The sequence below is a fragment of the Ovis canadensis genome, chromosome 6 (assembly GCF_042477335.2).
Source record: "Ovis canadensis isolate MfBH-ARS-UI-01 breed Bighorn chromosome 6, ARS-UI_OviCan_v2, whole genome shotgun sequence".
NCBI lineage: Eukaryota > Metazoa > Chordata > Mammalia > Artiodactyla > Bovidae > Ovis > Ovis canadensis.
Genome location: NC_091250.1, coordinates 40,586,889 through 40,708,784, shown reverse-complemented (window position 1 = coordinate 40,708,784; position 121,896 = coordinate 40,586,889). Strand labels below are relative to the sequence as shown.

General features: G+C 40.7%; 1 protein-coding gene and 2 long non-coding RNA genes across 5 annotated transcripts; 2 read left to right on the top strand and 1 right to left on the bottom strand.

Moving 5' to 3' along the window:
- Positions 1-7,751: 7,751 nt before the first annotated feature.
- Positions 7,752-29,656, top strand: LOC138442374 (uncharacterized). 2 transcript variants are annotated; one of them, XM_069593628.1, is made up of 6 exons: positions 7,752-8,061; positions 20,905-21,040; positions 24,503-24,644; positions 24,790-24,835; positions 28,179-28,265; positions 29,510-29,656. In XM_069593628.1, exons 1-6 carry the CDS (start codon positions 7,994-7,996, stop codon positions 29,631-29,633), a joined length of 603 nt encoding a protein of 200 aa, XP_069449729.1. In that variant the 5' UTR covers positions 7,752-7,993; the 3' UTR covers positions 29,634-29,656. The 2 variants fall into 2 exon arrangements, with proteins under 2 accessions (XP_069449729.1, XP_069449730.1); XM_069593629.1 differs by lacking the exons at positions 7,752-8,061; positions 20,905-21,040 and adding an exon at positions 23,214-23,332.
- LOC138442375 (uncharacterized) lies at positions 19,087-30,110 on the bottom strand. Of its 2 annotated transcripts, none has more exons than XR_011257673.1 (2): positions 29,750-30,110; positions 19,087-21,817 (listed from the first exon to the last, which is right to left on the bottom strand). It is a non-coding gene; the product is annotated as an uncharacterized lncRNA (long non-coding RNA). The 2 variants fall into 2 exon arrangements; XR_011257672.1 differs by lacking the exon at positions 19,087-21,817 and adding an exon at positions 27,308-28,337 and having other exon boundaries at positions 29,750-29,968.
- Positions 30,111-31,982: 1,872 nt separating this feature from the next.
- On the top strand, positions 31,983-98,822 carry LOC138442373 (uncharacterized). The gene is made up of 3 exons (XR_011257671.1): positions 31,983-32,071; positions 74,387-74,601; positions 97,464-98,822. It is a non-coding gene; the product is annotated as an uncharacterized lncRNA (long non-coding RNA).
- Positions 98,823-121,896: the final 23,074 nt, after the last annotated feature.

Below are 121,896 nucleotides of genomic sequence, written 5' to 3'. Positions count from 1 at the left end.
ACTTATTCCAACACAGTGAATTATCAAACTTTTGGGTTTTGCCAATTTGGTAGATGAAAGACAGTATCATTTTTGTTTTAAATTGCATTCTCTTACTGTGAGTGCAGTTGGTTATCTTTTCATGTGTTTAAGGACTATTTGTCTTTCCATTTTTATTAAGTATCTGTTAATATAATTTGCCAATACCTATATTTCTATATAGGTACCGTAAAGACAAGTTTGATCAGGTTATTTTGAATTCTGTAAAATAAAAGCCAAGTAAAGGTCAGAAGTCAAAATAGAAGGTTTTTAATCTTAAAATAATTAAAGAGAAAAGATTTGAAAGAATTTCTGCTGATCATCTTCCCTTCAGCATTTCATTCTCTGTCTTCTTTTTCCTATTCACCTCTGTTCCTTCTCTCTCTTAACTGTTTGTAAGATTTTAAGTATGTGTAGTATATCTATTTACTGAGCACAGTTTTGTGATCTGTTTCCTTATTGGGTAAAAAGAAAAAATAATTAGGTGATTCTACATTTCAGTTCAGTTCAGTTGCTCAGTCTTGTCCAACTCTTTGTGACCCCATGAACTGCAGCATGCCAGGCTTCCCTGTCTATCACCAACTCCCGGAGTTCACCCAAACCCATGTCCATTGTGTTGGTGATGCCATCCAGCCATCTCATCCTCTGTCGTCCCCTTCTCCTCCTGCCCTCAATCTTTCCCAGCATCAGGGTCTTTTCAAATGAGTCAACTCTCTGCATCAGGTTTCCAAAATATTGGAGTTTCAGCTTCAACATCAGTCCCTCCAATGAACACCCAGGACTGGTCTCCTTTAGGATGGACTGGTTGGATCTCCTTGCAGTCCAAGGGACTCTCAAGAGTCTTCTCCAACACCACACTTCAAAAGCATCAATTCTTCGGCACTCAGCTTTCTTTATAGTCCAACTCTCACATCCATACATGACTACTGGAAAAACCACAGCCTTGACTAGATGGACCTTTTTTGGCAAAGTAATGTCTCTTCTTTCTAATATGCTGTCTAGTTTGGTCATAACTTTTCTTCCAAGGAGCACGTGTCTTTTAATTTCATGGAGGCAGTCACCATGATTCTACATTTATTAAAGGATAAATTAAAGATACGATGCTTTTTTGTGTGTTGGAGGTTTTAGTTGGAAGCAACAGAAACAATGGATGATTTGAACACAAATGGAACAGCTCTAGAATCTGTGGCAGGCATTTAACTAGGTTACTGATCTGTGAACAGTGGTTTGAGTCAAGTCACAGAACTCTGAGTCTATCCCGTCATTGAGCATGGGTTGAGCACTACTGATAATAGACCCTGGGGGTCATTGCTGGTACCGCTTCTCCTTTACCCTAGAAGATGGATGTGGCTGATATCGGCTTCTCTGGCTTAAATATAGAGCACTCTTGCATCTTTGGCACCATAGCATCTGATTTGGTTTGTCTAAGCTTTGTTTGGCCTGTGATCTGGTTGTGGTGTCTATGTTCTAACTCGAGAGAAGCTATGGAAAGCCAGTATCAGGCATATTCACCTTCTGAAGTCAAAGCCAGGCTCAAATAATAAAATGGGGGAGGCTCCATCATTGGAAGGGTGTTTAGATTCTGTATGGCCAAAAAGATTGACAGTCATCAGCAATTCTCACTTGCTTTTCTCCTCTGGGCAGAGGTCTTCAAAAGATGACCACTTGAAAATCAATCTGATACACTATTTCTTCTCTTGGCCTGAAATGTTGAGGGCTAAGGAGGAAAATAATTGGTCCCCTCTTTGCATAGCTTGGTCAGAGTTTAGCTGAGAAAGGAAAGAGATTACAGGTAAAGAAATAGCTGCCAAAGCCAAAATTTATGCAAAGCCAGAGTTTATGCCTGAAAGTACCAATTTTTAATCCTTCCTTCACAATACTCTGATAATAAAATTACTTCTATCTGCTTACTTTTTCTCAAAAATGATTTAATACATTTACAATTTCTCCATGAAAATAACAAATTTATTGTTTTTCTATCTTCTGGAATTTCAACAACTGAGTTAGGGCTAGCCATAAAGATACACATGGCCTAAAAAGTGAATATAATTCATTTTCCTCAGGCTAATTGCACTAGTTTGTTAGGGCTGCTACAAGCAAGTACCACAAACTGGGTGGCTTAAAACAGATCTGAACCTCTTGCAATCCAGGAGACTGGAAGTCCAGGTTCACTAGAAGTCCAAGGTCAAGGCATCTGCGGGGCTGGCTCTTTCTGTGGGCTGAGAGGGAAGGCTCTGTTCCAGGCTTCTCTCCTGGGCTTGCAGATGGCTGTCTTCTCTTGGTGTCTACACTTCGTTTTCCCTCTGTCTGTGTCTCTGCATCCACGTTTATCATTTTTATAAGGACAACAGTTGTACTGGATTAGTGCCCATTCAAATGACCTCATTTAACTCACTTGTCTCTATAAAGATCATATCTCCAAATACGGTCGCATTTGGAGTGCTACAGATGCGGACAGCAACGTTTGAATTTTGAGAGGGACACAATCAACATTAATCCTGTTGCTAATCTTAATACAATTTTGTGTTTAAGAGAGGAGGAAAGGAGACTGTAAAAGATTCCTTTGGCTGTATTGGCTTCTAATTTGAGAAGATAGTAGTGCCAAGGGCCAGGAGTCTGAGATGGCATTTCCAAATGTGAGCAGGCCTGAGAAGACCTCTCAGTGTGCAATCTATGGGAGTGATGTTTTAAAAGCATAGTTTGCAGACATGATCTAGGCAATTACATATACGTAGAATTTGGTAGGTATGTGTCCTGTGTATGTAGCACTAGAAACATTTTGTTGTGTGTGAGAGACTCAGAAGCACAACTTCTCTAATTTGCTCTAGGTGCTAAAACTTAATCTGAAAACAATTTGACAATATTACAATAGAACTTAATCCTGCTATTTTTACTGAATTTTCCTTTGATTATAGGAAATCATAGATCAATACAAAATCCCAAAACTCACCAATATTTTCATATGGATCCATCCAATTGAATGAAACCAGCTTTTTGGAGCACTTAAATTTAAAGCAAAATGGAGTAAAGAAATGTACTAAAGCCAGAAAATTTTGATGGAATCTTCTCTAATTCTTCTGTCTTATCTATCTCACAGGACACAAAAACTATAGTATAAACTACATAAAGCTCTACAAATCCAAGGTATTTTAATCAAACTCTAAGTAAAGCCGCTCTTTTGCTTTTAGGTTACTGAGACATCTGGCAAATACTTTATGGGTCTAAAGCACCTCAGAAATAAAATGAGGATGATTGCAGAGATGTTGCAAAGAATTAATAGTATAAACACTTAACGCCAAATGTTACTAAATAGCTTCATTGAAATTATGGCCTGAAGGTTTTAAAATAGATTGTAGCTTGAGATAGCTGACTCTCACCTGAGTCTCCTTTGCACTTAGTCTAAGTTTTTTAGGTTCCTACCATATTCCATCTTGGGCTTTGGCAAATTGCATGTATATTTCACATCTTTGGCAAGTTATACCTATTTTATGCCATACTCTGCATGAAGCTCATAGGAAGAACGTGTTCTGTTCATTTTCCTTTTCTTTGAGGGCTTCCTGCTTTCCATGTTGCTGAATAAAGGAGTCACTGTAAATACTATCTTGGAAACACTTGAATGTGAACGAGGAAAGTAACCACATGATGGCAGTATGTTAAAGGAATAAAGAGTCCTTCACTTCAAGGCATTGTTTTAACTTAAAAACATCTATATGATCAAAGAGAAAAACCTCAAATCTACCTACTTAGTGAAACCTTTATCCTAGTTAATCTTTACAGATGCAGGAACTGAGGGTAAATGACGGTTTCCAGATTTCAAAAACAGCAAGGATTAAAAGAGCTCTGAGTTCCGAGATTTTAAAATAAAACCAATCAGGCTGTGACTCATCCTTCAAACTGAACGATTTTGGATAACAAGTAAGGGAATTATTTGGCTAATTGTACAAAGAAGAATAATTTATGTGTCGTGCCTAATTTTACTGTCTAGTAATTATACAAGACATTTGAGGTTGCTCTGCTGGTTAAATTGAAAAACCTCTCAGTTACATACACGCATGCATTACTTTTGAATGAATAGCCAAAACATTGCAACAATGAATTTGAGCAACAATTTTGCCTTGTAGTCTGTGACTAAGGATTTTTATTTCATTAGCAAACAGATTAGTCAACATTTGAAAACCTCCAACTGCTTGATAACTGCCCAAGGAATGAGAGAGAGCCAGAGGCAGGTTCTTGTACTGGAAAAGTCTAGGTGTGATTAACAATGTCATCAGACAAGTCTTTCAAACTCTCTTTTCTTTTTCATTGGATTTGTTTTCAGCCAGGATTTCTTTTGTGATGGTGAACATCACTCCAGGTTGCATTTAGTTGGAAGTTTAGCTAGTTCAAAAAGATGTCTTTCCCATAGTTTCAGCAAAATCTCTGAGGCTGACTCCCATTGGCTGGTCTTGGATACTTACAAATTCCTGAACCAATAACAGTGGCAGGGAGGAATGGGATGCTCTGACTTGCCTGTTCAGTCACAGGCACTCAGCTGAACCCAGAATGGAGTCACTTTCCTCTGCACTAATAACATGACTTGAGAACGCAAGAACAGAGGTTTCCCAAACGAAAATCAGGATTCTGTTACCAAAATAAATGGGAAGGGATATTAGGCAGATTGTTGTTTAGTAGCTCAGTCATGTCCAATAGCTCCAGTACTCTTGCCTGGAAAATCCCATGGACAGAGGAGCCTGGTAGGCTGCAGTCCATGGGGTAGCTACGAATCAGACACGACTGAACGACTTCACTTCCACTTTTCACTTTCATGCACTGGAGAAGGAAATGGCAACTCACTCCAGTGTTCTTGCCTGGAGAATCCCAGGGATGGGGGAGCCTGGTGGGCTGCCGTCTTTGGGGTTGCACAGAGTCGGACACGACTGAAGCGACTTAGCAACAGCAGCAGCAGCATGTCCAACAGACCCCATGGACTGTAGCCCACCAGTCTCCTCTGTCCATGGGATTTTCCAGGCAAGAACATTGGAGTGGCTCGCCATTTTCTTCTCTGGAGGACCTTCCCGATCCAGTCTCCTGCAAGTCTCCTGCTTTGCAGGCTGATTCTTTACTGCTGAGCCACCAGGGAAGATAAGTAGTAGCTGTTTACTAAAATAAATTTAAAAGACACAGTCCCTGCTCTCAAGAACCCTACACACTTGAAAAGAATCACAAACTGAAGAAGGATGATCATCAACATTATGTTTAAAGTCGCTTTAGAGTTTTGGAAATACTTATTTCTTGCAATCCTTAAAAGAAGTGTTTCAGGTCAGTCCTGTTTTGTGATTAAGGACAAAGAGAAACATAAACATTAAACTATTTAACTGCTGCTTAGCATGTCCAACACAGAACTTACTTCAAAATAGAAACATATTTATATTTTCCCAGTTGACGGTAGCTCTACCTGTGTATAACACTAGGGCATGCTTGTGTGTGTATCTGCTTAGTCGCTCAGTCATATCCCATTCTTTGCAATGCTACGGATTGTAGCCTGGCAGTCTCCTCTGTCCTTGCAGATTCTCCAGGCAAGAATACTGGAGGGGGTTGCCATGCCCTCCTCCAGGGGATCTTCTAAACCCATTGCTGCTGCTGCTGCTAAGTCGCTTCAGTCGTATCTGACCCTGTGTGACCCCATAGACGACAGCCCACCAGGCTCCCCCGTCCCTGGGATTCCCCAGGCAAGAACACTGGAGTGGGTTGCCATTTCCTTCTCCAACGCATGAAAGTGAAAAGTGAAAGTGAAGTTACTCCGTCGTGTCTGACTCTTAGTGATCCCATGGACTGCAGCCCACCAGGCTCCTCTGTCCATGGGATTTTCCAGGCGAGAGTACCGGAGTAGGGTGCCATTGCCTTCTCCGATAAACCCATTATTGGTAGTTATTTGTGAGTAGAAAATACGTTCATATTATAGGATCTGTTTGCATGTGCCCAGTTGTGACCCCATGGACTGTAGCCCACCAGCCTCTTCTGTCAATGGAATTTTTCAGACAAGAATACTGGAGCAGGTTGCCAGGAACCCAGGGATTGAACATTCGTTTCCTACATCGGCAGACAGATTCTTTATCACTGTGCCACCTGGGAAGCTCCCATACATTATATGATCTAATATGCAATAATCAAGCTGTGTTTGACATAAGAAATACCACCTAGCACAGTGTTTTCTCAAATTGTGGTCTGCCTACAGAGTAATTTCCTTGAGTGTTTGTTATAAATACAAATTCAAGGGCTTCATCCTTCAGACTTCCTGAATCAGAACCTCTAGAGATGAGGTCCTAGAAGTTAATGTTTTTAAGCCAGAGGCTCACATGAGTTTTATGCACCATGATGTTTAGGAATTTCTGACTTACCACATTTAATTGCACACAGCCTTAGTGATCTGATAGTTATAGGAATGAAATCAGAGATCTGCAGGATTCCACTCAGTCCCTCCTCTAGGTTTTGCCTCTTAGTCTGGTCATATTTCCCTTTTTATTCTCTTCCCTCTACATTAAAATATTCATAAATTAGAAAGACTAATAATTATGCCATCATGTCATCTAATTTGTGATATTCCAAATTAATCAGTGAATATCAGTTTTTGTAGCAAATACCATAAAATAAAAACTTAGAACTGAAAAGGAAATTAGCTGAGTGATTCTTAGGCTCAGATAAGGAAACCCATTTCCAGGAAACTAAAGTGACTTACTTAGCTAGGCAGTTGGTACGGATGGTCCTTTTGAAACTACTCATTTTTAAATGACTATCTCATTTGGGGAAATCGTCATAAAATTCAGTTAGCATTTAGAATTAAAACCCAGCTTTAGTTACATTTAATTGTGTGCACACTAGAGCATAGAATTCAATTTCTGAATCCTGAACCATACTTTATTACTTGCCTTTATGAATAGTTAATGGACATTTGCTATTCCTATGCATGTATTCCTCATTATATGCCCACAGTGGTAGCAGTAAGTACTTGTATTCCCATTTGATAGATGAAGAATCTGAGGCATGTGTAGATTAGAAGTAGGAACTAGGAAGCAGGAGGTCAAGGATTTCCTGGTAAGGCCAACAGGCCCTGTTTTCTAAGATGGGCTAGTTAAGCTGAGTTGGAGATGGAAGACAATGACTGGTGTATGCTAATTTTCTTGACAGGGATTTTCCACAAGTGCAGTATAGCTTAGGTTTAGATTTGTGATGTTGGCCTGGCCACTGTGGTGGCCTCCATTCTGTGAGTCCAGATGTACGGGTTAACTTTATCAATATAATATAACCATGTATTACTTTTGCTTCATGATTTTTAGCTTACCTTACTTTGCTTTTCATTTTCCTGGGTGTTCTTACAGTTTATTTTCTTCTGCTTCATCTTTTCATCCTATACTTTCTTTTAGAGCAAAATCACTTCCTTTTTATTATACTACTCTAATTTTAACAGTTACTAAAAATGAAGAAGATTCAAGTTAGTCACTTTTTATATTGTATTACTCTTGCAAAAAACAGCCTTTTCCCTGTTTTATTTTTCTTCAGGGTGAGGCAGTTTGACTAACTTGGTTTGTTCAAACTGAGGGACAAGAGGAAATAAATCTGGGTGTTCAGCATAAAAAGAGCGAATGACAAAGACGTTTTAGGGACAGGGACTTTTTGTCTTTCCTAGGTTATTCTTCATGTCTTTTTGACATCTCTGTTCTCTGGTTCTTATCTTTAAAAGACAGCTGCTTTACCCCAGGCGTAAATCAGAAGAGAAAAGCCAGTTACCCAGCAAAGCTGGGCCTGGAGGGAGGATGAAAGGGAATAAGCCTCCAGAGAAGGAGAAAGGAAGAATAAGGGACCCCTGGAGAGTCCACTGGGCCAAACACAACAAACAGGCGGTGAGCACAGACAGAACAGAGGCACTGACTAGGGAAGAAAAAGATGACGCCTTTGATGCCTCATAACCAGAAAATAAGATCCCAGGCGAGTGACACATATGCCTTGGGAACCATTCTGCCCCGGAAGTACAAGGCGCACGCCCGCGATTCATGGAATACATGGGAGGTAAGGGCTCAATTCCCGGGCACGAGACCAAACAGGAAAAGAGGGAGAAATGTGCTAATTGTAAATCATGGTTACATAACATAGGAACCACACTGTATTTTTCCACAATGCTGCAGTTAAGAATTAATAGAGGACATATTTGTTTTCTTGGAGAATATATTGAAGACACATTTATTCAAGATTATATGCATCAAAATTTTTTTCAAAATTTATGTGTACACACAAATTTGGACTTCCTGACTTAACCAGTTAGTTTATTTTAAAACCTGTAAACAAAGAACTCATAAAACACTCATTAAAATTTAGCTGATTATTTGACCCAGATAGCTAGCCTCGCATTTTTCCATTTTTTAGTCAGCTGATAGAAATCATATAAACATAGTTTAATTTATACAAACTTAGCTGAAAAGTTGGAGGGCTAATATCAATTTCAGTTAATGTTTTCATGTTTTGAAAGTTTGTTTGGTATCAACAGAGCTTTTAAAAAGTTGAAGTTCTGTGTGAGGAAAATACAAATCTGAGACTTGCTTGCCATTACTGTTGTCAGCTCATTCATATTTTAACATCCTCTCACTCTAAGGTATTAGAAACTGGATTATTTTCATGCAGGTAAATAAAGGCGATAAGGTGGTGGAGGGGGGATGCTAGTGGTTTTGTGATGGCAAAGAAAATGTATTTATGAACTAATTTAAAAGTACACATTTTTAGACATCTATTACAGCTAGAAGGCAATGGTACCCCGCTCCAGTACTCTTGCCTGGAAAATCCCATGGACAGAGGAGCCTGGTAGGCTGCAGTCCATGGGGTAGCTAGGAATCAGACACGACTGAGCGACTTCACTTTCGCTTTTCACTTTCATGCACTGGAGAAGGAAATGGCAACCCACTCCAGTGTTCTTGCCTGGAGAATCCCAGGGACGGGGGAGCCTGGTGGGCTGTCATCTCTGGGGTCACACAGAATCAGACACGCCTGAAGCGACTTAGCAGCAGCAGCAGCAGCACAGCTAGAAATGCAGCTTTAGGTACTTTAACGGTACTGGTCTTGATTTGTCCTGCTTCTCACAACTCCCCTTAAATCTACCACTTTATCTCTGTGCATTTCTTTTCTCTTAGTTGATGGTTAATGGACATTAGCCATCAACTGATAATCCCCAAAGAAATGAAACTAGAAGGACCTTTAAGGAGCATAAAAGTTCAACTTTGAGCTGTGAACACACACACACACACACACACACACACCAGAAACCAAAGGAATTTAGGGAGAAGCTGTGATGCACACATAAGAAAAAAAGCTATGGAATATATTAAGGTAGAACTTAGTTTTACAGAATGTTCTTGAATAGAAACTATTGTAACTGCTATGCTATCAGGCGATACTGAGTCTGAATAACAGCAATTATATGAATATTTTAAGACTACAGATACTTCCTTATGTATAGGATTTAAAAAAAAATAGTTAAAAAAACTTTTGCACCATATGAATACAGTGCAAAATTCAAGAATTATAGTAAGAGGAAGCCACTAATTCCCTATCACAAACTCCTACTTCATCACTCCTAACCTTCACCCACCAAATTCTTCCCCCTGGAGGCAACTATAGTTAATATATCTTGTGTATTGTCCAGAGATGTTATGTGGAAAATTTCAAATGCTCTATTTTGTCTCTTGGTTGAAACTTAAGAACTTCAGTTTTCCATTGACTTAAAACAGCAAAGTGGAATTCTAGTCTTTGGTTCTGACATGGAAATGACTTCCATATCAGTCTAGACAACTGAGAATTTGCTGATTATGCCAGGCATGGTTCCCATTCTGCCTTAGAGAGAGTTGTTTTCTCTCTCAACAAGATAAATAGACAACTCCTAGGAAGCTGTCCTCCCTTAATGAATCTTATTTCATTAGTTCATTGCCAAGAAATTACAGCTGATCCAAACGAAAATGTAAAATGAATGTGATTTACTTGTATAGTTTGAATGATATGAGTGACCTGGACTGTGAAAAGAGACAGATTACTCTTTGTTTTTTATTGTTATAACCAACCTTTCCTATCTGTATTGGGTGAATTATCACCAGCCACCTGAAAATACACTAATTAAAAAAAAAAACACAAAACAAAACAGGGAGAAGCTATGCATCTTCCTCCTTGCAGAGTGCTGATAAATTTATAAAACTATCTTGTCTGTATAAAATGCCTACTATTAATAATTCAGCAATAGATCTTTTTCTTTAAACAATGATGATGTCACCAAAATAGCTATAATTTGCAACCATTTGAAACTTACTAAGATGGTATGGCAGAAAGTCTTTATCTAAATATCTGTGGTTCCTATAATGGCAAAGTTTTGTTTTGATATTTATAGCAGATAAATGTCAGTACTGTGTTCTCATTGCAATAAATGTGAGATTAAATTGGAATGACAAACAAGCTATGATGACAGTTAATGATGGAAACACTCTCTGGTATTCCCTGTTGCCATCTAAATTGGTCCACATAACAGTCGGACAGGTCGGTTGGTGGGTGCAAATTGTTGTTACTGTATAGTCACTGAGTCCTGTCCAGTGTTTTTACAACCCCTAGGACTTTAGCCTGCCAGACTCCCATGTCCACGGAATTCTCGAGGCAAGAATACTGGAGGGAGTTTCCATTTCTTCCTCTAGGGATCTTCCCTACCCAGGGATCAAACCTATGCCTCTTGCATTGGCAGGCAGATTCCTGACTACTGAGCCACTTGGGAAGAAAGACTGCTGGGTGCAAATAGGATCATTCAAATTTGGCAGAACAGTTACACAGTGATGGTATTCAAGATGAGAATCTCATACCTCAGAAAGTATCCTAATTGTATTGCTGCTGCTGCTAAGTCGCTTCGGTCGTGTCCGACTCTGTGCGGCCCCATAGACGGCAGCCCCCCAGGCTCCCCCGTCCCTGGGATTCTCCTGGCAAGAACACTGGAGTGGGTTGCCATTTCCTTCTCCAATGCTTAAAAGTGAAGTCATTCAGTCATGTCTGACCCTCAGCAACCCCATGGACTGCAGCCTACAAGGCTTCTCCATCCGTGGGATTTTCAAGGCAAGAGTACTGGAGTGGGGTGCCATTGCCTTCTCCGAATTGTATTGCTAGTTATGAATAATTACGCCCTTAGTATGTGCCAGCAGGAAATCACAAGTGTCTAAACCTGTCCAATACTTATTTTCCTAGGTCAACAATCATTAAAATGTTCATTTGTCATTATTTATAAATTAAATTTAAGTCTCTGAGGATAAAAGTCTTTTTTTCTACCTTCTAAATTAAAACTTTATTTTAACGCTATAAAGAGACTTTTTTTTTTAAATCAAGTATTTCACAAGGTTTGTCATTTAAAAACAGCAGTCTTCTCCTCCTTCCTTCTCCTGATTATTGTTCCTCAAAAACTACTTTCAACTTTTAGATCTTTTTCCTGGTATTTATAAATAACATTCATGTAGTACTATTTTGTTCAATTTATTACTATTGATAAATTCTTATTTCTAACCTCTGCACTCCTGTCTTTCAAACACGAAGTTACCCTTTCTCTGTTCTATTATAGCTACAGCTTCCTCTTTGCTAAACCAATATTCAATGTTTATTATCATGTCCATTTAAATATCATTTACAGCTGACCCATGTTGTATATTATAGGGGAGGAAAAATGTTTTCCTTGACCCTTTTGATTGAGTCTGAAAGTTAAACTGACAAAGACAGATTAATAGGAGGAGGAAAGCATAATTTATTTAACACGTTTTTACATGACATAGGGACCTTCATAAAGAAATGAAGATCTGAAGAAGTGGTTAAACCTGAATGTTTTTCCTAGATCTGATGAAGAGTGGACAGCTGTGAAGAAATGTGATAGGACAAAGGGTGTGAAGTCAGTGAAATGACAGGGAAAACTTAGCAAGACCTGTTCATCTGGATTCTGGGTCCTAGAGAAAAGGATGTTCCTTTCCTATAGGTATAAGGAGGGTACCTCTACAGTAAGCATCATGTGACCTGCTTCAGGGGAGCGGGGCAGGAGAAGGTCAAAGAGACCTTCTTGCTTATTCAGTTTTCTCAGACTCTTTCAAGTTACAATATTAAATATGCCAAGGTGCCATGTTTTGGGGTCTCCTATTCTGAGCTCCATCAACACAACGATTACAATTGCTTTCTTCTATAATTTTGTTGTTTAGACAGTTATACTTTCATCTTTTTATTTTTTTAATTAATTTTCCATATGCTTATGTCTAGTTCATCCTGTGTTGCTTTACAAAGCGTTACCTTCCTCTTAATATATTCTAGAAGAGGTGGAAAGAATATACAGAAGAACTGTACAAAAAAGATCTTTATGGCCCAGATAATCATGACGGTGTGGTCACTCACCTAGAGCCAGACATCCTGGAATGTGAAGTCAAGTGGGCCTTAGGAAGCATCACTACGAACAAAGCTAGTGGAGGTGATGGAATTCCAGTTGAGCTATTTCAAATCCTAAAAGATGATGCTGTGAAAGTGCTGCACTCAATATGCCAGCAAATTTGGAAAATGCAGCAGTGGCCATAAGACTGGAAAAGGTCAGTTTTCATTCCAATCCCAAAGAAAGGCAATGCCAAAGAATGCTCAAACTACTGCACAATTGCACTCATCTCACACACTAGTAAAGTAATGCTTAAAATTCTCCAAGCCAGGCTTCAGCAATATGTGAACTGTGCACTTCCAGATGTTTAAACTGGTTTTAGGAAAGGCAGAGGAACCAGAGATCAAATTGCCAACATCCTCTGGATCATCGAAAAAGCAAGAGAGTTCCAGAGAAACATCTATTTCTACTTTATTGACTATGCCAAAGCCTTTGTGTGGATCACAATAAACTGGAAAATTCTGAAAGATGGGAATACCAGACCACTTGACCTGCCTTTTGAGAAACCTGTATGCAGGTCAGGAAGCAACAGTTAGAACTGGACATGGAACAACAGACTGGTTCCAAATAGGAAAAGGAGTACGTCAAGGCTGTATATTGTCACCCTGCTTATTTAACTTATATGCAGAGTACATCATGTGAAATGCTGGACTGGAAGAAGCACAAGCTGGAATTAAGATTTCTGGGAGAAATATCAATAACCTCAGATATGCAGATGACACCACCCTTATGACAGAAAGTGAAGAAGAACTAAAGAGTCTCTTGATGAAAGTGAAAGAGGAGAGTGAAAAAGTTGGCTTAAAGCTCAACATTCAGAAAACGAAGATCATGGCATCTGGTCCCATCACTTCATGGGAAATAGATGGGGAAACAGTGGAAACAGTGTCAGACTTTATTTTGGGGGGCTCCAAAATCACTGCAGATGGTGATTGCAGCCATGAAATTAAAAGACGCTTACTCCTTGGAAGGAAAGTTATGACCAACGTAGACAGCATATTGAAAAGCAGAGACATTACTTGGTCAACAAAGGTCTGTCTAGTCAAGGCTATGGTTTTTCCAGTGGTCATGTATGGATATGATAGTTGGACTATAAAGAAAGCTGAGTGCTGAAGAATTGATGCTTTTGAACTGTGGTGTTGGAGAAGACTCTTGATAGTCCCTTGGACTACAAGGAGATCCAACCAGTCCATCATAAAGGAGATCAGTCTTAGGTATTCATTGGAAGGACTGATGTTGAAGCTGAAACTCCAATATTTTGGCCACCTGATGCAAAGAGCTGACTCATTTGAAAAGACCCTGATGCTGGGAATGATTGAGGGCAGGAGGAGAAGGGGACGACAGAGGATGAGATGGTTGGATGGCATCACTGACTCGATGGACATGGGTTTGGGTGGCGTCCAGGAGTTGGTGATAGACAGGGAGGCCTGGCATACTGCTGTTCATGGGGTCACAAAGAGTCGGACACAACTGAGCGACTGAACTGAACTAAACTGAGCACTTTGGATAATCTCAGATTTCCATTTCTCTTGAAGACACACCTTCCCTCCTACTGCTCCAATCTGGAAACTGTTCTCACCACCTGCTTCTCAGGAGCCTTCCTGGAATGTCCATCACAGCATACCAGAAATCCCCTTTGCCCTCCTCCTGCACTGGATCCCTCATCCTTGAATCCTGAGATGTACCTCTTCCTGGTTTACTCTCCTTTCCTGATGGAGTGCATCCTCTAGTCATTTCCTACAAGACTGTGTGAGAGGTAGATGTGGAGACATTTCTGTATCTGAACAGGAAAATGTCCTAAGTCTACCATTAACTTATGTGATAATTGGACTGGGTGTCTGGAATTCTAGATTTCAAGGGCTTTATTCTTAAAATTTGAAGGGTTTGTTCTTCCATGCTGCAGGTAGCAGCTTTGAGGCTGAGATATCTGGAGTATTCTGATTCACCCATCTTGGTACGGGACTTCCCTTTCCTTTTCCCTCTTCTCTTCTCACCCCTGACCCTCAGGAGCTTTTAGAATCCCTTTTCTCTAGCCAGTGCTCTGAAGTGTCTCAGTGATATTCATTTATATAATTTGTTTCCTTCCTGTAGTTGTGGACATCACCTTCAGTTATGCTGTGACCTTTCAGTCAGGAAATTCCTGTCCTTCAGTTCTGGGAAATTTTCTCAAATTGATTGATAATTTTCTCCTCTTCATTTTTACTCATTTCTTTATGGAATTCTTATATTTGGAAATCAGATTTCCTGGAAAGATGCTCTAATTCTCTTATCTTTTTTTGCTGTTCTCTCTCTCCCTCTCTCTCCCACCACCCCCACCTCTCTCGTTGGTTTCCTGTCAATTTAATGAGGTTTCAGGAGGGAGTAAACTCTACTACTTTGGTCACCTGATGCAAAGAGCTGACTCATTTGAAAAGACCCCGAAGCTGGGAAAGATGAGGGCGGGAGGAGAAGGGGACAACGGACGATGAGATGGTTGGATGGCATCACCGACTCAATGGACATGAGTTTGAGTAAACTCTGGGAGTTGGTGATGGACAGGAAGGCCTGGCATGCTGCGATTCTTGGAGTCACAAAGAGTTGGACACAACTGAGCAACTGAACTGAACTGAACTGAATACATGAATATATATTTATTGCATGATATTTAATCACAAGTCTGACAGTTGTGAATAACTGAAGTTTTGCAATAAACTAACTGTTCCCTAAGAACCTGTGGCTAAGCCCTGATGCTGCCATTGCTGTCGCTTCAGTCGTGTCCGACTCTGTGCGATCCCATAGATGGCAGCCCACCAGGCTCCTCTATCCCTGGGATTCTCCAGGCAAGAATGTTGGAGTGGGCTGCCATTTCCTTCTCCAGGCTAAGCCCTAGTGGCCAGTATTAAACTGGTGGTTGATATGACATTATCCTTTTTATTTTTTAAATATGAAATCACCTTACATGAAAACTTTTCTGAGGATGCCTGACTAATTACCTATTAACTAGTCTAGAAATGCATCCACAAAGTTTAGCATAGGGAAATTATTCCCAAGTCGGAGAAGGCAATGACACCCCACTCCAGTACTCCTGCCTGGAAAATCCCATGGACAGAGGAGCCTGGTAGGCTGCAGTCCATGGAGTCGCTGAGAGTTGGACACGACTCAGTGACTTCACTTTCACTTTTCACTTTCATGCATTGGAGAAGGAAATGGCAACCCACTCCAGTGTTCTTGCCTGGGGAATCCCAGGGACAGTGGAGCCTGGTGGGCTGCCGTCTATGGGGTCACACAGAGTCGGACACAACTGAAGCGACTTAGCAGCAGCAGTTATTCCCAAGTAGGAGAAAAAAAAAATCCCTTGAATGAAATCTATATCTTGTCCATAATATTAAGCTGGTTCCAAATATCAGTGGCATTCTCTTGGCCATATAAACACCCAACACTCAAAATAAAAACATGTCATTTTTACTACTGATCTGAAATACTACTATGGAAAAATAGTAGTGTGTATACTGCTACTAAATACTACTACTACTAACAAATACTACAGTTGCTTAATTTATATATAGGAGAAGAAAATGCCAGATTCTATGCTAGTTTGAGCTTATAGTTTTAGCCTTCTACACAGATAGTTATGATTCAAGGGACATTCGAGAATGCATGCTCCTGTAACTGATTACTGTGGTTCTCTTTTAGCTAACAGTGGCTTTCGATATTCCTTATATGTTCCCCAATCATTCACTCTCCTAATGTTAACCAGGACTGGTTTTTTTCTTTAGCATGGACATACATGTGGATTGCAGGCACGGCTACCAGCTTCCCCTCCAGCATGAGGACCAGATCTGTCATTCAGGAAATAGGTGCAGAGATTATTCCTGGGCTAAACACTCACAGGAAGGGTGAATACGTAAGATGGCATAGGAGACTTGTAGCAATCATGAGAGATGAGTCACGCACTTAATCGGAGAAGCCATAAGTATTATTATCTTTTTTTCCTCTCAGGTTTTATTTTATTATAATTTATTAGAGAGTATCCTTTCCCTTGTTGTTGTTCAGTTGCTAAGTCATGTCAGGCTCTTTGCGACCTCATGGACTGTAGCTCGCCAGGTTCCTCTGTCCATGGGATTTTCCAGGCAAGAATACCGGAGTGGGTAGCCTTTCTTTGCTCCAGGGGATCTTCCCACCCAAGGGATCGAACCGGCATTTCCTGCATTGGATTTTTACTAAGCCATTGGGGAACCTCCCCTTCCCCTCCCCACAGTTTACCTGTTGATCAGTTATTTATTGAAACTGAGGGCATGAAAGGGTAGAAGGCCATGAAGAAAGTTTGGGCTGATCCAGGCCTGCCTTGGAATGTCTCCTTATGGTACTGTTTCCTTGGCCACAGCAGAGTGAAGATAAAATGTGGAAGGTTGTGTCTATCTTGCTTTATTTACCCTTGGTCTGTGCAGCTGGGGTGCAGTGAGTGGTGATGCAGGCCTTAGGCTGACCTGTCTGGAACGGTTTAAAAGACAGGTGGAAAGTCGAGGGCGGCCTCAGGGAGGCCCAGGGACCACACACACCTGCTCTGTGGCCACCCTGCAAGTTGTGGCGGAGGGGTGGCTTCCAGGCCCCCGGATGAATGCAGAGATTATACCACCTGTATTTCCTCTCCCATTTCCCTCCATAAAGCTGAGCAAACAGACTGTTAGATTGAAGCCTATTTGTGGCTTGTGAGCCTGGCTGTCAAGTTGGACTAGTAACAACCACTGAGGTACTGTAAAAGCAAATTCAAAACTGTTATCTCGGGTTCTTTTTTTTTTTTTTGGTAATTAAAGCTATTTTCATTTTGTAAATTACCAGCGTATTTTGTGTTTTCTTATTTCTCAATAAATGAATTCAATGGGTTTTCCCTAACTGAAGCTAAGGACAAGTTAGAGATAACCGGTAAATGTTGTAAATTAAGTTCAAGTTCTGCTCCACTTAGACTCATTCATTGAACTATTAAAGAAGCTACAGTGTATGAGGCAGGTAGCTGGGTATACAAATAAAAATGAAAATAAGCAGAACAATGTTTCTTTTGTGGAGCCTATGAAATGTGGGTTTATGTGTGAGTGGGGCTGGGAGTGGTATCACTGATGCTGTAACAGAGGTGAGTACCCATCGCTATGGAAGAAAAGGAGGGTCCTCTAACCATTCTGAAGAGTTCAGGTGAGATGGGGTGGTTACAGTGAGTCCACAACAGTGGGGAAGCAGAAGAGTGAACATATGAGAGACAGGAGTCTGATTACACAGAACTTGGAATTGATTGAATGTAAGGGAAGGGGTTTGCCCAGGTGGCTCAGTGGTAAAGAATCTGCTTGCCAAGCAGGAGACATGGGTTCAACCCCTGGGTCGAGAAGATCCCCTGGAGAAGAAAATGGCAACCCTCTCCTGTACTCTTGCCTGCAGAATCCCATGGACAGAGGAGCCTGGCGGGCTACAGTCCATGGGGTCACAAAGAGTCAGACAGGACTTAGGGACTGAGCACGTGTGCAAGGGAAGTGAGGAAGGGGTGAGTTGTGAGGGAGAAGATAGGGAATTCAACTTTGGACAAGCACCATCCTCTTCTCTCCCCTGGAACCATGTAGTCTGCATCTTTGCAAAAAAGCTTATCATTCTGTTTTGCAACTTACTTATATCTCTGCCCACAACTTTGAAATGCTTGAAATCAAGGCCCACATCCTATGTTTATCTTTGTAACCACAGAGTGTAGCACAAACTATGTCCTCAGATTTGTAGAACTGACTATAGCCAGGGACTGAAATACTGATTTCAGTCTTTTATCACAAAGGATGAACTTAAAACTCTTATTTCTCTTAATGAGTTTTGTGTTTTAATAAATTTCTACTAAGCAAATTGCAATATAAAAATAATCTCTGGCTTATGATCCTTGCTGATATAAACACACACCATAATCTTTTAAAAATTCCAATCAAAAGTAAAGCAACTTGATGTTTTGGTTAGTTTTAGCAATGCTACTGTAGTTAAATATTGTGTGTGTATGTGTGTTCTCAGTCACTCAGTCCTGTCCTATGAAATACTGAAATAGCTTGGAATTTCCTTTTTTTCCTTCATGCTGATTTTTAGAATTAATGCTTGGTGATGTACCTAACTTTAGCTCATTCTTGCTTAAAAATTCAGCACAATGTTGAACTTTTAATGCTGGCTTAGTTGTTACTTCTATGAGAAGAGAGGGTAAGAGATGAGAATGAGTGTGTTTTATCTTTACAGTGCTTTAATTCTTTAAAAAAAAATCTGAAGTGAATATGTCAAAATATAAACCTACCAAATATGGCTAGTGTGTACATGGGAATCAAATTTATTTTCTGAATGCTTTGAAATTTCATACTTTAAAAGTTAAATGGCTGATTTCAAGTGCCTTTTTGAAACAAATACCCATTAGAAAGTTGTTAACACATTTACTCACGATAAAAAACATACTGTGAAATTCTCTTCTAAATATCGATTAAAAACATCTGCCCTTAACTTTAGAAAAGATAACTTTAAAAACATCAGAGTAAATACAGAATTTCAATTATTGACAATAAGGGAAGACAGATCAAAAATATATGAGAATTTTAAAAATCAAAATTTTGATATATAAAATTAAGATTTCTTTGAAGCCTATAAACCCTAAATTATCACCTTTATTCAGATGACTCAGACGTCTAGACATCTGTAAAATTCCCAGCACCCATAGCCAGCAGCCTGCTGTACCACCCTTCTTGAGCCCAGTGTGATCCAAACAAAAGTCAGCCACCTCTGCCCCCTCTCCCACTCAGTGCATCCTAAACTGGTCCTCTTAATTCAGTGATTGGAGTCAATGCAAGTCAGAAGCCCAGGGCAATTTTTTTGGTCATTAAGCCTTGCAATATTAGCATTCACTTCATCCCAGGCTTCTTTACAGGAGTCTTTTTAAAATTGTGTCCACTTTATCCAGGTTGTGAGTAAACTAGCATTAGTCCATGAACTCAAACACACACAAACTGAGACACAGTCAGTGAGTGAAAGCCTGTGAATGAATGAGGGTTCCCAGGCCACGCTGTGGAACAGTCTTGTTATCCTGGGCTTATCTCTACTCCCCCAAGTGACGTATGATCATCTGACACACAGATTAAATGAATCCCTGGGCTAAATATCAGTAGAGCTTAAATTTTTAAATATATTATGTTCACAGAAGTTCAAATATTTTCCTTGCTCCCCAGTGGAACATCTTGTGTACTTCACACCTGTGGCTTTATATTGTGATCAGAGTGACAGTTTTGAAACTCAAAATGATTATGTTTCCCCCTAACTCATGTCCCTCTCCCCTTCTTCCATATACATGAACACTCCAGAGATTACCTATTGCTCTTAAAATAAGACCAAAATCCTAACATAGCCTTTGATCAAAACTTTTCTTAATTTTCACACTGTCTCCTCCAGCTTCATCTTCCCCAAACTAACCCTTGCTCTTTGATACAAAGATATGAAAAGTTGAGCTTCCTTATTATATAGTTTCATTCTAGTACTTACCACAGTTGTAATTTTACTTGCATATTTTATTATTAGTATTTATCTCCTATATAATAAGCTATATGTGTTTTCAATCTTGTTTTTGTTTTGATCACTACCTAGTACCTAGCATGCTGCTGCTGCTAAGTCACTTCAGTCGTGTCCGACTCTGTGCGACCCCATAAACGGCAGCCTACCAGGCTCCCCTGTCCATGGGATTCTCCAGGCAAGAACACTGGAGTGGGTTGCCATTTCCTTCTCCAATGCATGAAAGTGAAAAGTGAAAATGAAGTCGCTCAGTCGTGTCCGACTCTTCACGACCCCATGGACTGCAGCCTGCCAGGCTCCTCTGCCCATGGGATTTTCCAGGCAAGAGTACTGGAGTGGGGTGCCATTGCCTTCTCCGAGTACCTAGCATAGTCCCTGGCTTATTTCTTTTTAATGAACAAATGGTCTAAAGAGAAAGAAGATAAAGCATTCTCTCAAAAGATTGATATTTACATAATGCATTTGCCTATGAACCCAGATAAAGGAAGGATATGTGAAAAAAATTCAAACATCAATCAATCAATAAAGGGGAAATATAAGTAAGTAATATTTATGAGCTTATAGGAAGAAAATGGAAGCTCCTTAAAGTTGGAAAAGAATAAAAATGGTTTTAGATTTGAAGGAAGACATAGGCTCACTGCTTTGAGCTGATGGCATAAAATTATAGATGACAGTAACAAATCTGACTTTTACTTTTTTATCAGTATTGCCATTTGGGTATGTAGATTGTGGAAAATGGCCTAGATGTTCTTAATAAGTTAGCCTATATATATTTTTTGGTCCAAATGAGTTATATACTTAGAAGAAGCTTGCAGATGAAATTAATAAACTGTATTATGTGGATGTGTATACGTACATGCAAGCTAAGTTGCTTTAGTCATGTCTGACTCTTTGCAACCCTATAGGATTGTAGCCCTCCAGGCTCCTCTGTCCATGGATTCTCCTGGCAAGAAAACCAGAATGGGTTGCCATGCCCTCCTCCAGGGAATCTTCCTGACCCAGAGACTGAACCCATGTCTCCTAAGTCTCCCACACTGGCAGGTGGGTTCTTTACCACTAGTGCTGCCTGGGAAGCCCTGAAAGTAAGCCCTATTGGCTTTCAAAACCAAGTGCCCAAAGGGTGAAATCAGGTGAGCCAGGTGACAATTCACATACAGCGGGTTGAATTACATCACAGGAACCCTGATTTGAAGGAATCCTGATCTTTTATACCAGACAGTAAGCCTGACTAACCTTTGCTCTGGAGGGTGTGTTTAGTTCCTAGGTAACAAAAATACCACAAACTGCTGAAAACCACAGAAACTTATTTTCTCACAGTTCACGAGGTCTGAACAGCGAGCTCAAGTTATTGGCAGGTTTGGTTGTTTCTGGAGGCTCTGTTCCATACTTTTCTCCCAGCTTCTAGTGGCTCCCGAAATCCTTGGTGTGAGTGAGGCTCGCCGCATACAACTCAAGGACAACTCCTTGAATGCACTATCTGTTTACCTATGACCCACGAGACTAAAGAGACAAGTCATCTGGCTCCACACACCCAATATATGATGTTGGGACCAGCATAGGAAAACTGCCATAGACATTTCAGTTCAAAAATGGGGGAAAGTGGGAGTCGCAAACGAGTTCTCGGACTAGAGCCGTTCTAGGGTCCCCCCAGACAAAGACTGGAAGTTCCTTGATTGGATTCCAAGGTCTGGAATGACTGCAGGCCTTCACCATGACTTTTGACTCCTCCTCTGAGCCCTTGGCTTCACTCTCTGATTCACCCTTCCTTTCTTCATCACAGGAAGCATGTTTTGCCGGTGAGTTTTCTTAGCTTGCTTCCTGTAAGTAGAAAATCAGGGGTTCAATGACCTCTTTTTAGTTTGCACCATCTCTGTCCCTGTGAGTATCTTTGCTGATGTAATTCTCTCAAATCTTTCTGGACATTCTGTGAGGCTCATTGGAGTTCACTCCGTTACACAGAGCCACCATCACACAGCATTTTCTACTTTTCTTTGCCCATTGTTTTCAATCTATCCTTTTGAAATTTGTACCTCTTGCTTCACACTATTCCCTATTATCCTTCTCTTCTTTCTCTATAGCGTTAATTATCATCCAATATAAATTTTACTTTTTTAAAAAAATTATTGTCTGTTCACTCATTTTCTACCCCAACTATAATTTAAGCTACAATTGGTCAGTGAATTTTGTTTGTTTCGTTCACAGTGATCAGAACAGTGTCTGACACATACAAAATAAATACTGAATAAATGACATAATTTCTAAAAGGATTTGAAGAGTTTCAGAACAGGCATTCATCTTCTGTGAAACTTTGTGACATATAGAAATATGTGAAAGAGCATTCGTTCAGGAAGCAGAATCAATAGAGATGACTTTGGATGCGCTAATAGGATTAAAAAACTAAAATCTCCTCCAATGCACACACATATGCACACAGACAAAAAAAAAAAACCAAAAAACTTCAACAATAAGGAACACCACTACTATCACAAATGCACTCATGCAAAGACTGAAACATAGACTTCTTAATACATTATTGTGAATAACCAACAACTCCCTAAAGAGGAAAGAGATATGTTATCAAAGTTGAAGTTACATTATAGAAATTAGAGTAATATATAACTTATTGTGTAAGTATAAGTATTTATAATTATAACTCATCATTTTGTTCATATTGGACTATGCTAATTATTTTTTCTCTAGTGTATCTTCAATATGATCATTAAATATATTTAATGATCTTTGTTTTATGCTTATAAAGCTTCTAAATGAAAGTCTGTAAAACACCATCTCTTGTTCTCCAAGTTTTCAATTCCTGATTGATTTGTTTGGTTAAAAGACTTGAGTAAAAAAGTCTATTTTTAAGCTCTTGATCTTGGAATCAGTAATTGATATTTAGCTTTCATGGCAGCTATAGAAAATTGAGTTTTTAAATTTGAAGCTACATTTTTTTCTTCTCCTAGAAGAAAAATCATACCTGAGAGGGAAGATGTCAATCACACTGTATTTTTCTCAGAGTCTGAGGCCCTCCTCAGAATCCACTAGGTGAGGGTAAGAGAAGGGTATGGGGCCCTGAGCTGTCCATGCTGGTGAAGCTCTTCATGGTCTTGCTGCGTTTCAAGGCTGCCCCACAGGACTGAGTTCCCTCTCAGCCACTGATCTCTGCATGAATCAACATCTCAGAAGGTGTTTTCCATATTTCTGAAAACAGTAATGGGCACATTGATTCCATTGATGGACAATGTAAACTTGTTTGAGCATCAACGCATGGCTGAAGTACAAGCTTCTTATGGGAAAGAACCTCACTTCGTAGAGCTTCCTGAAGGGAACTTACAGGTATGTTCAAGTTGCTAGAGAAGACTGATGTTGGGAGTACCCTGGTGGCCTAGAGGATAGGATTTGGGCTTTTACTGCCATGGCCCAGGCTTGATCCCTGGTCAGCAAACTGAGATTCTGTAAGCAATGCAGCATGGCCAAAAAAGAAAACAAACAAACAAAACTGATGTCAAAGCTCCTGCTAATCCGCCAGCTCTTTTAGGAAGTATCCTCCACCGTCAGACGAGGTATGGGCTGAATTTTGTCCTCCACCAACTTCATACATTAAAGTCCTAACCTCCCCTCCCCACACTGTACCTCAGAATGTGACTGTAGTTGGAGACAGGCTCTTTACAGAGGTAATTATGTTAAAATAAGTTCATTAATATGGGCTTTTGGTGTCCTCATTAGAGGAGGAAATTTCGTCACAGAGATGTACAGAGGACAGATGAGCCAGTTATAGGGAGAAGACAGTCATTTATAAGTCAAGGAGAAAGGCCTAGAAAAAACCAATCCTGCTGACACCTTGATCTGGAACATCTGGTTATAGATTGTGAGAAAATGCATTTCTGTTGTGCAAGCCACCCAGTTTGTCACATTTGGTTATGTCAGCCCTAGCAAGCTGTGAGTTTTCTCATCTTCTGGAGACCCGCTGGCCCACCTGGACCTCTTTAGGGAGGAAGCTGAAAGTGCCATCTGAAGGTCTTTTATTTCTGCTGTTGCAGCCAATAGTGTCAGAGAAGGAGAGCAGGGCTGTTGGTTCTCCAGACTGGCAGAACAGGGCAGGAACCTCCCTCCCACCTTAGTCTCACCACCATATTTCTGCCCAAGCAGAAAACATATTAATTCTCTTTTCTGCTTCCTCTTTTGTTTCTGTCTTCATTTTTTTTTTCCTTTTATAAACAGCTAAGATCCTATTGGTCAGTATCCAATCCTAAGTAGTTACCCAAGCCAGTTATATTACATCACCCAGAAAATTAAAAGTATAACACCCAGAATGATTAAAAATAAAAGACTAGTGATAATAAAATTTTCCCCTATAAACAGAGACCTATGAGGAACATCCTTCATCTGTAAATCATATGAATCTCATCCTGAAATGCCTTTCTTCTAGAATATATTCATTTTTCCCACGTCTGAACCATAAGTATATCCCCACACTTCTCTTCTTGTTCCTCTTTATTTTTGTAGCTTCTAGTCATATCAGGAAGCATGATCTCTCTGCTTTACATCTGGCTGTTTTCCCAGAGCTTCCATTTCCACGTGGCCCATCTTTATGCTCACTTGGGGTACCCCAGTGCCCAGCATATTGTTGGCCAGAGATACCTGAAAGGTAAATCTTTTGCTCATTTACTAGGGGAAAGGGAAGGGGAGGCATTTGCTGGTTAGAATTTGTTCATGTATCTCTAGGTTTATTGAAGATTTTAGTTAATAATTGACTGAGTCCCTTTTTTCTCTGATACCGTGGTTTCACCCAGGAGCTGGTGTGGTGAAGGATCAAGAGATGGCAATGCACTGGTTTAGGTAAGAAAACAACCCCTACCAAAAGCAAAACTCTAAAGCTGTCATTTCAGGAAGTGCTGAGATATAAAACCTTATGATTTTGGCACTTCTTCCCTAGAACAAAAATAAGGTACGCTTTCTTAAAGTGTTGGTAGCTTCTTTTTCCACTCAGCGGTAAGGTAGGATTAGTGATGGAAGTGATGTGTCTGATGCATTTAAAAACAGTGTACACAATGTAAGCAAACAACAGATTAGCTTTAAAAGAGCTAAACTGGAGAATATGTACCGTTCTAGATCAAGATCCAGAACATCAATAATTTTATTAACCAGCACTGTATTAGCATTACCTTGCTTATTAAAGTTTTGAACTCTTGACAACTAGAGACAGATTCATTTGAATTTAAAAGTAGAAATACATTTATTTATTGTTTATTCTATTTTGGGCCTAAATTCCATTCAATATTCAAATTTTTCCACAGGCAGCTTTTATAATTCTGATTGTATAGCACTGGTGTGATGAGTCCTCACGGAAAAATATATATTATATTTGCAGTTTGAGAAAGTAATAATAACTTTGGAAACAAAGACTTGAACGCTTTACCTGACACTCTAAGGGTTAGACAATGGGAATGAATAGGCTCTGAGGTGTTAGAAACTCCATTCTACATGGAGACTGTGGTAGAAAACAAGGACAAGTTAGGCTGAGGTCAAAGTCACCTGATATAGAGAACTGGCTTAGGGTTCATGAAGTCTCAATTTAATCAAAAGTAGAAACCCCTGAAAATGGAATTTTGCCATAGTATTCTTTAAAGTGATATTGTCCGATATGGCAGTGACTAGCCACATAGGGCAGTGAAGTGTGGTTAGTGTGAACAGAATGTGCTATACATGAAGAGTATACACAGGGTTTCCAAGATTTCATATGAAGAAAGGAATATAAAATATCTCACTAACAATTCTTTGTATTGATTATACATTGAATGATAATATGTTGGATATATAGGATTAAATAAAATATATTATTTAATTTTACTTATCCCTTTTAAAACTTTTGATGTGGCTATCAGGACATCTAAAAATACCATGGTATGCATTTTATTTCTATAGGGTAATGCTGATGATCAGAGTCCCCTATGATCCAGAGAAGTGTTCGGTTACCTGAGTGAGCAGTGAGCACAGCCATGGCTTTGCCATTGCCCTCGTATTGACGAGATCATCCTTCTCAGATGCTTTTTGTCTTCTTGCTAGAATAGTGGGTGACAAGCCTGGCTGCATAGCAGAGTCCTCTGGAGAGCTTTTGAAACATACTAATGCCCAACTTCAGACTGACTGAGTTGTGCTGAAAAGCATCCTGGGTAGCTGTAATGTGTAGGGAGGGCAAACCACTGCCACTGCTCTAGAAGTCCACATTGATTTATAAAGTAAAAACGAACCAGCGGAGGAAGCCGTTTCAGTAACACATTTCAACACAAAGTTTAAAGTGGATATGTTGACCAAATTCACCTGCCAACAGAAGTACCTTTGAGAATCAAGAAGGGAATGACATGGCTCTGGAATGGCTAAGCATGGTTGGTATTTAACTCTGCTTGGCTGGAAGCCTTGCTACTGAGACCTAGGCCACACACCAGCAGTACTGGTATCACCAGGCGGGTACTTGTTAGCAATGCAGCATTTGAGGCCCTAACCCAGCCCTACTGAAACATTATAACAAGATTCATTTGTTATAATGAATGAAGATTCATAATTTTCATTATAACAAGATTCTGGGTTGGCTAGTATGTGGATTAAAATTTTAGAAGTGTTGCCCTAAATAACATTTTGTAAACCAGACCTTCCTTACATGGGACATACAGTTAAAAGCCAATTTCAAAAACTTTTCCATTTTTCAATAGAGTCCACTGTCAGGAATGCAATGGGAAAAGCATTACAAAGGCAAGATTTCTCCCAGCATATTTTAAAAATATCTTTTATGGTTCATGACTCATTCAATTTATTTATTAAATAAGTGCCTCATTAAATTTTTCTTTTTGTCAGTTGTGAAGCTTTCTTATCTAAATGTCTGGTGGCTCAGATGGTAAAGAATCCGCTCACAATGCAGGAGACCCAGGTTCAATCCCTGGATTGGAAAGATCCCCTGGAGAAGGGAATGGCAACTCACTCCAGTGTTCTTGCCTGCAGAATTCCATGGAGGGAGAAGCCTGGTGAGCTTCAGTCCATGGGGTCCCAAAGAGTTGGACACAACTGAGTGACTAAGCACACACAGCATGTTGTAATTTCAACATTTTTTTTCCTGTGAAAAGTGTATTCATGCAGTCTGCTCACTTTCCCACTGGATGTTGTTATTTTCCTGCTTATTTTCAAAATGTTTATGCATTAGAGATAGAAAACTTTTGTACATTTCCTTGTATTTTCGACTTTCCCCCCTAATCATAAATAAATGAAAAGAACTGTAATGTAGCAAGGCAATAATTATATAAATTATACTGTCCAATATGATGGCCATTAACCACACGTGGTCATTTAAATTTAAATAAACTAAAAAAATTCAGTTTCTCAGTTGCACTATTGACATTTCAAGCATTCAGTACTCACAAACGGCTAATGGCTACTATAGTGGAAAGCACAGATGCCAAACATTGTCATCTTTGTAGAAATTTCTGTTGGAAAGTATTGGCACATTACATATTTCAGCAACTGGAAATAGTGCTTAAGAATCAGGTTACATGCTACTGAATTCATAATATTCCCAGATGGTCCTTTCCTATATTTTGATTTCCTATATATTTTGGAGAGAAGATTGTAATTATTTTAATGTTTAGAGAAGCTGATGAATGAGTTTGGAGCAAATAAGTGATTAAAATATTCTTACAACATCAGTTTTTTTTTTTTTAAGTGCTTCACTTGTTTCAAATAAGAGGTTTTTTTTTTTTTTTTTTTTTTTAAATGAAAGAGGCTTATTAACATTTGTCCCAGTGTAAAAGACAGAAGTAATGGTTTTTCGGAGTGTCCTTCAGTCATGCCTGACTCTGCAGCCCTATGGACTGTAGCTCGCCAGGCTCCTCTGTCTATGGGATTCTCCAGGCAATACTATTGGAGTGGGTTTCCATGTCTTCCTCCAGGGGATCTTCCTGACCCAGGGATCAGACCAGCCTCTCTTATGTCACCTGCACTGGGAGGCAGGTTCTTTACCACTAGTGCCACCTGGGAAGCCCCATGATTTCCAGTAATGGTTACATATTTGTATTAGCAGTGCCTTCGGCTGTATTAAGGGAATCCATTTTCGCAGCATTGTTTCCTTGTTTTTTATTGCATATTCCTCTCTGACCCGATTTCCACTTCCATTTTCTTTTCCTCTGTTTTTCAGACGAGCCTCCCAGCAGGACCATCCTCACGCTTCCTTTAACCTTGCAGTAGGAAAACTGAAAAACAAAACTGGATCCATGGCAGTCGGGTAATGAAAATTAGCAGTCTTTTCCCTTCCAGCTGAGATGTCATTCCTTCTAAACCTGCCCCCATACATTACCTGCAATTGACAGATGAAAGCATTTTATATATAGTGCACTTCCCACTCTCGCCTTTTTTATCTACTTACAGTGCTATGAGTTATGATAAAAGTCACAAAGTAAAAGAACCTAAGATTCATATATGTGCATAGAGCCCATGGAATAAATTCATAAAGTAGCTGATGAGTCTAAAATGAAAGGCCAGGTTATTTCATGATCCTAAGAGTCTCCTGTGAATTTTTAAGGTTCCTAGGAGTCCCATCTTTCTAGCTGTATAGCATTTTCTCATGAACAGAACAGAACTTGGAAGAGTATAAGGTAGAAAGCTCTTTGGGGACACAAATTCTGTTTGTGTTTATGAGATGAATCCCCTTTTGATTACTCACAGTCCCAAGAGAAATTACTACATTTTCTCTGGAGAAGTTTTTCTTAAAGCTTTTGAGTAGTTCATAATCTGTAATATTTTCATCCAGAGATTCTGAGTCAGAAACATCTTTATAGGCCTCCCCCAAATAAACTGTTCAATTTTCAGCTTGTTTTAAGTAATGCAACTGACATGTATTCCATTGTGTGTGTAATCCCCACCCCACCCCCCCCAATTGTAGACCTTAATCAGCTCAGGCTGATGAGCAGACGAGGTTCAGAAAGGGAGTCTCAGTGAGAGCCTGAAGGATGGGGTGGGTCTAGTGACTTGGTGTAACACTTAGGGCTATTGGTTTCATGCATTACTTGGTAATGAAATTTGGAAACAACGAATGGGAGGCAGCCAAATCACAGGGTGCAGTCAGTGTTCTCTTTCACAACTGCTGGTGGGCAGTTTTGCAACTGACTGATGAGCAGGTTGAATGGAGCCCCTCTCCAGTTACCACTCTCAAACCAAAATATAGAATTTGCTTGCAAGAAAGGGGTGTCTCAGACATTACCTAAGAGTCTTGGCTGGAAAAATTTTTCTAAATAGGGCAAAAGAATCCAGCTGGACTCTGATGTTGTAAGACTGTTTCTTTGGGTAGTTTTTGATTTTATTCTGAAGACACTCATGATGAAACCCAGATGATATGGCAAGTGTTTCACTCAGTACCTTAGAATGAGTCTAAACAGGTGTTAAGCTGGCCCTTAGCCTAAACACTTGGACATGCAGGTTCTTTGAATTCACTCTTTCTTTGTGATTCTACTAAGTAACTCTCTCTCCTAGGGACATAGAGATGCTCCTTCATGTTGCTGCAAGACAGGGGATCCAAGAGGCCCAGGAACTTCTGGAGAATATTATTTGGACTAAAAGCAAGCCCTTGGCAACTAAAAGAGTGGGGAGTTTTTAATAAACATTAACGCATGTCACACACGCTTTTTCTGAAGCAGGGTCTGTGTGTCTCACTCGTCAGCTGTGGCCTTGCAGTGTTTTGTGGAACTGTCAGTGGAGGTGGCTTGTACTTACAGTTTTATATGCTGCTGTATCTTCAATTTGCTGTCCCAAGTCCTTTAAAGCAGCGTACCCAACCTTTTCGGCACCAGAAGTTGGTTTCATGGAAGACAATTTTTTCCATAGACCGGGGGATGGGCGGGGGATGGTTTCGGGAAGCTTCAAGCAGATTACATTGATTGTGTGCTTTCTTTCTTTCATTATTGCATCAGCTCCACTAGATCACCAGACGTTAGATCTCAAGGCTGGGCACTGCTGCTTTAAAGCAAGGTGGTGCCTGTATGTTTTCCTGGGCTTGGAGTTTGACCTCTTCTGGATGGAGAGGTATTTTCTTTTGCTTGCATGACTGCTCATCTCAGTTAAGTTTCCAGTCAGTGAGCATTGTACACAGTGGTGGGAGGGAAGGAAGCAACCTGTCCCACTAGAGACTTGGCTTCTTGGCTGTGTGCGTTGGCACCCGCACATCCACGGTGAAGGAGATAAACTCTTCATTAGCCTAATCTATGACATGTGGTGTTCTGCTTAAAATAAACTTGTTTTCATCTCTACATTCGAATTTTCTGCTCGATTAGCTTTCTATGGTATTTTATCGTATTTGCTTTTTGTATTACAAAAGGGTCTTTATGGGGAAAAATAAGAAGGCTGTGAATATTGTCACTAGGAGGGAAAAGGCTAAAGTAGAAGAATTCACAGTTATTGAGCTCCTGACGTGTGTATGGTTTTTCCTGACTGATTTCAAGTATGTTAGTATTAACTTGGATAAAAGCCTTATGAGGTGGGTAGTATTATCATTCTCATTTTATAGATGTAGAAATAGGTGTAGAGAAGTAATATGTGCAGAGTCATAGCATGACTGGTAAAATAGGTTTGAATTTCTTAACTAGTTTGACTAACATTTCTCCCTTAAATTATTAACATCTCATTCCTAAGAAATTCAAAGATGCTCCAAGAGCAGGTACATGACTATATTACTAGTACACAATGAGAACTTACCTTAGCCAATGACTCAGTTGCGTTTTCTAACTGTATTATTTGAGCACAAGCCACATATTCATATTCTTTTAAAGTAGTATTTTTAATCTTCAATATAGTTAGCTGCATTTATTGCATTTAGATTATAGTGTGATTCTCTCCTGGGAATTTAAATTCAGAAACATGATGTAAGAATGACGAAAGTGTTACAATAGAATTCACTAACATAATTAAGCTGTGTATAAGATACTTGTTTTGCCTCTAAGTTCAAGTGTCAAGTTTACATTATGTGCGCATTCGAGATGACTGAATCTCAGGCAGTCTCTTTGTCCAGACTTGAACATATAAACATTTGAAGGATGAGGATCAAAACGGTCAAATATTTCCTTTTTTCCTGCTTTTCATTATTTTACAAGCACTTTAAAACTCTTCAATGTAGAAAATCTGAAATTCATAAACTAAGTTCTTCACTTGAAACACTTCAAGTTTCCTTTACATTTTTCCAGAGGGTGCAGTCTTCATTTCAATCTATGTTGTTTCAGGTATATTAATAACTCTGAAAATTTTATCCTGAGCCACGAATTCCATTTGCATAATACTAGGACAATAATTTCAACCGTCTTGTAAATGTGCATTTTTTTTTTTACCTTCACAATGATACACTTTCTGCGTGCTCAGTTGATAAGTCGCATCCAACTGTTTGTTACTCCATGGGCTGTTGCCCTCCAAGCTCCTCTGTCCATGGAATTTTTCGGGCAAAAATACTGGGATGGGTTGCCATTTCCTTTTCCATGGGATCTTCCCAACCCAGGAATCCAAGTCTCATCTCCTGTGTCTCCTGCATTGGTAGGCAGATTCTTTACCACTGAGCCACCTGGGAAGCCCTGATACTCACTTTAGTGTATTTCCTTTTAAAGTCATATTTCAAAGATACATAAGTATTTCTTATAGTGACAACCAAAACCGGCCATTGTGAGGATATACCGTAGAAATAACCACTAACTGGTGTTAAATTTATTTTTAAGAAATTCTTTCAGGTGGCTTCTATAAGCATCTCCAGCTAATATTGATTTTGTTTGCATTAGGGTGAAGATAATGTCTTTTAATAGCTCATTGTTACTGAAATAAAGTAATAAACTAATTGAAAAGGCATAACTACAATTAGAAAGACTATGTATGTACTCACTTCAAAACGCCTTCACTTTTGACCTTTATACTAGAGTGTTAAATAGAGCATGACCTGCCAATCCTCTGGGGTTGAAGCTAAATCCCTCATGCAAAACCAGAGAGTGAGAAGGATCAGGAATCCCCTGAAGCCAAAGCAATACTTCTAGCTTTCCTTCCTGGAGCTGGAGAAAGAGTCAGGTGAGAAATGCAAGAAATAAAGAGGAAGAGGGGAAGAGGAACAGAGAGAGAACTTATTTGTGTCCATTGAATCTGGATTTAGAAATGGAAACAATGTATCTTGAAGTTTATTAAAAAGTAGTATTTGGCATATCTTAAAAACGGAATTAAACTGTTGGTGAATTGCTCACCCAGGTAACCCAAAGGCAGTATTAATATCTGAATAAACTTTTTCACCTAGGGTCCAGCTTACTGCAAAAACTATTGATGAGTTTTAAATTCTTAATGTAACTTTGAAATTTATGCATGTTCTTTTTGTGCCAAAGTAAACATGCTAAGTCCTCCTCTTGTTCTTTTTCCACTCTAAATTAATGCTGTTCTGTCAAGGAGGCAGGAGACCAAACGTGAGTGCACCAGCTTTGGAAACAATTGCATGAGTTTTGCAGTCTTGAACATGTGGATTTACCTTTCAAAGTTGCCTCAGCTGTGCAATGTCAACTACCCCATAGAGTCACTGTGAGGATTAAATGAGCTAATGTTTAAAAAGCACAATGCTTTGCACTGTAAGCAACTGTATTGAAGATGGGTATAAACGTTGTCTTGTATGAGAAAATGAGAGTAGTCGTTTTCTGTCAGAGTGAAGCAAATGAAACTAAGCCTCAGGTCCTCACATGCAGGAACCCCTTGCAAACGTACTCAGAATAAGATATTTTAACCCCAGTTGACTCAGATCACTTTCACTTCTCATTTTGACTTCTTCTCTATCACCTTTGCCCTGGCATAACCCAGCATTGGAAGACTGCAGGCATTTCTGGACTTCGGCTGTGGGAAGTTGAGTTGAGAATATGTTTAGTTTGGGTTAGTGCTTCCCTGTTGGCTCAGACCGTAAAGAATCTATCTGCAATGCAGGTGACTCTGGTTCAGTCTTGGGTCAGGAAGATCCCCTGGAGAAGCAGTGGCTACCCACTCCAGTATTCTTGCCTGGAGAATTCCATGGACAGAGAAGCCTGCTGGGCTACAATCAATGGGGTCACAAAGAGTCGGACACAACTGAGTGACTAACACTTACTTACTTAGTTTGGGTTTGGGGGATATATTTCATACTTCCACGTATAGTTGAGTTACTGCTAGTTGTCTTGGTGTTGCAATGGCTTCTGGAAAACTTCCAACTGCTCACTGTGATTTGTGCAGGTGCAAAACCAGAGGTGTGGTTAAGCTGTTGAATATTTGTACAGGAGCCAGTCTCAGAAATACGTGGGTGGTGGAGGAGGACATAGCTTGATGCAGCCATTTAAATTGGATGCAACAAGCAGAAAATTCTTTTAAACCTTAGAGCTCATGTTATATAAATTTGGTAAAAGCCTTTCCAATATTGATCATAATCCCCAAAATTCATATGAAGTTACCAATAATGAGCTGTGAAACTGAAAAGTTTTCCTAAATTATCAATAATATAAAATTTGCAAACCGTGCTTACCGAGATACAGAAGTCCTTCTATTCTCTCTATAGAAATTATAAAATAGTTGGCCTATGAAAAAGTATTCAAAAAGCATGAAGTCTAAAACAGGAAAAAAGGCTAACAAGAGTATGTCAGGAAGTTAACACCATTGTTATTTCTTTCTGGGTGCTCACAGTATGTGTCAGTTTTTAGTTTATTCGTTGTGATTTCTTTCTTTCTTTCTTTCTTTTTTTAATTCCCTGATACATCTGTATTCAATTTTGGATTCACAAATTTGCGATTCTTTTTCTAAAGGGAGCCCTCAAATTGTACAGGCTTCTGAGGCACACTGCTTGGATCTGACCCACTTTGTGATCGTCTGCCAAATGGCCCCAAAGGACCTTGAGTAACACTCCTCTGTTTGTTACTTTCCTTGTCTGTGAGTTCTAAAGTAGTTAAAACTGAGAAGCCTAAATACAAGTCAGCACTCTGTCATGGCTTCTGTATCCAGGGATTCTCCCTTGACAAGGAAACCTGATTGGCAGGGAAGCCTGGCGTGCTGCGGTCTACGGCATCGCAAAGAGTCGGACATGACTGAGCGACTGAACTGAACTGAGAGTATAACCAACTAACAAAGTTGTGATAGTTTCAGGTGAACAGCAAAGGGACTCAGCCACACATATACATGTATCCATTCTCCCCCAAACTCCCCTCCCCCCGGCTGCCACATAACACTGAGCAGAGTCCCCTGTGCTATACAGTAGACCCTTGTTAGTTATCCATTAAAAATATAACAGTGTGTACATGTCCATCCCAAACTCCCTGACTACCCTTCCCCTGGGATGAGACTTTTAAAAAATTTCATTCCACTCTTCCCATTGGTTCAGTTCCTTTTAGCAAAGCCAAGTATTGGCTTTGCATTTCTGAGGGAGAAAATGGGGGTTCTTAGTCCCCTTCTTTCGCTGCATAATCGAGCCGAAGACTTTGAAGCTACGGATTCCTGACCATACATAATGAGATAACAAACTCTACCATGCCCCAGAGTTAAACTGGAGAGAATTACTTTCTGGGAGAAAAAACTGAGGCTGAAGGAGGTCTATCTGACTTATCAAGGACACAGAGATTGGCATTAAACCCAACTAACGGTTGGATTAACTGATCTGTGTAATTCCTTGCTACCTTGCTAAATGACTCACTTCAAAAGCCAGAGGAAGAAAGATTTACCTTGAATGTACTTTGATATAGATGTTTCCTTGGCAACAGATTCTAAGTCAAAAGCAAAACAGTGATTGAAAATATGCACTTTTGTTAAAAAATTGTGGGCTCTGAAGCAGCAGTCTCAGAAGTTCTTTCCTATCCTTTGTTAACTGAAAAGAGAAGTTCTTTATTTCAGATGCCGTTATGTAGCCATTATTTTAGAAAACTCTGTCTTCTCGGCATTAAAGTAGGAGGCCACTTTCCTCCCCCCTCTTCATCTCCCTTTGCTTTGGTCTTTTTGACTTCCTTGCACTCACTCAGAGTCATATGTGTAATTAGCGATTGCCTCCGCCCCCGCCCCGCCCCCCTTGCACCATTGACATCTTGTCCTCAGTACCTGTCTCTAGTTGAAATGATCAGTTATAATTTTGTTGCAACTGCTCGATGGACATGAGTTTGAGTCAACTCCGGGAGTTGGTGATGGATGGGGAGGCCTGGCGCTGTGATTCATGGGGTCGCAAGGAGTCGGACATGACTGAGCGACTGAACTGAACTGAACTGAAAGGCAGATTACTATGAGCATAAGGTATGTGTATTATTAATGGAATACCTCTTTTTTCTCTATATACTTTAAATTCTTGGGTTAGGATAAATCACTCCAGTATTCCATACCTTGTATAGATTTGCCTTCACAAACAGATGCTTTGGGATTTCTCTGGTGGTCCAGTGGCAAGGACTCTGCACTGCCAGTGCAGGGGGCATAGGTGTGATGCCTACGATCCCACAGGCCACACAACCAGAAATCATCTCTAATAGATTTCAGAAGCAAAATTTTAAAAATTACTAAAATAAGAAACTTTTACTGAAATACTTTGTTTTAGGCCATCTCCTTCCTTAGAAGGATTCTGTAAGATAGAACCCCTCTGCTCTGTTGGGATATTGGTCCCTAGCTTTGCCAGCCACGCTGCAGTCTGAGCCAGCAGCATTAATATCTCCTGGGAGCAATGCAGAATTTCAGGCCCCACCCCAGATCTACTAAATCTGAATCTGTATTTTAAGATCCTTGGGTGCTTTATATGCACACTGAAGTTTGAAATGGACTGTTCTTCACTGCTTGGTTTATTTTCTTTAGGACTTATATGGACAGTTTGTTTCAGATATAGCTTAGTGGTTATATTCCGAGGCTTGAGGAAGGCAAGGAGTTTGCTTGATTGGAGGTTCCAGCCTTTACTGGTGAGCTGACTTTGGGAAATTCGCTTAGCTTCCCTAAGCCCAGTTTTCTCCTCTGTAAAATGGAGACTATAATAGCACTCATCTATGAGGTTATTGTGACCGCTAAACAAGAAAACACATATAAATTAATCAAGCCCCGTATTATAGATGTGCATGATAACTGATAAACACTAGCCACCATCATTGTTACTCCTAGTTTATTTTGTCTTATGGGACCATATAACAGGATTTTTGTTGTTGTTATTGCTGGGGGTAGGAAGCATAGAGCCAAATTTAAGCCCTTTCCAGCAGGTATTTGACCTTATGATTGACCTTACCCAAGTTTCATCTTACTTTTTATATTTATTTTTCTTCACTACAATTTCCTCAGATTTTTACATTTTATTATGTTCACTATGATATCTTTGTAAGCCACTTCAAAATAATTTTGTACTGAGATATGACATAAAAAGTGTCATCACAATTACAAATGTATTAGTCTACAATTTCTACTCCAAATTATTTTGACAGCCTTGTCTTACTTTTTTTCTCTACCATCTTCTTGCTATAGTTATATTGGTTTACCCGGTAACTTTGTAAGGCAGTGATACTTCAAACAATTTTCAAAGCATGTTTCCCTCTCTTTACCTTTTTATTCACCACGGTATCTTCAGCATGGTACCTTACACGTGATAGGTGTATAAGACGTATTGAGTGGTTAATCCTGTACAGATTTACATCCTGCATCACTTAGGATTCACATCTCTTCATGTTTGCTATTAAATTCAACCTTGGAATGGGCTTTCTTCATCTTTTAACCCATCAAGTAGATTGGACTCAGATCAAGTGCCACCCTTGCTGGGAAGACTTCCTTGACCCTTCAGGTGGACAGAGGGGGGCGCCTTCTTCCCAAAACTATGGAATTGGGTAACTGTGTTACCCAACTGCCACTTGCCATTCCTCCTTATGTTGGTTACTTGTTTGACAGCACAAGCTTTGGAATCAAGAAATCACAGGTTTAATCCTATCTGGGCCACATACCAGCTGTGTGACTTTAGAAACATTGCTCAGCTTCTTTATGACTGTCATCTGACCTGTAAAATGGGGAAATGGCAGTGTTATATCACTACTATAGTTAAAGTATTGATTATAGATAATGACCATTGATTATAGATACTGTGTGTGATTAGCATATTACTAGAGATACTGTCATAATCTGTCTATTTTGCCAAGATAGATTCAGTAATCTTCTCTTGTGGAATCAGCAAGAAAATATTACGGGGCTATGAGTGAAGTCATGTTCCTGTAACTCTTGAGGATTCTTTTTGACTCAGGCCTCCAGGGCTGACAGAAGCTGCTGGAGTTATGTCTATTGATGATTTGTGGTGAATGTAGTTGTGATTCAGTATTGTCTAGGTTTCATGACTCATCAGTGGTGGTGCAGGAGGAAGGTAGAAAATATTTACTGTTACCCAGGGATTGTTGCAAAACACAGTTTCAAACTCTCTTTGGATTTCTTTTTGTTGTTTCTCTTTATTTCTCCTCTTTTCGTTCTGTAGCATTATTTCTCTTTTTTGCATTTTTCTTCCTTGGAATACATTATAGATATCAGAGTTAATTTATTCCAAGTGAATGCTGTGTTTTTTGCTTTTTTCCTTTTGGAACTTCCCTTTAAAATAACCTTCAGCCTCTTTTAGTTTTATGCAGGGGCATATTTTCAAGGTTCTGAAATGCAACATGCATGATAATCAAACAAATCTTTCAGTCTCAGAATTTTGAGAAAGAGATTCATTAAAACAATTCTCTTATTAAAGACTATACAAAATTACATGAGATGCTTTTTTTATCCACAAAATTCTTGGAGATATGGATATATTTTACTATAAAGCTGATATGTATATTTTCAGAATTGTTTCTTATGAATACGTATTGAATAAAAGTTCTTTGAGCAACAAAGAGACTGGTGCGTCAGAATAGTATGCTCATTATATATTTCTAGTGGGCCTCTAACTATGCTAGTTCTTTCTCCGTATGACAGTTGAGGATACATTTCAGATCAAATCTGATCATCTTGCTTTCTGATTAAAGTCCCACTGGCTCCCTACTGCCTACAATATTAAATCCAGGATGAAAGCTTTTGCTTATTCTGGCTCCAAATAACCTCCCCTGCCTCAGCTTCAACCCCTGCAGCTTGCATCCACCCCCAGAGCTCCAGCCACAAAGACTTTCTTACCCTCACTGACTGCAGGTGGCGCTCTTTCCCAGCTGGGCCTCTGCACAAGCTGTGTCTTCCTGCTTGTTGTAAAGAATCAGTCCAAATGCCCTTTCCATTAGGAAGCTTCACTGGAGTTCCCCAAACAATTATTCTTTACTCTTGGGTCCCATAACAATTCATAGACAACATTTACATAGCACTTACTATGCTGGGTAATCGTGTTTCCATTTACAAATCTCTAATTAGCTTCTGGGCTATTTGAAGGAGAGTAGGTTGCCTGCTTTTTTTGTATCACCCACAACATCCATTCCAGTGTCTATTACATAGAAAATACCCAAAACAAGTTAGTTGTTCATGGACATATTCATGTACACATATATTTTAGGGAACACAATGCATGTTGCTTCTATCAGTTCAATTTAATTTTGTTGATCTTATACATATGAAATGAATACTAATGCAAATATTAATACAAGCCCTTATTTAAAAAAAATAAGCTCAGGTTCACACTGATTTGTACAATTATGAATATTGGAAAATGTTCCAATTTTTTTTCCTTGTGTGGATCTATTATTTGAAGGCATATATCAGCCCCCAGATGCCACAAGTTGCCTGAGTTCCTCTGCTGTGATCAGCATGTCAGCACAGTTGCAGTTCAGATTCCCTGTTGGTCACTTAGCTGATCTTTTTGGCTGGTAAGAGACCAAGACTACTCACAGAACTCTGTAACCATGGTGATAAGATGCCCTATTTTAACTTTTCAACAAAAAAGATGAGATGCTCTAGCACTTCTGGGCCTGTGGTTCCCAGTGGTATTTTGGGGAGCCATTCAAGCATTTAAGCTATAGAATCAGGCCTTGAACTGATCATTACTTTTCTGTTTATACTAGATACCTTTTAAATTAGGGATGGTGACTGATAGCACATAGAGTCCATGACCAGGCAAACGTGAGGTCTAGGGCAAACCTGGGAGGCTTGTCATTTATATAATACATCAGCTGGAAAAAAGCTCCTTTAAGCTAAGGGTTTTGTTTTTTAAATAAAATGAGAGTACTCACCAAAATAAAGACTGTATGCTTTTTCACGAGTGATGAAATAACCCTATTATGGAAGATGGATGTGATTCTTGTAGAAAATCAAAGCATTTAATTAGACTGTGTTTTCCAACATGATTAGCCTTAGACCTTGTTAGAAGGGCAGTTGTGTACACCTGAGATTTAGGGGGCTCAGGGAAGGTACAGTGTTCAATCTCCTCCTTTTCTTTTAGTCTAAAAGTCTAACTTGCCAGAATTTTTTCCTTTAAAGGTTTACAAGCATTACAATATAAGCGTTTCTGGGGAAGGCATCACACTAAGAGAGAGGCTGAAATTTAGTGGCCTGTGAAATAAAACTGGTTGTAGGCACATTTGTTTGGTCTAAAGAGTGTCTTTTAAAATATATATATATAGTGTTTAGAACCAACATTTAATCATTAATAAGAGACTTCACACACACACAAAAAATCCATTACCACTAAACAACAGAAGAGGTGGCAAAACTAAATTCTTACAAGGTTGGGCTCAGATCACCATTGTCCTGTTTAAGGTAGCCAGATTTGTCTCTAATTTGTCAGTCTCTACTCCTCCCAACTTATAGTCAGATACAATTCTTTAGGCCTTCCTCACTCATTTACTCGGAGAAGGCAATGGCACCCCACTCTAGCACTCTTGCCTGGAAAATCCCATGGATGGAGGAGCCTGGGAGGCTGCAGTCCATGGGGTCGCTAAGAGTCGGACACGACTGAGCGACTTCACTTTCGCTTTTCACTTTCATGCATTGGAGAAGGAAATGGCAACCCACTCCAGTGTTCTTGCCTGGAGAATCCCAGAGACAGAGGAGCCTAGTATGCTGCCGTCTGTGGGGTCGCATGGAGTCGGACATGACTGAAGCGACTTAGCAGCAGCAGCACTCATTTACTTACATTCCTGGCTCCCGTTGGTAAAGAAAATAGAGCAGCCTCAATAACTGTGACAATTTGGGGGTTGAGAGTAAAGCATTTGCTTCATGTTTGGCCTAGGATTGCCTTCATCTCCAAGAGATCTGGGGGCTTCCCAGGTGGGGCAGTAGTAAAGAATCTGCCCGCCAATGCAGGAGACACAAGAGTCTCAGGTTTAACCCCTGGGTCAAGAAGATGCCCTGGAAGAGGAAATGGTAGCCTCCTCCAGTATGCTTGCCTGAGAAATCCCATGGAGAGAGGAGCCTGGCAGGCTACAGCCCATGGGGTCGCAAGAGTCGGGCACGACTTGGTGACCGAGTACACACCAAGAGATCTAGAATATTAAGACTTTCCCATGCCTCTTGTGTTGTTCCTGCCTGCTGTGGACGGAATGCGTCCCTCCTAACATATATGTTGAAACTCTAACTGCCACTGTGATGCTTTTTGGAGACGGGGATCTTAGGGACGTAATTAGGTATAGATGAACGTGGGGCCCTCTTATGGAATTAGTGTGCTTAAGGAGAGACCAGAGAGCTTGTTCCCTCTCTTTTTCTACAGGAAGACACAGCAAGAATGTGGCTGTGTCTACAAGCCAGGAAGAAGGTCCTCACCAAGAACTCTATCCTGATCTCAGGCTTCCAGCCTCTAGAACTGTGAGAAATAGATGCCTATTGTTTAAGCCGTTCAGTCTAAGGTACTCTGTTATCACAGCCATAAATAGTTAACACACTGTCCCATTCTCCCTTTGGGGTATTCTCAGAAAACAAACAAACTAAAGAAAACAAACATGATGTGTGTTTTTAATATATTTCCCTTGAAGCATTCATTCAAAAATTCTTATTATTTAAATTACTAGTACAAATGCATACATACATACCACATACGTACATAAATATGCCAGAGAAATTCGGCTTTTACTTGAAGCTAAGTTGATTTGACTGAGTTTTCTGAAGTTGTTTATTATCACCTTAGTTGGGAACATATTTCACTTGTACCTGATAAATGCAGCAAATTGGAGTTAAAGCATGGACCTTACTCTGTAAATTTAATTTGTGTGAGAAAAAAAAAAAGCTGACTAATCTATTCCCAAACCCCATCCTCCACAGGAGAGGTACTGTTTAGGTAAGAGGTTTTCTTGATCCTATTGTGTAAAGAGGAGTTTGAGAAGAGCAGATGCCTTGGGCGTAGTCCAGAGATGCTTCAAGACTGGGAAGGGAAGCATATGCAGAATGCTTTTATTCTTCCTTGGAAGACTTTAGAGTGTTAGAAATTGATCAAAGCCTCTAATTTCCTCTGTCCAGATTTCTTACATGTTTATTTTATAATTTGCATTAAGCTCAAAATGCAGATATGTGTGCAGGAGTTTATATGCATTCTTGGAAGCAGAAACACTTTGAGTTATATTCATACTGTTATATTTACATTAAGTTCTATATGGTGGCTGTGGAGGTGCGCCACTCCAATGTCCCTTTAAGAGATCTGCAGCTGGGAACATCATGAACTGATAGCCCAGCTGTTACACCTTTGGATCCACTGTGGCAAGATGTCAGGCCACACTTCCCCTGGGCTGCTGTCCACAAATCACCGATCACAGAGCCAGCTCAGATTCAGTGTGGGGACACCCCATTGGCTAGCTGAGACTTCGCATTTATCTGAGGCTCTTCCTGCCCAATACATCTTCCTCTATGCGAATATCAGACATAGATCAGGGTCTGAAGGCTCTCTGCCTTCTTTTGCTTTTTTCTCGTTGCAGACATTTCCTCTAATAAATCCCTTGCACTCTTTCTTGTTTCATTCGGCATCTGCTTCTCAGAGGATCCAAGCTGACACGTTGTAAGTGACTAATTCTTATTGGCAGAGTCAAGAGGAATTAAAGTACAATATCACACAAGAACCCGAGGAGGACTGTGTGGGTGCCTTATAAAGAGCACAAAATGATCAAAAAGGACAAACTTTCCTATCAGTCAGCATGGGTTTTATGGCTGTAGATACTGTAAGGATGCAAATGAATTTGAGAACAAGATGTTGGTTACTGCTGTTTGGAAGGGGTGCGTGCGTACGTGCTCAGTCCTTTCCGACTCTGCGACCTATGGACTGTAGCCACCAGACTCTGTCCAGGGGATTCTCCAGGCAAGAATACTGAAGTGGGTTGTCATTTCCTACTCCAGGAAGGGGTAGCAGAGATCAAATCGAGTATAAGCCAGACATTAACTTATGAAATTATAAAAGTAGATAATATAAAAAGAAGTAGAAAAGACCCTGATGGTGGGAAAGATTGAAGGCAAGAGGTGAAGGGGAGGACAGAGGATGAGATGGTTGGATGGCATCACCGACTCAATGGACATGAGTGAGCAAAGCTCTGTGAGATGGTGAAGGACAGGGAAGCCTGGCATGCTGCAACTCGGCCTCAGCGGGCTTGGGTCCATGGGGTTGCAAAGAGTCCTACACAACTGAGCAACTGAGCAAAAACAAGGTAATATAATAAACAGAAAAAGTTTCAATGGTGAATTGCCAATTGTTATAGTCAATAAATACTGTGAGTTTGGAGAGAGGAAGGAGAGACCATCTGGGACTTTAGAACTTTGGGAGGAATATTATAAGATAAACCTCTCTAAAAGCTGGCTGTTGCAACTGGATAAGGCTTGGTTACTCTCACCACTGAGGAAGTGATAATGGAGGAGACTGAAAAAGGGTTATGAGAGTATTAGGGAAGGTAGTCAGCCAGCAATATTTTAGAGCTGTATTTCCCTGCAAAGTCATTGTTATCTATAAGAAACTGAAAAATGTTTTCATTTTGATGCTAGTATAAAAAATAGTATTTGAGTTCCCCTGAAATTAAAAGATGTTTACTCTACTCCTTGGAAGAAAAGTTATGACCAACCTAGATAGCATATTCAAAAGCAGAGACATTACTTTGCCAACAAAGGTCCGTCTAGTCAAGGCTATGGTTTTTCCAGTGGTCATGTATGGAAGCGAGAGTTGGACTATAAAGAAAGCTGAGCGCCGAAGAATTGATGCTTTTGAACTGTAGTGTTGGAGAAGACTCTTGAGAGTCCCCTGGACTGCAAGGAGATCCAACTAGTCCATTCTAAAGGAGATCAGCCCTGGGATTTCTTTGGAAGGAATGATGCTAAAGCTGAAACTCCAGTCCTTTGGCCACCTCATGTGAAGATTTGACTCAATGGAAAAGACTCTGATGCTGGGAGGCATTGGGGGCAGGAGGAGAAGGGGACAACAGAGGGTGAGATGGCTGGATGGCATCACTGACTCAATGGACGTGAGTTTGAGTGAACGTGGAGAGATGGTGATGGACAGGGAGGCCTGGCGTGCTGTGATTCATGGGGTCGCAAAGAGTCGGACACGACTGAATGACTGAAGTGAACTGAACTGAAATCATCTTCTAATTGAGGTCTAACTCAATTTCTTTGCCTCCTTTTGTATTTATGTTCATAATTATGTTGGCCCTAAAGAGTATCACTTTTATCATCGCAAGGTGGTGAGACAAAACAGAAGTAGACTTACTATGTAAATGAAGTCAAGAGAAGGCCAAGTTGACATTCTTGCAGAAATAGCTGTTTTGCAGGACTTCCCTGGTGGTCCAATGTGGGGGGCACGGGTTAGATCCTTGGTCAGGGATGCTAAGATCCTGCATACCACAACGTGGTGCTTCTACAAATAATAATAATAATACTAGGTCTGCAGAACTGTGGTTTGAACAGTGAATAGTGGTGACAAACCTGAATCCTCAGCTAGTACAGAATTATAAATATCACAAATTCAAAGCCATCGTGTACTGACAGGTGCAATATGGCAGATTCAGCAAAACACTTTTAATTGTCACGTTAAGTGAATGTGATAAATTTGGACATATTTCTTTTTAGTGTTTAAAATAGGATTTATAAGTTTGATTTGGTTTTAGTATCACATAAAATCTATAAGAGTAAGGAGTCCATACTCAGTTTGGTGTACAGTTCACTCGTGAGTGTTCTCTGCCTTCCTCCTGTCACATCCCCAAAAGGGAGAACTGTGTGCTCACTTACCTCTGCTCCCTCACCCACGCTCCAGAGGAGGGGCTGCTTCTGAGCAGATCACTGATAAAGAACCCACGGCAGGTGGAAGCCCCACTGACTTAGGTGGAGTCCAAGTTTGAAATCCGTGCCTGCTGTAGAACTTGAGCTGGTGTACAGATTCCAGTCCATTAAATAGACTTAATATGTAAATGAAATGTTTTCATCAAGCGAAGGCCAAGTTGGCATTGTTGAGGCACATTCAGCAGGACCCCTGAGTTAAAAAGAGAGGGGTCGGATTCTTAGTGAGAGAAGCAAAGGATATATAACAAAGAGCCGAGAAACTAAAAAAGGTCACATAAGTGGAGAGTTTGGAGGAATTTGGGTGAGAAAGAAAGTATAGGTTGAGGAGGCTAGGAAACGTGGGAGCAAAGCCAATCTGAGAAACATTTCTGGGGGTTACAAGTAAGATGCTCGTAGTGTCTTTTCTGGAGTCACAGGTAAAGACTGGAGCTCCTTTGTCAGAACTGTGGGAAGGAAGACCTACCTAAGCTTAAGGACAGGAGGGAATCCTCTTTCAATATTCCCTTAGTTGCAGACCACTGATATGCTGGTTCCTCTAATTATATGAACCAATAAGTGCAGCAGGAAACTTCTCAAGGACAGATGTTACATTTCAAGGGAGATATTGAGAAAGGAAATAGTCTCTCAAGAAGAAAGACATCCAGCCTCACCCAAGTCTGAGCTGCTCCTCTTTTCTGAAGTAGGGGAATTAGCACTTGATTTCATTCCTTCTTGCCTGGGGGCTTACCAGAGTAATAGAGGGGACACTGCAGTCTTGAGTAGCTCCAAGTTCATTCGTTCTTTAGGGTCACAGTTCTCCTGGCATTAGCTAAATGGAGTTTCACTTTCTGTAGGAAGAAACCTAAGTCAGAGAGGGTGCCCAGTGGCCAGGTAAAATGCGGTTAGCTCAGCACATAATATAATCAGCATCCCGTCAACTGTCCATGGGGCTTCCCAAGTGGCACAGTGATAAAAGAATCCAGCACACTTAAGAGATGCGGGTTTGATCCCCTGGAGTAGGAAATGACAACCCACCCAAGTATTCTCTCCTGGGACAACCCATGGACAGAGAAGCCTGGTGGGCTACAGTTCCTGGGGTCACAGAGTTGGACATGATGAGCATGAGCATGTATTGTACATTGTACAGCTGTACATCTCCAAGAGATCTTGCAGCTGCCCATTCCTCTCCATCGCGCCTCTCTTTGATCTCATGCATTGTTGTAACAGTTTTTGATAGTAAGCCATACTTCCAGGAGTTGTATTTTCTTCCACCTGTTTATGTCCGCTCAGAGCTTACTGTGTCTCATCCATGCCTCTGTGGGCTGCTCACTTGTTAGATGCTGCAGTGAGGCCCCTCAGACAGTCTCTGCCTCAGTAGGTTATTGCCTAGTGGTAACAGAGTCTTTAAGTGAGAAATAATTCAAATGTTCAGCATGATAAGGGCTTCCAGGATTTCATTCCAGGGGAAGGGAAAGTGGGAGCTCAGAGAAAGGCAGCCTAAAATGCCCAGAGGGCCTTTAACCTGAGGCCAAAAAGATGAGGAGGAATTCGCCAAGCAGAGGCCCAGCAGAGGGCAGAGGAACAAGAAGGTTCCTAGCACAGCCAGGGAGAGGCTAAATGGTACCCAGGAGGAAGGAGAGGACTGGCATTTTGGGGTTAAGTGAGTTAGTCGGGAGTCAGTCCCAGTGAGATCTGGACTCAGTCTCAAATCTAGAAGGACCCTGTAAACCAGGGGAAGATTTGGTGTTTCATTCTCAGGGCTACTGGAAGGCAATCAAGGTCTGCAGCATGCAGATTTCATTCCAAATGGCAGCTAATTTGTGAGCACAGTCGGATGACATCGCTCTCATTTTAAAAGTTTTAGTGACTTCTTAATGCCATCTGAATGACATCTAAATTTTTAATAAGGTGTGCAAGGCCCTGCTTGAACTTAATCTTGCTGCTTTTCCAGGCTCATATGAGATTCACTGTCCCTATCTCCCCCCTGCGCTCTCTTGCTCACCCCAGACTCGCTGTAGCCTAGGGCCTTTGATGCCTTTATGACCTTAACCCAGTAAATAATTTTCCGTATTTTACACTGTGATGCAGTATACAGACATGCACACATAGACAGGATATAACAGAGAAAATTGTATGGAAAGAAATGGAAGATATACACTAAGTATTTCCCCTTCTTTCTTCCTTTCTTCCTTAACAATGTGGGGTCATTTGGGTGATGTGCTAAGTTTGTCCGACTCTTTGCGACCCTGCCAGGCTCCTCTGTCCATGCGATTCTCCAGGCAAGAATAACGGAATGGATTGCCATGCCCTCCTCGAGGGGGTCTTCCCTTGGAGGAGGGTCCTTCCCAAGGATCAAACCCTTGTCTTTTATGTCTCTTGCATTGTAGGCAGGTTCTTTACCATTAGTGCCACCTGGGAAGCCCAGATTAATGCTTACTCAGTAAATTTTATGACCCCTAGGTCCTGCATGAGCCAGGTTCTCCCTCTTGCTGTGGGACTTCACACATGTACTTTCTCTTCGACACTGTTCCCTGGGGGTATTGACCTTCCCAACTCAACCTAACTAGAAGGGCTCTGGGAATCTTGGCTGATTTAGCAAGTCCAGTCCCCTCTTTTTTTACACAAATATTTAATGAAAGCTCACTGGATGCCAGGCACTGTTTAAGGCATGGATCAGAGTGGCTTCAAAAGCTCTGAGCTCAGCAGAGTCCCACATTTGGCTGAAGGCCCTGCTGTTGCTGTTTTGAAATTCTTAACATTTTTTTTCTTTTAATAAACAAGAAGCCCCATATTTTCATTTTGTACTGGGCCTCATAGACTATGCTGCCATTCCTGCACTGAGGTAATGAACAAAGCTGACCCAAACCCTCACTGTCACAGAGTTCAGCTTCTAGTGCTTACTTACTGTGTATTAACTTCCAACCTTAGCAGTGGTCACCTGCATGGCACCTGCCTATCTGTCTGTCTGTTGGCCCAACTAGGCTATAAGTTCCTTGAGGGCAATGTCTATCTCCTGCTATGATATCCAGCACATATTACACTGCCTGGTACCTTGCACGCATGAACAGATTTGTGTAGAACAATTTAATGAATATGCGTGATGCTCCAAAGTTTTGTCCCGCAATGCGTGATTCTCTTAATCAAGGTTATCCTTGATATTCCTTTAAATTTTTTTAAATTATGTTTTTATTTAATCTGGTATATATTATATTATAGCTTCTATTTCAATATACAACATATTGATTATTTTATATCCATTTATTTCATACTAAATCTTTGAAATCCAGGATGAGTTTGACACATACAACATATACTTGATATTCCTTTGATGAGACTTCACTTGTATTAAAGCTCTTTATTGGCTATTTGCCCATTCATTTTGAAGTGATAGCTGTAGAAGTTAAAATTGGAAGTATATTAGTGAGTTCTATTTACATTTGTAAGTATGAAGAATTCACTAAAAAGATCACTGAAAACAAGATTTTGAATTCAAGGATCATTTTCAAAGTGAACAGAAAAAGTGAAAGTGAAAGTCACTCAGTCATGTCCCACTCTGCGACCCCATGGACTATACAGTCCATGGAATTCTCCGGGCTAGAATCCTGGAGTGGGTAGCCTTTCCCTTCTCCAGGAGATCTTCCCAACTGAGGGACTGAACCCAGGTCTCCCGCATTGCAGGTGGATGCTTTACCAGCTGAGCCACAAGGGAAGTCCTTAAAAATATTTTTTGAGATGATCAATGACTTTGATTGGAAATGAGATAAGGGCAGAGGAAGAGTATCAAATGATGAGAACTCAAGGGAAACCAAGATGGAAATCTTGCCTTTTGCTTACGAGTGTCCTTTAAAATATAACTGAATTACTTTATAATTTATTTGTAATAATATTAGTTCACACTTGAAGACAGAGGTATAGGAAGCGCAGTATCTCTATGATGTCATGAGCATAAATTGGGCAAGTAAAATATTACTTGAAGAAACAAATTTTAGTCAAAGAACTCCAGTATTTAGGATATTTTTGTTTGTTTGAATATCCAATTTTAATAATAGTTTACAGCTTATATTCTGTAAACACTGAAAGTTTTATATATCTTTAAAACACCTAAGGGCTGCTGCTAAGGGTTAGTAAAATACATGGCCTAGCCTTATCTCTTACCTTTTACTGCCATCCTGTGGCCATTTCATTTTCTGGATTTGCAAAAGTACATTTCAAAACCTTATTTTCCATCTTTATCACAGATTATGGTTTCAGATTTTATCAGTCCTCAATTAACATAGATAAACGACAGTACACAGAATTAGTAGCATTTTTCTACATTAAGATGTTCCATCATACAGTAGTATATAAACATTGTGGAATTTGAATTCTGAGCAAGCGTCCATGAAATATTTTCCAAAAACACTGTTGTCAAACATCTCCTGGTTTTTTTTTTCATCCCTCCTCCCTAACCTGGCTTTTTGTTGGCTGCTTAGGCAACAGCAGTTCATTGTTGTCTCAAGGACACATTCCCTGCATTGTCTCTCTCTATTTGAGATGCAGATACATTCTTCTGGAATCCAGGTTTGGATTTCTTTTCTTGGAGGTCCCGTCTTCTGATCATCTAGATTTCTGCTAAGTCCCAGTGCCCTAAATCAATTTGCTCAAAGTCATATAGCTCAAGTCAGTATCCAGCAGAATCAATATCTATGTAATAAATATTCATTGCACCCTGAGTCTCTCATCACACCTTCCAGGCCTCTGGATCTGACTGCCTTTTTTGCCTCTCTCTGCACAGAGACCTTGTCCCGGGAGCTAACACCACTGCCTTTCTCTTTGAGTCATGAGATTCATTTTCTCCTTCCCCTTTAAAGCATCATAACTTTCCCTAAAGATTGGGACCCTCTGGTTTGAAACCTCTCATTATAGCTTTTTTATTTCTAACTTTTAATTATAAAATTTATTGTATACAGGAGTATATATTTTATGCAATTTAATAATGCTAATGAAATGAATACTCTTGTACCCACCACATATCTTAGGAAAAAGAACATACCAGTGCCTCAGAAGTCCCCTGTGTGCACCTCCTAAATGGTGTTCTGCCCCTACACACCCACCTACCAAGAGAAAACCAGAATCTTGAATTTTGTGTAAGGTGTCTCCGTGCTCGTCTGTATAGTTTTTCGCTCTATCAGTTAGGGTCTCAGGAAAGCAGAGACACTATGAGTGATGTGGGATGAGGGCTTTCTTATAGGAATTATACCTGAGATCTTTCAGTGAAGATCTGCAGGGGGCCATGGGAGAAATGCAGAAAAAAAAGGCTAGGCAGCCTCCTGAGACACCCCAGGCTTGGACGAGACAGACCTGCAGGGGAGTCTAAGTATCGAAACATGTGCCCCAGCCATAGAAAGCATGTTAGTCACTCAGTCATGTCTGACTCTTTGTGACCCCATGGACTGTAGCCCACCAAGCTCCTCTGTCTATGGGATTCTCTAGGCAACAATACTGGAGTGGGTTGTCGTGCCCTTCTCCAGGGGATCGTCCCGACCCAGCTATGGAACCCTGGTCTCCTGCACTGCAGGCAGACTCTTTACCATTTTTCTGAGCCACCAGGGAAGCCCTTTCAGCAGTGGGGTGGGGCCACAAAGAGGAAGCTGGAGGGGACTGTGGAAGTGACCGCCTCTGCACCGCTGCCTTCTGGGGCCACTGCCCACTGTCTTGGTCCAGAGCCAGCAGTGGGGAACAGGGGCTGAGGGATGAGGAGAGGAAGTTCAGCCGGCACTCCTTGGAATCTCTGCTCTGCCCACCACATCTGACTGCCCACACCTTTCTATACACAATATATACTACTCAGCCATTGAAAAAAGGCATGAAGTCTTGCCATTTGCAGAAACATAGATGGACTTCGAGGGCATTATGCTAAGTGAAATAAGTTAGAGAGAGAAAGACAAATACTCTTTGGTATCACTTATATGTGAAATCTAAAAAATACAACAAAGTAGTGAATAACAAAAAAGAAATAGACTCTCAAATATAGAGAACATACTCTATATACAAATATAGAAAACATACCAGAGGGGAGTAGTAGGGGTCCGGGGAGACACAATATAGGGGAGAGGGGGTGAAAGGCACAAACTATTGGTTATAAGAAGGCTTCAAGGGAATATAGCCAATATTTTGTAATAATAACTGTAAGTGGAGTGTAACCTTCAAAAATTGTAAAAGACACACACACACACAAAATGGCTGCAAATAAACTTTACAAGAAGCATTAGAAAAAAAAGAAAATGTCTGCAGCTTCTCCTCTGCCTCCAAAATATTGCTCAAGTTCCTCTTTTAACCAAGTCTAACCTCAAACCATAGAAGGAAGGAAGCTCTGGGACTTGTAGTTCCTAGCTTCAGTCAAGTTGGCGACAGAATAAACTCCTAAGACAATATGCTGTTTGGCTTGGGCTATATTTTTATCACAATAGAAATCGTGCCATATTTTATTTTTATGATTTGCTTTGTCTTTTTGTTATTATTAATGTGGTTAACATCATTTTTTGGGATTCTTTCTGTTGAGTCATTCACTTTTAAGTACTGTATATAGAATTCCAAAATATCAAAGTATAATTTATTTATCTGCTTACATATTGTTTAGGTATTTGTTTTTTCCCTAGCATTTGCTCTTATGAGCAATATTTCTATGAATATTGTATATATGGCTCCTCATGACTTCCTCTAATGCATGGACCTAGGAGGGATGAGGATGTGCCATGTACAACTTTATTATGTTTGGTCAAATTGTTTTCCACAAGGGTTGTGCTCCTACTGATAGTGGATAACTCTTTCTGATGCTAAATACTTTCGCTCTGAAGACATTTGGCGTGTCAGATACTTTAATATTTGCAAGATCAGGGAGGCGTAAAATGCCATCCGGGTTGAATTTTTTTCCCTTATTATGAGTGAGTCTGGACATCTTTTTATATATTTATTCATCACAATTGTTTCCTTCTCTCTGAAATGCTTATGCCTTTTTAAAATTTTTTCTTTGTAGTAGTTTTTCATGAATTCCAGTTAATATTCTTTCATTAGTTATTTGCATTACAGAAATCCCCTTCCAGTTTATGGTTCTTTGGCCAGTTTTAGCCACTTCTGCCTTGCTGTTCTGTTCTTGTCATGAAATTACTGATTTCTATCCCCTTTCCACACTGGCTCACCTTATTGTGCTCTTTATAGTGTCTTTTGATGAACAGAAGTTCCAAATTTTAGTACAGTCAAATGTGGCATTTTCTCCCTGCTTATGGTAACTTTGGGTCTTACAGAAGAGACCCTTCTTTTCTTCCAGATTGTAAGGATAGTCTCTACTGCCTTGTAGAATTGTTTCGGCTTTCACATTGAGGTCTTTAGTCCTTAGTTTTCCACAGATATAGAATACACACTGATTTATGACTGAGTTTCAACATGTGTGTAGGTTTGTTTCTGGCTTCTTGTCCGTTCTATTTGTCTTGACATCTGCAAGGGCAGGTGTTCCTAGCTTGCTTTTCTTTAGCTTAGGACTTCCCTAGTGGTTCAGATGGTAAAGAATCTGCCTGCAATGCAGGAGACCTGGGTTCAGTCTCTGGGTTGGGAACATTCTCTGCAGAAGGAAATGGCTGCCCACTCCAGTATTCTTGTCTGGAGAATTCCATGGACAGAGGAGCCTGGTGGGCTACAGTCCATGGGGTCGCAAAAAGTTGGACACAACTGAGCAACACACACACACACACACTCATAGGCTTACAGCTGCAGTTCAAGACTCTCACCTTTCTTGGTGGTTAGCTTTAGCCATGTGTGGTGGAGTTCTTGCAGACTGGTTGCAATGATTCTCTTTGCTGCTTCCACACTCTTTGCAATGTGACTTTGTTGCTTCTCTTTTCAATATGTAGAGTCTATTTCTCCACCTTTGAGTATGAGCTGGCCTGAAGACTTGCTTTGGTTAATAGAATGCAGTGGGTATGATATTTTGTCAGTTCATCACTCAGTCTTAGAATTTTGCTGCTATCTGTGAACAAGCCTGGGCTAGCATGCTGGATGGTGAATGACACATGACGAGTCACATCATCCCTTCACATGACAGTCAGCTGATCCTCTGTAGCAAAACTGCCTAGCTGACCTGAGACTGACCGACGATGCATGAGAGATTCCAACAGAGACCAGAAGAGCTGCCCAATGAGTCTGGCCTGAATTATCAACCAATGGGGATTGGATGGTTACTCAGAAATAACTAATGGGGACTTCCCTGGTGGCCCACTGGCTGACTCCACACTCCCAATGCAGGGGGCCTGGGTTTGATCCCTGGCCGGGGAACTAGATCCCACATGCTGCAACTAAGAGTTTGCATGCTGCAGCTAAAGTTCCTGCATACCACAACCAGAAGATCGAAGATCCTGTGTCCCACAGCTAAGACCCAGCACAGTCAAATAAATAAATAAAAATAAGCATTAAAAAAGAAATAGCTGAATACCAAGTGACCAAGTTCTTGCCAATATCTTGTGAGCAGAAGTGACACCTACATGTTTGGCATGACTAGCTTTCTCCTTAAAGAGGCTGACTATAGAGGTCACCTAACCTGGATGGCAACCCACTCCAGTATTCTTGCCTGGAAAACCCCATGGACAGAGGAGCCTGGCAGGCTGCAGTCCATGGGATGGCAAAGAGTCAGACACGATTGAGCAACTTCACTTTACTTTACGCTTTTTAACCTGGACCATACAGATGTAGTGAAAGTGAAAGTGAAGGGCTGCTGTCTATGGGGCTGCACAGAGTCGGACACGACTGAAGTGACTTAGCCTGACTTAGCCTATACAGATGTAGAGAGAATTCCAGGACAGCAGACTCTTGAAATTCTCTAAGATACTCTTGAGGGTCTGAGAGGTCAAAATTATTTTAATAATAATATTCAGTTGTTATTTGTCTTTTGCACTATGTTGACATTTACGCTGATGCTTCAAAGCTGATAGTGGATAAAGCTGCTGTTACTTTTGCTCACTGAATTGGCAGAGCAGGAGAAACACTTTAGAACTGGCTCATTTGAATGCCTTTGGGGGGTTTGAAGCTACAGGGATGGCCCCTCGTTGTCTGGCACCTGGTCCTGGGATTTCTTTTTATTTTTGCTGTGCAGCACAGCATGTAGGTTCTTGGTTCCCTCTCCAGGGATTAAACCCATGCCTGTTGCAATGCAAGTGTGGAATCTTAACCACTGGACCACTAAGAAAGTCACTGGCCCTGGGATTTTTAAGGTAGAGGAACATTGCCTCCTGGGGTGCACTGATACTTCACATCTTTGCCAGTATTTGGTGATGTCAGTGTTTAGGGTTTTCATGGGTTCTCAGTGATTTTTAAGAGTATAAAGGGAATAAAAGAACAGACTGTATTATTTACATATCTTTAGACCATGGAATTTTTGCACCTTGTTTTATGTCCCTGGATATATTCCAGTATCTCCTAGTTTATAGTCTATGGAAACTTGAATAGAATTTGTATCCCACTGTTGTGTGAAAATTGTATAAATATTAGTTACGTTGAATTGGTTCAGAGTGGTTTTCAGGTCTACTATACCCTTCTACTTTTCTGTATATTCATTCTAATAATTTTTGAGAGTTTGCTATTGAAACTCCAACTAAAAGTCTTAACTTAAAAAATAATTCTAATATATAGTGAAAATATAGGTAATTTGTTCTGCATTTCCAAGTCTCCTATAAATGTGTTATCATATTTTCATAATTAAAAAATAAAAAAGAAAGAGGAAAAAAAGAGTATGAAGGGGTTCTGAGACAACAGGTTTGAGAACCACTATCCTAGAGGATCCCAAGCATCAAGATGGCAAGAACTTGATTCCTAAATTATTTATAGTTAATCAAACCAGTCAATCCTAGAGGAAATCAACCCTGAATTTTCACTGGAAGGACTGCTGCTGAAGCTGAAGCTCCAATAACTTGCCCACCTGATGCAAAGAGCCGACCCATTGGAAAAGCCTCTCATGCGGGGAAAGGTTGAGGGCAAGAGGAGAAGGGGGCCACAGAGGATGAGATGATTGGATGACATCACCGACTCAGTGGACAGGAGTTTGAGCAGACTCCGGGAGATGGTGAAGGACAGGGAAGCCTGGCATATTGCAGTCCAAAGAGCTGGTCTCAACTAGTGACTGAACGACAACGAAGAAAGGAGAAAGCTAGTGAAACCAAGCATGTGGGTGTCAGTTCTGCTCACAGGATACTGGTGAGAACTTGTCACTCGGTATTCATTATCTATTTCTGAGTAACCATCCAACCCCCATTGGTCGACAATTTAGACTAGACTCGTTGGGTAGCTCTTCTGGTCTCTGTTGGAATCTCTCCTGTATTTTTGGTCAGTTTCAGGTCAGCTGGGCAGTTTAGCTACTGGGGATTGGCTGACTGCCAAATAACTAAGACGGTGCCTGTCTCCTGTCTGAGAGGCTAAGAAACCACACCCTGGGGTCTGATTCTTGCCCAGAGCGTCTGGAGAGAGGATGAAGGCTGATGGATCGCTTTGGTGGTAGTGGCTCCTGCTTTTCAGCTTGGCCTGTTTCCAAGCCGTTGTCAGGTTGGGGGTGCCTGAGGGTCTCCCCAGATGTGGGTTGCAGGTGGTTACAGGTCAACAATCCAGTGTGAGTTCCACATCTGTCCGATAGGCAGAAGGAGCCTGGAGATTCACTTGAGAAAGGAATTGTAAGTGACTACCAGGAAGACAAATGATTCCTCTAGGTCAAGGGAACGGGAGGAGATAGGGGCATGATTGTAAAGCATTGAGGAATCCACTAAAGCCCCACCACCCCAGAGAGGAGGCATTGCGTTTGCCTGCCTGGACCAGCGGCTAGCCTGCTGTGAGTTAGTTCCTTCTTTTCCTTTCCCTTCCTCCCTCCTCTGAACCAGGCCCAGAAAGCCAGGAGCCCGTCATCTGGCAGGCGGGGAAGCAACAGGAACAAATCAAAAAGAAGCGACCCAGGTGACTTGCTCATTGCAGACATCCAGCCTGAAGCCAGAACTGGGGGAAGAAGAATTAACAAAAAATTGTTTGGAAACTGATTAAAATTTGGAGTTCTAACTGTTCTATGAGACTGGATATTTAACATTTAGCCCAGCCGAATGTGTTAGAGAGAGGATGGGGACCCAAAAGTAAAGCTGCATTTTAACTATGTCATTTTCCATGCATATATTTTCAACATATCCAATATGAAAATAATCTGTTTTGGGTCTTCCTTCATGGTCCAGTGATTAAGACTCTGAGCTTCCACAGCAGGGGGCAAGGATTTGATCCCTGGTCAAGAAACTAAGATCCCGCATGCATGCTGAGGGGTGCGGCCAAATGAATAAATAGAAAATAAAAAATAAAATAATCTGTTTTGGGTCTCCATATTTTGATTTTTAAGGTGTCCTTAAAGAGAGTACATTGGTAACAATAAGTAATAGTTAAGTAAATAACTCCAATGATTTGCAGGTTTGTGGGAAAGGTAATGAGTTTCATTTGGAAATGTCTTTGTGTTGTCTGACCAGTGGACGGAAGGACAGTATACTTTTTATACAAAGTCTTGTAACAATGTTGAACAGATAGTAAATACTGTGTAATTTTCAGCTATAATAAGAATTATTACTTTGAATTTGAATATCTGATGTAAACCTATTCACTTCTTTGTCCTTAGATGTAATGGTCATATCTAATGATTTAAAACAGGAGCAAAGTAAGCAAACCAAAGATACCACTTTTCTTAACTGTAGCAGAGTGTTTTCTCATTTTTTTCCCACCTGGATCTGAAATTATAGATTATAAATTATAAATTATAGATTATAGATCCTTTGAGACTATAAATCCTGACTGTATTTCTGATTGCTACATGTCAATCACTGTTCAGAAAACTACTCTGGCAATTAGTGGAGCTTTCTGGAAAGCAAATTATAATCTAGTTCAGTTTATATTAGTATACTTTGGTGTCAGTGACATTATGTAAATTATAACTTTATTAACTTAATATATTTTAACTCTGGTGGTACTGCAAATTAGAGATGATTTAAATGTTTTTTAAAAAATGTTTAGACTGTACTTTCACTGAATACTAAATCATGCAACATGCATTTGAAACAAATAAGTGAATAAAAGTGTAGTTATCTCCATTTTGTTTATGTTAATTGAACTTTATTTTCAGGAAAACATCTTCATATTTTGATTGAATTTTCTTTAAAAACAAGTTTAGCAAAAATAAAGGCAGTTAATTTTGATGGGATATCATTTTTATTTGCAAATTTTATATGTAGTACTTTAAAGCACTCAGCAATTCTTGAGTAACTATGTAATAAAAACAATCCAGAGAGTTGAAGTTCTAAATCTTATTTTAAAAAGTAGCATTAACTTTGGTTTAATCAATCCATACTATTTTATAAAATCACCAAATACTTACCCATTATTAATCATCCCCTATAAACTATCCATAAGGGAAAAAAGTGTCTTTTCTCTTTTGATAAGCAGGTTCTTGGGAGAGTATGAGATTAGGTTAGTTTGTTAAGTCATTAATCTATTCAGTCACAGCTCATAAAGTACTGATTATGGGCTAGGTGCTTGTCGAGATACCAGACTTATTAAAAACAATGACATTGACGAACAAGCCACCTTCATGGACTTCATGTTCTTGCAAGGTAAACATAAAAACTGTGTAAATGAACAAATCAATAATATGATTACTAGAGAGTGGTAATGCTACGAAGAAAATAAGATATGGCAATAGGACAAACAACGACTCTGCCATTATTAAGATGACGATTTTTGTTTTATTTCAATTGGAAAGACTTATATTCTTATCATCTGTCTTGATATTTGTTAATAACTTGATAATACTTATTGAGCATTCAATTTGTACTAGGCACTCTGTTAAACAGATAACTCTGTTATCTGCATTATCTCATTTAACCGTCAACATTCCCCAAAGAGTGAGTGTCATTAATGTCTGCATTTTCTACCTGAAGAATCTGAAAGCTTAGAACGTTTGATTGTTTTCCCTCAGGTTACATGGATTATAAAAAGGCACAACTGGGATTTGAACATAAGTCAACGTGACTATAGAACTGAGATGTCTAATATAGTAGCCAATAAGCGTAAGTGGCTATTTAAATTAATTAAAATTTAAACTTCAGCTTCTTAATCACATTAACTATATTTGAAGTGGCCACTAGCCACATGTGGCCAGGGGCTACCACTTTGGATTACACAGCTATATTCCATAATCCATAATCTTCCACAATCACAGAAGGTTGTATTGGGCAACACTGCCTAAAGCCTGGTTTACAACCATGTGACTAAAAGCCTCCCTTTCAGCATATTTTTCTTAAATCTAAGAAAAGTGAGGGCTTCTTGGTGGCTCAGTGGGTAAAAGAATATGCCTGCAGTGCAGGAGACACAGGAGCTGCAGGTTCGATCCCTGGGTCAGGAAGATACCCTGGGGATGGGAATAGCAACCCACTCCAGTATTCTTGCCTGGGAAATCCCATGGGCAGAGGAGCCTGGTGGCTGCAGTCCGTGGGGTCACAAAAGAGTCAGACACGACTGATTGACTAAGCACACACACACATAAAGAAATGGTCTAAGTTTTTAGATCTTTGGCTTTCACAAGAATAGTAGATATAGTTCTTTAGGGTTTTGCATTAGTACCAAACATTTACTGAATAAGTGTCTCAAGGGTATTTTTGTATATCTAAACTTTGTGTCTCAGACTGTTGTGCTTGCTTTTCCTTTGGGGAAATCTGAAATTTTGGTATTAGCCTATTGTTTAGACACCTGCCTTAGAATATTCCTCCCAGATATTTAGTGCATTGATAACACCTTTACAGTTGTGAGAGCTAGACTGTAAAGAAAGCGGAGAGCTGAAGAATTGATGCCTTTGTACTATGGTGGTGGAGAACTCCTGAGAGTCCCTTGGACAGCAAGATCAAACCAGTCAGTCTTAAGGGAAGTCAACCCTGAATACACATTGGAAGGACTGATGCTGAAGCTTAAACTCCAGTATTTTGGTCATCTGATGCGAACAGCTGACTCTGGAAAAGTCCCTGATGTTGGGAAAGATTGAGTGCAGAAGGAGAAGAAAGTGTTAGAGGATGAGATGGCTGGATAGCATTACTGATGCAATGGACATGAACTTGGGCAAATTTTGGGAGATGGTGAGAGACCGAGAGGCCTGGCATGCTGAAATCCATAAGGTCACAAAGAGTCGGACATGACTGGGAGACTGAACAACACCTCTGCACTGGAGCCCAGCAGAGAGGGGGAACAAACTCATCTCTTCTAACAACTCTCTTAATTTAGCATTCCTAAAACATTACATGACATTGGGAATTTCTTTTTTTCTTTCTATTCTTGTTAAACTTCAGTTCAGTTCAGTTGAATTGCTCAGTCGTGTCCGACTCTTCGCGACCCCATGAATTGCAGCATGCCAGGCCTCCCTGTCCATCACCAACTCCCAGAGTTCACTCAGACTCGTGTTCATCGAGTCAGTGATGCCATCCAACCATCTCATCCTCGGTTGTCCCCTTCTTCTCCTGCCCCCAATCCCTCCCAGCATCAAAGTCTTTTCCAATGAGTCAACTCTTCTCATGAGGTGGCCAAAGTACTGGAGTTTCAGCTTTAGCATCCTTCCTTCCAAAGAAATCCCAGGGCTGATCTCCTTCAGAATGGACTGGTTGGATCTCCTTGCAGTCCAAGGGACGCTCAAGAGTCTTCTCCAACACCACAGTTCAAAAGCATCAATACTTCGGCGCTCAGCTTTCTTCACAGTCCAACTCTCACATCCATACATGACTACTGGAAAAACCATAGCCTTGACTACACGGACCTTAGTTGGCAAAGTAATGTCTCTGCTTTTGAATATACTATCTAGGTTGATCATAATTTTTCTTCCAAGGAGTAAGCGTCTTTTAATTTCATGGCTGCAGTCACAATCCGCAGTGATTTTGGAGCCCAAAAAATAACGTCTGACACTGTTTGCACTGTTTCCCCATCTATTTCCCATGAAGTGATGAGACCAGATGCCATGATCTTTGTTTTCTGAATGTTGAGCTTTACGCCAACTTTTTCACTCTCCTCTTTCACTTTCACCAAGAGGCTTTTTAGTTCCTCTTCACTTTCTGCCATAAGAGTGGTGTCATCTGCATATCTGAGGTTATTGATATTTCTCCCAGCAATCTTGATTCTAGCTTGTGCTTCTTCCAGCCCAGCGTTTCTCATGATGTACTCTGCATATAAGTTAAATAAGCAGGGTGACAATATACAGCCTTGACGGACTCCTTTTCCTATTTGGAACCAGTCTGTTGTTCCATGTCCAGTTCTAACTGTTGCTTCCTGACCTGCATACAGATTTCTCAAGAGGCAGGTCAGGTGGTCTGGGTTAATTATTTTATATTTAGATATCAAAGTTTGAAGCTAAAAGCTCTCTTAAAAATCATCACACAATCTCTCTCTCTCTTTTTTTTTTTAAAGTTTGCCTTGTCATGTTTAAAAACAACTGGACTATAGGATGATCTTTTACTTTTATCTAGTTTCGTTTTTTCTATTTCATATTCAGTGCTCCCATTTAACTTAGTTTAGGTTTTCCAATTTCTCCATCTCTTCTTTTTTTTTTTAATGTTCTTTCTAAAGTTTTTATCAAGCATAGTAGGAAAGCTGTTGTCTACATATATATAAATAATAAGTATAATATATATATGAGAAAACTTATCAATTTTTGCCTAACTAAAAAGTTTATGACATTTTGATTTCATTTGTTTGACTTAGTATGAACAGAATGCTAGATTTCTAATTAAAAAAATAGATATGCAGCAGCAACGAAGTTTTACTGTATAGCATGGTGAACCATAGTCAATATCTCATAATAACCTATAATGGAAAATAACTTCAAAAATAATATACATGTATATGTATAAATGAATCACCTTGTTGTATACCTGAAACATTGTAAGTCAACTATACTTCAATAAAATATATATATTTTTTAAAAAGTTTGCTGACCCAGCAATCCTACTGCTAGGCATACACACCGAGGATACCAGAGTTGAAAGAGACATGTGTGCCCCAGTGTTCATTGCAGCACTGTTTATAATAGCCAGGACATGGAAGCAACCTAGATGTCCCTCAGCAGATGAATGGATAAGAAAGCTGTGGTACATATACACAATGGAGTATTACTCAGCCATTAAAAAGAATACATTTGAATCAGTTCTAATGAGGTGGATGAAACTGGAGCCCATTATACAGAGTGAAGTAAGCCAGAAAGAAAAACACCAATACAGTATACTAACATGTATATATGGAATTTAGAAAGATGGTAACGATAACCCTGTATGCGAGACAGCAAAAGAGACACAGATGTATAGAACAGTCTTTTGGACTCTGTGGGAGAGGGAGAGGGTGGGATGATTTGGGAGAATGGAATTGAAACATGTAAAATATCATATAAGAAATGAATCACCAGTCTAGGTTCGATGCAGGATACAGGATGCTTGGGGCTGGTGCACTGGGATGACCCGGAGGGGTGGTATGGAGAGTGGGGAGGGAAGGGGGTTCACGATTGGGAACACATGTATACCCGTGGCAGATTCATGTTGATGTATGGCAAGACCAATACAATATTGTAATGTAATTAGCCTCCAATTAAAATAAATAAATTTAAATTTAAAATTTTTTTAAAAGTTTGCCTTATTATTTATAAATTTTATTTTTGTCCTCTTCATTGAGGTTTAATATAAAATTGTAAGATACCTGAAGTATACATCAAGGTGATTTAATATACATGTACACATTGTGAAAGGATTCCCCCCATCGAGTTAATTAATACACTGCAAAGAACATTTAAGTCTTATTCTCTTAGCAGTTTTCAGTTATACAATACAGTGTTATCTACATCAGTCTTCATGCTTTTCACTAGATCTTCGTGCCTTATTCATCTTACAGCTGAGTTTGTACCTTTTCCTAACCTCTCTCCTATTTTTCTCCCCTTCCTTCTCCCCAGTCCACTGCAACTACTTTTCTACTTTCTGTTGTATGAGTTTGACCTCATTATTTTAGATTCAGCATGCAAGTGACACCATGCAATATCTGTCTTACTCTGACTTATTTCACTTAGAATATTACCCTCAAGCCCCATCCATGTTGTCCCAAGTGGCAGGATTTCCTTCTTCCTCATGGTTGAATACTATTTCACTGTGTATATACACCAAATTGGCCAGCAAAGGTCCGTGTAGTCAAGGCTATAGTTTTTCCAGTGGTCATGTATGGATGTGAGGTTGGACTGTGAAGAAAGCTGAGCACCAAAGAATTGATGCTTTTGAACTGTGGTGTTGGAGAAGACTCTTGAGAGTCTCAAGGAGATCCAACCAGTCCTTTCTAAAGGAAATCAGTCCTGGGTGTTCACTGGAAGGACTGATGCTAAAGCTGAAACTCCAATACTTTGGCCACGTCATGTGAAGAGTTGACTCATTGGAAAAGACCCTGATGCTGGGAGGGATTGGGGGCAGGAGGAGAAGGGGATGACAGAGGATGAGATGGCTGGAAGGCGTCACCGACTCGACGGACATGAGTTTGAGTGAACTCTGGGGTTTGGTGATGGACAGGGAGGCCTGGTGTGCTGCGATTCATGGGGCCGCAAAGAGTCAGACACGATTGAGTGACTGAACCGAACTGAACCGATGCACCAAATCTTCTTTATCCATTCATCTGTCGATTTATGTTTAGGTTGTTTCCATATCTAGGACTATTGTGAGTAATGCTGCCATGGACATGGGAATGCAGGGAGGTTAGGAGGGTCTGACACAGGGTGAAGCAGAGGGAATTACAAAGTTGAAGAGATCCTTTCACTCAACGGTGCTTTGCCTTGACTCTCAGAAGGAAGATTCTCACAGTGTCAGCACCACCCGATCAACCTGAGCTGCCAGAGGATGGCTCAGCTACCCTCAGAGTGTTTTACTTTTTATTTTTAGATCATGTTTCCATAACAACTATCCTTTTAAAATCAGGCTTTTCGGTCTGAAAATTTTACTACCCACTCCTCAACCCCTGGCCTGTGCAACATCTCGGGGAAAGCTTACCTTTGGGGGAAGGTGGTGGATGTAATTGTGGGGTGAGGTGGGCTCTGGTTCCCTTGTGGGGAGCAGTCCAGCAGACATGAATTTCTGTCCTAACATTCCCCCAGGAAAATGGCAGGCCTGCTGATTCCTTTACTGGCTCAACTATAAAGTCAACAACACCTTCCAAAAACAAACATTAATTTTGTTCTCAGAGACAGTAAAGTCTGAACTGATCTGAGGGAGGAACAGTAGTGCGAAGCCTGCCCTGACTGGCCCTGGGAGTCAGTAACCGACAGCGGAATGCTGAACGGCGACTCTTGTCACTAAGGGATGGGAGCATCAGCAGTGGTTTCCTCTGACTGGGGACTACGCGTATGGGGAGAGGGTGACTTTATGTGCCTCCAGCCACATAAAGATGAAGGACATGGTTGGTACTCTCAGCTTAATGAGAAGTCAAGTAACAGCCATCCACACTATGAGTTGAGCTCTGTAACAGTCAGGCAAGAGCACCCTGAGGGGATAGAAGGAACATTCTTAATCATTGTGTGCTGTTACACGAGGAGCTTCAGGCAAAGTTTTGCCGGGATTTGACATTTCAACTCCATCCTGAAGAATAAGTACATCCTTGCGTCAAAGACTGAGGGGGGCAATGGTGCGGGGCGGGGAGCGGGGGGAATAGCACGGAGTCATCAAGAAACAAAGTCTGAGGAGGTTTTCTCAGTTTATTAGAATTTCTTTTACTTAGACATACGTTTTCCTTGGCTTTGAATCTGATATTTAAAAAGAGAAATATAAAATATCACAGAATAACCCATTTGCCACCTACTTTTTTTTTTTTAAATCAGTTGTCTCTTTCTCCTTCTAATTTTCAAAAATATATATTAAATGCCTACTATGAACAAAACTACCAAGCACATGGACTGGGGTTATGGCATTGCAGGTAGGCACTGCGGCCTATTAGCTGTCTGATCTTGATCAGGGTGTGCCAACTTCCTCATTCCAGCATGGGGGTCATAATAACATCTGCCCAGAAGTGTTGCTGTAAGAATTAAATGATTAACACATGGAAAGGACTTAGAAGATGGTCTGCTGCTAAGTTGCTTCAGTCGTGTCTGACTCTGTGCGACCCCATAGATGGCAGCCCACTAGGCTCCTCTGGGATTCTCCAGGCAAGAATACTGGAGTGGGGTGCCATTGCCTTCCCCAATGCATGAAAGTGAAAAGCGAAAGTGAAGTCGCTCAGTCGTGCCGACTCTTAGCGACCCCATGGACTGCAGCCTACCAGGCTCCTCCGTCCATGGGATTTTCCAGGCAAGAGTACTGGAGTGGGGTGCCATTGCCTTCTCCGAGAAGAAGGTCTAGCACGTAATAAAGACTCTCTGAGGATTAGATATCATCATTATGACCCAAAAGATTACACATATTGGGCTAATATGGAAAATAACAACCTAACTTGCCTAGAATATAGAACATGGATAAGCTGAGAAGAAGGGGCTTGGAAGTTAGGAAGGAGCAAGACTGTGGATAGCCTTGAATGCCAGCCTCAAACACACAGGTTCTTATAGATTTACAGATAATAGGGCACCACTGAAAATTTGGAGCAGTTAAAAAGCATGATCAGTCTATCCATTGCTTTGGATAAATTCTCCCATTAAAAAGTCTACCATATATATTTACACAATGGAATATTACTCAGCTATAAAAAAGAATGCATTTGAGTCAGTGCTAATGAGGTGGATGAAACTGGAACATTTACAGAGTGAAGTAAGTCAGAAATAGAAAGACAGATACTGTATATTAGCACATATATGTGGAATTTAGAAACGGTAATGCCAATTCTACATGCAGGGCGGCAAAGAAGACACAGATGTAAAGAACAGACTTTTGGACTCAGCAGAAGAAGGTGAGAGTGGGATGATTTGAAGGAATAGCACTGAAACATGCATATTATCATATATAAAATAGATGATATTTATTTTCATATTTATTTTATCAGTGCATGTTCGATGCATGAAGCAGGGCACCCAGAGCCAGTGCTCTGGGACAACCCAGAGGGATAGGGTGGGGAGGGAGGTAGGAGGGGTTTCAGGATGGGGGAGACACATGTATACCTGTGGCTTATTCATGTTGGTCAATGTATGGCAAAAACCATCACAATATTGTGAAGTAATTATCCTCCAATTAAAATAAATTAATTAAAAAGTCTACCATAATTTTTCCAATCTTTCCATACGTTAGTTATTAAAGATACATTTGATGGAAAGGAACCTTGAAGTGTTTATTTATTTTGGGATTTGTGAACATGTTTCTTTGGGATAGATGAACATGTTTCTTTATATTCATTTGGGTAGCAGTAGCTTTTGCAATAAAAGCAGAAGAATCTGTGATGCAAAATGTTTATGCTTGAGAACTGGGAAACTTAGAGCTGGTCCTTAAGCTATGTTAAAGACATATCTCCTTAGTCATTGCCTGGAACTGAGCTAAATAGTAGAAGTATTTATTTTAATATGTATATATATATGTACATATATATTTGACAGATATTTATTTTATCTGCATTTTGTGAAAGATAAAGCAAATAGAAGACTGTTTTAAAGCTTGTAGTCCATTGAGAAATACAGAAAATGAATTGAACTTTTATAATGTAGTTTGATTAATGTTATACAATAGGAGCACTTGTTGCATACCTGGACTTAGAGAGATGTGAAAATTGAGATCTGATGGGTGGTTCAGAATCTTCTAGGTAGAACGAAGTTGTGGGTTTCAAACAGAGGAAACAGAAAGTATAGGGGCCTGGAGGCAGGAGAAAACATGGGGAAGGTTTTACTAATAAGTATATATTGGTGGGAATATCATTTATCAATAGCAATATTTTTGCTTCTTGTCTTGAAATTATATTATGGACAGAGTCACAACGTCAGTGGGCTACAAAAAGCTAGCAGCTGTGGGTTGCTTACAGTGTATTAGTTTCTTACCTAATCAACCTTTGGGAGGGAAATACAGTTAAGAAACAAATCACTGGAAACCTAAGGAGGTAGCTTAGTTAATTATCTGAAACCTAAGTGAAGAGAGAGGGTAACGATGATGATATATGTCAAGATTTGAATGTGGAAGGAAAGCACTCAAGCAAAAGGCTTATGAGTTGAATCTTCAACCAACTTATGGGTAGAGTATTCTGCGTACTGTTTGTAAATACACATATACTTCTAGACACAGTGAATTTCAAACACAGCAGGTTCTGCTGTATTTAGTTTTATGTTATTAGATTAACCTACTGTTTTGCCTGGCATATAGTAAACACTCAATAAATATGAGCTACTACTATCGTTTCAATATTGTAAGAATAACGTGATACAAAGTCATTTAACAATGGAGTCATGTAGAGGATGATAATTAGAAAACGCTGCTGATACAGTTGATGTGATTCTTTTTTTTCTCATAGCCATTTCCTTTTCCATGGCTATTTCTAGCCAGGGAGATACAGAAAGACGTGACTGAATTCTATGACAGATTGGTTTTGGGAGTTGTGTAACCTTGATGCCCTGAATCAATTCCACCTCAACTCTTAAGCAGTGAGTGCTAATGACTGCACCCCAGGGCTTTTTTTTCAATAAAGCAGCAGATAGGGGACTCTTCAAGGTAGAGAACCAAAACTGTCATCTATGTTGTTAAAATTAGATCCGGTTGGCTCAAATACTAAAGCAAGGCTGCTACTACAAGCAGAGTATATTCAAGAAACAAAGTCAAGGATGAATCAATGCAAAAATGTAAAGCTGGCTACACATGAACTTGGGAGTGACTGAGAGATTACCTGGACCTCAAGCTGCCAGGAAAACTGAAAAAATAGAAATAAAACAACACCCTCCACTCTCCCACCCTTACATTTACCAATATAAATACCATCCTCCCCAAATGACTTGGACTTTCCAGGTTATAAAGAAAGAAAAATTTATGTTTTATTTTTATTTTGTATAAACCATCATTTAGGCAGGTGTAATGGAAAAACTTTATAATTAATAATATATACTTTCTGTAGCATAAATAGTTTTTCAGGAGTGCTCACACCATGTTTGGAAAGCAGAAAATTTAAAAGGATTTAACTCTTATTTATTGGGCATCTTCTAAGTACTGATAATAAGCAAGAGACACTGGGAATACTAGGGTAAAGAGTGAATGATAGACAAACTGACTTACTTTCTAAAGGGGGAGCTAACCATGAATCTAATAGTCTCACAAAAAAATGTCAAAATGTGACTGTGATAAGTGCAAATAAGGAGCACACGCTTTTCTGAGATTATGTAGTGGCGCACTGGACCCTGATTAGGGCTGGGAGTGTTGGTTCAAGTCAGACCTGAAGAATAAAGGAAAATTGAATAGGTTAGAAGAATTGATGCTTTTGAACTGTGGTGTTGGAGAAGACTCTTGAGAATCCCTTGGACTGCACGGAGATCCAACCGGTCCATCCTAAAGGAAATCAGTCCTGAATACTTATTGGAAGGACTGATGCTGAAACTGTAATTCTTTGGCCACCTAATGCAAAGAATGGACTCATTTGAAAAGTCCCTGATGCTGGGAAAGATGAAGGTGGGAGGAGAAGGGGACGACAGAGGATGAGATGGTTGGATGGCATCACTGACTCAATGGGCATGAGTTTGAGTAAACTCCAGGAGTTGGTGATGGATAGGGAGGCCTGGCGTGCTGCAGTCCATGGGATAGCAAAGAGTCAGACACGACCGAACAACTGAACTGAACTGAATAGGTTAGAAGAGTAGGATGTGCAGGTGGAGAGTGATCCAGAGAAAGGCATATGAAAAACCTTAGGTTGGAAGGGACTCAAATCTCTTCAAGGACTAGGAGCAGGTCCATGAAGCAGAGCTCAGAGGAAAGGGGGTGAGCAGAGAGCAAGAGGAGGCTACAGACGTAGGAAGAGGGCAGCAAGAAAATCCCAGCTTTTAAGTTGGTACATCTACCACTTGGGAAAAAGACTGTATTTCTCAGCTTTCTTGTGGCTAAGTTTTGGCCAAGGGGATGTAAGAAGTAATGACTGCAACTTCCAAGAAGTTTCTTTAAAATGAAAAAGACATGTTCTTTCCTCCCATTTTGTCTTTCCTATGGGTAGAAATGTGAATAAAGTAGCCATTCTGAAACATGAAATGAACTTGCAGTATAAATCCTATGTATAGCAGAACTACAAGATGGAAGGAACTTGAGTACCTAATACTTCTGAGCATCACACTAGGCTTAGCTTGATGACCTAGACTCTTGGTGAGAGAAAAGAAAATACCCTTTTCTCTTGTGTAAGCCACTGTTACTTAGTTTTACTTCCTGTTAATCACAGATGATATAATTGTAAAGATAGCTTCAGGGTCTCAGAATTCTAGAACTGGCGTAGCTAAATCCATCATTTTTCAGTTTTTGTGTCCTCTACTGCCACTTACGTCTTTATGACTGGCTAGAGAGGGAAGAGATTTTTAGCTAACAGGAAATTCATCTGGTTGCCCCGGCTTCATTTTAGCACTGCTGTGAAGTATCTCACCAGGGTAAGGTCCTTAGAAATACTTAGGCAAAGTGTGAAAACTGAACCATGGTATGATGAATATTTAAAAATATTTCACATAATTGATATATGTCTTTCAGTTAAGTAGGACCTCCTTTCCTGAGAAGGAAATAGGATATTTTGGAGGAACATATGTCAATCAAAAGGGCGATAGAAAAAATAAACGACCCAATCAAAAAATGGGCCAAAGAACTAAATAGACATTTCTCCAAAGAAGACATACGGATGGCTAACAAACACATGAAAAGATGCTCAACATCACTCATTATTAGAGAAATGCAAATCAAAACCACAATGAGGTACCACTTCACACCAGTCAGAATGGCTGCGATCCAAAAATCTGCAAGCAATAAATGCTGGAGAGGGTGTGGAGAAAAGGGAACCCTCCTACACTGTTGGTGGGAATGCAAACTAGTACAGCCACTATGGAGAACAGTGTGGAGATTCCTTAAAAAATTGCAAATAGAACTACCTTATGACCCAGCAATCCCACTTCTGGGCATACACACCAAGGAAACCAGAATCGAAAGAGACACATGTACCCCAATGTTCATCGCAGCACTGTTTATAATAGCCAGGACATGGAAACAGCCTAGATGTCCATCAGCAGATGAATGGATAAGAAAGCTGTGGTACATATACACAATGGAGTATTACTCAGCCGTAAAAAAGAATTCATTTGAATCAGTTCTGATGAGATGGATGAAACTGGAGCTGATTATACAGAGTGAAGTAAGCCAGAAAAAAAAACACCAATACAGTATACTAACACATATATATGGAATTTAGAAAGATGGCAATGACGACCCTGTATGCAAGACAGCAAAAAAGACACAGATGTGTATAACGGACTTTTGGACTCAGAGGGAGAGGAAGAGGGTGGGATGATTTGGGAGAATGGCATTCTAACATGTATACTATCATGTAAGAATCGAATCGCCAGTCTATGTCTGACGCAGGATACAGCATGCTTGGGGCTGGTGCATGGGGATGACCCAGAGAGATGTTATGGGGAGGGAGGTGGGAGGGGGGTTCATGTTTGGGAACGCATGTAAGAATTAAAGATTTTAAACTTAAAAAAAAAATAAATTTATTAAAAATAAATAAATAAATAAATATCTAAACTGAAAAAAAAAAAAGGCGATAGAACCTGAGAGAACAGAGAGGAAGTTTTATTTGCTTAGTGTAGATAGATCCCGCTGAACTACTGGCTGTACTTTAGAAGGCAGAAAGCCCTGGACAAAGCATATGCTACACAGTATAACTTTATGTTCATTAGCTACACCAGCTTGAGGCAGTGTTTTTCTATAAGCCATGGAACACTTTATTAGTAGTAGTATTATTTTTGAATTGAAATATAGCTGATTTACAAGGATTCAGGTATACAGCAAACTATATATATATGTGTGTATATATACACATATATATCTGAATATATATGTATTCTCTTTAAGCTTGTTCTCTGTTATAGGTTATTACAAGATATTGAGTATAGTTCCCTGTACTGTACAGTAGGATCTTCTTGCTTATCTATTTTATCTATAGTAGTCTATATCCGTTAATCTCAAATTTCCAATTTACCCCTCCCTGACTTTCCCCTTTGGTAATCATAACTGTGTTTTCTCTATCTGTGAGTCTATTTATGTTTTGTAAAGAAGTTCACTTTTATCATTTTTGTTTTTGTCTGACTTACTTCCCTGAAGTTTAATATTCTCTAGGCCCATCCTTGCATGCATTCTTAGTCGCTCAGTGGTGTCCGACTCTTTGCAACTCTGGGAATTCTAGCCTGCCAGACTCCTCTGTCCATGGGATTTTTCAGGCAAGAATACTGGTGTGAGTTGCCATTTCCTCCACCAGGGGATTTTCCCAACTCAAGGATCAAACCCATGTCCCCTTTGTCTCCTGCACTGGGAGGCAGATTCTTTTCCCCCCTTCTCTCTCTCTTTTAAATAATTTAGTTCTAATTTAGTATGTACTTTTTTTTGCTAAGTTCCAAAATAAATAATTTTCTTAGTTATTTAAATCATGTTGCTTTGACTTAAATTTTTAATATTTAGTAATCAAATGCATTTTTATCAGTTTAGGCAGGTAGATTCTTAACCACTGAGCCACCTGGGAAGCCCTCTAGGTCCATCTATCTTGCTGCAAATAGCATTATTTCATTCTTTATTGTGGCTGAGTAATAGTCCATTATATACACACACCACATCTTCTTTATCCATTTATCTGTGGAGAGGAAAGAAAAAGAAAAAAGAAAGAAAAAATGAAGTCACTCAGTCTTCTCTGACTTTTTGCAACCTCCTCTGTCCATGGGATTTTCCAGGCAAGGGTACTGGAGTGGGTTGCCATTTCCTTCTCCAGAGGATCTTCCTGACCCAGGGATCAAACCTGGGTCTCCCACATTGCAGGCAGACACTTTACTTTATCAAATAAAAGCTTACTTGGAGGTCATATGTATATCAAGTTGGCCCCACACAGCTGTTCTTATTGGCAGGGACATCAGAGGTAGAAAATTTTGCCTGAATCCCTTCCAAATCTCCCTCCAGTTGTGACTCCAAGAGAGGTTTTAACAGAACACCTTAGAGCTCCAAGCAATGATGTTGGAAGAGCAATTTTGGGGAAAGGGGGGCACAATAACAGTTATAAAATAGCATTTTTCTGGCTCCACTCTGACTTTTTCTGGAAGTTCAGCCCCATTCTGATTCTTTCTACTTCTTTTCTGGACATTTTTGAATGTCATCAGCTAAATTGTCACCTTCTAAAAAGACCTTCCCTGATTATGCAGTCTGGTAAAGAGTAGCACCCCTCAAGTACTCTACCATACCACCACATTTGACATTTATTTGTAGGACATTTTATTCTCAGAGATTTCCTTGTTTCATTCACCAGTGTCTTATCTCTTTCCTCCTTATAAGACAAACTCTATGAGAGTAATGTCAGTTTCGTTTACCGCTATGTCCCCCGTACCTGGCATGGTGTCTGGCATAGTGAATGTGCTCAGTAAATATTTTTTTTGGCAAATGTATTAGTTCCCAGAATTGCCATTAAAAATTACCACAAATTGGGTGGCTTAAAGCAGCAGAAATTTATCTTTCACAATTCTGGAAGCCACAAGTCTGAAATAAAAGTGTTGGAGGAGCTCTGCTCCCTCAGAAGGGTCTGGGAAAGGTGGCCCTCAGCGTTCCTTGCCTCATTGTTGCCTAACTCCTCGTTGTTGCTACTCTCTGTCTCTGTCTTCACATGGCCTTTTCCTTGCTTTCTATCTCTCTCTGCTGCTGCTAAGTCACTTCAGTCGTATCCGACTCTATGCGACCCGATAGACGGCAGCCCACCAGGCTCCCCCGTCCCTGGGATTCTCCAGGCAAGAACACTGGAGTGGGTTGCCGTGTCCTTCTCCAATGCATGAAAGTGAAAAGTGAAAGTGAAGTCGCTCAATTGTGTCTGACTCTTAGCGACCCCACGGACTGCAGCCCACCAGGCTCCTCCATCCATGGGATTTTCCAGGCAAGAAGGTCTCTTCTAAGGATGCTTCTCGTTGGATTTAGGGCCCACTCAGATAATCCACGGAGAAGGCAATGGCAACCCACTGCAGTACTCTTGCCTGGCAAATCCCATGGACAGAGGAGCCTGGTGGGCTGCAGTCCATGGGGTCTCTAGGAGTCGGACACGACTGAGCGACTTCACTTTCACTTTTCACTTTCTTGCATTGGAGAAGGAAATGGCAACCCACTCCAGTGTTCTTGCCTGGAGAATACCAGGGACGGGGAAGCCTGGAGAATCCCAGGGATGGGGAAGCCTGGTGGGCTGCCGTCTCTGGGGTCGCACAGAGTTAGGTGGACACGACTGAAGCGACTTAGCAGCAGCAGCAGCAGCAGCAGCAGCAGCAGCAGCAAATAATCCAGGATGATCTCATCTTGAGATCTTTAACTTAATTACATCTGCAAAAACCTTTTCCCAAATAAGATCACATTCAGAAGTTTGGGGGTGGGGTGGGTTGGATGCAGACATATATCTGGGGAATCACTATTCAAGCCACTACAGCATCGCACTTGAGGGAGGCATAAATGAACAAGCTAACCAGCCCTTTGGCTACCTGTGGTGTCTGCCATTTTCCTCTTCTGCTCTGGCTGTTTGGGGTTATGTTTCCTGTCACTGCTGATGCCCAAAATGATGACTATCATCCCAGTGACTAGGTCAGGGACATCAGTAGGACAGACAGAGACACAAAGGTTGCAGGTGTCTAAAGATGTGGACCTTGTTGGCTATGCCCAGGCGGCTGTCTCTGCACACTGCTGAAGCTGTGGTGACTTGTCTCTTAGCAAATGTCAACCCTGGTGACTTTTTATCTCCTCTTACTGAGGTGGGCTGCCATTTCCTTCTCCAGGGGATCTTCCTGACCCAGGGATCAAACCCAGGTCTTCTGCATTGCAGATGGATTCTTCACTGTCTGAGCCACCAGAGAAGCCTCTAACTGCTGCAGGAGTTAGTTTGGGGACTCATTGTTGCAGGAAAAGAACCGAGGCTGGAAGGCTGAGTTGGAAATGAATCTGAGTGACAAAAACTATGCTGTGTTCAAAATTACACTCCCACCCTTCTTTGAGACAAGCTTGTCTTTATTCCCCCAGTCTTTCCCCCAAAGTAGAATTTCCTACCTAGCAATGTCTTGGTACTTCATGTAAACAAATCCCTGTTGGTCCATCTCTGTTCTCCAGATACGCCTTGAGTGCAGGCTGAATCATTCATTATTTATTCCCCAGCATAATAAAACCTTTACTGCTTACTTGCAACAGAACTAGGGGAATAAAGATTCAGGGAGCAGAAATGCACAAGCTACAGCAGTTTGTTTAAGAGCAGGACAGCTCTACTGTTGCCTACTTCTTGCCCGGCGTCTGCCGAAATGGCTCTAAGAAGGACCCTCGCCTGCGGTCTCAGCGATGCGGTCCGCGGGAAAGAAGGGCTGAGCTGCTGTTTCCCTCACCCCCCACCTGCTTGCCCCATCTCCTGCTTTCTTTCCCTGCTGAGGATGACAAAGAATGGTCCAGCTCCCTCTCCCTATTCGAAGCCCTCTTTTGCTGTCCATGCCAAACAAAACTCCAATTTCTAAATCGGAGGCCCCAAAGCATTTGCTTTCTCACCACTAATTTCCCTGGAAGAAACCCTGATCACTGGGGAGAGATGAAGACATACACATAATTGAAGCTCAGATATTTTCCCCAAGGCCACAGGCTTTCTTTTTGCAGAGACACTTATGACTCCTAATGACCACTGGGGGTCCCCAGCGGGCTTTTCCAATCACCAGGGGCGCCGCATCCCTCACCCCTCCAGTCCCTTCCCGAGATGCCCGGAAGCCGCAGTCTGCTGCTAAGACACTTCAGTCCTGTCCTACTCTGTGCGACCCCATAGACGGCAGCCCATCAGGCTCCTCCGTCTCTGGGGATTCTCCAGGCAAGAACACTGGAGTGAGTTGCCATTTCCTTCTCCAATGCATGAAAGTTTAAAGTGAAAGGGAAGTCGCTCAGTCGTGCCCGACTCTTAGCGACCCCACGGACTGCAGCCCACCAGTCTCCTCCGTCCATGGGAGTTTCCAGGCAAGAGTACTGGAGTGGGTTGCCAGTGCCTTCTCCGGAAGCCCCAGTCAAAAAACTCGTTAAGCTGTGACGTCAGCCAGCCTGGAAGCTGCGCTGTGGTTGTGTCCATAGGTATGGCTAAGCCTCAAAGGAATGGGGCTTCGTGCTTTCCCTGTCAGCCGAATTTTCAGCCTAAATCATTGTTCTAATGTTATTTTACTGTGCTTTGGGACCCTGGTGGGTAGACTAGGTGGCAGAGGAACAGCATTTAATTTCCTTTGGGGTTTGTAATATGCTTGACACATCTTGAATGCTTGGTTGAGTAAGACACAGTTTATAGTCCTTTAAGTGATGAGCAACTTTGGGCACCTTTGTTCATGTCAAAGTTAAATGTTTGCGAGGGGAGAAGAAAAAAGGAAACACACACTTATGAAATATCTAATATATAGTTCATGGTTTTTAAATTCAGCAGGGCTTCCCTGGTGGCTCAGATAGTAAAGAATTTGCCTGCAATGCAGGAGACCTGGGTTTGATCTCTGGGACGGGAAGATCCCCTGCGGAAGGGAATGGCAACCCACTCCAGTATTCTTGCCTGGAGAATCCCATGGACAGACAAGCCAGGAGAGCTACAGTCCATGGGGTCACAAAGGGATGGACATGACTGAGAGACTAACACTTTCATTTACATTCATTATATTATTTAATCTTCAAAATGACCTCATGAGGTTGGGATTATTGTTCCAAACATGCAGATCAGGGAGGTGACATTAGAGAGATTAGCTTGTCTACTGTTCTACTGCTAATCAGGAGGGCGGTGCCAACAGCACCTATTTGGATGAAAATTGTGTGCTGGGCTCTTTGTCCCATATCCCCCAGCTTTTTGGTTTTACCATTTTACCAAGCAAAGGCCTTCAATCATAGGTCTACCTGAAGCTTTCAAAGTACATAACCAAATCCAAAAGGTGAAGTTGCCCGTTTTTGAATAATAAAATTCAACCTCAAATTTAATCAAGCAAATGCTTACTAAGTACCTTTTATCCACCAGGTTTTACGGCTACTAGAGGTTCAACTGAGCGCCTCATGTGCTACATTCAGGATAAGAAAGAAAGCAGTACTGCTGGGGGAAACGTGTTATTTTGACCAGAATGACATGGACTGGCTGTGTCTGCATAAAGTCAATCAAGGGAAGAGGAGGAGGGTGACCTCATGAATTACTGCAGAAGAGAAACTCACGATTCCTTACCAAACCCCAAACAACGGGTAATGTGACAAATGAAGAAAAATGACCAGGTTCACAGCATGGCACAAAGTGTGTCAATCCACAGAAAATTCAGCAACAGGAAAAACACATAAGGGTCTCTTTTCATCAGCTCCATCACAGGGCCCAGCCCAGGGCCTGCAGCAGAGTAGACTCCAGAATTACTGATCTCAAGTTCAGTGAGGTTCTTACAAATGTATCTGGGCCCACAGTGGGTGGCCCACACTCCCTGCAGCACAGGTCACACTCAAGGGACTCCATTCAGTCTGCCCTCCAAAGGAAAGCTTAAAATGAGAAACCAAACCTAGACACTTCAAACCCACAGGACTCTCTTAGATTGCTCCCAAGTTATTAACAGAGAAATGTATTTGTCTATTAATAGTCATCCAACAATTATATATTTATAGGAAATATGCCTCATTCCCAAGTATTACATCCTCTAGTTTTACCATGAAAAATCCTAAAGAAATGTGAAGGTAAAATGACTCTGATGTCCCTGCAGTTCACTTCAGTTCAGGTGCTTAGTCGTGTCCGACTCTTTGCGACCCCATGGACTACAGCACACCAGGCCTCCGAGTCCATCACCAACTCCTAGAGCTTATCCAAACTCATGTCCATTGAGTTGGTGATGCCAACCAACCATCTCATCCTCTGTCCTTCCCTTCTCTTCCTGCCCTCAATCTTTCCCAGCATCAAGGTCTTTTCAAATGAGTCAGCTCTTTGCATCAGGTGGCCAAAGTATTGGAGTTTCAGCTTCAACATCAGTCCCTCCAATGAATACCCAGGACTGATCTCCCTTAGGATGGACTGGTTGGATCTCCTTGCAGTCCAAGGGACACTCAAGAGTCTTCTCCAACACCACAGTTCAAAAGCATCAATTCTTCAACCCTCAGCTTTCTTTATAGTCCAACTCTCACATCCATACATGACTACTGGAAAAACCGTAGCCTTGACTAGACAGACCTTTGTTGGCAAAGTAGTGTCTCTTTTTAATATGCTGTCTAGGTGGGTCATAACTTTCCTTCCGAGGAGTAAGCATCTTTTAATTTCATGGCTGCAGTCACCATCTGCAGTGATTTTGGAGCCTCCCAAAATAAAGTCAGCCACTGTTTCCCCATCTATTTGCCATGAAGTGATGGGACTGAATGCCATGATCTTAGTTTTCTGAATGCTGAGCTTTAAGCCAACTGTTCCACTCTCCTCTTTCACTTTCATCAAGAGGGCCTTTAGTTCTTCTTCACTTTCTGCCATAAGGATGGTGTCATCTGCATATCTGAGGTTATTGATATTTCTCCCAGAAATCTTGATTCCAGCTTGTGCTTCATCTAGCCCAGTGTTCTCATGAGGTACTCTGCATATAAGTTAAGTAAGCAGGGTGACAATATACAGCCTTGATGTACTCTTTTTCCTATTTGGAACCAGTCTGTTCTTCCATGTCCAGTTCTAACTGTTGCTTTCTGACCTGCATACAGGTTTCTCAAAAGGCAGGTCAGGTGATCTTGTATTCCCGTCTCTTTCAGAATTTTCCACAGTTTATTGTGATCCACACTGTCAAAGGCTTTGGCATAGTCAACAAAGCAGAAATAGATGGTTTTCAGGAACTCTCTTGCTTTTTCAATGATCCAGCGGATGTTGGCAACTTGATCTCTGGTTCCTTTGCCTTTTCTAAAATCAGCTTGAACATCTGGAAGTTCATGGTTCACATATTGCTGAAGCCTGATTGGAGAATTTTGAGCATTAGTTTACTAGCATGTGAGATGAGTGCAATTGTGTGGTAGTTTGAGCATTCTATGGCATTGCCTTTCTTTGGGGTTGGAATGAAAACTGACCTTTTCCAGCCCTATGGCCACTGATGAGTTTTCCAAATTTGCTGGCATATTGAGTATAGCACTTTCACAGCATCATCTTTTAGGATTTGAAATAGCTCAACTGGAAATCTATCACCTCCACTAGCTTTATTTGTAGTGATGCTTCCTAAGATCCACTTGATTTCGCATTCCAGGATGTCTGGCTCTAGGTGAGTGATCACACCATTGTGATTATCTGGGTAGTGAAGATCTTTTTTGCATAGTTCTTCTGTGTATTCTTGCCACCTCTTCTTAATATCTTCTGCTTCTGTTAGGTCCAGACCATTTCTGTCCTTTATCGAGCCCATCTTTGCATGAAATGTTCCCTTAGTATCTCTAATTTTCTTGAAGCGATCTCTAGTCTTTCCCATTCTATTTTTTCCTCTATTTCTTTGCATTGATCACTGAGGAAGGCTTTCTTATCTCTCCTTGCTCTTCTTTGGAACTCTACATTCAAATCGGTATTACCTTTCCTTTTCTCCCTTGCTTTTTGCATCTCTTCTTTTCACAGCTATTTGTAATGCCTCCTCAGACAGCCATTTTGACTTTTTTCATTTCTTTTTCTTAGGGACAGTCTTGCTCCCTGTCTCCTGTACAATGTCACGAACCTCTGTCCATAGTTCATCAGGTGCTCTATCAGATCTAGTCCCTTAAATCTATTTCTCACTTCCACTGTATAATCATAAGGGGTTTGATTCCTGAATGCTCTAGTAATTTTCCCACTTTCTTCAATTTAAGTCTGAATTTGGCAATAAGGAGTTCATGATCTGAGCCACAGTCAGCTCCCGGTCTTATTTTTTTCTGATGATATAAAGCTTCTCCATCTTTGGCTGTAAAGAATATAATCAATCTGATTTTGGTGTTGGCCATCTGGTGATGTCCATGTGTAGAGTCTTCTCTTGGGTTGTTGGAAGAGCGTGTTTGCTATGACCAGTGATTTCTCTTGGCAAAACTCCATTAGCCTTTGCCCTGCTTCATTCTGTACTCCAAGGCCAAATTTGCCTGTTACTCCAGGTGTTTCTTGACTTCCTAGTTTTGCATTCCAGTCCCCTATAATGGAAAGGACATGTTTTTGGGGTGTTAGTTCTAAAAGGTCTTGTAGGTCTTCATAGAACCATTCAACTTCAACTTCTTCAGCGAGATGTGGCATCTTAAATGGCCCAACTCTTCTGCAATCTGAGAAGAGCCAGAATAGGAAAGACAGAAATACATGTTGTATAATTTTAAGTCACTTGCCCATGATTGAAAGCTTAATGAGCATGTTCATCTTAGGAGAAAATGGCAATGACGAAATTTCTTTGTGCTTATGTTACCATCTCTCCACCAAAGACCTTAAAATTAACTCTCAATAGTGCCTAAAAAATTGGTAAAACCAGTAGAACTCTTTGTAAAAATGTTAATGCCTCCTTTGTGATAGTAAAAGTGTGGAAAAGAAAAAAAAGATCTGGGAAGGAAAATTCTATGGCGAAATTAATTTCGTTAATTAATTTCATCTGGGCTTGTAGGTGATAGGAAGTGATAGCATTTGGTAAGTAAGATGCTTGGAAATTCAGAAATTTTAAAATAGCAGTATTCAATTTTTCAGTTTATAAAAAGACAATAGTAATTTTTTAAAAAAGCATTCACCATTTATTGGGTGCTATGTGCCAGGCCTTGATCTGACCTAAACTCTAAAATAACAATTTCTCTTAATGCCTAGACTTTGCTAACCCCACGTGTATGAGGGACACATTCAGAGCAGTCAAGTCCCTTTGCCTATCAACCGGCACCGGCAGCCAGAGAGTTTTGATGGTTCCTTAAGCTGTTGGGAAGATTTGTTCACGCAGGTGGTCTCACCGTGTTTTTACACTGGGGTACATGGCTATGTTAAATAGTTGACCTTGGCCTATTTTTGCAAAAATAATAGCTATAATTTATTAAGAGTCTACTGTGAACCAGTATCTTATCATGTTGTTGCTATAGTTCAGTCACTAGGTCGCGTCAAGCTCTTTGTGACCACATGAACTATAGCCCACCAGCCTCCTTTGTCCATGGGATTCTCCAGGCAAGAATACTAGAGTGGGTTGCAATTTCCTTCTCCAGGGGATCTTCCTGGACTGGAGATCGAACTCTTGTCTCCTGTACTGGCAGGTGTTTTCTTTACCATCTGAGCCACCAGGGAAGCTGCAAATTCTCTTATATCATCTGGTAATTTTCACCAAAATATCTGCCAGAAAGGCTTTATCTTTTCCTTTTCAAAGAGGAGGAAATTGAGGCTTATATTACTGGAAAGTGTTGGAACCAGGAGTCAAACATAACTTTGGCTTCAGAGCTTGTTCCTTTTATGTTCCAGGACCAAGTTCCTCATGCGGATCATGCCAACCGCCTGACCTGCTTGCACAGGCCAGACTCCCCTAGTGGAAGGTACAGAGTCTGTGCCCTTGGCATGAGACCCCAGCCTTCTTGGTTTCTAGAGAGCCCTTAGTCCTAGTTTCTTAGGTACTTTTTTTTTTTTTTTGCCATCTTCTGATCCTTAGCCAGAGAACCTGACATTGCATCTTCTATTTGTGACTCACTCTGTTTTTCTGTTTTGTGCATCATTAATAAAAATAACTGACAAAACAAACAGTAGGACAACCCACAAAATATCAACAGACAACACATACCCACAGCCTCTCCTTTTCTGTTTTATTCTGTTTTCTTTCCCATTTTAGACACACTGGGTGGTTAACAAAATCTACCAGAATATATCTTACTTGTTTTCAGAAAACTGTTATGATGTTTTGGATCTTGAGTTGGCTTCTTAGCCCACACCCTTGTTTGGGTGAGGTGTGCCCAAGAATAAGAGAATCAGCAGTTGCTTGGGATGATATTTCCATAGAGAGGAAATGGTTAGACATCACTCTAATGGAGAAACTCTCCTCCTTAATCCAGGATGACTGAGGATGCTGGAGCTCTGGTCAGCTCTGGAGCCAGCAGCCTGCCTCCTCTCCCCGCCTTTAGTTCCCTGCTTCTTCCCTTAACACAATGAGCTCATTTGTTTACTGCTTTTTCTCCCCTATTAGCGGTAAGCTTTATGACAATGGGGACCAAGGTTCCAGTTTTAATTTCTTTCTAGCAACAATTGGTTTTCCGCCAAAGGTAGTGGGAAAAATATTAAGAAAATAAATAGTTGTATGAGTTCAAGGACTTGACAAGGAATTTGGACCCCATCTTATAGTTCAGTGGTTCTCAACTTTTCCGTCTACTCTACACATAAAGAATGCGATCCATCCCTACTAGTAATTCTTATTCTCTTCTTGAGTACATTGGAGAGAATGGTGAGCGAGCAGGCAGAGAGCAGTCATGTACTTAGAATCTCCAAAGAGAGGCATTTTTGGAAAAAAATATCTTAGTGAATTGTGAAAACCATTCTCCCAGCCACCACCAAGGGCAGTGAAGAGAAGGAAGAGTCAATGAAATTTTTGACTGGGAGCAGGGAAACAGGAAGAAGCTTTTTTGGAATGACCTTGTTGAAGTGTCCTAGGTTAGGATGGGCATGAAATCAGAGACAGAAGGAGGTTGTAGTCAGCTTGTTTAAATGCAATAAAAATCTGGGCTATATTGTCAATAGAGTCCCAGAGAGGAAGGGTGAAAATGAGAAATACTTTGAAGGAAAAATTGATAGGAGGAAGAAAAGAACAGTGACCACTACATTTAGAGAATTTGAGCTTTGCTGATTGAGGAAGAATAATTCTACTAACAGAATTAGGGTAGGAGAAGGAAGATGCCCATTTAGGGCAAAGGAACATTGAATTTTCCCTTACTTTCTTAAGTTGGCACCATTAAGTTGAACTATTGTTGAATTTTCATTTTTGCAAAAAGTTTTGGAGTCAAGTGTTCCTCCTTACAAATATTTAGTTTTGAGAGTGTTTAGTTTGCTAGGTTTGTGAAAAGCCAACTCTTTGGAAAGACCCAGATGCTGGGAAAGATTGAAGGCAACAGGAGAAGGGGGAGTGACAGGATAGGATGGTTGAATAGCATCAGTGACTCAGTGGACTTGAAGCTTAGCAAACCCTGGGAGGCAGTAGAGGCCAGAGGAACCTGGCATGCCTCAGTCCATGGGGCAGCAAAGAGACGGACACGACTTAGCAACTAAACAACAACAAAAGTTTGCTAGTTATAGATAATTTGATGGCACCAAAACCCATCTTTACACAAATTTGTTCCCCTGTGAACTAAGACCATTTACCACGTAATCTTTCTTTGTTGATGTTAGCATATGAAAACTTATACCTAATCAAAATACTTGTAAGTAAGGACAAGCGGACTTGGTGAAATTCTCTTAAGGTCAGATTCCTGTCTATAGATCAGTTTGTATAACTCAGATCACCATCCTTTCTTTTATAGGAAAGATAGTCCATGGCTTACTGTGGCAGACACTCTTCAAAGACAGCTGTCAACAAATCTTCCCTTTATCTATGCACAGGCCATCCATCAAGAGGTGGGTTTTATTTGCCTTCCCCTGGATCTTGACTGGCTTTGTGCAGGCTTCAACCAATAGGTTTAGGGGCAGAAATGATGCATGGCCTGTTCTGGGCTTCACCCTTTACAGCAAGGTAGCTTCTGCTTTTTCTGTCTTAGAATCCAGCTGGCATGCTATAAGGAACCCTAGGCCATTCTGCTTAAGAGGAAGGTCTTGAAAGGCTGTCGATGATCAGAAACCATGCAGAAAGAAAAGGCATGTGAAGGAGAACCAAAATGCCCCATCAAGAGCCGGCACCACAGCCAACCCCTACGTAGACGAGGAAGGGCTTCTTGGAGCTTCCAGCCCAGTAGCTCCACCTGCTGGTGGTTACCTGAGTGACTCCACAAGCATCACAAGAGGCAGAGGCACTTGCGAGTAAATTGACAAAGTAGGCAGTGAGACTAGACCACTGTTTAGAGTGGTTTGTTACACAGCAATCAATATCATACACTTACATACCTGAAATTCCTTTTTATCATGTAACACTAAACAGATAAAAATAAATCTTAAAATATAGGTCATAATGTATAAGGGACGTAAAGTTTCTCCCCTACATTCTTTTGGTTTCCAGCTGGGACTGACATGAGACAGATTAACAGGAGGAAAGCATACACATTTCATCACATTTTACATGTGCAGGGTGTCCCCACAGGAAAATGAAGACTCAAAGATGTGGCTGGGCCTAAGTGCTTATATACTAGGTTGAATGAACAAAGAGTGGTGATTGTGGAAAAGTAACTGCAAAATCTGGGGAGACTAAAAGAAGATAAGAATTATTTTAACAAGGTCTGTTTGTACCCATTTCTCTTGGCCTTGATTCCTCATCTCTTTCCTCCTGGTGTAGGGACAGCATCCTTCATATGGGAATTTCATATCCTGCTACTGGGAAGGAAAAAGGAAGGTCAAAGCACCCTTCTTATATCTGCTCTTTTTCAATTTCCTCTAAATCAAAATAATCAATATGCCAAAGCAGCATATTTTGGGGTTGTGTGTTTTGAATCTCTTCAAATGCACAATAATAATACAAGCACTTAGTGAACCTGCCGCATTATAGCTAGAACATTTTCAAAGTCATTGGAGCTAAATCCGTGACCCAATCAGAGGTAGTCACTATCCTCAATTCTGTATTGATTATCTCTTTGCTTTAAAAAAAACAAATAACATTATCTGGACTTCCCTGGTGGAGCAGTGGATAAGAGTCTGCCTGCCAACGCAGAGGACACAGGTTCAATCCCTGGTCTGGGAAGATTCCGCATGCCCTGGAACAACTAACCCGTGTGCCACAACTACTAAGCTGGGTGCTCTAGAGCCCATTCTCTGCAATAAGAGAAGCCATCTCTTCCTGCAATGAGAAACCCATGCACCGCAACAAAGTAGCCCCTGCTTGCAACAACCAGAGAAAGCCCGTGCACAGCAATGAAGACCCTGGCTGTCTCTGTCCTCCACTTCTTGCTGCTCAGAGTGTGGTCCCTGGAGCAGCAGCAGCAGCACTCCTTGGGAGCTTGTTGCTGCTAAGTCGTTTCAGTCGTGTCCAACTCTGTGCGGCCCCATAGACGGCAGCCCACCAGGCTCCCCCGTCCCTGGGATTCTCCAGGCAACAACACTGGAGTGGGTCGCCGTGTCCTTCTCCAATGCATGAAAGTGAAAAGTGAAAGTGAAGTCGATCAGTCGTGTCCAACTCTAGCGACCCGATGGACTGCAGCCCACCAGGCTCCTCTGTCCATGGGATTTTCCAAGCAAAAGTACTGGAGTGGGGTGCCATCGGAGCTTGTTAGAAGTGCTAAAATTCAGGCCCCACCCTGACTTATCAAATCACCCACAAGATCTCCAGGTGATATGCAGATACACTGGAGTTTGAGGAGCAGGGTCAGCCAAGCTGGGGTTCACAAATCTGTGGGTGCGTGTGTAGAGGGGAAGCTTCCTGGGAAAGAGAAAAATGAACCATCAAGGGGTTCATTTTTAGCAAGGAAAGCCTTCCTCACTGAACACATCTTAGAGGGGAAGTTGGACATAAAAGTAGAGCAGACTTTTATTTATCCTTCATGTTATGAGAGCGTTCATGTGGTGCTTGTTCAGATTACCAAGGGCCAGCATTTATGTAAGGCTAGTTCATTTCCTTCCTTTCTATATTTAGAAAAAGCTGTTCCTCAAAGCGTGACCTGTTTCAGAATCACCAGCGCTGCTTGTGTTCCACAGCTGATGAACTGGGGGTGTACTTTTAATAAGCATCCTGGGGGACCCCTTTGGACACTAACCTTTAAGAAGACTCACTGAGCATTCCCTGGGTCCTCAGACTTTGCCCTGATGCTATTTCTTTCTCATGACACTATTTCCTTATCATTATCCAGAAGCTGGTCCACATCAGACCAGGGGAGAGGGCAAGACCGATGTGGGAGGAACAGTGAAAGACATTCAGTCGTGTCTGACTCTTTGTGACCCCATAGACTATATGGTCCATGGAATTCTCCAGGCTAGAATACTGGAGTGGGTAGCCTTTCCCTTCTCCAGGGGATCTTCCCAACCCAATGATTGAACCCAGGTCTCCCTCATTGCAGGTGGATGCTTGACCAGCTAAGCCACAAGGGAAGCCTCATGTGGGAGAAAGGGAGGGTAAATTCTATACTATTGCTGAATAAGACCATTCCCTTCTCATCCTACTCTTTCTATCTCTTTCTTTGCACACAGGTGTCTCAGTAGTAAAGAATCCACCTGCCAATGTAGGAGGTGCAGGAGACACAGATTTGATCCCTGGGTTGGGAAGATCCCCTGGAGAAGGAAATGGCAACCCACTCTAATATTCTTCCTTGGGGAAGTCCATGGACAGGGGAGGCTGGTGGGCTGCAGTCCATGGGGTGGCAAAGAGTCAGACATGCCTGAGTGACTAACACTTTCACTTTTTCAGTTATATTTTATATGAAGTCTGTGGGCCAGTTTGAGAAGAGTGACATTAATAATGGCTTTTAATAGAAAATTTGTTAGAGCTTGACTTGTTAATCTGGAATGTGGCCCATTTGTACACTGGGGGCTGCTTATGTCACTGTTTGTCTAAGCTGGCAGATGATAAGAATGCCTTCACTCGTAGACTCCTTGGCAGGTGATAACTGTCTTTCCAAACAAAAGATTCTAACAGGCATATCAATAGCACCAGAAGATGCCTTACTCGCCAGCATATGACTATCCCAAATATTATGTCTCTTATATTGTGTCCTTGGTTACTCAGTTGTGTCTGACTCCTTGCAACCCCATGGACTGTGGCCAGCCAGGCTTCTCTGTCCACGGAATTTTCCAGGAAAGACTACTGGAGTGGGTAGCCATTCCCTTCTCCAAGGGATCTTACTGAACCTGGGTCTCCTGCATTGCAGGTGAATTCTTTACCATCTAAGTCACCAGGAAAGCCCATCTCTTATATTAGGCCCATCAGGAAGACCGGCTTGTCTTTTAGGTTTCAAGTGCAATACTGACTTTTAAATAGGATTCCAAAGTCAAATGCCTTTCAAAATTTTGTTTCTAAGACAGGCTTTGTGATATTTCTTAGGCTGTAGAAGAGCTGGGAAGAGGGAAGAAGGTAATGATCAGGCAGAGAGCCCTGTCAGGGTGGTGCCTGAGCTCCTCCTGGGATGAGTTTAACTAGAGAATTAGACTCCACAGGCTGCATATTTCTGAGGGATTTCTGTAAACCTGGCTGCTGTCAGGGACAAAGCAAAAGGCAGAGTAGTGTTGAAGCCCTGTTGCCCAGAATGTCTTGTGGCAGACATGAAATAAAAATTACAAAGAAGGAAAATGTCATTTTCAAAACCTTACAACAGGTCTTGAGAGGCTTCCTTGGTGTCTTTTAAGTTTATTTCAATAAGCAACTTACATTCACAGGAGAGAAGGCTATTTTCTCTAAAGACACTAGAAAAATAATTGTTTGCCAGTGAAGGTTTATTCACATATCCTACTGACAATCTTGTACGGAATTTGGGAAGAAGCAGTTTGGAAATCTTGATTTTGGAAACTGCAGCAGTTCCCAAGTGTAATAGAATCACGGATACTGAATCTTAACAGGACCATGTATCGCGTAGATAAATGTCACATGCTGTGCTTGTATATTTATAAATTTTTTTTCACTAAAGCAGTGTGATTTAGTGGAAGAAATATGCATTTTAGAATCAGACAGAGTTAGGTACAAACTCTAATTTGCCCACTTAAGTGTTCTTGGGCAAAGCATTGGGGATCTATTATAACAGTGCTTTTCACCTAAAACATGGAAATAGAAATAGCTATCTCTCAAGGCTTTTGTGAGCATGCAATGATGTCACAGCATCTAACACATGTCTACACACAGTAGGGGCTCAATAATGTTTGTTTCATAAATTAGATATTTCACTTTCCGGGCTGATACATTTTCATGTATTTAGTAGGTTAAAAGTATATTTTTTAACTGAAACTAATTAATTGTGATAAAAATATTATGAATGTTGAAAATAAGTACAGAATTTATGATGTTGACCTACTTTGATGGGTTAAGTAAATATATTTAGTCTTTTCTGTAAACTGCCTTTCTTGTTTGACTACTCTCCATGCGATGAAAAGTCATGTTAAGACGTGAAAGAATAAGTAAAAAGTTTATATACCATAAATTGTATGTAAATCTAAAAATAAAATATGATGCAAAGGAATAAGACATACTAGATTGAGTGAAAGATTGGCTGGTTGGTTGATTGATTGCTCCCAGCCTTTTTTTCCTCCTTCAAGTAAAACCAATTGAATTGTTTCCATTCTGAGGAATTTATTATTAATCTGTACAGAAAAATAGGAAGAAATAAACAATAAGAACAGAGATGAGTTGATGAAGCTTGGGACATGGTAGAGTCAGTTCTTTACACCAGGATCTTTATACCCAAGTCTATATATCCTGACTCCCTGCTGAGATGGTCAGTGTAAAACCTTTTTGCTCTCTGTTTCTAGTTAGGGGAGTATTTTGAAACTTATGAAGTTTTCCAGTGTCTCCATTCTGTGTCCATCTGACCACCTCTGCCAAGTGTTACACAGACTAATTCCTTCTCAAGGGCTCTTCCCTTCAGTCCAGAAGACGCCAACAGGGCAGAACAGTAGGAAAAGGCTCCTGGTCTCAGGGGCTGAACTTTTAGTGTTGGTTATAATCATACCATTGCAGGCTTCCTGGGTAGCTCAAACAGTAAAGAATCTACCTACCATGCGGGAGACCTGGGTTTGATGGCTGGGTCGGAAAGATCCCCTGAAGAGGATTTTTTTCACTTTAATTATATGATGAAATATATTAAATTTATTTAAGAAAAAGTTATTAAGTGTCTATACTTAATATATAGGAACTTAATATATGGATACTTGGTACTACATCAGCTTTACTAAACTGAAACTAGTTCCAGAATTCTCTTGCATGTGTGTTTCAGGGTTAGACTTGTCCATGAGAGAAATTTGCATGGTATTTGGAAGACAAAAAAGAAGCACAACCATTTTTTTGTCTTACTGCTCTGAAATTTGGTGCAGGGTGCCAGGCACTGTGGCAGCCTGTGAATGTTGTCGCAGATCTGCTGGCTTACCTTGGTGGCCAGGTGGGCTGCACCTGGGTCTGCAGTTTCTCCAGCTCTAGCGGGGTCATCTTGGACTCTGTTCCCTGGGTGAGTGCACGTGTGGCGTCGTGTCAATAGCCTTGGCTTCTCCTGCAGATAACCTGCGTCACTGAGGCTGGAGGTGATGAAAGACAGACGCGGGCTCCTGTTTATCCTCTCTCTCCCCTGCTTTTCTTCTTGCTGTTCTTCTCAACTACCATTCCAGCTTACCTACTGCAGCTTCAGGCTCCACATCTGATGCAGACAATGAGTGCCTTTATTATGCATCACTCATCATGGGACTGCTTCTCTGGGGCACTCACCACCAATACAGTCTGTATGTACCAAACTGCGCTGGGCTTTAGAGACAAAAATGGGGAGCCAGGGAAGTATTGACCTTCTTTCCTGAGTTTAAATGCTAGTTGAGGATATTATTATTATAATACAAAAGGAGTTACACATAGTGTTTTTAATTTTCAATCAGGCTGAGGATTCTTAATGATATACTGTTATGCGTGCTAAGCTGTTTTAGTTGTGTCTGACTCTTTGCAACACTATGGTCTGCAGCCTGCCAGGTTCCTCTGTCCATGGGATTCTCCAGGCAAGAATACTGCAGTGGGTTGTCATACCCTCCTCCAGGAGAGCTTCCCGACCAATATACTGTTACAGAATTTAAAAATTTTTCAAAGGTTTTCTTGTTTTTTAATCAACATAGATGCAAAGAAGACTAAGAGAGGATTTAAAGCTTCCCTCAGGCTAAGCAGGGATTTCAGGCAACTCTTACCCAAAGATCATACAGTGTATAAGTGGCAGATATTTCATCTTCAGATTCATATTCCAGCACTTGTTTAAATGTAATGCTGCTGCTGCTGCTGCTGCTAAGTCGCTTCAGCCGTGTCCAACTCTGTGTGACCCCAGCCCACCAGGCTCCCTCGTCCCTGGGATTCTCCAGGCAAGAACACTGGAGTGGGTTGCCATTTCCTTCTCCAATGCATGAAAGTGAAAAGTGAAACTGAAGTCGCTCATTTGTGTCCGACCCTCAGCGACCCCATGGACTGCAGCCTTCCAGGCTCCTCCATCAATGGGATTTTTCCAGGCAAGGGTACTGGAGTGGGGTGCCATTGCCTTCTCCCTTAAATGTAATAGTTATGAAAAATTTTTAGTTGCATGGAGCAGATATTACTATCAATTGTGTCTCTGCATGACCAAAATACTTATCATCCAGAAAATTACAAATATAATAGCAGACTTGGCACCATGCAGAAAGCCACAGGGGACTTTTCAGCTTTTGAATAGTTACTTGATGTTCAGTAGATATGACCATAGAAATATGAACAAATAAAATGTCAGTCATCTGAGTGCCCTTTCTTTTGATGCTAAGCTTCACAGAATAGGTACCTACAGGTTTCCCTTTTAGATCATGCCTTCCCGTGGAGTTGTAGGAGAGATGGGGAGGTTTGCATGGAAGCTTGGAGGTGGTTAGCTCCAATATATCCACACAGGGGCAGAGCTAGAGCAGCAGACACCTCTACCAGTTATGCCACCAAGATCGAATTTGACAAAAAGTGATCATCACAATGGTGATTTTGTAACAGAAAGGAAAGGGGCAGGGCACAACTTTTGAAAGAATGACATAGCCCAGGGGCACAACATAAACCAAGTAGAATCAAATGGGACCAGGGCTGCAGACAAGACTAGACCTTGATCCTCAAGCAGCAAGTGAAATGACAAACCCAGAGGCACCATGGCAGTTCACGGTTAGAAGACCAAGAGTGGGCAGTGGCCCCAATCCTGGAAATCTTCCCAAAATAGTTGGAATGATCATCCCACTCATTAGCATATGAAATTACCCAGCTTGTAAAAACTAATCAAGCCACATATTGCAGGCTGCACTTGCCCTCTGTGATGGCCCACACTCTGCCCATGGAGTGTGCTTCCCTCTGAAGCTGAATAAAGCCACTGCTTACCTATCACTTTGTCTCTCACTGAATTCTTTCTGTGATGAGACATCAAGAACCTGAGCTTCCTTAAGACCCAAAACCAGGCACTGTGGGTTTTGGCTGGGTTTGAGTCCCAGCCACATGGGTTCAAGTCCAAAGCAGGGTTTTGGCCGGGTCTGAGTCCCAACCACGTGGGTTCAAGTCCCTATCTGAGGTAAATAGTTTCAATTCCTCCAGAGCTAAGTGGGTCAGGCCAGTAACCCAACCAGTAAGGTATTGTATCTCTCAAGGGCAGGGCCTTTGACCTCTGTGATGTGATTCTTTAAGAGTTGAGGCATATATTCATCATCTTTAACTTATTTTTTAATTTTTTATGATAAAACTAATATATGCTGGTTTGTAAAATTAAACTCTGTAGAAGTATGTGGAGAAAAAAAGAAGTCTCCTGTCCCTCACCTTCCCATCACCTCTATCCTACTCACCAGAGTTCTATTCTCAAAAAGTAACACATACATATTTAACAAATATCAGTATTTATTGAATGCCTTTTAATTATTAATGCCAGGCACTATGCTTGGTCTAGGAATTATGGCCATGAAAAACACTGACCAAAAAGATCATTCATTTAGTTTAGGTCTTAGTCTGTTCAGTCTGCTGTGACAAATTACCATAGACTGGACATTTTAAATAACAAACATTTGTTTTTCACAGTTCTGGGGGCTGTGAAGTCCAAGTCCAAGGCACAGCAGATTCAGTATCTGGTGAAGGCCGCTTTGTGTCCTCAAGTGAAGAGCACTAGGGAGCTAGTTTCCTCTCTCATAAGCACACTAATCTTATTCATGAGGGCTCCTCCCTCATGACCTAATCACTTCCCACATGTTCCATCCCTAATACCATCACATGGGTGTTAAGATTTCAATATATTAATCTGGGGGAATAGAAAGATTCACTCCATAGCAGTTTACATTTAGCTCTTGGTATTATGATATATACATGTGTTAGTTAAGGTACACCAATACTTGTGATACATAGATGCCAAATATTTAATAGCTCCAAATTAGAGAAATTTATTTCTTATATATGTAACATGACTAAACTGCAGTGACTCAGGCACTTAGGATGGTGGAGGCTCTACCACTTCTGAGACATACATATCAAATTTGCAGAACAGTGGTCTTTCAGTACAGTTCAGTCGCTCAGTCATGTCCGACTCTTTGAGACCCCATGGACTGCAGCACACCAGGCCTTCCTGTCCGTCATCAACTCCCACAGTTTACTCAAACTCATGTCCATTGAGTCGGTGATGCCATCCAACCATCTCATCCTCTGTCATCCCCTTCTCCTCCCGCCTTCAATCTTTCCCAGTATCAGGGTCTTTTCCAGTGAGTCAGTTCTTTGCATCAAGTGGCCAAAATATTGGAGTTTCAACTTCAGCATCAGTCCTTCCAATGAATATTCAGAACTGATTTCCTTTAGGATGACTGGTTGGATCTCTTTGCACTCCAAGAGACTCTCAAGAGTTTTCTCCAACACCACAGTTCAAAAGCATCAATTCTTCAACCCTCAGCTTTCTTTATAGTCCAACTCTCACATCCATATATGACTACTGGAAAAACCATAGCTTTGACTAGATGGACCTTTGTTGACAGAGTAATGTCATTGCTTTTTAATATGCTGTCTATGTTGGTCATAACTTTTCTTCCAAGGAGTAAGCATCTTTTAATTTCATGGCTGCAGTCACCATCTGCAGTGATTTTGGAGCCCCCCAAAATAAAGTCTGACACTGTTTTCATGTTTCCCCATCTATTTCCCGTGAAGTGATGGGACCGGATGCCATGATCTTAGTTTTCTGAATGTTGAGTTCTAAGCCAACTTTTTCACTCTCCTATTTCAGTTTCATCAAGAGGCTCTTTTGTTCTTTGCTTTCAGCCATAAGGGTGGTATCATCTGCATATCTGAGGTTAGTTATATTTCTCGTGGCAATCTTGATTCCAGCTTGTACTTCATCCAGCCCAGCGTTTCTCATGATGTACTCTGCATATAAAACCAGGGTGACAATATGCAGTCTTGACGTACTCCGTTCCCAGTTTGGAACCAGTATGTTGTTCCATGTCCAGTTCTAAATGTTGCTCCTTGACCTGCATTCAGATTTCTCAAGAGGCAGGTCAGGTGGTTTCGTATTCCCATTTCTTTCAGAATTTTCCACAGTTAATTGTGATCCACACAGTCAAAGGCTTTGGCATAGTCAATAAAGCAGAAATAGATGTTTTTCTGGAACTCTCTTGCTTTTTCAGTGACCCAGAGGATGTTGGCAATTTGATCTCTGGTTCCTCTGCCCTTTCTAAATAGAGCTTGCACATCTGGAAGTTCATGGTTCACTTATTCTTGAAGCCTAGCTTGGAGAATTTTGAGCATTACTTTGCTAGTGAGATAAGTGCAATTGTGCAGTAGTTTGAACATTTTTGGCATTGCCTTTCTTTGGGATTGGAATGAAAACTGACCTTTTCTAGTCCTGTGGCCACTGCTGAATTTTCCAAATTTGCTGGCATATTGGGTGCAGCACTTTCACAACATCATCTTTTAGGATTTGAAAGAGCTCAACTGGAATTCTATCATCTCAACTAGCTTTGTTTATAGTGATGCTTCCTAAGGCCTACTTGACTTTGCATTCCAGGATGTCTGGCTCTAGGTGAATAATCACACCATTGTGATTATCTGGGTTGTGAAGATCTTTTTTGTATAGTTCTTCTGTGTATTCTTGTCACCTCTTCTTAATATCTTCTGCTTCTGTTAGGTCCCTACAATTTCTGCCCTTTATCGAGCCCATCTTTGCATGAAATACTGCCTTGGTATCTCTAATTTTCTTGAAGAGTTCTCTAGTCTTCCTCGAATCTATTGTTTTCCTCTATTTCTTTGCACTGATCACTGAAGAAGGCTTTCTTATCTCTCCTTGCTCTTCTTTGGAACTCTGCATTCAGATGCTTATATCTTTCCTTTTATCCTTTGCCTTTCACCTCTCTTCTTTTCACAGCTATATGTAAGACCTCCTCAGACAACCATTTTTCCTTTTTGCACTTATTTTTCTTGATGATGGCCTTCTGTATAACGTCACAAACCTCCATCCATAGTTCTTTAGGCACTCTGTTTATCAGATCTAATCCCTTGAATCTCTTTCTCACTTCCACTGTATGATTGTAAGGGATTTGATTAAGGTCATACCTGAATGGTCTAGTGGTTTTCCCTACTTTCTTCCATTTAACTCTGAATTTGGCAATAAGGAGTTTATGATCTGTGCCACAGTCAGCTCCTGGTCTTGTTTTTGCGGACTGTATAGAACTTCTCCATCTTTGGCTACAAAGAATATAATCAACCTCATTTCGGTGTTGACCATCTGGTGATGTCCATGTGTAGTCTTCTCTTGTGTTGTTGGAAGAGGATGTTTGCTATGACCAGTGCGTTCTCTTGGCAAAACTCTATTAGCCTTTGCCTTGTTTCATTCTGTACTCCAAGATCAAATTTGCCTGTTACTCCAGGTGTTTCTTGACTTCCTACTTTTGCATTCCAGACCCTTATAATGAAAAGGATATCTTTTTTGGGTGTTAGTTCTTGTAGGTTTTCATAGAACTGTTCAACTTCAGCTTCTTCAGTGTTACTGGTTGGGGCATAGACTCGGATTACCGTGATATTGAATGGTATGCCTTGGAAATGAACAGAGATCATTCTGTCGTTTTTGAGATTGCATCCAGGTACTGCATTCTGGACTCTTTTGTTGACTATGATGGCTACTCCTTTTCTTCTAAGGGATTCTTCCCCACGTAGTAGATATAATGGTCATCTGAGTTAAATTTACCCATTCCAGTCCATTTTAGTTCGCTGATTCCTAAAATGTCAGTGTTCACTCTTGCCATCTCTTGTTTAACCACTTCCAATTTGCCTTGATTCGTGGGCCTAACAGTCCATGTTCCTATGCAGTATTGCTCTTTACAGATTGGACTTTACTTCCATCACCAGTCACATCCACAACTGTGTGTTGTTTTTGTGTTGGGTCTGTCTTTTCATACTTTCTGGAGTTATTTCTCCACTGATCTCCAGTAGCATATTGGGCACCAATCGACCTGGGGAGTTCTTTGTTCAGTATCCTTTTTGCCTTTTCATACTGTTCATGGGGTTCTGAAGGCAAGAATACTGAAATGGTTTGCCATTTCCTTCTCCAGTGGACCACGTTTTGTCAGAACTCTCCGCCATGACCCGTCCATCTTGGGTAGCCCTTCACGGCAGGGCTCATAGTTTCACAGAGTTAGACAAGGCTGTGGTCCATCTGATCAGATTGGTTAGTTTTCTGTGATTGAGGTTTTCAGTCTGTTTGCCCTCTGATGGAGAAGGATAAGAGGCTTATGGAAGCTTCCTGATGGGAGAGAATGATTGAGGGGGAAAGTGGGTCTTGTTCTGATGGGCAGGCCATGCTTAATAAATCTTTAATCCAATTTTCTGTTGATGGGAGGGGCTGTGTTCCCTCCCTGTTGTTCAAGTTGATGCCAAACTATAGTGGTGGTAATGGAGATAATGGCGACCTCCCTCAAAAGGTCTCATCCACACACTGCTACCCTCAGTGCCCTCAGCCCTGCAACAGGCCACTGCCAGCCCACATCTCTGCTAGAGACTCCTGGACACTCACAGGCAAGTCTGGGTCAGTCTCTTGTGGGGTCACTGTTCCTTTCTCCTGGGTCCCGGTGCACACAAGCTTTTGTTTGTGCCCTCTAAGAGACTATTTCTTCAGTCCTGTGTATGTTCTGGTGGCTCTATGGTGGGGTTAGTGGCGACCTCCTCCAAGAGGGCTTATGCCATACCCAGGTCTGCTGCACCCAGAGCCCCTGACCCTGCACAGTCCACTGCTGATCCGCATCTCCGCAGGAGACACTCAAACACAGTTCTGTCTCAGTCTCTGTGTGGTTTCTGGGTCCTGGTGTGCACAGGTACATTTGAGCCCTCTGAGCATCTCTGGCAAGTATGGTCTTTAGCCAAGTCAGCTGGATAGGGTCATGGAGGAGACAATGAGGAAAGATTTTTATGGGCTTTGTTTGGGAGTAGAGCACTTTTACACCTCTGTTCACATTTCACTGGCTACAGCTATATGACTTCACTATACCATTCACTACCTGGGTGACCTTGGGAAACTTATTTACATCTCTGTGCCTCAGGTTCCTCATGCATAAAATACAGATAATGAGTACCTATTCCTAAGGCTGTTTATTAACTAAATTGTAGAAAACACAGAAAGCCTTTTGAACAGCTCCAGGAAGAAGAAGGGAATAAACATTTTAGTGAGAAGTTTGTTATTCCTGCTCAGTAGGTTTCCCTGTACACAAACAGGATTCAATTTAACTACTCTTCTGAAATTTAAAATTTAATGTGTTCCAAATATTATTTCATGTTAGAATTATAAATCTACCTACCATTTTAACAACTATTCAGTATTTTCCCCCATTCTCTGTGGACATAGCACTGGAAAAGATCCAATCCCAAGGAAAGACAATGCCAAAGAATCTTCAAACTACTGTATAATTGCTCTTTTCACATGCTAGTAAGGTCATGCTCAAAATCTTTCAAGCTTGGATTCAGCAGTATATAAACAGAGAACTTCCAGATGTACAAGCTGGGTTTAGAAAAGGCTGAGGAACCAGAGATCAAATTGCTAACAAATGTTGGATCATGGAGAAAGAAGGGAATTCCAGAAAAACATCTACTTCTGCTTCATTGCTTATGCCAAAGACTTTGACTGTGTGGATCACAATAAACTGTGGAAAATTCTTCAAGAGAGAGGAGTTACAAACCACCTGACCTGCCTCCTGAGACATCTGTATGCAGGCCAAGAAGCAACAGTTAGAACTGGGCATGGAACAACAGACTGGTTCCAAATCAGGAAAGGACTACGTCAAGGCTGTATATTGTCACCCTGCTTATTTAACTTATATGCAGAGTACATCTAGCAAAACTCCAGGCTGGATGAAGCACAAGCTGGAATTAAGGTTTCAGGAAGAAATATCAATAATCTCAGATATGCAGATGACACCACCCTTATGGCAGAAAATGAAGAGAAACTAAAGGGCCTCTTATAAAGGCTAAAGAGGAGAGTGAAAAAACTGGTTTAAAACATTAAAAAAAAAAAAAAAAGCTAAAATCATGGTGCTGGTCCCATTGTTTCATGGCAAATAGATGGGGAAAAAGTGGAAAAGTGACAGACTTTATTTTCCTGGGCTCCAAAATCACTGCAAACAGTGACCGCAGCCATGAAATTAAAAGATGCTTGCTTCCTGGAAGGAAAGCTATGGCAAACCCAGGCAGCATATTAAAAAGCAGAGATATCACTTTACCAACAAATATCTGTGTAGTCAAAGCTATTTTTTTTTCAGTAGTCATGTATAGATGTGAAAATTTGACCATAAAGAGGGCAGAGTGCTGAAGAATTGATGCTTTCAAATTGTGGTGCTGGAGAAGACTCTTGAGAGTCTCTTGGACTGAAAGAAGATCAAACTAGTCAATCCTAAAGGAAATCAATGCTGAATAGTCACTGGAAGGACTGATGCTGAAGCTCCAGTACTTTGCTCACGTGATGCGAAGAGTAGACTCACTAGAAAAGACCCTGATACTGGAAAAACAAAACTGAAGCTAAAACGAGAAGGAAGTAGCAGAGGATGAAATGGTTTAGATACCCTCACTGACTCAATGGATATGAATTTGAGCAAACTCCAAGAGATAGTGGAGGACAGAGGAACCTGGCATGTTGTAGTCCATGAGGTCGACAAGAGCTGACATGACTTAGCAACTGACAAAAACAATAACAATTCTGCAGGCATATATAATATATTTAACTCTTTGATGAGTATTTTTGCTTATCAACTGTGTATATCCATGCTGTGTGCCATAAATGCTTGGCAGGAAAATTCCTACCTTGTGCTGTCACACTCCATGTATGTTAAAACATTCAGCTATCAAATGCAGGAAAATCACTCTAGGACCATTTAGAAGACTTCTTTTTGGTTCAGAAGATCCTACCAGAGGAAGAAACATAGGACCTGCCCGCCAGCTTTTCATTTTTCCTTGCTCTATCCTTTGTGGTAGTGGAGCCTGGATGCTGTTACACATGAAAAAGGAAAGGTTTAAAGTGGCATCCTTTGGGCTTTTACCAGAATATGTTGCTGAACACCAAGCCTTTCAAGACGGTCTTCCTGAGCATCCTTAGAATCCTAAGGATTGTGGAATCTTCTCATGGTTTTGGATTATAAATTTAGTCTTATCATTATTACATTGTGTATTATTAGCTAAAATACTTTAACGGTTTTAAATGTTAAAATTGTTTTAAAAAGAGGCAAAATATTTTTCTCTTTTTTTTAATAGAAAAATGTTTAAATTTATGAGGAAATAATATTAACAATAGCTCTCCTTTATTTCTGATTCTTATAATCGTTGAGTCAGTTTTTTCCTCGGTTTTTGCAGCAAAGATTTGAAGGGACAGACAAGCTCAAACAGGCAGAATTTTATTAAGCAGGCAGAAATAGTACAACCCCAAGACATGAGAGTGGGCAGACTCTGTAGGAGTGGCCTTGAATCGTCTTGACTTTTGTGTTTATACTTCTCCTCTCCTCTTCCTTGGAGAAGGCAATGGCAACCCACTCCAGTACTCTTGCCTGGAAAATTCCATGGATGGAGGAGCCTGGTAGGCTGCAGTCCATAGGGTCACGAAGAGTCAGACACGACTGAACGACATCACTTTGACTTTTCACTTTTATGCACTGGGGAAGGAAATGGCAACCCACTCCAGTGTTCTTGCCTGGAGAATCCCAGGGAAGGGGGAGCCTGGTGGGCTGCCGTCTATGGGGTTGCACAGAGTCGGACACGACTGAAGCGACTTAGCAGCAGCAGCAGCAGCAGCAGCAGAAGCAGCAGCAGCAGCAGCAGCAGCAGCAGCAGCAGCAGCAGCAGCAGCTGTCTCCTCTTCCTGGAGCCTGACTGTATGTGCTTGCTCCGTCACTCAGTCGTGTCCAGCTCTGCCACCCTATGGACTATAGCCCGTCAGGCTTCTCTGTCCATGGGATTCTCCAGGCAAGAATACTGGAGTATTGCCATTTCCTCCTCTAGGGATCTTCCTGACCCAGAGACTGAACCTGTGTCTCCTGCATCTCTTGCATTGGCAGGAAGATTCTTTACCATTAGTGCCACCTGGGAAGCATTGTTTTCCTGCCCTATGTAAAATAGGGCTAGTACCTACTACCAATCAGGAAGGGAACATATTTAGGTATGTTTTTTCCTCTGGAGGTTCCCATTCCTGTCCTGGGATTTTCTTCCTTTGTCTCTTTTCTCAATCTTTTCCCTTTCTTTGTCTGCCTTCTAGTCCCCACTTTCTCTACCATTTTGGACTCCTTTTTGCTATCCTAACTACAGAGGGTGGCAGAGGATGAGATGGCTATATAGCATTATCAACTCAACAGATGTGAGTGTAAGCAAACTCTGAGAGATAGTGAAGGACAGGGAAGCTTAGTCTGCTGCAGTACATGGGGTCACAAGGAGCCAGACACAACTTAGCAACTGAGCAACAATAGCAACTACCTAATATAATGATCTTCTAAGGAACATCATGTCCGTTTTAAGAGATGAAGAAACTAAGAATTAGAGAATAGAAGTAAATTGTGTCCAGTCAATTTTGTGGGAGAAGTTTATGCAACTTGGATTTAGTTAAGCCTAATTCCAAAATTCCTCTTCTATATGAGTCAGTCTCCAAAAGGAGACAGTCATTATTCCTTGAGACTCATTCTGCCAGTAAATGGGATTAGAGCTTGAACCGACAAGCTGAGTTTTCTGGGTTCCTCTATGAGTTTTAGCTGTGGTTGTAGCTGAGCAAGACCCTAAGGGGCCTTCTCGGAACAGGCGTTCCCCCATATCCTCTGCTTCAGCTCCTCCCTGAAGTACCTAGATAACAGTGAGTGAAAGTATTTGATACAAATTTCCTGGGTTGTTTTACAGATGTGAAAACCAACCCCCCCAACCCCTCCAAATGGAATAACTCCCTGATGACCATGAGCACATGCTCCCAGGCTTCCTGGACACTAAGGTTGATCATGTTAACCTCTGTGACACCACCCTGCTGCCTCACCATTAGCCAATCTGGGATATATTGTATGTAAGTTGATCTTGTACCCTGCAGCCTCCCCACCATCTGCCCTTTTTAAAAAAAAATGCTTTGCTGAAACCATTCTTGGAGCTCACGGATTTTCACAGCACGAACCACTTCATTTCTTTACACGGCCCTGCAATAAATCTTTCTGTTTCAAACTCCAACATTTCAGTTTGTTTGGTCTCACTGTGTGTTAGGCACACAAACTTGTGTTAACACAGCCTCAAGTCCTTTATTTCTCTTACCTTCTCCCCAGCTGGGCTGGGACCCCTATTCTATGCTAAGCCAGCAGTCAGCCCTGGGGACTTATTCCCACTGCAGTGAGAAATGTAGTATTTTCTTCCATATCAATAAACAAGTAAGTCACAGTCATTAGTGATTCCAGCCCTCCAGGGCAACCAGGAAGGAACAATATCTGCTATCTGGCAACCATCAGGCTGTAGCCACTCCTTAAGGTGAGCACTGAGGAAAATGCAGGATACTGGCCCCAGATAGCTGAGATGCCTATGAAAGAAATGATTTCAGCGAGCTCAGACTCTTGCATCTTCCCACACATAGAAAAGCACTAAATTTCTTAGCTTGAAATATCTGGTTTAATTCACAAAAATGCTTTTGATGGTCAGACTACCTGCCCTTCATTGCAAACTTCTCTAAAACCTTCCCACTGAATAAAATAACGCTCAGCTTTTAGGTTGTGACTATTTTTTAAGTCAACAGTAGCATCTTTCCCACTTTCCTCACATGGCTTCTGTCTTTGCCTCATTCACCATAACTGGGTTCCTCTATGAGTAGTCTGTAGAGAATCTGTATGGGAATTACTTGGGATACTGGTTTAAAAGATACTTTCTTGGCTTTGGGGATTGGACCCAGGAATCTGCATTTTAGACCAATTCCCTGGGTATTTTCATGCATAGTGAGATTTAAGAACCACTTTACTTTTTGCAGGAAAGAAGCAGCTTTATGCAGGGAAAGACTGTCTTATTCATTGTTGTTTCTAGGGGGGGCTGATATTCATTAAGCACTCTAATTATTTCTTAAGAAAACTAATGAACCAGGCTGTAGTTCCTAAACAAATGCAGGTCCATGGTGTTTATCTCTGTAGCCTTGACACCTAGCACATGTTTGGAACATTGTATTAATAGGCGTTCAATGGATGTTATAAATGAAGTTTTAAAGGAATAATTAAAGGTCAAAGAATTGAAGTCCAATTATAATTTGTTATGTGCTGATTCTGTGGCTTTGGGCAATTCACAAACCTCTTTTAACCTGAATTTCCACATAAATTGGGAAATGATATTCATCCATATATCTCACAACTCATTGTAGATACCAAATCTGTAAGTGAAATTTCATATGGAAAGCATTTAAAGCTATATCTGGCATGGAGCAACTGCTGAATATAATGGTGTCCTCTGTAATGATAGTAATAATAATAATGCCTATAAAAATGCTTTGTAAAGGACCATACAGTTACCAAGTACTATGATTATCTTCATTGTGAACTTAATCAAGCAGGCTGTGTAGACAATTAAACTTTGCTCTGCTCATAAAATAAGAACAGTAGCAGAAGGTGTTTGATGTGTAGAAAGGTCCAGAGAAACACAGGAGGTGAGTTGCAGCCTCCAGCTACTTGCTTCCTGTGTGGTCCAGTGGAGAAGGCTGTGCACCAGGACAATATCTGGTCTGTCTTATACTGTGTTAGCAACCTTTCTTGAAGGAGTATCTGTCTTTTCGGGTGCTGCTGCTCAGGTCCGGAAGGGAAGGATCTGATGAAAGCCCACAAGACCTGACAAGTAATCTCCATCAGCTTATTGCTCTAAAGTGAAAATAAAACACAAACGTTACATGTGAAGCAGTCAATTTCAGGCCTTGCTTTTTGATATTTTTCCAGGTTCGGGGTTTTATTATCCTTCCATTGACGAATTACATTTTGATCCACTTCAAAGGGCTTTTCCATTAAAGTGACAATAGCCAGGGTTTAAGGGAAGCCCTGTGTCTGTTACACACTTGCTAGGTTGCTGTACCCACCTGCATGGAAGATGTCAAGTCTAATGGATTTCATTTCTTTAAGTAAGGTACATGTTTTGAGGGTAGTATTTAGAGATTTGGGAAGATGACAAAATTGTCTAAGGGAAGGAAATGGCAATGGGTCTATTTCAGCTATAAGCAGAGTCCTATAGCTGAGCAGACGCTTTCCAATCAAAATTAGTGGGAAAAAATGACCATCTACAGGGGAAAAAAAGTCAGTCATCAAAAAAGTTAAGCAAATTCCTATAATCATGCAACACAATCATCAAAGGAGCAAATATTAATTTGTTGCAATACTAACTATATTTCAGGACACCACCAACTAACTATATTTCAGGGCCTGCATGTTTTCTTGGGATATTTAGCTGGCATAAACTCAGCAGTTTCTGGTCATGCTTTATGGCATAGGCCACTGTCCCAAAGGTCAAGTCTAATGGGAGGAGGAATGGGGACCCTGTCCCAGAAAGATCTTCATGTAGGCTGTCAGTGACCTACCACAGGCATGGCTTGTCTGAAGGACATGAGCTAGCCAATTGATTCTTAACCTTGACCTAAAACATCCTAACAAGAATTCACTGAAAGTGGGTAGAGCCACACAGAAAATTTGGTGTTTGCTTTCCCCACCTCTGTCTCTAGAACTCATTTAGGGTAGCAGTTCTCAAACATTACTATGGATCAGAATTACCTGGAAAGTTGGTTAAAACACAGCTTGCTGAGCCCTTCCCTCAGGGGGGATCCTGGGGCATTTGTACTTCTAACAAACTGTGTTTCTAATAAATGCTGTTGCTTCCGGCTCAGGGACTGGTATATTTTGAAAATCATTCATCCAGAGCACAGTCTGATTATTGGTTCCTATTCCATGGACTCTATTTGTCTCCAAACCTGGGTTCTGGGAATTCACTTAAGGTATCATTAATTCTGAAGACTTTCTGTCTGTGCTACTCTTGATCAACCCTAGCCTTTCCACTGATATTAGTCCTATGGCTTAATGTGTGTACATGTATTTTGAATGCTTACCTTCCCTGGGAAGAAAGATGGAACATTTTTTTCAGTTGAATTTTTCTTTTAAGCTAAGGAGAGCATTATGGTATTGGCAACCAATAATAATTGAAGACTTGCCCATTTATAAAACAAAGTAAAGCAAAACAAAAACCCTTCCTCTGTTTAATTTTTCAGATTGTCTTCCAGAAGTCATCTTAGCAAAAGAATCACATGGTAACATCTGGAACCACCACTTACCGTGGAGATATATATATATATATATATATATATATATATATAATATATATGTGTATATATAAATGTATAAATGTAAAAGACATATATATATCTTACATATATAAATTGGGCTTCCCTGTTCGCTGAGGGGTAAAGAATTTGTCTGTAATGCAGGAGACCCAGGTTTGATCCCTGGGTCAGGAAGATCCCCTGGAGAAGAAAATGCAACTCACTCCAGTATTCTTGCCTGGAGAATTCCATGGACAGAGGAACCTGGCAGGTTATCTTACAATTACTTTTCTCTGCTAATTATGGATAGTTCTTTTGGAAGGAAAAGGATACTTTTTAATGAATTTTTCTTCCACATAAGACTAGGCACATACATTAAATATATATTGATCACACAAGGACTCCACTGTCTCAAATGCCACTGAGGTTTTAAAGTATCTCACATTGTACAATTTCTAAGTTAATTTCTTTCATATCAGAAGGTCAGGTCTCTCATTTCGCTCAGTCACTCTGCTTACTGATCCATCACTCCAAACCCAGATGGTGCATACCTGTGCAATAGCATGGTTTCTAACAGGTGAGAGTTCTTGCTCTATTTAAGGCTTGCATATATCAGTGTATGTTATTGACATATAGAAATTACATAAAGATGACCAGTTGTGGTAGTACTGCAAACACATTTCTATAATTATTTTTACAGATGAAACATGCAATCACAAAAGAGGAGAGCATTTGTTTTCAAAGCATAGGAGGTAATGTTTGAAAAGCTATCTTCCCTAAAATACAAACTTGACCAACTCTGATGTCAGATCTTGGCATGTACTCTTTTCTCCTCTCTTCAAGGAATAATTTTATTTTTAATTTTCCATTTCTCTTTTCATGTCCACTACATTTGTTTTCTTCTTTAATGAACTGCTTATGAGAATTAGCTTGAAGAAGGTTCAACTGCTTATAGCAAGTGCCTGCCTGTTTCATCTGCTTCTTCTTCCTGCTTTTCTCTCCTGATACAATTAGTCATCAAGGTTCCACGTGTAGCCACCTTGGAAGATTCTCAGATCTATATAAGGAGTGCTATATAAGAAGATGCTTACATAGCATTTTAAGACTCCTGGTTTAAGATTTTATCCGTTTGCTTACTGTGGTTTGTTCTATGAAATAAAGTTCTTTAAAAATAATGAATTAAGGTTTACTAGAATCTAATTCCATTTAGTCTCCCTTCTACCTTTCCTTAGTCTTTCTTGCTAAAATAATTATATTGCTATATTAATTATTATAAGTTGAATTTTTAGAGATATTCTGGCATGATCTTCATTAAGTACAAATCCCATCAATTTCATAAGACAGTAAAAGTAATTTTATCAAAAACACTACCCAGTTAGTTAAAAAGTTGTATAAATTCTAAGATAACTTTTTTTCTAAAAACTTTATTTCCTCTGCATGTCTTGTAAATGTGTTATCCTTGCTTTCAAGTTACTTCCTGTATTACAGAAACCTCTGACAAATATCCTATTTCAGAGACCCCAGATACAACCATAAAAAGCTTTTGAGAGCCCTTGCTTTCAGGCTGAGTCAATACAAAATAAGATTTTACAGTCATCTAAGAGCCTCTGAGCTTCCCCTAACTCCTCTGCTGTCTCATCTCTCCTCCTCCAGTGACATTCTGACAGTTACAGCTTTTCCATGTCACCCAGCTAATATCTTTGTGCAGAAAATATTACTTAAGGGAAAAATAAATTAAAATCCTTGTGTCTAATCTCCAAGAAGGAATCTATAATAAAATATTAGACATATTTACATACATATTACCTTCTTCTCAGATATTCCAACACTGGAAGACACTGGCAGATAGAAATAATGTGGGCAGATTTATGACCTAGGAAGCTTCCAGAACTGCTCTTGGGGCAGTCAAAGGTAGTTTCCTCCATAGTCTTGTAATAGAGCAATTTTTTTGGGGGAACAAGGCTCACTCATTCTTCTGTTTACTTTTAGCGTGTAATATCTTTGATACCTTTTCTTCTATATCAGATAGTATTAAAGAGGTGTTTCAGGATGCCTGCCATAGCAATCATTTATTGAACTAGAAATGGATAAAGGACCCAAAAACCATTAAGTCACGAACTGCTCAGCATCCTGTGAGGTCTAGCTCTAACACAGGAGCCCAACCAAGTCTCCCTGGTGAGACTTGTGTGTTAAGATACTCGATGACAACATGTTATGCCCGCCGTCCAAGTCCCCACAGCTGAGAGAACAAGACATCCACGGCAATGCAAACGCAAAAAGGGAATTTATTACTAGCTCGAGCCAGGGCCCTAGCTACATCCAACACAGTGGAATAAGGCCAGAGCCCCGAGCCCCATATTATAATAGTATTTATAGGTTTAGGACAAAGACAGGGAATTGGCAAGGTTGGATTGGTTACAAGGGTTTCTTTGCATCTACTAATTGGCTAGATTTTCGCATGCACAGGCTTTCTTAGGAGATTTCTATCCCCGTCCTGATTGGCACAGACCAGGCTACGGGGAGCATACTGATCGGTCGAGTTCTCGAGCCGGCGGAGGATGATCTCAGTTCCTCCTTGGCAATAACTCAGCCCCTCTGTAAAGGAGACTTAGGCCTACCTTGGCCCCCTGAAGCCTGTCATGGTGCCTGATTAGTCCTAACAAACATAAACCAGCTACAGGGTTTGAGCTGAAAAGTCACATAGAGTCAGGGTTAGGATAATTGTTTAGAGCTTACTTAAGAGATGGTTAAACAAAGGAAGCAGAGAGAGAATGGTGCAGTTTCACAGAAAGAGGCAGAAGAGAGAAAACCACGAGTCCTGGAGAGAGAAAGAAGAGGACAGAGACAGTGAATCTGAACCTTGAGTTTTTTTTGTTGTTGACATTTCAAGAAGCTCAGCTTTCTTTTGCCGCTTTTCTTCTTTTTTTTTTTTAAGGATTAATTTTGGCTGTGCAGAGTTTCATTAGTACTTGCAGACTTTCTGTAGTTGCAGCAAGGGAGGCTACTCTCGTTGCAGCGTGTGGACTTCTTTTTGCAGTGGCTTCTCTTGTTGTGGAGCACAAGCTCTGGAGCACAAGCTCTAGGGCACAGGCTTAGCACACGGCCTTAGCTGCTTCTCTGCATGTGGAATCTTCCTGGACCATGGATTGAACCAGAGTCCGCTGCAGTGATGGGCGGATTCCCAACCACTGGAACACCAGGGAAGTCCTCTTTTGCTTCTTGATCCTGAAGTCCATGAAATCCCTGTATCCTAAAAGTAAGCTACTTTCTTTTCCCGTTTTACTTGTTAATTTGAGTAGGTTTTCAGTCTTGTGACATAGTTACCGAGGTGTTGTTTTTGCTCAGGACCTCTTATTCTTTCTTCCTATTTAGGCAGCAGGGAAGGCCACATTCCATATCCATAGGATAGGGTTTCATTGTCAGAAATCTAAAGGAGGAAAAGCATTCAAGTCTTAGTGTTTGAACTTATCAAGTAGACGTTCACAAATGCAAGGCAGAGACAATCACTTGAGAGAAAAGACTTTGCAGGGATCAAAAGTCAAGATCCCAAGATGTCTGGACCACAGACAAGGACTTGAGGACAGATGGGACCTCAAAGGACTGAGATTTGCTGAGACCTTGATTTGACTAATACATCAAGGAATTTGTCTGAGTTTTATCCAGAAGTGAGTGAATTAAGTTTTCTGCCATCACGGAAAAATTGGGGACTGAGAAAGAAGTAAATCCATCTATAGAAAAATTTAAAGTCAGTTTAAAAGAGAGAGTTATATTTTCCTCTCTGAGTTTATATCCTATGAAAATTGTACCCTGAATATCAAGCCATAAGAAAACACAGTGATTCAGAAGAGAAGTTATACAAAGAAATAAAAATAACATATTTCCTCTTTCAACATGCAGACATAGCGGCCTGGGATGGACACTCTCACATAAAATCCCATGGGGAGGGGTCTCCATGTATCAAGGGATAGAATAACAAACGGAATGCTTGTCACTACTGAACTGTGAAATGAGAATTAAACTCCAAATTTTCTCATTTAAACTACAGCTACCACTTGGCCACAGGCTTTTTATCATCCCCATGTTATATATGAAGAAACTGAGCCCCAAAGAGATCAGTGCCTGTGGTTTCAAAGCTATCGGGTCAAACTCTGCTATAAATACATTGCCAGCTCCACTAGGACAATAAACTCCCTGAGCAAAGTCTGAGTACCAGTAGAACTATTCAAGAACCATTTGTCTTCATAGTCTTTGGGAAGCACTTTGGTATCATGGAATGATCATGGACTCTGGAAGCAAACTTACGTTTTAAATCTGTGTTAGATTAATTAAACATCCTGGCCATTAGACTGAGGTTACTCTAATGCTATGGCAGCCTGTAAGCAACTCCAAAAACACTAAGCTTGTAAATGCCTCAAGGTTATGAGATGGAAATCTGAGGACAACCAATCACAATCTGACAACTTGGCTTTAAGCTATAGCACACCATATAATTTTTTTCTTTGCTTCCACAACGTCTCTAGATAAGCCTCTCCCCAAGCTCATGTTGGTGGAGTGCTCGTAATCACTTCTAGTTTGGGGCTGCCCTGTTAGAATCAGTTTTTGCTCAAATAAACTCTCAACATTTTAAATGTGTCTGTTTACCTTTTAAAGCCTGGCTCCTGGTCTCCCCAGGTGGCTCAGTGGTAAAGAGTCTATCTGCCAGTACAGGAGATATGGGTTCCATCCTTGGGTTGGGAAGATCCTTTGGAGAAGGAAATGGCAACCCACTCCAGTATTCTTGTCTGGGAAATCCCATGGACAGAGGAGCCTAGCGGGCTATGGGGTCACAGAGAGTTGGACATGACTTAGAGACTAAGCAATAACAGTCACCAGTAACCATAAGCATGAGAATGTGGAGAAGTTAAACCTCTCTGAGCCTCACTGTCCTCATCTATAAAGAGGAACTGTTTGTTAAGTCTCACTTGCAAGCTGTCATGATAATTAAATAATGTAACGTATATACTACTACTACTACTAAGTCGCTTCAGTCGTGTCCGACTCTGTGCGACCCCATAAACGGCAGCCCACCAGACTCCCCCGTCCCTGGGATTCTCCAGGCAAGAATACTGGAGTGGGTTGCCATTGCCTTCTCCAATGCATGAAAGTGAAAAGTGAAAGTGAAGTCACTCAGTCGTGTCCGACTCCTAGCGAACCCATGGACTGCAGCCCACCAGGCTCCTCCGTCCATGGGATTTTCCAGGCAAGAGTACTGGAGTGGGGTGCCATTGCCTTCTCCTGTAATGTATATAATGAGTGCAAGGCATGTTTTTATATGATGGGAGCTTTATTTATCCAATGCCTGGCTTGTCCGGGATACTCAGCAAAAGCTTGTTGAGTAAATGGAGGCAGAAGATTCACCCATATCTAAATATTAAGGACTATTATTCAGAAAATGTATTATTTCTTCCATAAAATAAGGCTATTGATCTGAAGAAATAATATTTTTGCAAAGAGAATGTTCTTTTTACTGAATTGGGAGAAAAAAGAATATTTCAACCATTTGTTTTCTGTTGATTCTTATCCATGATTTATTTGGAAAATATGCCTGTACAGAGGATACCCCTGTGGTAAAGCATTAACAAATTAAGCCAAATGTCATTAAGTCTGTCTCATTTCTCGTTCATGAGGAACTTCAGTAGATCACAGAAACTGGCATGCTAATTCTCTCTATATTTTTCCATTTTTCAATTGCTCTGTACTTGGCCCTGCTTATTTAATTAAGGACTGGCTACTTATCAGGCTGTAGAAGAATCCTTTTTGGCTGCCTTCCATTTTACAAAGTTTAAGGAGGGAAGCGTCTCATTTGGATTGTGCAGACACCTCTGACTTTGCTCATCCATATTCATGAGATCCCCCTCGTTGTTTTCTCTGTGTGAACTGCTCTTAACAGATCATTCTCCCTCAAACTCTTTGCATTCACACAAAGATGCTTCTATAACCCACAGGGACATTCACAGCAGGTGAAATTTCCATTACTGATGGGTAGACAGGAATGTTAATTGATTTCAAATATTAGCATTATTTCCTCTAAACTTCTCCTCTAAATATTTTGCTTACAGCTATTTGAACTTTGGACTTTCTAAAGGCAAGAATGCTTCAGTTTGGGGCTTGGAGGCTGAATAGAAGCCTTGTAGTAGTAGGTGAAGCAAAGAGTCTAATAAGCCTAAAAATTACCTCCAGATTACTCCAGGGTCAATGCAGGCATGACTGAGAAGAAACTTTTAAGTTTCCTCCCTCACTCTTAATTTTTCTAGTTCATTCTGTCCTTGTGGCTTATGTTTCCTGGATTTTAGCAGGGCTATTTAAGAAGGTGACTAGATAGAATTAAAACTGTTTTAGAATGGATCTTAGAACCTAAATATTAATAGACATTTCTCTAAAAAAGACATACAGATGGCCAATAGGCACATGAAAAGATGCTCAACATCACTAATTATTTGAGAAATGCAAATCAAAACTATACCAAGGTACTACCTCATACTGGTCAAAGTGTATATAATGGAATATTGCGTGCATGCTAGGTCACTTCAGTCATGCCCAATTCTTTGCGACCCTCTGGATCCTCTGGAGCCCACCAGGCTCATCTGTCCATGGGATTCTCCGGGCAATAAAACTGGAGTGATTGTCATGCCCTCCTCCAGGGGATCTTCCCAGCCCAGGGATCGAAACTGCATCTCCTGCAATGCCTGCATTGCAGGCAGATTCTTTACCACTGAGCCACTGGGGAAGCCTAATGGAATATTGCTGCTGCTGCTGCAACTGCTGTTAAGTCGCTTCAGTCGTGTCCGACTCTGTGTGACCCCATAGACGGCCTCCTACCAGGCTCCCCCGTCCCTGGGATTCTCCAGGCAAGAACACTGGAGTGGGTTGCCATTTCCTTCTCCAAAGCATGAAAGTAAAAAGTGAAAGTGAAGTCGCTCAGTCGTGTCTGACTCTTAGCGACCTCATGGACTGCAGCCCACCAGGCTCCTCCGTCGATGGGATTTTCCAGGCAAGAGTACTGGAGCGGAGTGCCATTGCTTTCATCAAATGGAATATTACTCAGCCATAAAAAGGAATACATACTGCCATCTGAAGCTATGTGGATGGACTTAGAAATTATCATACTAAGTGAAATAATCCAGATAGAGGAAGACAAATACCATATGATATCACTTATATGTGGAATCTAAAATGAATTTATCTATGAAACAGAAATAGACTCATAGACATACAGAACAGACGTGGTTGACAAGGGGAATGGGGGGGCAAGGAAGGGTTGAATCGGAAGTTTGGGTTAGCAGATTCAAACTGGTATATGTAGGATGGATAAACAATAAGATCTTACTTTATAGCACAGGGAACTATACTCAACATCTTGTAATAAACCATAATCAAAGACTATGAAAAAGAATGCCTATAACTGAGTCACTTTGCTGTATACCAGAAACTAACACAACATTGTAAATCAACTATACTTCAATTTAAAAAAAATAGGTCTTAGAAATAATTTGCTTCTCCAAACTTCCTCTACTTAAATGGAGATTCAAAGAAGAGATTTGACCAGCAGTACACTCCTAACGAATGTTATAGCTGCACCTAATTCCCAAAGCTCCTTGCGTCCTCTACTAGCTACACCATGGAGTATAATCTTCATGAAGTCATGACACAGTCTAACAGGTAGGCCTAAAGCGTATTTAATATCAGGCAGTGTCTGACTTCCCAGGTGGCACTAGTGGTAAAGAACCTACCTGCCAATGCAGGAGACGGAAGGGATGTGGGTTTGATCCCTGGGTCATGAAGATTCCCTAGAGGAGGGCATGGCAACACACTCCAGTATTCTTTTCTGGAGAATCCCATGGACAGAGGATCCTGGAGGGCTACAGTCAAAAGAGTCAGTCGTGACTAAAGCAATTTAGCACACACAGTGTCTGATTTAACTTCACCCATGGGGTTTGTAAGTTTCCTTTTGAATGGACATCTGGGAGTGCTCCTGGCTGGTCCTATGTCTTAGCACCCTCTTTGCAGATTCCCTCCTGGCATCCTGAGATACTTCTCTCTCCTTGCACTTTCCCTATCACTTTCTCCACAATTAATTGGCTCAGGACAGAGGAACACCCATTTTCTTGCTCAACAGGGAGCTGGTTGGGCACAGGTAGAATCCACATTCTGCTTTAGGGCTACAGAAGTGATGGGTTCTTGGCATCTCCCCTGGGGACCCAGGATACCTTGTCTTAGAAACATGACGTACAGTTGGTGGGTTGCAGGCAGTACTGATCAGTGGTTAAAATGATGGGTTTCTGCATTTGAAAGGCCTGTCTTGGGACCTGTCACCAAGAATTAGTAGTTCAAGCTTGAGTTTTCCCACTTGTTAGAGCTGCTGCTGCTGCTAATAACAATAATAAGTACTCAACTCATGGTATTGTTCTGAAGATTAAATGTGGTAATAATGAGCATATATTCCATGTTTGAAACATGTTAACTATTATTTTTAATTTTGTGATACAATAGCAGCACATCCAAGTTCAAATTAGTCTTAAAAAAAAAAAAAAGCCTTTTGTGGATTTGCCTAGAAGTCAATGTATATTATAAGTTAAATAAGCAGGGTGACAATATACAGCCTTGACGTACTTCTTTTCCTATTTGGAACCAGGCTGTTCTTCCATGTGCAGTTCTAACTGTTGCCTCCTGACCTGCATACAGGTTTCTCAACAGGCAGATAAGATGGTCTGGTATTCCCACATCTTGAAGAATTTTCCACAGTTTGTTGTGATCCACACAGTCAAAGGCTTTGGCATAGTCAACAAAGCAGAAATGGATGCTTTTCTGGAACTCTCTTGCTTTTTCGATAATCCAGTGGATGTTGGTGATTTGATCTCCGGTTCCTTTGCCTTTTTGAAAACCAGCTTGAACATCTGGAAGTTCACAGTCCACTTATTGTTGAAGCCTGGCTTGGAGAATTTTGGGTGCTACTTTACTAGCATGTGAGATGAGTGCCACTGTGCGGTAGTTTGAGCATTCTTTGGCATTGCCTTTCTTTGGGATTGGAATGAAAACTGACCTTTTCCAGTCCCGTGGCCACTGCTGAGTTTTCCAAATTTGCTGACATATTGAGTGCAGCACTTTCACAGCATCATCTTTTAGGATTTGAAATAGCTCAACTGGAATTCTATCACCTCCACTAGCTTTGTTTGTAGTGATGCTTCCTAAGGCCCACTTGACTTCACATTCCAGGATGTCTGGCCCTAGGTGAGTGATCACATCATCTGGTTATCTGGGTCATGAAGATCTTTTTTGCATAGTTCTTCTGTGTATTCTTGCCACCTCTTCTTAATATCTTCTGCTTCTGTTAGGTCCACACCATTTATGCCCTTTATTGTGCCCATCTTTGCATGAAATATTCCCTTGGTATCTCTAATTTTCTTGAAGAGATCTCTAGTCTTTCCCATTCTGTTCTTTTCCTCTATTTCTTTGCATTGATCGCTGAGGAAGGCTTTCTTACCTCTCCTTGCTATTCTTTGAACTCTGCATTCAGATGCTTGCATCTTTCCTTTTCTCTTTTGTTTTTCGCTTCTCTTCTTTTCACAACTATTTGTAATACCTCCTCAGACAGCCATTTTGACTTTTTGCATTTCTTTTTCTTGGGGACAGTCTTGCTCCCTGTCTCCTGTACAATGTCACGAACCTCTGTCCATAGTTCATCGGGCACTCTATCTATCAGATCTAGTCCCTTAAATCTATTTCTCACTTCCACTGTATAATCATAAGGAAGCAACAGTTAGAACTGGACATGGAACAACAGACTGGTTCCAAATAGGAAAAGGAGTACGTCAAGGCTGTATATTGTCACCCTGCTTATTTAACTTATATGCAGAGTACATCATGAGAAACACTGGGCTGGAGGAAGCACAAGCTGGAATCAAGATTGCAGGGAGAAATATCAATAACCTCAGATATGTAGATGACACCACCCTTATGGCAGAAAGCGAAGAAGAACTAAAGAGCCTCTTGATGAAAGTGAAAGAGAAGAATGAGATAGTTGGCTTAAAGCTCAACATTCAGAAAACGAAGATCATGGCATCCTGTCCCATCACTTCATGACAAATAGATGGGGAAACAGTGGAAACAGTGGCAGACTTCATTTTTTTTGGGCTCCAAAATCTCTGCAGATGGTGACTGCAGCCATGAAATTAAAAGACACTTGCTCCTTGGATGGAAAGTTATGAACAACCTAGACAGCATATTAAAAAGAGACATTACTTTGCCAACAAAGTCCGTCTAGTCAAGGCTACGGTTTTTCCAGTAGTCATGTATGGATATGAGAGTTGGATTATAAAGAAAGATGAGGGTTGAAGAATTGATGCTTTTGGATGGTGGTGCTGGAGAAGACTTGGGAGTCTCTTGGACTGCAAGGAGATCCAACCAATTAATCCTAAAGGAGATCAGTTCCGGGTGTTCATTGGAACGACTGATGCTGAAACCGAAACTGCAATACTTGGGCCACCTGATGCAAAGAGCTGACTTGACTCATCTGAAAAGATCCTGATGCTGGAAAAGATTGAGGGCATTGAAACATGTATACTATCATGTAAGAATCGAATCACCAGTCTATGTCCGATGCAGGATACAGCATGCTTGGGGCTGGTGCACGGGGATGACCCAGAGGGATGTTGTGGGGAGGGAGGTAGAAGGGGGTTCATGTTTGGGATGGCATGTACACCCGTGGTGGATTCATGTCAATGTATGGCAAAACCAATACAGTATTACAAAGTAAAATAAAGTAAAAATAAAAATTTAAAAACAAAAAAAAAAAAGAAAAGAAAAGATTGAGGGCAGCAGGAGAAGGGGACGACAGAGGATGAGATGATTGGATGGCATCACAGACTCAATGGACATGAGTTTGGGTAAACTCCAGGAGTTGGTGATGGACATGGAGGCCTGGTGTGCTGTGGTTCATGGGGTCGCAAAGAGTCGGACATGATTGAGCGACTGAACTGAACTGAACAATGTATGTTATATAAGGTTTATTCTATGGTAAAACATTCTGATTTCTGAATGAATTTGGAACCTCATCTGTTTATAAATTAAACCTACCCCTTCTCTCTGTCTTCCTTTCTTCCTTAATATCTTTTCAACTGGTTATAATGACTGAAATATCCTGAATCATTTTGTAGATTTTACTACTCACTTGAGTCTGTTTTCAGAAAGGTACTCTCCATATATACAGTAAACAAATAATTTGCTTTGGTTCTTCGTGTAGATCAAAGGGTGGGGTGGCCAGTATCTTATTCCTTTGCCCTGTAGCCATAACCCAGTGCACACTCCTGTCGTGTATGTGTGTACTTGGCTTCTGCTGGCTTGTCCATGAGAGGTGTGGGCTGCTGCCCTGAGGGAACTGAGCACTGATCAGTGTGCTGAAAACCCCAAACACATTTGAAGGCCCCTGAGCAATTTTAGGGAGAAGGAAATGGTAACCCACTCCAGTGTTCTTGCCTGGAGAATCCTGTGGACAGAGGAGCCTGGTGGGCTGCTGTCCATGGGGTCACAAAGAGCTGGACATGACAACAGCGACTTAGCACGCATGCATGCATTGGAGAAGACAATGGCAACCCACTCCAGTATTCTTGCTTGGAAAATCCACTGGACGGAGGAGCCTGGTAGGCTGCAGTCCATGGGCTTGTTAAGAGTCGGACATGACTGAGCGACTTCACTTTCATTTTTCACTTTCATGCATTGGAGAAGGAAATGGCAACCCACTCCAGTGTTCTTGCCCAGAGAATCCAAGGGACAGCAGAGCCTGGTGGGCTGCCATCTATGGGTCGCACAGAGCTGGACACGACTGAAGTGAGTTAGCAGCAGCAGCAGAGCAATTTTAGAGGCTGTTTTTGAGAAACTACTTTTGAATGACGAAGTGTTTTAATCATAACATCTTGAAAAAAGGAAAAAAATAAAAGAGGCCCAGTAAGGATGTCCTTTTTTTGTTATCTTGTTTCACTGGATGTATGATCCCTACTGGGATATAATTTTGCCCAGAAAGCATAATTTTTGCCTTGTACAAGTCAAAAGATACAAAGATCTATAGGCTTAACCAAGCTATTTCTTTTCCTTACACACAGAAACTGTTAGAATCCACATCTGTATGTATGGAAACTAGCCTGGGGATAAAAGATGGGAAGAAAGAAGTTTCCGGGAAGAAGAGCGAACGCGAGTCTAATTCAGAGAGAACTCCATCACTTACTGTGTTGGGGAGAAAATTAGGTGGGACTCAGCACAAATTTCATAAAGGTTTAGTGTTAGAGGACACAATAAAGTGAGATAGAACCATATGGAATTATCTGAATTCTTTCCGTTTTTAAAGGTATGGTTAACACTGGAAATTGTTTAGAATTCAGTAGAGTGTTTAAAAAACAGGATACTTAAGAAAAAGTAGGAAAGCAGAATATTAAACAGAAATTGAATCACATTTCCTAGGGTGGGAGAGAAATAGTTACTTCTAGTAAAAGGGGCCAAGGGTAGAGGATACAGGGTAGAGGATTGTAGTCCCCTTTCCTCCCCTCCCCTACTCACAGGGGTCCCAGGGCAGGCTGAGAACGCAGTAGAGACTCAGAAGATACTTGGATGATTGAGGACTGAAAAAGGGCTCAGTGGTGGTTTAATGAGAAGAAAATTTGACCGGTCAATTTTATTCCACATTTGAGCAGCTCTAATCATTAGGCATTTCTTCCTAATACTGAAATAAAACCTGCCAGTGCGTACCTTTATTCACTACTGCTAGTTCTACCTTCTGGTATGGGATAGAATAAGCCATGTGTTTCCTCTGAATGACAACTCTTTAAATATTTAAAGACAGCCGAGTTACATCTCTCTGGCCTCCGGTCCATTCTTAACCTCTCCCAAGGCATCTTTAATTTTTTTCTTCACCTATTCTTTGTATGATCTGTTTTATAGATACTTTATTCTCTTGGCTTCTGGAGGCATTACAGTTGGTCAATGAGCTTTTGAAAACATTGGCCAGAACAAAATATTTCAGATTTAGGAAGCCATTTCAAAATAGTGAGGGACCATCCTTGTCTTGGATGCTGTGCTTGGAATAAACAGAAACACGCTTTCCCTTGAAGTTTGATAGCCACATCTCATCATCAGCTCAATCTGAACTTTCATTCAGTTAAATACCGAGGTCTTTTTCATGCTGACTTTGTTAAGAAAAGCGCCTTCATCCCACTCTTCTGTGGTTAATTGGAAAGTATTATCTTGAAACCTTATTCTGACCCCTATTAAAACTCATTTTATTTGTTCAGCTTAGTGTTCCAGCACTATCTAAGCTTTTTGAATCTTAATTTTTGCCATCAAAAGCATATTTTCTTACAATTGTGGCAGATGCTGATATGATAAACATGCCTTCTGTGCTTAATAGAAATGTCTGTTGAAATAATGAGGCTGCATTTTACATGTTAAATTAGAAAAAAGTACAAGAATGAGACAGGTGTCAGAGGAAGAGCCATTTTCATAAAGTATTAGTAGGAGTATAAACTGATGAAAATATCCTGGAAAGCAATTTAACAATAGGTAGCAAAATGTCAAAGAATGCACATTTTTGAAGTATAATTTCTCTTCTTGGAAAGAATGCAAAGGAATTAATCTTACCGGAGAGAATAGGATATATATAATTTCAACACAATTTAGAATACTGAAAATTAGAGAAGTCTAAATATATCAGTAGGAGGCTGAGTTATATTCTATGTAAACCATAAAATGAAATATTAAACAAGCAGCAAAAGTGATATTTTTATTTGGCTAAATGGGGAAAGAACAGAATATATATCATATATATATATCATATATATATTTTAAAGAGAAGTATGTGTGTGTGTGATGAGACCATAGTGAAATATCTGGAAGGCTATTTTAACGATGATTTTATATTGGTGGTAGAATCACAGATGATTTTTCCATTCTTGTTTGTGCTATATTATGTAAATTTTCTAAAATGAACAAGTCTTAGTTTTATAATTAGGAGAAATTCAATTTTGGACTTGGTGGGGGAGGAAGCAGAAGTGAATCCCAGTTTTCCTAACAGCAAACCACAGGAGGTTCCTCTCTAGCGTGACACAAATGTTTACCAAATTGTCAGATCTGCATCAGAGTCACTACTTACAATAACCACATTACTCTAGCCAAAGCCTCTTTGTGTTCTGTAAAGTGGAGTCAAGGCCCCTTCGTTTTCATTTTTTACCCTGTTGATTATGTCTGAGGTTGGGCTCCCTGGAAACACACCCTGAGATGGAGGTTTGGCTGCCAAGCTTGATTGCAGAGCTCTCTCCTTTGGACACACTTGTATGGAGTGTATGCCGGACTGAGCAGAGGCAGAGGTTGACCAGCAATGCGGTTGCCGCCATGGTCTTCTGTCAGCCCTCTGAGGCTCTCAGATGCTGAGACAGCCATCCAGATATGTCCTGTACTGAGACAAGGGATCAGGCTGTGTTCTTTGTTTTTTTTTTAAATTTTATTTTTAAAGTTTTTATGCAATTTTAAAAGGTTACTTTCTATTTACAGTTATTACAAAACATCGGTCATGTTCCCTGTGTTGTATGATACATGCTTTGGCTTATCTTACACTCAAGAGTTTGTGCTTCTCACTCCCCTACTGATATTGGGTTCCCACCCCGCCCAGCCGCTAGTGTGCTCTCCATAGCTGTAAAGTACTCTGGTCTTCACTAGTCATTGGATGTGGGCTGCCTCACAGGGAACATAAAACTTCTGTGAGATAGCTCCCTTTGACTGAGGTCAGTTCTCAAGGAAAAATTCATCTGTAAGTCACCAGCTAACATTCTCAGTGGTTGGAGAGGGGAGTGCCTTTATCCCGAAGGAGAGAATCCGGGTGATGCCCCACAGGATCTCCTGCAGAACGGTACTAGTGCATTCCTGCCCTTTGCTCTAATTATCATATTTTTTTTCAGTGAAAATAATTCTATATTTCCCCTCATAATCCCTTCCTCCTCCATCTCTCCACTTACAGATTTCTATAGTTAAAGCACCTTGATTCAAATATGACTTTTTGGAGAGTTGATTGAAGAGTCATTCATTATTTGTATTTAGTGAGTGTTTTCTACTGTGTGAGGCGTTGTTCCACATGCTGAAAACACTGCAGGGAACAAAATCCCTTTCTCATAGGTCTTCTACTCACTCTTGGCCATACTGAAATTTCCATGTCCACCATCATTGCCAAGGCTTTGCCAATGGGCCAGATTGACAGTCTACTCTTACGGTGAATCTCCTCCCTATAAGAAGTGCGTTAGTCACACGTAGATACACATTTCTGACTGCTTTCTTTAAGAATCAGAGTCTCAAATGTGTCCAGAAACTTTTGAATCTTAGCTGTGGGCTCAACTTTTAGTACACGTAAACAAGTAAATGACTAGCAAACAAACTAAAAGTAACTGCTTAACACTGCGCTGGTGAAATAGGCAGTTGTCTGATGGCTATTCCCTTGCTTTCTATCATCATTTAAATCCAACCTAAAATCTCTTAGATTACTTCTGGGGATGTTTTTTCTGAATGAACAGACTTTAAAATAGCTTTCTTGACTCCTCTTTGCTCGGCATCTCTCCTAGATAAGTACGATTTGCTTTCAAGTCTCAGTTTTACAATTGGGCAAGTAACTAACTTTGTGCTAAGTTCAGTCTTTGAAAAATGGGGAGGATTAAAAACAATTGGTAACATGATTTCTCTCAGTGGAACAATTCTCACGTTTTGAAAAGTAAGGCCACACTATTTCAGATGTGATGAAGAAATAATCTGCCTAACTACTAAAAAAAAAATCCTGTGTGGGAGAAATGAAACCAGGTGGATAGAATGGGAATGCCATATTTTTTTCTAGACTTCTTTTTTTTTTTTTCCTCAAGACTTGGTAAGTAGTTAACTATAGAAACTAAATCACATTTTTAAGTTTGTAGTTATTTGTGGATTTTCTTTTGTTGCTTTTAAATAAAAGTTTGGTGATTGAATTCAAATTTTTAAAAACTAACACTGTCGTGTTTATTCTTTCATATAAAAGTGGATAAGGATAATTGGTGTAACTGAGAGACATAATTTTGTTGACCATTATCCCTACATTCAGGGTTAGAATCTCATTAAGCTCTTGTGAGTATTTTAAAAATGACTGAGATACTTAGCAAAATGTTCATGCATTCATAGCAATTTTCTCTTAAAAACCAAGTGAAAGTTAATTATGTAGATTTATATCCTGACCCACTTTTGTTGATTCAGATTCAGGGCCCTACATGAAACAAAACGTGGTCACAAATCAGGTACTGTTTCTTCTTTTCAATGGAAAATTGTACTTCCACACTGGTAAAAACCTAAGACTGGGAATGGTGCCAAAAAAATTAAAATAATCAACAATAAAAGATACACAGCCAATTACATAAATCCCCCAATGAATCCTCATCTTGAAGTGAAAATTCCATTTAAATTCATTGACCAATATTTTACAAAATCAGTCATTTCCATGCAAGAATATTCGGTATAGAACTAATAATGGGGCTGTTAGTACTTTGATTCATTTGTTCCGGTCATTCTTCAGCTTATCAGCACTTCCCCCCCAGATACTAATAAGAAATACATCAAGAAAATGCCATAGAGACTTAAAATTTTAACCACCCACATTATCATTATCATCTTTATTGTACCATCATCATTATCAATTCGATCAAAGCACTGCAAAATTCTTCAATAAAAGTGACATTTGAAGAATTTCTTACTGAAAATAAATGTTTTTTTGAAACACAAATCAGTTCCAGCTCACTTAAATTAAAAGTATTTTTGTTGTTTATTAAGTATCTTTTTACATTTGTTATATTATTTCAAGAGTTTGTGACTAAGATATTAAAAGAGAGAAGAATGTTATTAGCATGGATGAAAAATAATATTAACTGGAAGAATGCCCCTTCAAACTTCTACTTAAAAGTTGGTAGAATCAGTTTCCTGGATATTAGTGAGGGTTCTCTAAGGTGACAAAGAAAAGCTATTAATAATCAGCTTGGGGGGAGGGTGGGGAGGGAGGCTTAAGAGGGATGGGATATGTGTGTATGTATAGCTGACTCACATTGTTACACAGTAGAAACCAACACAACATTGTAAAGCAATTATCTTCCAATTAAAAATAAAATTAAAAAATTACCTTGACAGATGTATGCTGCTGCTGCTGCTAAGTCTCTTCAGTCGTGTCCAACTCTGTGCGACCCCAGAGACGGCAGCCCACCAGGCTCCCCCATCCCTGGGATTCTCCAGGCAAGAACACTGGAGTGGTTTGCCATTTCCTTCTCCAGTGCAAGAAAGTGAAAAGTGAAAGTGAAGTTGCTCAGTTGTGACCCTATGGACTGCAGCCCACCAGGCTTCTCCATCCATGGGATTTTCCAGGCAAGAGTACTGGAGTGGGGTGCCATTGCCTTCTCTGTGACAGATGTATAGAAGCTATTAAAAACTGGTAATTGCCTCTGTCCTTTCAGGCCCTGATAGCTCAGAGGTTAAAGCGTCTGCCTGCAATGCGGGAGACCCGGGTTTGATCCTTGGGTTGGGAAGATCCCCTGGAGAAGGAAATGGCAACCCACTCCAGTATTCTTGCCTGGAGAATCCCATGGATGGAGGAGCCTGGAGGGCTACAGTCCAGGGGGTCACAAAGAGTCAGACACGGCTGAGCGACTTCACTTTTACGTTCTTTCACTTTTCAGGCTTCCATAACAAAATACCATGACTGGTGACTTACAAACATTTTTCACAGTCTGGAGACTGGAAATTCAAAATCAGGGTGTCCACATGGTAGGGTTCTTGTTTCTAGACCTGTTTAGTAGACAAAGCTAAGAAATACACAACACGCACACACATGTGCACACAGAAACACATGCACACAGAAACACATGCGCACAGAAACACATGCGCACAGAAACACATGCGCACAGAAACACATGCGCACAGAAACACATGCGCACTAATGTTAAAAAAACCTTACAAGTTCAAAGATTTCAGGGCTTAAGTTAAAAGCTCTAGGGCTTTTAATTTAACCTCTTCTGTTTTATATTGATAGCTCCCTTTCTTCTACCATCAAAATCCCTAGTTCTCAAGGACCCAGGGAATAATAGAATTTGAAGATCCCATAATTATTCATTTACTTTATTTCACATAGTGGTCTCAGAATACCAATAATATTACCACAGCAATGTAGTTACTAAGTACAGTTATTTTGAATATGTTTTTTCCTTATCACTCCCTTTATGAGTTGTACCTTTTCTGCATTTTTAAAATCATATGGCCATTACATACAATATTACCTCTTTGTTTACCTTCATTTTTGCCATAATTCTATACACAGTTAACTTTAACCTTATCCACCAGTTCTTATATTGATGTCTCTAGTTATTTTAGTTTTTTGAAGCCTGTTTTCTAGCGGACTCCTTAGGAATGGCCCATGAGAATAGTCTCTGAGCTCTTGAATGTTGATAGTTCCTCTGTATCCTTTTTTGAAAATCTATTTTCTCTGGGTAAAATACCTGTACCTCATATTTTCTTTCTTTAATAATCTTAAACATGTTATTCCATTTTTTTTCTGGCATAAAGTGTTGCTTTTGAAAAAGGTCTATTTTTCTTTTGCTTTTTGCCTAGATGCTCAAAGGATTATTTCCATATTTTAATGTTCTGTAACTTTACCAAAGTGTGTCTTGGGGTGATTGCTTTAATATTATAAAGTGCATGGTATGCACTTTCAAAATATAAACTAAACTCTATTTTATTTCTGGGATGTGTTCCTGAATTACAGTTTTTTGTATTTATTTTGTCTCCCTCCCCTTCTTTTTAGTGACTCTATTATCACTGCAGATGGTGACTGCAGCTATGATATTAAAAGACGCTAGCTCCTTGGAAGAAAAGTTAAGACCAACCTAGACAGCATATTAAAAAGCACAGACATTGCTTTGCCAATAAATGTCTGTCTAGTCAAAGCTATGGTTTTTCTGGTAGTCATGTATGGACATGAGAGTTGGACTGTAAAGAAAGCTGAGTGCCGAAGAATTGATGCTTTTGAACTGTGGTGTTGGAGAAGACTCTTGAGAGTCCCTTGGACTGCAAGCAGATCCAACTGGTCCATCCTAAAGGAGATCAGTCCTGAATATTCATTGGAAGGACTGATGCTGAAGCTGAAACTCCTTTGGTCTCCTGATTCGAAGAACTGACTCATTTGAAAAGACCCTGATGCTGGGAAAGATTGAAGGAGGGAGGAGAAGGGGACAACAGAAGATGAGATAGCTGAATGGCATCACCAACTTGATGGACATGAGTTTGAGTAAACTCCAGGAGTTGATGATGGACAGGGAAGCTTGGTGTGCTGTGGTCCATGGGGTTGCAAAGGGTCAGACACGACTGAGCAACTGAACTGAACTGATTATCACTGTGACATTTTTGTCTAACTTCAGTATTTGCCATTTTCTTTTGAATCATTTTGTCTTTCTTTATATCACTTATATGCAGAGTACATCATGAGAAACGCTGGACTGGAAGCAAAACAAGCTGGAACAAGATTGCCGGGAGAAATATCAATAACCTCAGATATGCAGATGACACCACCCTTATGGCAGAAAGTGAAGAGGAACTAAAAAGCCTCTTGATGAAAGTGAAAGAGGACAGTGAAAAAGTTGGCTTAAAGCTCAACATTCAGAAAATGAAGATCATGGCATCCGGTTCCATCACTTCATGGGAAATAGATGGGGAAACAGTAGAAACAGTGTCAGACTTTATTTTTTTGGGCCTCCAAAATCACTGCAGATGGTGACTGCAGCCATAAAATTAAAAGATGCTTACTCCTTGGAAGGAAAGCTATGATCAACCTAGATAGCATATTCAAAAGCAGAGACATTACTTTGCCGACTAAGGTCTGTCTAGTCAAGGCTATGGTTTTTCCAGTAGTCATATATGGATGTGAGAGTTGGACTGTGAAGAAGGCTGAGCGCCAAAGAATTGATGTTTTTGAACTGTGGTGTTGGAGAAGACTCTTGAGAGTCCCTGGGACTGCAAGATCCAATCAGTCCATTCTGAGAGAGATCAGTCCTGGATGTTCATTGGAAGGACTGATGCTAAAGCTGAAACTCCAGTACTTTGGCCACCTCATGCAAAGAGTTGACTCATTGGAAAAGACTCTGATGCTGGGAGGGATTGAGGGCAGGAGGAAAAGGGGACGACAGAGGATGAAATGGCTGGATGGCATCACTGACTCTATGGATGTGAGTCTGAGTGAACTCCGGGAGTTGGTGATGGACAGGGAGGCCTGGCGTGCTGCAATTCATGGAGTCGCAAAGAGTCGGGCACGACTGAGTGGCTGAACTGAACTGATATCACTTAAAAATATTTATTTATCTTTTAGAGCTGCACCGGGTCTTCGTTTCTGCCCTTGGCTTTTTCTAGTTAGAGTGAGCGGGGGCTATTCTCTAGCTGCAGTGCTCAGGCTTCTCCTTATGGTGGCTTCTCTTACTGTGGAGCATGGGCTGTAGGGCATGCTGGCTTCGGTAGCTGTGGATTAGTTGTTCCATGGCACATGGAATCTTCCCAGATCAGGGACTGAACCTGTGCTCCCTGCATTGGCAGGAAGATTCCTAACCACTGTACCAGAAGGGAAGTCCCCCTTTACATCTTTTGATTTTACAACTTTTCTTATTTTTATCTATTACTCTTAAGGCGTTTATTACTATGTACATTCATTCTTATAACCCTTATTTAGTCATTATTTCTGAATTAATTTTTGCTTTTCTTTTAAATTTTTTCCTCTTAAGTTCTATCTCAGCTTTTCTAACGCTGATTTTCATTGTTTTTTCACATCTCTAATCACTGTTATAAAGCTGGTGGGTGTGTGCTAAGTCACTTCAGTCATGTCTAACTTTGCAACTCCGTGAACTTTAGTACATCAGCCTCCTCTGTCCATGAGATTCTCCAGGAAAGAATACTACAGTGGGTTGCCATTTCTTCTCC

Bases quoted from the DNA above. Each gene is read 5' to 3' on its own strand.
- LOC138442374 (XM_069593628.1), top strand. From the start codon at position 7,994: ATGCCTTGGGAACCATTCTGCCCCGGAAGTACAAGGCGCACGCCCGCG. The intron at 21,041-24,502 runs GTGGGTTCTTTA...TTATTTTTGTAG, and splicing joins TAAGTCTCCCACACTGGCAG to CTTCTAGTCATATCAGGAAG. The intron at 24,836-28,178 runs GTAAGAAAACAA...TCTGTTTTTCAG, and splicing joins ATGGCAATGCACTGGTTTAG to ACGAGCCTCCCAGCAGGACC.